At 34.5% G+C, this 144,179-nt stretch overlaps 6 protein-coding genes across 9 annotated transcripts in view; 3 read left to right on the forward strand and 3 right to left on the reverse strand.

Moving 5' to 3' along the window:
• Positions 1 to 7,630: 7,630 nt before the first annotated feature.
• Positions 7,631 to 10,482, reverse strand: LOC128982061 (major facilitator superfamily domain-containing protein 9-like). The gene is made up of 2 exons (XM_054401101.1): positions 10,394 to 10,482; positions 7,631 to 9,355 (listed from the first exon to the last, which is right to left on the reverse strand). The coding sequence occupies exon 2, from the start codon at positions 9,273 to 9,275 to the stop codon at positions 8,058 to 8,060; it is 1,218 nt and encodes a 405-aa protein (XP_054257076.1). The 5' UTR covers positions 9,276 to 9,355; positions 10,394 to 10,482; the 3' UTR covers positions 7,631 to 8,057.
• Positions 10,483 to 37,338: 26,856 nt separating this feature from the next.
• LOC128982062 (sperm-associated antigen 1-like) lies at positions 37,339 to 72,262 on the forward strand. Of its 2 annotated transcripts, none has more exons than XM_054401104.1 (9): positions 37,339 to 37,459; positions 45,249 to 45,408; positions 46,457 to 46,585; positions 49,372 to 49,555; positions 52,257 to 52,418; positions 54,733 to 54,860; positions 58,582 to 58,691; positions 66,890 to 67,095; positions 69,478 to 72,262. In XM_054401104.1, the coding sequence occupies exons 1-9, from the start codon at positions 37,443 to 37,445 to the stop codon at positions 69,810 to 69,812; spliced, it is 1,431 nt and encodes a 476-aa protein (XP_054257079.1). In that variant the 5' UTR covers positions 37,339 to 37,442; the 3' UTR covers positions 69,813 to 72,262. The 2 variants fall into 2 exon arrangements, with proteins under 2 accessions (XP_054257079.1, XP_054257077.1); XM_054401102.1 differs by lacking the exon at positions 37,339 to 37,459 and adding an exon at positions 37,485 to 37,672.
• A 1,924-nt stretch (positions 72,263 to 74,186) lies between these two features.
• Positions 74,187 to 85,108, forward strand: LOC128982056 (tenascin-like). 3 transcript variants are annotated; one of them, XM_054401095.1, is made up of 8 exons: positions 74,187 to 74,279; positions 74,943 to 75,058; positions 75,760 to 75,802; positions 77,992 to 78,251; positions 80,145 to 81,464; positions 81,944 to 82,017; positions 82,629 to 82,787; positions 83,420 to 85,108. In XM_054401095.1, the coding sequence occupies exons 2-8, from the start codon at positions 74,955 to 74,957 to the stop codon at positions 83,527 to 83,529; spliced, it is 2,070 nt and encodes a 689-aa protein (XP_054257070.1). In that variant the 5' UTR covers positions 74,187 to 74,279; positions 74,943 to 74,954; the 3' UTR covers positions 83,530 to 85,108. The 3 variants fall into 3 exon arrangements, with proteins under 3 accessions (XP_054257070.1, XP_054257072.1, XP_054257071.1); XM_054401096.1 differs by lacking the exon at positions 74,187 to 74,279 and having other exon boundaries at positions 75,020 to 75,058; positions 77,976 to 78,251; XM_054401097.1 differs by lacking the exons at positions 74,187 to 74,279; positions 75,760 to 75,802 and having other exon boundaries at positions 74,951 to 75,058.
• On the reverse strand, positions 85,000 to 100,210 carry LOC128982055 (centromere protein F-like). Its single transcript, XM_054401094.1, has 4 exons — positions 100,093 to 100,210; positions 93,018 to 93,149; positions 91,229 to 91,651; positions 85,000 to 89,071 (listed from the first exon to the last, which is right to left on the reverse strand). The coding sequence occupies exons 2-4, from the start codon at positions 93,114 to 93,116 to the stop codon at positions 85,430 to 85,432; spliced, it is 4,164 nt and encodes a 1,387-aa protein (XP_054257069.1). The 5' UTR covers positions 93,117 to 93,149; positions 100,093 to 100,210; the 3' UTR covers positions 85,000 to 85,429.
• Positions 100,211 to 111,700: 11,490 nt separating this feature from the next.
• Positions 111,701 to 134,890, reverse strand: LOC128982060 (RNA-binding protein 28-like). The gene is made up of 5 exons (XM_054401100.1): positions 134,600 to 134,890; positions 126,013 to 126,135; positions 125,126 to 125,234; positions 123,061 to 123,296; positions 111,701 to 115,252 (listed from the first exon to the last, which is right to left on the reverse strand). The coding sequence occupies exons 1-5, from the start codon at positions 134,738 to 134,740 to the stop codon at positions 114,437 to 114,439; spliced, it is 1,425 nt and encodes a 474-aa protein (XP_054257075.1). The 5' UTR covers positions 134,741 to 134,890; the 3' UTR covers positions 111,701 to 114,436.
• Positions 134,891 to 136,886: 1,996 nt separating this feature from the next.
• The window catches only part of LOC128982064 (signal recognition particle 19 kDa protein-like), a 13,560-nt gene continuing 6,267 nt past the window's right edge, over positions 136,887 to 144,179 (forward strand). Inside the window, exons 1-2 of the mRNA XM_054401107.1 lie at positions 136,887 to 136,988; positions 140,542 to 140,798. Of these exons, the coding sequence (XP_054257082.1) occupies positions 136,933 to 136,988; positions 140,542 to 140,798 (313 nt within the window). The 5' untranslated portion in view covers positions 136,887 to 136,932. The remainder of the gene's footprint in view (positions 136,989 to 140,541; positions 140,799 to 144,179) is intronic.

The following is a 144,179-nucleotide window of genomic DNA, read 5'->3' on the forward strand; positions in this document are numbered from 1 at the left end:
TCTGTATTTAGTTCATTTTAAGTAGCCTATTTTTTTTTTTTTTTTTTTAGCTGCTGCACAGAAAATGTTCGGCATAAGTGAAGCCACGGAAGACAAAGTTACAAGCGTTGTTGCTAAGTGGCTTCAACAAGCCAAAACCACATGTGAAAGAAGGTAAGGATAAAAAATTTTCACTAACTAACTATTCAACTCATCATTAATATAATTCCATTGGTAGCCTAATACTGTACAATGGACTCAATTATACAGGGGAGGAGACAGTTGAAACTGACATGCCCTCATACTTGTTACATGATAAAAGTCTAAATGCAAAATATATTTATGCCAAATGCCAATACCGGTAATGTTAATTCTGTAAAAATAGTCAAACTATAGACACTTGGGGATGATTACTAAATTACTGTAAACAAAACACAAGATGCCAAGACTTTATACCTTTCCAATATTTTGATCTTTAGACATATGAATGGTCTCAAATCTATCCTACAAGACAAGTTAGTTGTTTCAGCACCGCCCACTTCCTGCCGATCCAGTGTGGTTAAACCGTACTGATAAAAATTGTCTGGTTTAAGAAATATATCTGCTGAGTGCAGTCTGGTTACTAGGTCTACTGCATAATGGTTTTTCATAAAAATGTTTTTTATTGTTTATCATTATGATTACTCAAGTACTGTATAAGCTAAAAAATACCCCCGCCGCAGCAAACCTGCCGACTAAGTGAATTTCCATTTGCCTGAATTGATTTTCAATTAAATGTATTTAATTAACATTAGCGTTAATGAGTACCTAGGCTTGCTGCTACAAGGAGGGTAAAAAAGTGTGTTTTTTAGTAAAATATTAATTACTTAGAATCAAATAAATAAATTTACCAAGTTTGGTCAAAAACAAGCAAACTACAACATTTTACAATATTCTCCATAAGAACAACATGGGAATTTTAAAATAAATTTTTGTTGGATTTTCTCCGTAACCAATAATTGTACAAAAACACTTTGATATACTAAATAATTTGTTTTTTTAAGCTCTTTAAAAAAAGGTGTGGAGAGAAATTGTAAAATTTTTTGATTAGAGGGTCAAAAATTAGAAAAACCCATTTTTACCCCATAAAACCCCGTTCCCATGGTCCGATCATGCTGGTTCGCGAACTTATTCAAGTTTATCCCGCCTTACACCTTCAAAACAAATTTCATTAAAATCGGACAAAAATTAACTTTGCCTACTCAAGTTATCATGTTCACGGACATATAATCTATATATACATATATAAAAATGTGAACGAATAGTGTTTTTGGGCTCTGGGGACATCAAAATGAAAAAGTAAATCGGTTCCGGGCCTAGGTCTTGCCATGCCACCTACGGTAATAGATACTTTCCTATAGGGAAATTTGCCAAGAGAAAAATGCTAGTATTTTTATTCTTGTAGAGGGGTTCGGGTTTTAATGTTTCATAGCAATGCTGGTCTTACCTGGGTTAATTTATACAGTAAATGAAAGCTTATTTAAATTTGTAAAGTATGAGCAAGATTTGTAACAAATATCTTGGCTAGATTTAGGATAACCAACCAAGAACTATCACTAGTTTTATACTTAAACGATAAAATACAAAATCCTGCAGATTCACCTAATTTTATCGAAGTGATAATGCCGCAACGCCTAGGTTTTGCCTGAAGTAATGTGAAAACAATCCTGGGCTTTGTGTCTAGCATTTTTTGACAATAAAAATGTAATTGTGTTTTATACATATTAATCTATATCTATAATACCCCCGCCGCAGCAAACCTGCAGACTAAGCGAATTTCAACTTGTCTGATTACATTTTTACCAAAATATTTCCAGAAATAAGACATATTTATTCCCAATTTAAATAACATTGATTTAACGAGTGCTTAGGTTTGCTGCTACGGGGAAGGTAAAAAGTGTCTTTTGACCAACCGTCAATAGTATAGGATGAAATAAATAAATTTGCCAAATTTTATAAAAATATATCCATAAACAAGTAAACTACAACAGTTTTCATTTTCTCCATAAGAATAACATAGGGCCTAGCAATTTTTTATTTACACTTTTTTTGAATTTTCTCCGTAACCACTAGGCATACAACAATGCTTCAATATACTAAATTATTTCTTTTTTTAAGCTCTACAAAATGGTTGGGGAAGAAATTCCAAAATTTTATGTTTTTAGGGTCAAAAATGGGAAAAACTCATTTTTACCCCATAAAACCCCCCATAAACCCCCGTTCCCATGGTCCGATCATGCTGGTTCGCGAACTCGTTCGAATAAACGTAGGTTTACACGTTTATACCAAATTTCATCAAAATCGGATCAATTTTGTTCGAGTTATCGTGCTGACGGACACACATATATATATATGAATTTGAACGGATGGTGTTTTTGGCCTCTGGGGACCTCAAAATGAAAAAGTAAATCGGCCCCGGGTCCAGGTCTTACCATGAGACCTACGGTAATAGCTTATTCCCTATATGAGAAATTCGCTAAAAGCAGAGGAACTATGTATGTATATATATGTGTATATACGTTATGGACTCCAAAACCGCTCGACAGATTGTAATGAAACTTTCAGGCATTATTAAGCATCTTTCAAGGATGGTTCGAGTGTAGTTTGGTGCAGATCCGTCAAAAGGGCTCTGCCCCAGAGGGTTTTAAGTGGGCCAATGTCAGACTTTTTGATCTACAATGTTTACAAATAAATATAATTTAAAATCAGATGTTTACTTTCACCAACTGTTTTGTAGGCTTGAATAATCACATCATTCTGTATTAGCATTAGTCATGATTTGAAATAGTGCCACAGTGTTTCTACAGATTGCAGCACAGAAAACTATTTTACTTTTTAATAAGTCCAAAGTATTAAACCCCAATCGCAGCACACCTGTGCACTCAACAACGTTTAAATTCTCCAATGTTAAATATTAAAACATAAAAACCTTTATCAAAGTATTATAAACAATAAAAGAGCAGAGTGCAACCAAAAGCTGAGTGAGCGTAGCGAACGAACATCGACCTGGAGGCGAGTAAGCGTAGCGAACGAGCTAACCTGAAAACAAGTGAGCGCAGCGAACGATTTCCAACCTGAAGGTGAGTGAGCGTGGCGAACGAACTTCAACCAGGACGTGATTGAGCCATGTGAATACTTATGAAGTTAAGCGGGGCAAAGCCCGCGGGTACAGCTAATAATTAATACTAATATTATTGGGAAGATCATATATTGTATTTGTAAATCATTGTAGGAATAAATTAATTTTCACTAAACAGGCCTACACTGGTTGTGAGTTAAACTGCGTTAGTTTAAAATGTTGCTTACTTGCCTATTTTTTTATACCAGATACAAAATTAATCATTTTGGTTAATTATCCTTAAATTTAATATTGATTCTATTTGTTTTGACATTTTTCAGAGAGAAAAAACCTGCCACTGTGGACAGTGGGGAAGAAGTTCCACTCAATGGGGATGAAGATCTTGTTGAATAGATAACTTACTCTGTATTATTAAAGTAATTGTAAAATGAGGAATTTTTGAGGGAATTGTTTGTTGAAAGTTAAAGATACGAGGCATTTTCAAATGTAAATGTGTTATGTAAATCTTCAATATAAATCTGTTTAGACAAATTATCTCTTGTGTTTAATTTTTAATTTCAAAGAATTCTGAATTCTACGTACTGAATAGTAATAATATGTAAAATTGTAGGGTTGAAAACTATAATAACTCATGTTTTCCTGCTCTTTTATAAAAACAAGTTTTTAGATGGTATCTCGCTTTTTTATTTAGAGAAGTGTCTTGGCATTTAACAACTAGAGGCATTGAAGTTATTAGATTATGTTGTGATTGTGAAAAATTATCTGAAATATTGGAAGATTATATTGTGCTATGCATCTCAACCTGAAAAATATGAAATTCTTATTACATGTGTTAAGACTGTGTGAATCCTGGTAAAAGCATATGAATTAAATTTTCAGAAATAAAAAAGAGCTTGTAAGTAGCTAAAAAAGAATTATTTCTTGTACTCTTCAATTTATATTCAAATTAGATGTTTAAATTTGTATTCAAATTAGATATTTCAAGTTTTATTAAAATTGGATCTTTCAAGTTTTATTAAAATTGAATCTTTCAAGTTTTATTCAAACTGGAAGAGCGGGAACTTCGACGCATGATTTTAACTTGAATCAAGTTTACAAACCCGATCCTTCAAGTTTGCAGATTTGACAAACCAAACTTATTTCAAGCTTGAATCAAGTATTTTTTCAATTTATATTTAGATTAGATAGTTCAAGTGTTATTCAAATTAGATGTTTCAATTTTTATTCAAATTAGAAATTTCAAGTTTTATTCAAATTAGATGTTACAAGTTTTATTCAAACTGGAAGAGCGGGAACTTCGACGCATGATATTAACTTGAATCAAGTTTACGGACCCATCCGAGCAAACTTGTTTCAAGTTTGCAGATTTGACAAATCAAACTTGTTTCAAGCTTTAATCAAGTATTTTTTGCTATCTGGGAGACGCCTGATTTTTTTAGCTTTTGGCTAAAGATATAAACCAATCATATCTTAGTACCTTGTGTAATAAGATAAACCAGTAAACATAAAGGATATTTTATGACATTCATGTGGAGGGATAAAAAGGACTTTTTTGGCCAGGTGTGCGAGATCTTTGTTTTATTCCAGTGAAGACTGAATTAGACCTTTACTTATATATAGATATTTTAAAATTCTTCTCCAATGTGTCATATGAAATAGCTGGACCCATTTTGTTTTCAACTTTGTTTTGAGTGTATATTTATAAGTTACTCTAAATAAAATAGTTGGATTTCATGTATGAAAGGTTATTCAATAGTAACACGCAAAGAAACTGCCTCTTTAATGTCAATTTCTAAAATCAGCAAAAATAAGCGCATCAACCATGAATTTTTGTTTAACTGCCCATGAAAACCATGAATTCTGCATTAATTTGTTGTTCCCACTATGGTGGCAACCCCGACAAAGTACGAAGTCTTAGGATTTGTATCAAACAGTTGAAAACTTAGCGGTGCTGGTTAGGTTCTTACGACTGGCGCTTCGACGGGCGACGCTGTGCAGATGCTTTTAAGGAGCCTACATTGGGCAATCTGTATATGGCCCTTCTGGCTCCTCTAACTCTGAGCAATATTTTTTTATTTAAGAACCTTTCAGGTGGCTGCCCCATTGTAAATATCATGTAGCAAGTAGTTTTTTATGTTGCCACATTTTACCATTTTAGCCATGCCGTTGAAATTTCCGTCGACATTCTTTACTTTACACTCATTACTTATATTCGTTCTTTTACATTAAAATGTACAGGGTGGTCATAAATTATTGGACACATTTTAAGATTACATAAACCAATAACCAAGCAACTTAGAAACTTGGGAATTGTTTTATTAAATGGCAAATTTAAAATAGTTTTATACAGTAACTGCAAAACAATAATTACATGAATGTCAATAATTATAAAAAGTGGTTATAAAAAATGTTCAAAAATCACTCAAACAGTGTGTGTAAGTTTTTTTTCCTCAATGACTCGTGTTGTGGCATAGTCAGCATGGATAGCAAAACCAACAATGGACCTTTCTACACCAGCTGTGTATGATATTTGGCGAATCAAACCTTAAACTGACTTAAAAGTAACAATTTTACTAGGGTTCAATAAAAAGCAAAGTCTTTGGTTTCATGAAAGTAAATCTGCAATAACTGTTCGAAGAAGGTTTTGTTTAGAGTATAGCCGTAATTCTCCGTGTAAAAATTTTATAAAATGGTGGTACAGCCTGTTCAAGCGACTGGGACTGGGAAGTGTCCAACATATAGTCTAGAGGGTCCTCATCTCAAAAGAACATAAATTACAAAAACAGTTTAGGTGATTTTTACTGTCTTTTTATAACTACTTTTCATAATTTCTGACATTATAATAATACATTTTTTGCAGTTACTGTATAAAACTGTTTTAAATTTGCTATTTAATGAACAGTATGGTTCATTGACCTGTCAGTGGCAATGAGAGGTTATAAATGAAAACATATCCTCTCTTAGAAGTTATGAGTAGTGTAGTGATTTTTAGTAATTAAAAAACTGTCATAGGTAATTAGCTTTTTACGACACTTGTCAAATACTCGTGTCATTAAGACCATCCTTACACAATCGTTGCGTAAACTACCTGCTGTTGTAAACAATAGCTGTTCAGGCTCTTCCTTCCTTGCTCGGTACTAGTATAGTTCCGCCCCACCACTCCAGAGCTAAAAGCATATGGTTGTTCCAAAAGCATGTTTCCTCTGTATCCTATTTCTCTGTGGCAGAGCGTATACACGGCTAAAATACAGAGTGGCTAAGGGGACGCATATTATTTAGCTTCGGTGTCGCTACACCGGTCTGAAATGGACCATTAACATTAGAAACAGAGGCGTCACGTGAATCATAGATTGGGGGGGGGGGGGGGGCACAATCAGTACACCATCCTACCAGGTGGTCTGGGGAGTTTAGAATACCTCCATAACACTTTTGGTATGAAAGTCTTGTAAGTAGAGTAACCACTTTAGAACGTAAAAAGGATATTAAAAATACAAAATGGCAGATATCTTGACAGTGAAGCGGTTTTGGAAAAAATCTCATTCTTTACTTTCTATTCAAATTTGTTGTCTATTGTCACACGTCCTAAAACGTTGACTCTGCTAATGCTGTTTAAGTACATTCAAATGCAGGAATATAAATCATATTTATGTTAATTAATTATTGTTATTTTTACCTTTGTCTTGAAGATGGAAGGACTCCACCACAGAGTCCTCATGGACTAGCCACCACTGAAGACATCCTCGTTGACTTCCTGTTGTTAGCAGTCAGAAATACACTTTTACCCTATAGGGAATACAGTATTTAGCCAATTTCTCACATAGGGAATAAGCTATTATTACTGTAGGTCTCATGGTAATACTAGCTCCCAAATGCTTTACTTTTTTATTTCAATGTCCCCAGAGGCTAAAAACACCATCTGTTCTAACTCATAAGTGAATTCATATATCCACTCGAGCACAAATTATCAAATTTTAGTGATATTTTGTACAAACGTGTGAACCTACTCTTATTTCAAGAGTTATTGAACCATCAACTCTTGGAACGTGTTTTCATGGGGTAAAAATTGACCTTTCTCATTTTTTACCCATAAAACAATTTAATATGCCATGTTGATGCGCTTTGTGGTTACAGATATATTCCAAAAAACTGTAAATTAAAAAAAAAATTGTTGTAGTTTGCTTGTTTGTGAACATATTTTGATCTAATTTGGAAAATTTATTTATTCAAGCTATGAAAAAATTGCATCCTTATATGTAGCATCAAATTTAAGTACTGTAATCATTAAACTTAATTTTATCCAAATAGGGAATACATGTGACATTTTAAAGGAGATATTTTAATTTGGGTTAAATTAGGCGAATGGGAATTGTCATAAGGCTGTAGGTTTGCTGCAGCGAGGGTATTTGTTGGAAATAGAGGGACTGGTAAAGCTGAGGCCGAATATGAGGGATTCTATTACCCAATACTCAAAACTAAAAGCTATTGTATATTGTTTTTCTGAATGAGTATAGGAATAAGTTTAGTCAAATGACATGATGTAAAAAACCTTGTTTAATAAACAACGTTAAAAGAGAATCTTATGTACAATAATTATATAAATATCACATAAATCTTCATGAATTGACCATGAGCATCTGCCTTTCATTGATCTCAACAGTCATACCATAGGGCAAAAATTTAAGTAACATAGAAAAACAAAGTAGTGGAGAAAATTTTCTCGAAAAGAGTTAGATTTTTAAACTCACAGTGTAAATACATTCAGTTTTCAGATCACATATATTTTGTATTAAAGAAACAAAATCTGGGAATGCAACAAACTTTTATAAGAAAACATGCAAGAGTGTACGATAATAAAAAGGAATGGCTTGAGTAGATTATTTTATAGTCAATAGTTCATGATCAAAGTAAAAAGTTCTACATTATATGGTGAGTATATTTAATTTAAAAAACGATTAGGGTGTTAATCAGTTTTAATTCCTGTGACAACTTTGGTTGGATATATTTCTTTTCCTTTCGTCAGAAAAAGAATTAAGGATAACATTGACCCAAAGCCAGAGATCAAGAACGCTAAGTAAGTTATTGATAATGTTGCACTTAAGTAAGAGAAAAATTCAAAAACAAAAGGACTAGCTAAACTTGCAATTGTAGCAATTGAATTTTCTAAACCTATAATAGAAGCTCTATTATTTAAATTGGGATGGCTTAGTAAAGCTTCAGTAAGATAAATTCTCAATAAACTCGAGCTACAGCTTAGAGGAATCAAACTAATAACAAAGGTCACACATTCTGAAACAAAATCGATGAGAAAAAATGAGCTGGATAGTAGTAAAAAACAGATACTTAACTTAAAATAATATTCCCTACACAAATACAGATCTGATATTTTACTAGCAAATAAACCAGTAATAATACAAATAAGCCCTTGGAATGAATTGGTATACCCCACCATACTATGAGGCATCATTAGATATTCGACAACCATAACATGATAATTTGTGTAGAACAATGACAGTGAAAAACACAGGATTAGTTTTAGCAATAATGTATCCCAAAAAGTAAGAAAATTTTCACAATCTTTCACTTGATACACTTTTACTACATTTTCACTTGTCTTTGAGCTATCATGTACCACCCGATTTTCCTTTGGAAGAACTAAATACACTATAAAGGAATTAAAAACAAATAAAGTCGCAGTCATTTTACACAAGTATCGAAAACCATCTTCCCTCCCTATAAAGTGACCCCCGATCACTGGACCTAACATGAATCCCAAGGCTTCAGCTGCACTGAATCCCCCAAACCCTACGTTTTTATTTAAAATATCATTGTGCAGTAAAAAAGCCGCTTTACAAATTGTCTGTGTGTGTTTAGCGAGACCAAGAATTACTCTGCAGATGAAAATTACTAAAACAGACGAAGTGGTCGCTATAGAGTAATATGCCAGTGAGCACAGGAGAAGTGACGTGATAAGAGTACATTTCTGTCCGTATTTCTGTGAATAAAAGCCTATAGCGGGGCTAGAAAACAACTGCACTGAAGGGTATACAGACGTAATCACCCCGACCACTAGCCTGGGCAGGCCGTAGGAGGCAAGATGCAACGGCAGGAAGGGTACGAGTAGACTGGTGGCCAGTAGGTCCAGGAACGTTGCTATGTACAGCCAGTACAACTTCCCCATGGAGAAAACAGTTATAGTTCCTCCTTGCTTTTCTGGTTTGATTTACTCTTCTTAGTTGGAGGTGCATCAGTTGATTCACCCTGAAAGCAGACAAACATTTTCATCATTGTTTTCCGATAGAACATGACTTGAACCCTTGGTTTGGAGTTCACTTTTGGTGATTGTAAGTTTATGTTATTTGGGGTTCTATTGCACAAATTTTCTATCACGATAAGTAAAAAAAAAAAAACGAATGTAAAACAAGTTCACCTACGACTGTTTTTTTAAGTAGCCGTTTCAGTTCAGTTCTTAGAATTGAAAAGATTCACTTAACAGCATTGTTTACTTTCATAACAGCATAGTTTTACTCATAACAACATGGGTAACGGACCAATGAGGTTGAAGGATTGAGAGGGAAGAAGTAAAATTGCAATGATTCAAACTTAAACTAATCAACTGTTCAGGCCAATTTAATTGTTGAGGGGTGCAATTAGTGTTCGGTACAACGTTTTGTTGCATCACTGTCAGAGTCAATAAGAGGTTATAAACGAAAACATAACCTCTCTTAGAAGTTATGAGTAATGATTTCAGTAATTAAAACACTAAGAAACTCGTGTAAATATTGTTAACAACACTTGTAGAAGTTTTGAAGGCACGAGCCGTGTCGTTAACACTATCTTTACGCGATCGTTGCGTAAACTGCTATACATTCGCACCTATTCCTACATATTGCATACCGGTACACAATGTTTACTAGCTTAAGATGTACAAAAATGTAATCGTTAGAAATAAACTAAATATGCATTTATTAGTAAAACAAAAGAGGAATTTAAAAATAAGCTAAACGACTAAACATAAAAAAATCAATGCATCTGTTAACTAGCAATACTTTTAATTTTTATTTGGTGTGGGTCAAATTTAAATAAAACTATCAAAATGTATAGCTAAACTAGTGGTAGACTATTATCCAACAAAAACTGCTGTCATTTTGAAAACTCCATAAAGACAAGAGACAATGAAAAATAGATGTTACTTCATATATACCAACACATGTAGTAAAGAAATATAGTAGATAGGCATATCATATTTTAATTAAACACAAATCATGTTGAATACTCAACAATATGAAGAAAACATACCGTAATTAGCAGGGACATGTTACATGTGTTCATGAAGAGTCAGAAATACATAGAAACAATGAGAAGTAGTTTGCCAGGTCTTAGCTGGCTTTTGGCCAAAACAGAAGCTAACTCGCTTTAACAAGCAATTTGTTATCATTTTCTTTACGATTTATAAGCAATTTTTAACTCATCGCATGTAGAGAAAGACTAGGAGTAGATTATAGAAAAAGTACACCCAATTTTAAACAATTAAACTTAATATAAAATAACAGGCGATAATTTTTCTTTTTTTTCAATGCATTGAGGAAATAACAACAGAATTACAATAATGATTGAAAACTAACTAAATATTTCAAAATAATTTAAAAGTATGATTTGAAAAAAATAAACAGCCTTTTTAATTGGTGGTAAAACTACCAAATTAAATTACAATCTAAAGTTTTCATCCTCATCAATTCCTTAATATTTAGGGCAAGTTTGTTGCTAATAATCACATTCATACAAAGTTTATGATAAGACATAATAAATACTCACTATTTATAACTACAAATTTGTTGTTGTGCAAAACATCAACACTAGTAAGTATTATATAACAAATATTTTCTTTAATCTTCCTCATTATAGAGTTAAATAGATTTACAGTATCAACAAGAAAAACTAGACTGTGATAAATATACTTACCATACCGTAAACAAACATTTATTTTACATGCAACACAACGACTATAGTTACAATCTGAAACCCACTGAGGCAAGGGAGAAACTTTGCTGGGAACTAATATTCCTTTGTTTGCCACTATGTTTAATCTTAACTGCTCTAGGGCGAAATAGAAAGTAACTCTTACATAAGCTCCTACTTTGCTACTTAAAACTTTGCTAATTAGGCTCCTACATTTACGTTTAATTGTGTTGTTTATCTGTGTTTGAAAATACACTGCTTGTGCTTGTACTAATATTCCTGTGTAGAACTCTTGTATATTTTCAAACACAAGAAACGTTGAAAAAATCAGAAAAGAATAGTAGGAACATTTTAGAAACAACTTCATAATGAATTTTAAAAAGTAATGGTTAAAACGTAGAAAATTAAAAAAAAATACTTTTAAAATTCTCATGTTATTTTTATGGAGAAAAAGAAACTGTTGTAGTTTGCTTGTTTATGGATCTATGTTAATCAAATTTAAAAATACAATCAGACGGATGGAGATTTGCTTAGTCTGCAGGTTTTCTGCAGCGGGCCCCAGGGGGTATTTATTAATACAGTAAAACATAAGAAATCAAATTCTCAATACTTAGCTCTAAATAAAACAAAACAATTTAATAAAAATTGACACATGACCACAGAATTTTCAGAATTAAGTAATCTCTGCAGCAACACATTTTAACATGACAAATCATCCAAAAAATTGAAATGATCTATACAAGTTTTAACAAATTTCCCTGACTTTACACACTATTTTCAAAATTTCCCCTGACTTGCGGCCTTTTTTTTTAAACTTTCCCTGACCTTCCCTTACCCTAGACCTGTTTCCCTGACCTTCCAGGTCTGTGTGGACCCTTCAAATCAGACCATAGGTTTGGTTTGTAGCTCTGTAGAGATCCACACACAGGAGGCAACACTTCTGGCCTAGTTACCGCCATTGGTTCAGCACAGTATTTTACTTGGTGTAGATTCGATTTGATCTCGAGTCAAACTACTAAAACTAAAACACAGGCTAATACCATACATCAAAATACTGTGATAAAAGCAAAGTAGGCACCCCTGAGAAAGTGTTTAGGTAACAAGTTTCGTAAATGCCTCAACAAGCAAATTACCCTATTTAACCTAGTACAGACAGATTGGATATGTGGGTTCCAGTTTAAAGTTGAGTCTAGAACAATGCCTACAAGTTTTGCATGGCCCATGGTACAGTGTTCAAAGCTGGGGGTAACTTTACACAAAGAGAAAAGCAAACTTTGAGTTTTATTATTGTTAAGTGACAAACCGTTTGAATTAATTCCCAGATCCATGGCAGTAGCTAGGGACCGGCCGACTTGGTTGGTGATGTCAGTCACCGAAGAGGTGAAATAGGAGTTGAAGTTCCCCGCCATTAGTGAGCAGTCATCTTGACGTCCAGACACCTGCCGTTGTGCATTTATGAGTTCCCATGCCTTCTTCACTTTATTTGGAGCTGCATCGATGAGTTTGCCGTTAGCCTCAATTTTGGCTAGATGAAGAGCTTTTTTATACCTTGATTTGGCTACGGAATATCTATTCTTCATTTCCTCTACATATGAGTTGTATCGTAGTGCCCACTGCAACTTGCTGTGTAAGCTGTCAACTTCTTTCTTCATTTCAAGGAGTTCACGACTAAACCAATTTACACTGATACTGATACATTTGGATTTTTCTTATTTATGGTTTTATAAGGAAAGCATATCCTCATACCATCAATAAAAATGTCCATAAACTTGTCAAAGTAGCCTGATTCGGCAAATGGTAACTCGGCATCCCAATTTACATTGTTTAAAAAACTTAAGAACTTATCAGTATTTTTTTCACCCAACATAGACTACAGATCTGTGCGTCGAACTTATCCAGCAATGCATGGGGTGAGCCGGTACAGTACAAAGGTGATCTGTACTGATAAAATGTTGGCGGCAGTGACCAGGATCCGAACCCACGACATCGCTGCCTTGAGCCCAAAGTCTGTGACGCTACCAACTGAGCCACTGACTCACCTAAATATAAAACCTAACCTAAATTTACGTAGTTGTCACACAATGTGAGCAGACGGCAAGCATCTACGCAATGTAGGCAATAGTTGTATTAAATGTGTTATCGAAGGAATGTTAAATATAAATAGGTCTGCAGTATTATTGTGTAAGTATGTTGTTTCATAATACTACCTTGTTACTTTTTTTGTTTTAGTTTAATAGTGAATTAAAACATAATCAAACGTAAAAAAACAACTAATAAATATAAATGAAATGGGGACATGATCAACTTGCAGGTAATCATGCAAAACACAGTTACTCTAATAGCTGAGAACAGTCAGCTACGAGGTTAGAACTGCACTACACTGTCCTCAGAAAGGAGTGGCTCATTTGTCATAATCCCATCTTTTACAATTCTCTTTACATTGAATAACAGTGTAGTAAGTTCAGATATCAACATTTTGCTACAATACGTTGAATAACATCAAAGTTTGTAACAGGAACAGGATTATTGCAGACATTCTAGAACATTTGTAATTCATATTATTATTGACTTTTGACGTTTGGTATTTCCCTCATTGTCTTTATAATTCACCATAACCTCCAGTTTATCATTCTCGTCTATTGAAAGTGAACAGCTGACAACTATGTCTTTGTACTAAAGGGGAGTCGCTACTGAAAAATTACCAATTTTGTAAAAAACATGATTTTTTTATTATTTTTTTATCTTGTTCTATGGATTGTAAGGTTTCAGGAAAACATAACATTTGGTATAATATATATATTTTTTTATCACTGTGAAAAAAAATATTTGAAGTGAAGCGTGCACACCTCTTTTGGGGCATCAACTAGGCCTAGTATCAACTTCAACCGCTGTTTTCCACGACACTAATTTTTTTTTTTTTTTTCATTATAAGTTCTTATAACTTTTTAACTATTACAGCTATATGAATTAAATTTTTACCACACACTGTTTATACTATAAATCAACTTTCTGTTCATGGATATTGTAATTGGGTAAATAAAAGTACATGAAAAAAAAATTATAAAAATTGATTACCTATAAATTTTTCTAAAACTTATTTTTGAAGCCATAACTTATAAACTAATTGAGAAAATAACATGAGTATGCACAGAAAATTTGTGCTTTCTTTGCTCTTTAAAATGAGATATCAAACAATAAAATTGGTTCAGTAGTTAAATAGTTATAAGAGATTTAAAAACCCCCATTTTTTTCCCGCATTAAACTTTAAAAACTCCAAAAAGTATGTTGTAAACTAGTGGGGTTTTGCTCTTACTTTAAATGTGAAAAATACAAAATTATTACTAAGCTCAGTATACTCGCTTGGCATATGTGAGAATACTCAGGAACTGATTGAACTGACACCATTGTATGAGTTACTAAATTTTATTTGACCACTCACTCTAATCTACAACCCTTTAAAACACAATACATTTATATAATAATCAATAAATCAAATGACGTATTTACCAAAGGAATTAAATATTTTGGGGCCCCAGTATCAAAATAAGAGAATTGAACACGTATATAAGTTTAAAAGTGATAGATATAATACATATGTAAAACGACTCGATCTTAATTAATTAAACCCTTTTCCAAAAAATATAGATATTCATAAAATGTTATTAATCTACATCTTGCCATTTGGCCAAAGTCCAGTTCACAAAACTTAAAACACAAGGCTAATATGAAATTCTATAAAATTAATACACTTAACAAACAAAGACTATTCACATTTAGCAAGCTACCAAATATACACGTTTGAAAATAAAATACTAAATGAGAACTTACTTAGGCTATTTCAAAAACATTATTTTACAGGTTTAACCTTTAAGGCTATTTTGTTGTTGTTTTTATTTAGCAGGAAATAATATTTTATTATTATTTATGATTTATATCATCGATTATTTAGGTTTTAAATTTTTATTTTTAAGTTAGGTTTAGTTTGAATGAATTGTAGTTATTTAACTTAGGCCCTTTTTTGTGTAATTTAAATTTATCTACTTTCTTCTAAAATTTGTTGTCCTGGGAATTATAATTGAATTTTGACATACCGAGGAGAAGATCTTGAGGGTAGATGAATTCCCCGAGGTGACGTCTCGTGATGTCCAGGCCTCCCCTTGTCTCCGTTGGCAGATGACTCGGTGGTTGATCCTGGTCCTCGATGGTGGATGACGACCCCCTGGAACCTCTTCTCTCGGCGTGGGCTGAGTAGGTGAAGTAGTTTGGCCTAGGACGTATTCAGGTGGCAGATTTTACCAATCCTGATATATTAAGTGGGGTCTACTCGATCCGACCCCGTCCTAAGCCTCGCAAATCTTCTTCCAGACTGATGCCATCTTGCTCCTCCTGTCCCTTCCTTTTTCCAGATTTTCCATCATTCTAATTAACCCCGCCTACAGTGTCCAATCATAGTTGATCCCTTTGGTGCTCAATGCTGTGATTGGCTGCCACTTCGATCAGCAGTTCACTGTAGACGCAGGTTGTGCGTTCATTGCCCGGGACCTTGAATATGATACTTGTAGACTCGTCGGTGCCATTCAACATGTCTCTTTGTATTAGAAAATTGTAATATTTGATTTACTTCGGATTAATATAATTGTTTTAAATGGGCCTAATACGAATTTTAAAAATATGAGCATGAATGAAATTTAGGAATTTAATTAAAATATAAATATGTTTACACTCCCCTGCTCGGGAAAATTTTTCGTCCCCGAAAAATTATCTTTAGTGCCCCAGTTACAGTTCTCGCAGCTAGTCTGGGCGCGCGGCCGCGCTAGGGCAGGGGGTGTAGAGGGGAGTGTTTATTGCTAATTTCCAAAAACATTCGGCCCACACGGCACACTGGGGTTGTTCAGCGCCTCACTGCTGTCTTCATGGCTTTGGCGTGGGGGACGGTTAGTACACAAGGGTCCGCGCGCCCAGACTAGCTGCGAGAACTGTACTCGAAGATGTCTTCGCATCGTCCATTGGATTGTGCTACTGTGCGGTGTCAGCCTGTTGTGTAGCCTCTTGTTGCTCCACTGGTTTACATGATTTGAATTGTAATGGATTGAATAAGAACCATATATTCCATAATTAAAATTACGATCGAGAGGAGATCCTATCAGTACTCATTGTGTAAATTTGTGCTAATAAGTAGATCAAGTTCGTTGTTTGATAATTTTTATTTTCTTAATAGATGTTACTTAAAAGCTTGGTGTAAATTGACATATTAATTAATTGTATTTGTGTATTGAACAGCTTTCCATTTGTATGTTTGATTGTTTATATCTGTAATTAATCACTCTTTCTTTTTATACCCTATTAAATGTCATGAAGCATCTAGACTGCGCGCTTAGACTAGATATCTTCGCAAGATGTTATAGTCATAAAATTATTTTGAATTTTATAGTATCTTTAGTTCGAATATAAATTGGAGAATATTTTTGATCTATTTCATATAGAAGTGGTGATGTTAAGTTTTTTTACTCGGAAAAGATACAATCTCACAATGTTTGAATGAGATTGCGTACAAAGGCAATGCACCTAGATGCTGAGTCTGCTTGATATCATCTTTCTGCTGGAGTCATGAAGCTGCTGTCTTTGTCGTCCAAGCTTGAGAACTCAGTGAGATGTTTGTTCCGCGTCGCGTGTGAAGTTATGTGCGTTATTTGATTTCTTATTGTTTGTGTCTCTGGTTTCGTGTTTCTTGCTGTGTTGTTTCTTGTGTATCAATTGGATATTCACACGATGGGTAGGCTATTGTTATTCTCGTTTATGCTGATCGTTTTATAATTGCTATGAGTTGATAAATGTATTCCTCTCGTAATGTCACGTATTTTATTTATAAATTCTTGTACAGTATCTTCTATTTATGACTTAATTAAACATTTTTATTTGTGTCGTTATTAAATATGACGCTGTGAATTATAATACTCTTCAGAATTTAATGCAATTTAAATAATATTTTCCTTTCTCTCCCAACATGATGATTATTTACAAGCTTAATAAAGATGCTAGTTAGGGCTAAACGTTAATAATATGTATTTATCTTCTATGAAATGGCTTAATATTTTGTACATGTACTGGCTCTTCACACAATCTACCTCTTTTTTCAAGAGCTACCATGTAGGTCAAATCATTTATTTTCCCGGTAATGTGATATGGCCCCTTGAAACAGTTTTGAAATTTGCTATATTTCTTTGTGTGATCAGTAGGATATTTAATTAATATCTCATCCCCTGGCTGTAAGTCTAAATCTCTTTTATTTTGATCAAAGAAAGATTTTTGTTTATTTTGGGCTTTTTCTAAGATTTTGGGAACCTCTGTCCTAATTTTGTGAATTAGTTTGATTTCTTTTACGATGTCCGTGTCCTGATCTTCGTGTGTATAGATGTAATCAGATGGATGTCTAGCTTCTCGTGCAAAATTTAAGTAAAAGGGCGTGTAAACTGTGCTCTTGTTTATTGTAGTATTATAGGCAAATGTAACATACTTCAAAATGTCGGACCAATTGTGTGGATTTTCCTCAATGTAGTGGGAAATTGCTGTTTTAATTACTAAATTGGCTCTTTCGGTTAAACCTTGAACTCGTTGTGCATAGGGCGGGCTAGCTTTTTGCTCTATCCCTAAACTTTGTAACAACTGTTTAAGAACTTGTCCCATGAAGTGTGTTCCCTGGTCGTGGGTTATGATTTTTGGCACACCATATAAACAAAACAGATCTAGCAGTACTTTAGCTACGGTTTTACAATCCGCGGCTCGTGTTGCACGCGTGTAAACCATTCTAGTGGTAGGGTCTGTAATGATTAAAATGTATTTGTATCCATGACTTTGCGTTATTGGCCCTAAAAAGTCTATAATAATCCTTTCAAATGGTGTTATTGGAGGTATTTGGGGATTTAATTTACCATATTGCTTATACGTGGGAGATCGCCTTAACTGACATTGTTCACATGTTTTAGTGTAGTGTTCAATGTCTTGGTTCATGTTAGGCCAATAATAACGAGATTTTATTTTCTTTGCAGTTTTAAAATTTGAAAAATGTCCTCCTGAGAAAATATTATCATGAAAAGTTTTCAATATGTCGTTAACCTTCTCCTGAGGTATTGCTAATAAATGTTCAGTGTTACTTCCGTTAAAATGCTTGTAATACAATATGTTATCTCGCTCTACATATTTTCTGGATTCATGTCTTATTTTCTTGGGAACAGAATCTGGTGATATTTTAGCTAACTTAATTTGTTTTAAATACGGATCTTTTGCTTGAAGTTCTTCAAAGTTTTCTGTTTTAATTTCCTGTGTATTTAAAGTTAGTTCAATTAATCCCTGATCTATTATTTCCTCGGGTGGGTTTCTTGAAAGACTGTCTGCTAATAAATTTGAAGTTCCTTGTTTATATTTTACAATAATGTCATAATCGACCAAAGAAAGAGCTAAACGATTTAGGCGTGAAGAAGTGTTCTTGAAATTTTTGTAATGTATGAGTGCTTGACAGTCGGTGAAAACTGTAGTTTGTCTACCTAAAGTGAATTCTCTCCAGTAGTTAACCGCGTAACTTAGAGCTAGCATTTCTCTCTCCGCGTTGGTGTACCTCTTCTCAGTGTCAGTGTATTTTCTGGATAGATATGCAATAGGATGCATTTTATTATTTTCAGGGTTAATTTGTAGCATGCAAGCACCAAGTGCAAATAATGAGCTGTCAACAAATATTACTGTTTCCCAATCTTCCCTAAAATGTGAAAGGATTGGTGGATTTGTTAAAATTTGTTTGATTTCATTGAAAGCTTTTTCGCAATCATCTTTCCATTCAAAAGGCAAATTTTGATTTGATTGTTTTATTAGTTCTGTTAGGGGTAACGTTATTTGAGCATAGTTCTTTATGTGTTTCCTAAAGAATGATGACGCTCCTAGAAATTGACGTACGCGTCTTATGCAGTCTGGCCTTTTAAATTCCTGGATGGCTTTAACCGTAGATTCTTGCGGTAAAATTCCTTCTTTAGACACGGTATATCCTAATATGTCTACCTTTTCAAATAAAAACTTGCATTTTTGTGTGTTAAGCTTTAAATTTGCCTTATGTAAAATTTCTAAAATAGTTGCTAAATTCTCTATTTCTTGATCGAAAGTTGTCCCATAAACTATCACATCATCTATATAAGCTATAACTTTGTTGTACAAGTGTTTGTTTAATAATGCCAGTAATGCCTTACTGAATAAAGCTGTGGAGACTTTAAGTCCTATTGTTAATCTTTTATATCTTAAAAGCCTGTCTTGAGTTTTTATAGCTAGTAAATTTCGATCCTCTTCTCTTACTAACAATTGATGAAATGCTCCTTTGAGATCTAATTTTGTAAATGTGTTGGCTTTGTTTAGACAATTTAAGACTAGGTTAACTGATGGAGTTGGATATACGCAGTTCTTTAATATGTTATTAACTTTACGCATATCTCCTACAAGTCTTGGCGATTTATCTTTATTTCTTGTAATAAATACGGGTGAAGAGTTTTCACAGTAGTCGGGACACTCCTCTAAAATGTCTGCTTTTAGTAGTTGGTCCAAAAGTTGGTTAAGTTCCTGTCTTTCTTGAGTACTTTGTTTATATGGGGGTGAGTTTACCGCTTTGTAATTTGGAACTGTTTCTAAAGCTACTGGTGGCAAATTAGCTGGTTCTAAATCTTCAATTTTTGTTGTGAACATTGTCTTATAATTTTGTAATAAGTCTATTACTTTATTGTGCCGTTCTACAGTGAGATGGGGTGATATGTTAAACGGTATACCATCTTTATCAAATAATTGCCGTTTATTGGGATCCGTTTGGGATTCATGTTTTATTTTAGCACACGTAACTTTAGTATTTATTTCCTCAGTGAGGTAGCCAAGTAGAGTGTTTGAATTAATGTGTTTGGGAAAGTTTGATGCATTGTATAGGTTTATATAGCTATTACCATCATTATCTTTATCAATTAAATATGCGTGACATTTCTTTTTTTCCTTTAAAGATTTTTCTGACTCAAAATATGTTTTGTCATTTACTTCAACATTTAATTTAATTTTCCTATGTTGATGAGGTGCAATCACCATATCCTCTTCAGTTCTAATGTCAGTTATTTTATTTTTAGGGACTATTGCATTAGTGTTAATAGATTCAATTTGAATTAACCACTGTTTTTGCATTTTTATCCTATGCTTATATCCACCTAAGTTCATGATGATCTCTTTGGTGTCAAAGTTTAGCTCAACTCGGTTTTTATTTAGGAATTTGTTACCTAAGATTATTTCACTGTTGGTATCAGGTGTTACATAAAATTTGTCTCTAATAATTATGTTGTCTATCTCTAACGCAATCTCTGTTGTCCCTATAATATTTATAGGAGAGTCGTTTGCTGAAACTACAGTTGGTAGCTTTTCGGTCTCAATTTTATTTCCCGTTAACAAGTTAGAGTTTATCAAATTTATATTTGAGCCTGTGTCTACAATACAGTTAATTACTTTATTAGGATTTTGAGTTAACCTAGCATTAAGTGTCAACACTGCTAATCTCTTATCTTCCGTCTGTTGTATTTTAAAAAGAGTATCATGTAGTTCTCTTCTCCCTAAATTCTCCTTTTTCCTTGGCTTGTGTACCCTTCCGTCTGAGACTAGGGAAATATCACAGCTATGGATCATGTGTTTGGTTTCTTGTTCATTTAGCTCTATGCAAATGTTCTTCTTACCTTCTTCTATTAGCTCCTTTTCTTCAATTTTCCTGTCTTCCTGCTCTTCTTTTGAAGTCAGTTCTTCTTCTCCATTCCTTTCTTCATTAGTCTTCTGCTCATGGGGTTTTCTAGGTTTTGGTGAAGAGAAACCGTTACAATGGTCTCGTATCTTCCTTGTCTGATATTTACAAAGGTTTGTATTATGTACAGTTACTCTGGAAAAGTAATTATTTTCCTGTCCCGTAGGTTGAGTAAAACATTTACGATTATACTTTTTCCTATATCTAGCTTCATTTAAGGTGGGAAATTCACTATCATAATTGTTTATATATAACTGTTTGTGCGTGTTACTGTGTGTAGGTTTTATGCTAAACGGCTGGGGAGGGTGCCTTGTGTAGTTAGTATAAGGAACTCCCCATTTTACACGTTTTTTGACCTATTGTGGGTGGGATTTAGTCTAAAACACTGTTCCCTACTGTGATTAGTCATTTTACAGTGATCGCAGTACCTAGTTGTTGTATGTGAACTGTTATTCCTATCATTGTGGTTCCTGTATCTGCAGTCCTGGGTTTTGTGGTTGTTTCTTTTGCAGATATTGCAGTATACATTATCTCTTCTCATGTATGAAGTTGATGGTTGATGTGTCCCGTAGTTGTAGTAGTGTGGCGCTGGTTGTCTATGACCGGAGGTAGTCGGTGAACTCCGTGAACTCTGAAACAGCTGATTTGCTCCTCTGTGTACGTTGTGTTGCGGATTCCACTCTGCAGGCGTTCCATATTGTTGTCTAGGTCTGTAGATCGCTGAACTTCTAAAGCTGTGTCCTCTTCCATTGTTGTTGGGGAAAGAACTTTGTTGTTGCTGCATTTGTGGATAAAAGTCTGGTTGTATTTGTCTTTGTGGTGTTCCTGCCATGGTCATGTTGGATACTATTTGAGTTAAGGACCTAATCTCGGCTTGTAAATTGTTTATTTGTTCCCTACTGTCAGTGTTCCCTCGAATTAATCCTTCTCTTTCAGCTCTATTGTACTTTTCCCTATTAACTAATTTGATTTGAAGTTGTAGTTCAATTTTTCTTAAGCTTTGTTCTAACTGTTCTAATGTTTCACACGTTTCGGACAGAACCCTGTCACAAAATTCAGGTCGTAGACCTTGTATAATGTATTGAGCTATCCGTTTCTCTGACATTTCGGGGTCATGACGTTTACATAGTGTTAGTACTTCTAGTTCTAAGTAATACGTCAGCACCGGCTGATCCTGCCCTTGTACTTTTTTATCCAAAATGTTTTGAAGTGTTTGAGCTTGTGCAACGGGTGTGAATGTATTTATAAAGGTGTTTTTAAGTTCATCCCAACTATCAATTAGTCTCCCTTTCATGTAGTGTTGGTACCAAGTGAGTGCAGTTCCCGCTAAGTGGGCTGGGAATAAATTTAATTTTGACGTTTCCTGCCAATTGTTTGATTGCGCTGCGATTTCATATTTGTCTATGAAATCGCTGGGGTTTTCCGTGACTAGACCGTGGTATGTACCAGCAGAAATTAATGGTAAATTTTCTTTGGGTTGTGTCATGTTGTTTGCTAAGGGTGGCTGATTTACGTAACAAACCGTATTGTTTAAGGGTTGTGGTAAATGTACGTTTAAAGATGTGCCGGCTAATTGGATCTCTCCTAAGTCCTCTGATGCTATTTCAATGTCCTCGTAATTTTCGTCCTCCTCACTGTCACTAGCTGGGGTGTCATACAAGTTTTCCCTGTCACTGATGAATTTGTGAATGCGATTCAATGAAGGGTGTTTTAACAGTTCAGCTTCCGAAAGACATCTTTTACTTAAAAGTTTCTTTAAAATCAACTTTTTCTCTTCAGACCAATTATTTTTTACAAAAGCTTTAAGGTCAGCTACAATGGGCCTCAATTCGGCTACAAGGTCCTCATCCCTATATTTTATGTTAAATTTTGACAAAATAAGCTGTAATTGCTCCTTTTTAACCCTATATATGTCTGAAGGTAGATCAACTTCTGTTAATGGCATTTCATTTTTTATGTTTAAAAATTCCTAAACAGAGTATGTTATTTATGATTAGTTATTTGACTGCAATTTAATTAAAACTAAATGTGTATTTTTTTACTACTGTATTTATATTTTTCTATTAACGGTTTGTGTTAATTACCTATTAGATCGTTTATAAGTTCCCTAAGGTATTTTATGTGTTGAACATCTATAACCTGACAAAGTCTTAACTTAATCTAAGCATATACACGGTTTTGTCGCTTTGCTAAATCAAAATCCCTGCTATGCGATTGTCACTTTCTTAAAACATATTAATCATACAACACTTATTTTAACATGCATAACTCATCTGTGCCAGTCCAATCATTGTTGATAATTAAATCAAATCGGCAGCCTCCACCATGTAAACTAGTGGGGTTTTGCTCTTACTTTAAATGTGAAAAATACAAAATTATTACTAAGCTCAGTATACTCGCTTGGCATATGTGAGAATACTCAGGAACTGATTGAACTGACACCATTGTATGAGTTACTAAATTTTATTTGACCACTCACTCTAATCTACAACCCTTTAAAACACAATACATTTATATAATAATCAATAAATCAAATGACGTATTTACCAAAGGAATTAAATATTTTGGGGCCCCAGTATCAAAATAAGAGAATTGAACACGTATATAAGTTTAAAAGTGATAGATATAATACATATGTAAAACGACTCGATCTTAATTAATTAAACCCTTTTACAAAAAATATAGATATTCATAAAATGTTATTAATCTACATCTTTGCCATTTGGCCAAAGTCCAGTTCACAAAACTTAAAACACAAGGCTAATATGAAATTCTATAAAATTAATACACTTAACAAACAAAGACTATTCACATTTAGCAAGCTACCAAATATACACGTTTGAAAATAAAATACTAAATGAGAACTTACTTAGGCTATTTCAAAAACATTATTTTACAGGTTTAACCTTTAAGGCTATTTTGTTGTTGTTTTTATTTAGCAGGAAATAATATTTTATTATTATTTATGATTTATATCATCGATTATTTAGGTTTTAAATTTTTATTTTTAAGTTAGGTTTAGTTTGAATGAATTGTAGTTATTTAACTTAGGCCCTTTTTTGTGTAATTTAAATTTATCTACTTTCTTCTAAAATTTGTTGTCCTGGGAATTATAATTGAATTTTGACATACCGAGGAGAAGATCTTGAGGGTAGATGAATTCCCCGAGGTGACGTCTCGTGATGTCCAGGCCTCCCCTTGTCTCCGTTGGCAGATGACTCGGTGGTTGATCCTGGTCCTCGATGGTGGATGACGACCCCCTGGAACCTCTTCTCTCGGCGTGGGCTGAGTAGGTGAAGTAGTTTGGCCTAGGACGTATTCAGGTGGCAGATTTTACCAATCCTGATATATTAAGTGGGGTCTACTCGATCCGACCCCGTCCTAAGCCTCGCAAATCTTCTTCCAGACTGATGCCATCTTGCTCCTCCTGTCCCTTCCTTTTTCCAGATTTTCCATCATTCTAATTAACCCCGCCTACAGTGACCAATCATAGTTGATCCCTTTGGTGCTCAATGCTGTGATTGGCTGCCACTTCGATCAGCAGTTCACTGTAGACGCAGGTTGTGCGTTCATTGCCCGGGACCTTGAATATGATACTTGTAGACTCGTCGGTGCCATTCAACATGTCTCTTTGTATTAGAAAATTGTAATATTTGATTTACTTCGGATTAATATAATTGTTTTAAATGGGCCTAATACGAATTTTAAAAATATGAGCATGAATGAAATTTAGGAATTTAATTAAAATATAAATATGTTTACAATGTAAACAATTTTTTTTACAGAGATATATTTAGGTATCTGGTTACTGGAAGAACACATCCCGTCCAGTAAAAAATCTGATTCAAAATCAACATTCGCCAACCATCTAATAAATGAAAACCATAACTACACAGGTTTTGAGAAGAATTTAAAAATACTACATCTCTGTCCAAGAAAAGGAAGTTTGTTAAACAGTATGGAAGAGTTTGAAATCTATAATGCCATCAAGTTTTAAATGAACAAACATAATTTAAATCGAACATAATATACGACGCAGCGATTCGCATCTACAATAATGAGAGGCAAAAATACCATCGGCATTGTTCTGATAACGGGAGGGGGCAGCAAGGTCAGCCACAACCCCAGTCATGACAAAACGTTTGCCCGTGCCGCGTCGTGTGTGGAACTAGTTCCCGAATTTTATGTTAAATCGTATTCATCCGTCAATGTCTTGTATTTTATTTATTTAAATATCAGTGTTTTGTGTGTTAGTAAAACTCGACGACCTCGCAAGAGTGACAAGAGCCTGATGATGAGGTTATAACCTCGAAACCGGTAGCTCATTACTACAAATTTAGGATCATAGACGGAAACAGGTAATCTTATACCATTTTAATCCCCTAAATGTATTGATAGGCCTACATGGTTTTAAATCAAAAACCCAATTATTGTGTAAGTAAAGTTAACAGTTAAATTGTTTATTGTCAAATTTTTGCTTCAAATATGTTTACCTGCCACAGCGCACTCCTACCTACGGGGCCCGGGGCGGCCCTGATTAATATTACGATGCATTAAAATCTTTTGACATTTCCAAAGTTTGAAAAAGTATCTTTATGTATTATTTTTACTTTGGATGAATATGAAACTTAAATTTGGTACATATTGTAGTCCTAACAAAGATTGAACTAAAGTTAAAACTCAGGCAAACACTTGGATTTTTAAATGTATCTTAAATACATATATCCTGACAAACTTAAAAACCTTTTTTAAATGCCTCTTAAATACATATCCTGACAAACTTAAAAACTTTTTTTAATGCTTATCACTCATACTAACCGGGGGTTTGTAGTTTTTTCCATAGTATGACTTGTTTTCAATCATGACTTCTTTGCACCTATCTTGTTCGACAAGGAAATCCTTGGCGTCCCAAGCCAAAGATCCGTCTTTGAACATGAAAATAGCTCTGTCGTCATCAATCATGTATCTGCAAAGAAATAGAGGTGAGAAAAAATCCTGAAGAAGTATGGTTCAAATGTTGATCGAGTGATATACTAACTTAACTCGAGTGACTTAATATTTTAAGAGTTCTTGGAGGCTAATGGCCATATTGGATTTGCCCTCAATAAGAGCAATGTTAATTTCAAACAGCAGTTCAAAAGTGATGTACCATCCCAAAATATTCATTAAAATACCAAAGTGATTGTAATTGTTTATATATCTAAGGCGTTATGAAATAAGAAATTTTGTTTGTAGTTCTTCAAGATTGAACACGGCTAGGCTCCTAGGGAGTCCTTGGAGACCAACGGCCATCTTGGATTTGTTTGCCATTAGCAATGTTGATTTCAAACTGCCGCTGAAGGATTATTTCCCATCCCAAAATATTTTCTTCAATTGCCAAAAGTGATTGTAATTGAAATTTCTAGGGCACAATGAAATCAGAAATTCTGTTTGTAGTTTTGTAATAGTTTATTAAGTTAGCATGGATAGGCTCCAAGGACTCTTGAGTAGTTTCTTGATAACATATATTTCAAAAGGGGACTGAATAGAACAGGGGGAGTAGGACTCAAAGCAAACTATAGCAGTTTGTGAGACTACAAATAACTATTTAAATAACAATGAGCAGCAATATTGACTGGACCGGTACCGTAAAACCCATGTTTCATAGATCTGTTTTAATTTGTTCATAGAAAAAATCATAGACAAGGAACAATGTTAGCTTTTGGTACTCCTATTTGTAGAATTTTATAATAATGCATTTAATTTTAATTTTCAAGTTTTACCAAACAATTTCTGATATCAGTTACAATGAACAATTATTACAAAACTAATCTTTTCTGCAGGTAAAAGCTTTTTACACGAGCGCAGGCGTGTACTCGACTTAGGAGAGTATTCAAAGATTTAATTTTAGAATTAGCCTATTCTATACATTAAGTTACCTTTTATTTTGTGGGACTGCCTTGTAGCTCTTGAAGTTCTAATTTCGTTGGATCACTAATGCACATTTTTGCCACAAGTTGTGGCATCTTCATATTTACACTAAACTACATCACTAATATAAAAGTTTGTGAGTCACTGACATTGTCAGGGGTGCGGACTGACTCGGACATGAGTACCCGGAATTGTTGTGTCTGCGACGCTGCCTATTCTCTTCTCAAGTCAAGAACACTCCTATACCATTATCCAACAATGAAAGAAGTACAGAGGCCCGCCTAATAGAAAAGGACAGAAGAGTATACAAAATAACCTGCAATCCCCCGTGTACCAAACAATACATTGGCTACACAAACAGCGTATAAAAACCCCTTTTCAATAGTAGCAAAACACCTCAAACAAACCCCCACCCACTCAATATCATTCCCCAATTACCTTAAAGTTTTAAAACAAACTCAGGCTAAAATCACTGCCAAAATACAGGAAAACTGCCAAATGTTTAAACATATAATTGAATCTGGACCAGATAGCCTGCTTAATGTAAAAGAAGACTTTAACACTCCATCATCTATAAAACCATACATGAAATACAAAATAAATCTGACCGATATGGCAACATCGCAGAAAATAGGCAACCCCTGACAATACCAGTCTAACTGTCTAAGATGTGCTGGAAGTAAGCCTAACACGCTTTCAACTCGCGCCATCCGCTACTGTGCCGCGAGTGCAAGTATCCTCAGTGAAGTGATATATAAACTGTACAGTGACTCACAAACTTTTTATACATTAGTGATGTAGTTTAGTGTAACTCTGAAGATGCCACAACTTGTGGCGAAATGTGCATTAGTAATCTAGCTTAGAACTTTGAACTTCAAGAACTAAAGGCATTTCTACAAAATAAAAGGTAACTTGATTTAAAAGTTCTTGAAACTGGGTAAAATAATCAACACACACATGAATACAATACATGAGCAATACATGTTTTTACAAAGCTCATTTTGATTTGATTTTCTACGAACCGTTCAGCCTGAATATGACTGTTCCAGAGACTTCCCTGCCATAGTTTGGTGATTTCTTCACTTTCTTCCCTCGTTGGATTCCCCAACACTGATACAAACGTCATCAATGTCTTGCCCTTCTTTGTCATCTTCAAGATATTTTCTGGGTTACCGGCATCCATCACCTTCACCAAAACAAATAGATCATTAGTAATAAAAGACAATTTTATTTATGAAAATTTCCTGGGATTATACTAAACTGTTGGTTGTTATTTACTGTAACAATAACAAATAATAATTATATTAAAATTTTTTTCCATCAAGAACGCCCATAAAATTAAGCAATATTATCAAATCAAATCAACTATGTTGGTTATAAGCATGCATAGGCCTACATCGTAGGCTAAATATTGTTTGGAATAGCCTAGGTAAACGTAAAATAAAAATTATGTAGCCTATGAGTTCAAATTTAAATAATATAGCCTACATCAATTGGATCTTGCTATTTTATCTTAACACGCTCGCTGCTGGCGTTGTATTTTTACAACGTGACTACCCGGCGCCAGGAGCTAGCGTTGTACATATACAACGCTGTGTCATTGTTGTTTAACGTTTCCATGGATCAGCCAGCTCGTCACGAGCGTCCTACATTTCTTTGCAGCTCGTGGGGACGTACTTTTCTGACAATAAAAATATAGTTTCCCAAAATCCCCACCAGGGTCGTTTAGAACAGGGCTTTGTCCCCACCTCTTTTCTGCTAGATATTCATATTCATATTCAAACATCTTTATTCGTAAATCATGTACATTGGTGGTACAGTGAATAGTGTCAGAATACTTAAAATAAAAATACTATTTCTATTTATGGGAGGTGGAAAATTCATCAAAAGAATATAATGCTAGATTTATTAAATGCTCCTTTAGAATTTTCTTGAATTTAGATAGGTTCGTTTCTTTTTTTATGAATTCAGGGACAAATTTTAGAAAATCATTACCAGCATATGAGGGTTTTTTTTTCAAAAAATTTTAATTTGTGAGGCTGGACAAACTCCCTTCTCCTCCTAAAATTATAAGAATGCACTGAATTTATTACTTGCTCAGATTCATTTTTTTTTGCAATAAGAATTGTTTCATAAATATATTGCCCATAAACTGTAAAAATTTGTAATTTCTTAAAATGTTCTTTTGCCGAATCATCTCGTTTAAGCTTAAGCATAATTCTGATAGCTTCTTTTTGTCGCTTCAGAATACTATCCATATTTAATATTTTTGTTGACCCATATAATGCTAAACCGAATGAAATATGGGAGTGAATGTGTGCAAAATATATACTTTTTAGGGTTTTCAAATTACAATAAAAGGACTTTTTTGATAATGCGAACATTCCAGAGTTAGTTTTGGTTAAAACTTTCTGTGTGTGCTTATCCCAATTCAAATTTTCATCTATTGTTAATCCCAGAAAATTGATTTGATGTTCCTTTTGAATATTATTTGAGTTGTAAGTTATTGTTGGATCTTTTGTAATTCTGTTCTGTGCTGTTCTGAAATTTATAAATTTAGTTTTTTGTGAATTTAATAATAAGTTATGATTGTAGAAATAGTTCCCAATATTCTCTAATTCTACATATGTAAGAATTTCAGCTTCTTCTGGAGAGTTAGATGATACAATCAAATTAGAATCATCAGCGTAAAGACATAATTTAGAATTTTGCTTGTAGGTTAAAGTATCTTCCATGCCCTTAAGGTAACACAAAAATAGCAAAGGCCCCAAAATTGAACCTTGTGGCACCCCAAATTTAATTGGTTGATAAGTTGATGATGATTTGATAATTCTATTATGATTTGTCAAATGGGTAATTTCCACGAATTGAGATCTATTTGTCAAATAGGAAGAAAACCAATTAAGAGCTCTTTTTGATATTCCAATTATTTTAAGTTTTTCTAGTAATTTACTATGTTTTACACTATCAAACGCTTTAGAAAGGTCTAGACACTAGAAAGGATAGCGACACTACTTTACCGACTGCAACCTGGGTAATGCTACTATCTATCAGAATCGCTTGGTACTATGTCCAAAGCCAGTTTTATTGCAGAACATTGCCATCCAGTATAACTACTGTTGTTTTAACTGTAATTCAGTGTGTCGGCAGCAATGTTTATGCAGCGACAAGCGTTAGTTCAGCTCCTGGCGCCGTCCCGGCATCTAGCGGTCAGCAGCGAACGTGTTAAAAGGTTAATATGCTCACTTGAGAATTGTCTTTTTAAAAGTAAGTGGAATGTATTTGATGATTGTTGTTTAAATAATATCCTAATTGTTTTTTCAAATCAAACGCTGAAATGTTAATGACGTGGATGTCTGAGTAAAATCCTTCCAATGAATAATGATTTGACCTATAATCTTCAAAAAACCAACATCAGCAATAAAAAAAAGGATGATTCCCTTAGATATTGAAAAATGTCCACTATAAAACAACATATTGCAATGTTTAATGAATAGGGGATTAGGCAAATGATCCACAAATAAATTATTACACAATTTTATGATGAGTAGGAACCTCAGATTTGTTAAGCAACATTTAAACCTATGTGGTTTTCATTGATACTAGAAACAAATTAAGCCCAATTAAAAATAAAATACAGATTATGGACTATCACATGATACAAAATAGCAATCCTATGAGTCTGTTACTAAGGAGTCTGTTAATAAGGCTAAGAAAATAGATCAATCAACCTTAGATAAGTCCAAGTTGGGTTGAGGTCTAAGATGTTCAGGTAACTCGTCTGCTTCCAATGGCTCTTCATCTTCCTGCAAATGAAAAGTACCATAGCACTAAGTAATCAGATTTTAAATAACAAATTGACAAAATGCCATGTGATAACTCATTGTTCTTAAATTATTGTGGACGGACTCATCAGTTTTGATGTTTATTTGTTTTCACGTCCAGTGCCTTTGGATGACTGAAATCTGTCATCGCATGCTGATTGGTTCCTGGAATCTGGAACCCAATTTCAGCTGTCTCTAGTAGACATTTCTGAATTTCGATATGACTAATCAAAGTCATTTTAAACTTAATTGAGGTATAATTAATAATATACATAGTCTCTGTGAAATCTTGAAAAGTAGGGCACTCTTGACATTGTGGATTGCTAAATTCTTCCACTGTCACACAGAGTTTGTAAAAGCGAGTCGAACGCTCGTACTGCCCAGTGAAAGCTGGAATCTCGTAATGAACACGTTCCACGCAAATCACATTTACTGTTGTCTCATGGTGGTCTTCGGACCTATCCATGACTGAAGAGACTAAAATAAAGTCGAAACAACAGAGCACACTTCTAATCCTGAAAGATGGATTAGTCGTATTGGACATAGCGCAGTATCATCACTGATATCATCAAACAGTAGCACGTTTAGGCTCTTCTACACAATTCGTGTGGGCGGCATCTGCCTATCCGGCGATCGTGAGGGTTCCCACAGCATATAGCTTTCGTGGTTGATAGCTGCAATTAAGATCAGCATCTGCCCTACGTCTAAAACCCGGTTACGCGTTATTGTGAGGGGATAAGACAAGCGCTTCATTACAGGTTAATCTTTTTGAAGGTAAATGGGACGAATCCCTTGCCAATTTTCAATTACATTCTTTTGAATGTTCTTTCAAATTACAAAACCAAAATCTCAACCTCTCCGAGCATTGAGATTGTCACACGTACCGTCTCGGGTGTGTACGATCCATGTTCGTGTGTGGTTTGTAGATTCGAAATTTGATTGAGCCTGCGCTATGTCCAATACGACTAATCCATCTTTCAGGATTAGAAGTGTGCTCTGTTGTTTCGACTTTATTTTAGTCTCTTCAGTCATGGATAGGTCCGAAGACCACCATGAGACAACAGTAAATGTGATTTGCGTGGAACGTGTTCATTACGAGATTCCAGCATTCACTGGGCAGTACGAGCGTTCGACTCGCTTTTACAAACTCTGTGTGACAGTGGAAGAATTTAGCAATCCACAATGTCAAGAGTGCCCTACTTTTCAAGATTTCACAGAGACTATGTATATTATTAATTATACCTCAATTAAGTTTAAAATGACTTTGATTAGTCATATCGAAATTCAGAAATGTCTACTAGAGACAGCTGAAATTGGGTTCCAGATTCCAGGAACCAATCAGCATGCGATGACAGATTTCAGTCATCCAAAGGCACTGGACGTGAAAACAAATAAACATCAAAAGCCATGTGATAAGTCGGAAGTTTGTCACATTAAATGACACTCTCAGAAATAACTGATAGCCTAGTAATAACGGGTAAAGTAAAACAGAGGTATTACTGGTGAATTGACACTGCCAAGGAGACTTTTCTTGCTTACACCTAGTTTGAGATTTGCTATTTTGGAGACAGCAACTCGCCTCACCAATTATCAGTTTGCCCTAAACTTTACACTTTAGGCTAACTAATTGATAACATAGGTAACTTAAGTAGCTTACTTACCCACCATTTTCATAATTTTTTAAAGGGTCTTGCCAACCAACCACCATAAGTTAGGTCTAGTAATTAAATACAACATAAGATAGGCTAAGTTTATAGGAACCCATCAGTTAGGCCTAAACTATCTTTATTAGGTTACATATTGTCATCTTATTGTCTACCAACAGTGTAAGAATCAGAGGGCGCTTTCATTTTTTCACTTGTCGGGCAGCTTAAAAAATGCAGGGCAGTCATCTACAATCAGCGGTATTATGAATGTACAGTAGGGATGGCAAGGATCAATGATGACCCACTGCCATCATGCTCACTGAGACAACCGGGCAAATCAGGGTTGTTGCTCTCCAATATAGCTAACTTTTGAAAGCATCCCCCCCTTTTACTTTAAATCTATAATAGTGTTAGTATTATGTTAATAGCCTGAAAGTAGGTGTTTACCGGACGAGTGTGGTCGTTCCCATGCGAGACAAAGTGGAGTGCAGGATTACCAAACAAGTCCGGTAAATACATTTTGGACGAGTGACGTTCAATATTTTACGCAATACTAGTCTAAGATAACTTAACAATAAAAAATCTGTACAAATCCTTTTTCCCACCGACAAAAAGACTTACCATCACGGTAAAACTGAACTTATACTACTTATGATATATTGAACTTTTTTGCCTTATCTACCTAAATTAGACCATTTTAAGCACTTTTTACCATTGGCACTTTAGGGGGAAACGCCTATTTCACCCTGAAAATCACGTTTGAAAATCAATAAAAATGCTAGAAATCAATGATTTTTGGGGCTTGACAATTTTCTTTTTAACTTAGGGTGGGGTTTTTTAATTATTAGTCCATTTTCTTTTTTGGCAATTGCCGTTTTTACCCAGGAAACCAGGTTTGAACATCGTAAAAAATAGTAAAGTACCAAAAATTACCTCATTAGGTTTACAATGTGCCAAAATGACCAATTTTGGGTAAACCCTGGTTATGCTAGGTTAGGTTAGTAGTTATTGACACGTACTTAGTAAAAAGAAGTTGGGGTACCTAGGCCTACCTACAGTTTCTTAACTTAGCTATGATAGGCCTAATACCGATTATTAGTAAGCCTTCATTCGATGTTTTCACTATCAGCAAGTTTGGTTGGTTAGGTTAGGTTATGATAGTTTAATTTTATAACTGATATAGCTGGTAAATATATCGATTATTAAACAATATTTTAAATTTGATAGTTTCAATAGATATTAGCATAAGTTAGTCCAGTTAAGAAATTGTACCCAAAAAGTTTTATATGCGTCTAAAATCATAGATTTCTAGCATTTTTATTGATTTTCAAACGCGATTTTCAGGGTGAAATAGGGGTTTCCCCCAAAAGTGCCAATGGTAAAAAGTGCTTAAAATGGTCTAATTTAGGTAGATAAGGCAAAAAAGTTCAATATATCATAAGTAGTATAAGTTCGATCAGTTTTACCAGAATCACTACTCATAAGGTTATGTGTTTGTTTATAGCCACTCATTGCCAAATATAATCAGCTGGTTGGTGTCCAGTAAAAACTCACAACGCAGGGCCGCATTAAGGGTCAGTGGAACCCTGGGCAAACCCAAAAGCAGCGCCCCCCTTTTTTTATAGCGTGGGCAGGAGGTTGTTGGGGGGCATCTGGCGGGCGCTGCCAGACCACAGGCGCCCCTGGGCATATGCCCAGTCTAGCCGTTTATAAAGGCGGGACTGAGAGTACGTAATGAAACACCATTTGATTAAGGTGGCGGCAAACAGCTGTTGACTGGACTAAATCCTTGCGTGGGAAGTCTGTTAAAACAGTGTATGTGGTGTAATAGTATAGGTACGGTATTACGTTACTAGTCCTGAAAATAGGTGTTTACCAGACGAGTGTGGTCACTATGGGGTTACCATACGAGTCCGGTAAGTTAAACACATTTTGGACGAGCGAGGTAACGTACACAATATTTTATGCCATACTACTAAATCTGTAAAATCCTTATATATCACCACGGACTAAAGGACTATCACTACTCATCAAAAGTCTCCTGAATAAAATATGAAAGGTAGGCCTGCCAAAACTGCAAGTTACTAAACTGATTTTTGAACAAGTTTACATCCTGTAGATTCTAACCTCCCACTGGTCCAGAAGTCGTTCCATATCAGCATCAGTAAAATCCCGAATATCTTTCTTGGCCCATGATGGTTTTTCTGATGGCTTTTTCGCTAATACAACAAAGAAAACTAACGTGCATCCTACGATAAAATGCACATTCAATCTAGCCATTTCAGAAATAATGTCGTATGAGTTTCACAAGAGACAACAACTCCTTGTGACAAACTCTAAACTATGAATTATATTTAGCCGATTTCCTAACCTAACCTAAACCAAGCTGAAGCAGAGTAGCAGTAGCAGACAAATGAGATGATGATGATGTGATGTAAACAATAACAAAAACAACTTCAAAATTTATCACATCTCTGTCTGATAGAGAACGGAGATAGGAAAACGACGAATGAGAAAAAACAAGTTTACCTAAGCCATTGATTATAGAATCATGATAAATTTTAAAACTTAATAATTGTTATCTTTAATTTTTCACAGACTTGCTGAATTAAATACTATTGTACAAGAATTTATCATTTTACAGTACTTTTGTAAAAGGTTATTTAAACAATAGGTGATGAATACATATGAATGAATATCGTTAGGGGTAATACTGTGCTTGACAAGGAAAACTGTAATTTAGATTTTTGTTGCTTTGATAGTGCAAAATCAGTTTAATTTCTTTATGTTATTGTTACTGCGCTTAAAACTATTACATTTTTTATTCCTACGAAACCATTCATCCAACATAGCAGACTAAAGCAACTACAGTAAAAAATTAAGAAGTAAGCTTAAGTTAATTTGAATGATTAAACGATTCTCCGCAATTATGCTTAACGTGGCAGTTTTGACAGAGTGCGCACTTCTTCTTCAATAAATTTGTTAAGGTCTCATGCCAATAAGCTTTTAGCGAGTGGTTCTCCAGGCTATGAATTTGTCTTCCCATAATCCCATTACAACACCACAGTAAACAGTTTGGATACAGGCACAGCCACCTTTAACTACAGGCCACGACCTGGTAGAATTGGCAACGTTGCAAGTGGTGTTGTATAGCGCCAGACGTCCCATAAGATAACATGGCAAACAGGTGACACCAGCTCACTAATTTCCGTATTATTCATTTAAATTTAAATTTATGAACATAAATTTATTAAAAGATTGAAAATAAAACACATAGAATTGAAAACCAAAACAATATTTAAATTAAAAATCTATTTTTGTATATTTAAGTAGACTCAATATTTTCATAGCCCAGTAAACAAGCTTTCATATTATTAAAAAATACACAAATACTATTAGCTGTTTCCAAAAAAAAACAGCTGTTACAACACCACTTGCGACGTTGCCACTTCGAAGACCGCGGCCTGGAGTTAAAGGCGGCCGTGATACAGGGCTCGCTATAGTCACTATAGATTGATAGATAGAAGTAATTTATCACTAAAGGTTATTCAATAGATCATGTCAATATTGTATATAGCAAGTAAAGAAATCAAAAGATACATGCAATCAAGCTACAACAATAAAAGGTTTACATGCAAGATCACTCGTGTTTTCTAAATCTGAAATCTGAATAGCAATGAAAACATTTATTTCTCAATATTATATCGGTGTATCGAAGGATCGGTTAGGTAGGAAATTATCAATATATACATCATATCGGACATTAAATATCTGTATTTCCAATATTTCAATCCCCTATATATCGTGCGTGTTCTAGCGAGAATTCAACCGATATTATACATGAAAAACTGAAAAAAAACTTCAGATTTTACATTGAGATTAGAAGTCTACTTCTGTTGGTAAGTTCATGATGATACAACTACTTGTATCAGCGTGACTTTGTCGTAAGCATGCTGTTATTACCTTGCTCTAGGGCTCAAATAAAAATAGTCTTAACTCACATACAGTGTTAATATACAAAACGATTTTGCTTTACAACACAAGAATTACTATGGATATATTCTTAATATCGACGGGTTCAGATTAATTCAAGCGAGAGGGTTTTTGTGTCGTTCGTTGTGATCGTTTTGTGCCAGACACAGGCTAAATAAAAGGAAAGGAGATTTTTGGAAACAATTAACTCAAAAGTTGATGAACTTAAAATACAACTCTTTTAATCGTAAAGGTCAATAATTTTGAATGAGTAATTTCATCCTGTAATGTAGACGTTGTCACATTTCAAAATGATATAACTTTTTTCGTAGTGTATTGTCTCTATAAGATCACCATATTGACACAAGTTGTACCTGAACCCCTAATAAAAAAATAGCAATTTATTTCCATATCATTTTGTAGAACATAACGACAAATAATTTTATACACTAAAACATTGCTAAACACTTAACGATTACGGGTAAAATAAAAAATAAATAAATGTAAACTACTATTTTATTTTTATGAAGAATAAGTTAACAGTAGTAGATTGCTTGTGTATGAATATAACTTCTCTTACTTGATTTTGATCTAATTTGACAAATTTATTTAATACCAAACATCTGACAAAAACACATTTTATAACTTTCCCTCATCCCTGTAGCAGCAAGCCTAAGTACTCTCTTACCTAATGCTTATAGGGAATAGACACGATTGCCGTGGAATAAATCTGCCATTTGCAAATATCTATTTTAGTGAAAATATACAATCAGGTAAATTCGCCTAGTCTGACGGTTTGCTTTGCTGTGGTGGGTGACGAGGAGATGCTCTTTTTTTAACATTTTAGGAAAAGAAAAAGTCCGATGTTCCAAAAACATCTACTTTCCTAATTGACTGTAAGTCCAAAACATCGGTGGCAAAATACCGAGTATTTAGTTATATCGATATATCGTTGGCAACCCTTTCTATTTCTGAATTTCATTTCTGGACTGGAGTGGCCTCTCTCTGGTCTCGGTCTGGTCCGGTATTCCGGTCTCGGTTCGGTCTGGTACTTTATGTTTCTGTTGCTGTTCGCCTTTTGGTTGACTCGGTTGGAGGTTCGTGTCGTGATTCTGATTCTGATTCGCGAACGTCGAACGTTCTTCTTAATTCCATCTTCATGTATTCTAGTCCTAGTCAGAATTATTGCGTATTTTAAACCATTTTAAAATTAATATCTATTATATAAAAAAAACGTTGTTATGGTAATTATATCAATGTAAGTATCTCCAAATTTAATTCAAGGAAATACACAACTTTTACTAACCTTAATCATGATTGAAGAAAACGGAATTGTTTCTAGATCTAACCCTACTTTAAAGAAAAAGTCATTGTTAGCAAATTATGGAATCCCTATTGATAACTTGAGCTATGAATATATTGGTGCTTGTAAGGACGTCAAAGAACTTGAACGAATTGTAAAAATATTAAGGTGAGACAATTTTTCAATTTGTTTTTATGAGCTGCTTTAGTAGCCTAGGTTTAGGCTGCAGCCTAAACTATTTGCAAAGCTGCACCTTAGTTTAAGCACAATTATGGATATTGTTCACCCCAGAGCAAGACGGAACCAGTCGACCGCTCCATTAGCCTCCCTACTCAATTCCATTGAGTGAGCGAAGTGCTACTCAGGTGGTCGCCTGGTCACTTCTATCTCTGTGCAAATTTGTTTAAGTTATCAATAGGAATTTTGAAGTCAATCAGCGAATTCTTAGAAACACCTAGCCTAACCCACCTAGTAAGTTATGTAAGATTTGTGTCCAAATATTTAACTATTCACATGAAGTTTAGTAATTTACTATCTAAATGAACAGGAGTTTAAAATACTGGACATTAATTATATCAGCATATTCTTATTTTTTTAACAGTATTTTTTTGTTGTTAAAATAACTTAGGGCCTAGCCTATACATTTTGACCATTGTAGAATTTATGAAACACAGAAAAAGAAAACCCAAGCAACTGCACTCACATTTTAATGTCACCTTCACTTTTCATACACTTAACTCGCAAAATTGCACATCTATGTGCTTTGACTAGTTAGCCTAAGTTACTGGGTTAAAACGAAAACGCAAATACCCTATCACTGTTTAGTTCAATAAAACAAATAAGTTAACTTCTAAGGAAAAAAATATAAAAGGGAAAAATCAGCTGCAGCAGAAAAATTTGTACTTTGGTAGGCCTATTGTACGGAGGCCACATATTTTACAGCGTGCTGCAGCAGTTATGTTAGGTTGGGTTATCATAAATATGTTTGCAGGACTTTTCTCATTTCCTTATGAATTGAACGATATCAGATGAGTCTTTTTTTCTAATGATAACCCAACCTAACATGACCGCCGCATCACGCTTTATGCCTATATCTACCTAATACCTTTATCTTAGGCCTACATCTTTAGGTGGCTTCCGTATAATATCAAAGTACCTACCGTACCGTAAAAATTTTATGATAGCAAAATAACACTTGGAGATAAAAATTACAAAACATCAATTCATGCAGCAGAGTGTGTAGGTACAAAGCATTAGGCCTATTAATAGTGCACTAGTCTTGAACAAATTACAAAGATAAGATGGTATAAATAAGAAAATAATATGCCTAGGCCTACTTTAATCACTGTTTGCCACCTTATGTTTAAAATCGAATGCGTTGTCTGCGTGTCGTAAAGTTAACAAAAAATGAATTAAAACTATTGATACCTATTGTAATCCTGTTAAGTTATTTCTGAAATTAAATTACCTTATGCTAATCCTGGGATTTTAAGGGTTTTAAACCTTAATGGGATTTGGGATCCTAGGATCCTGGAATTGAAACCCCTACCTACTCATTGACTAGGCCATCTATGCAGCCCTGCGGGCACTCAATAGCAGTGTTGGGAAGTAGCGCGCTACAAGTAGCGACGCTACAGTAGCGCGCTACTTTTTTTGTAGCGTTAGCTGTAGCTACGCTACTTTTAAGATTTTGTAGCTTTAGCTGTAGCTAGCTACATTTTTAAAGTAGTTATAGCGGAATTTTAACTACTTTTCTCGCTACATTAACATTGGTTGAGATAGTGATTTTTATCATAACCTCAACCTTACGTGAAACAACCTCTTTCAAACTGAGATATTAAAAAAAAAATTAGGCCTACTTTCTTGGCTTCATACAGCTGGTTGCAGCCGTTTCATTCCCTATTACAACGTTGTGTGGACATGGAGGCCATTAAATGAGTGTTATCCACATTTTTGGCTCTCATTTCCTTAATTTACTACTCTATGATTACTGTCAGATGAAATAAAATCACTAGATGCAGACGACGTTTAAACGTTACCGGTGACAAGAGAAGCTATTGAATGCTTGCAAGTGATTGACAGGGAAATTAGTAGTCAATTTATAGTTTCTTTATTACATCGATAGTGTTTAAACTTGGGTTTTAATGGAAACCAAAAACCAACACTAAACCTTAAAATAATGAGAAAGCTAGTCTATCAACCTTTGCTTCAGCTGTTGATATTGGTTCATCATCACAAGCCCTTCCTTGGTTAGATTACGAAGATTGTTCAAAGGTTTACTAAATTAACAGAGAGGAAATTACTTGAGATGTCTAGACTACATGATAATTGTAACGAAAAAATCCCCATATAACATGAAACTTACATTGAAAAAATAGCATAGTTTGCTCCTGCTAACAGCTCTTGTATAGGACTATTCCTATGCTATGCTATGGTTTAAGAAGAATGCCAAGTTCCAAGTTCAATTATTATGAATATATCTGTTTAGTCCTTGCAAGAACAATCCTACTATAGCCAACTTGTTACATAGCCAAGTAGGCCTACATGTTGTTTTCAAATTTGTTACTTTACAAATTTCAACATGTTTAAATTAAAAGCCGATTTCAGTATAAGTTGCTGAATACTGTTTTCTGTGCCAACTAGGTTGAAGCACAATTTGCCCTATGCATAATGACAATAAAGGACGATTTCTTGACATTGAAAAGTGTTATTCATAGAACAAGTAAATTATCACTATGTTTAAAAGTTATAGCAATGTCGTTTTTAACATTAAAAGAAAAGAAAGGCAATTTAACTCCAATTTCAGTAGGCTATAGGCTCTGTAAAACAAAAAATATTTTTAAATAATCGTTTTACAGTTTTATTGGTCTTAATTGTTGATATAAGACATCTATAAATGAATCTATATTTAAGAAATAAAATGAGCTTTTAAAATATAGTTTGGTTGTGTGTCCTTTGAACTTAATGAAATTTACATAAGTTGCTTAAAAATAATGCAATAAGTCATTTACAAATAAGTAGGTACTTAATATGATGGGACACCCAACTATTTGTTTCTGTTGTTGTAATGTTCGGTTTATAATGCCAACAAATTAAATACACTCAAGGAATAATTTGTTTTCCAAGTAATGTTAGTTAATGTGACATTTTTTGTTTAAATGTTTGTTCAATAAAAATGAAGTTGAAATTAATTTAACATTTACCTAATGTGTGTGGAATAAAAAGTAACGTCTTTGGAAAAGAAGCTAAAATTGTAGCTGTAGCTACATTTCATTGTAGCTGTAGTTGTAGCTAGCTACTTTTTCGGAACTGTAGCTGTAGCTGTAGCTAAGCTACTTTTAAGGAAATGTAGCAGTAGTTGTAGCTAGCTACATTTTAAAAGTAGCTTCCCCAACACTGCTCAATAGAGGCTATTAGGTCAACTGGTTTCCAGTGGGGAGGTTTAAGTGGCCAAAGTCCCCCCCTTTGGGCCCTGGAAAAATTAATTCAATTACATAAGTTACATTTTGTCCTAAAACGTAAAGGAAGTTTTTGGTAACAGACCCTTGGACTCCCCTTCACCCCAGTTCCCTTGTCAAGGTCCTAGATCCGCCACTGCTGGTTCCACTTTACTCTGGGTTTTAAAAAAGTATAGCCATAGCACTCATTGCTTTTTCAGATGTATAATTTCATGATTTGCATTGAGTGCTTAGACTAAATAGTCTGAACCTAGTCCTACTTCATGTTAGTGATTTTCCTTGATAGTGAAAAGCTATTGCTGCTGTTGGTGGCATGGTAAGACCATGAAATGGGACCAATTAGTTAGTTAGTTAATAGTTAGTGTCAATGTTACCAATAACTACAAATTCATTTTGATGTCACCAGTGGCCAAAAAAAGCACATTTTGTTTTTGATTACATTTATATAATCTACAAAGTGTCCACAAAGAGGTTGCTATTTTAAAATTCATATACTGTCTGCGAGAGTAAAGAAGTCCCTTGAGCCAGAGCGATACGCAGCTATGTTTGGAGGGTATCGCGCACTATTTGCAGGCGCTAAGCATCTGGGCGCCTCGCCTCGATGTCTGTATGTAAACAACTGTTGTAAACATAATTACTCATATCTTTGTTTTAGTAAGTGGATTATCATCATGTGGTCACGTCATTTGATTCAGTGCAGTCTCCTGTGTTCGCGTAGTGAGTTCTGTTTTGTTATGGACGGTCCTTGTAGCTCTGGATGAAAACGTGGTGCTAATATACAAAAATATGTTCACCCGGGAAAAAACGCAAGAAGGCTGAAACCATAAAGTGCAAATAGATAGCTTTGATATGCGTGTAATCGTAGATTAAATACGCGATTTTTACACGAACAAAAAATTGTCCCTACATGTAAAAACCTATTACCTATTTTGAGAGAAAGAATTAATTTTAAATGGGCATTTTGGCGACTATTAAAGATACGGGGTTCAAGTGGAAAAAATGTGGTCAGAAGAAAATGTTTCATTGAAAGGCCTGACATTGTTAATTGGAGGTTTAAGTATTTGCGAGAGATAAGAAATAAGGGAACAAAAAAGGAAAATTTTATATCTGGACGAAAATTGGAAGGACAGTAATTTAACGTTCCAGAAATGTTGGCACAGTGTAGACGTCGATGGTGTGTAAATGTTGTTAACAATAATGTGTAGAGAATGCTACATTATTTTTATTTATTATTGTTTCCATCTTGTTTTGTTGTATGAATGTGAAAATGGAGTTGTCCGTTGGTATGTAAAATAAATAAAACCTGATATGAACGCGTCAAACTGTGTGATTGTCAGACATTGGGTCAAACGAAGGGGTTTTGCAGGGGGGTTGGCTTATGTATATGGCAAACAGTGCCAAAGGTGGTGACAATCATGGCCAAATGAATGTTTCCAACTTTGAAAAATGGATTAGGCAATGTGTATTCAGTGGCGTTGCGTGGTTAAATTCTAAGGGGGGGGGGGGGGGGGAGAAGCCTCAAATTTCCCAACTGCTTAACATAGATTTCCCAACTATTAAAAAAAAAAAAAAATCTGTACTATTTTTAAAAATCTACAAATTATTATACTACACTGCTGCAGTCACACTCAATTCAGTATCTATTAACTTGCATTAAAAAAACATACCTAGTTTTACATATATACAAAATTAGGTACTCAATTCAAAAAACGTCTAATACTTCTACCAATTCATAATGAAATTTTATGACTTCAAAAACTTGAATAAGAGAATAAGTATTGTTTCAAATCCAAAAAACTTTACAAAAAATTGTAGTAGTACCTAGTGTAACATTTTAGGGATATAAAATAAGCCTAGTACAAATTAGTATAGGCCTAGAAAAAAATATTTTGTTACAAAATAATGAAATTAAAATACTTTTAGAAGTTGACATTAAGATCAACACTTTAACTTTCATAAAACTTACAACTAGGCCTAAACAAGTTTGTAATGATGAAATATTAATATCAGTGTTGTGAATGATATTATTCTAGTCTAGAAAAGAATAAACCTAAAATAAGACTTGTATAAAATAAAAACTTTCAACTAGGTTGATAATAAACTTATACATAAAATAAAAATGTTAACCTTCATCTTCATCAAACTAGAACTTAGACAAAAATCAAACTCAAACGTGAAAGTCAAACATCAAATTTTAGGTTATGTTTTGTCTACGTAGATCTGTTTCAGAGTGATTAGTTGATTCATTTTTGTAAATTCTTAATTAGGAATGATAAATAACTTTAGTAGATAAAAAAAAATATATATTCTAAAATATATTCAGAGAATAAATATTTCAATGAGAGTTTTAAAGGTAATACCGATATACAAAACCTATCTTTAATGTTATTTTAATCTACCTATTAGCAAGTACTCCTGTCAGTTAGCGTGCTCCAAATACTACAAAAAAAGGTACAAAATATAGTTCATGTGACTGACATGAAAAATATTTTTGAATTTCTTGTAAACACTAACTAACAACATAATTGAACTGAAGAGCTACATCGCTTGCACTTTCAAAATTCAAACTCGCAGTCTCGCAGACGAATCATTCAGAAAATCATTAACACAGGACAGGATCAAGGTAGCCAACATACGTCCAATAAGGAATAAAATTTCTCGTAAATGAAATTCCAACAAACTATACCGCTAATTGATTATTGATTTCTCAAAATAAGACGTGTTTAGCCATGGTTTAGCCTAGTTTAATCAAAGTTAAATGAAATCAAAGAAACATCAAGTTTATTCGTCCAAGTCAAAGAAATTTTGATCTTTGATGGATTTTCGCAAATATTTAAATTTTATTTACTTTAAAAATATATTTTTCTTGTATCTGATTTCCCAACTGTCCCAACTCGTGGCAAGGAAATTCCCAACTTTTCTCTTTCCCAGATTCTAGGGGGGGGAGGCTCCCCCCTACCCCCTACCCCCCCCCCACAAGGCGACGCCCCTGCGTGTATTGCCAAATTTCCCTCCAAATTCAGTCATAGTCATTGGTCATAGTCATAGTCATTTATTGGTATTGTTCAACGTATTATTACATTTAACTAAACAAAAATCATAAAGTAGAAAGGTTATTAGTTTGTCTTAGTAACACTAGAAAATGGTTTTCCACCGATTTTATGACTATGCAAAAAAATATTATGACATAGATTTATAAAAATCATACAGATATTACATACAAAAGTTAAGCCTAACAACTAGCAGAGCAGAGTGAAGACGGCTATAATTGTCGCGCTAAACGTTCAAGCGTAACGCCTTCAAACTTCGAATAGGCCGGAGCTCAGGGGACTTCTTTACTCTCGCGGACAGTACAAGATGTATCGAACATGCTACAAACTCTTGAAACTCTTCAGATATAGCCTACATATGTAAAAAAGTACTCCTGAATCTCATTTCATTCTGATTGATCAGAACAAAATGGTAGAACAACAAGATAAGAAAAATATTAGCCAAAAAGTTTGCTAGCCTGATTAAAAAATGCATAATGTTTTATGGACATCAGTTTAAATTAAAGGTTGTGAATCTACTTAATTTCATTTATGATTTACCATTAAGTTTTGACAAACATAAAAAAAATATAATAATCCAAAGTACTATGGCAGATACACCTATCAGTGGACAGTATTGTTTTATTGTAAATCTTTTACCATTGAAATAAAAGTAGTTGTTCTTTCCAGGTTATGGTTGATGTAATTTGCGATAAAGGCCACAAAATAGGAGAAGTTAGTGGTTTCAATAGAAGAAAATAAAGACAATATCCATTTGTTGATTTAAACATATTAACAATGTTCTTTATTATTTTTTGTGTTAAATTTTATAAAACTTGTTGCTTTTCAGTCTAACATTTTAATGTTAAGTTACTTTTTTTATATCTGCACAACTCGTTGTCTGTAGGCCTAACTCTTTTGTTTCATGCAACTTAACTAGATTACCAATTTTTTTCACATCCTAGACTGACCTTATATTGTGTTAAAACTAGGCCTACCATGTACTTTGATGTTGTCTTTTACATTTGTGTAGATGTTGACGAACAGGGACAATAAAGGTTTTTATTTTGAATCGAGCTTACTGCTCATCTGACCTTGCCGGGACTGGATTAGTTTGGATGATCAAGACTACAAGTATTAATTAGTTTCATCCAAGAGAACTGTTCTTAAGGTTTATCTACGTTTAATTGTTTAACTTATTAATTGTTATATTTTTCTAATAAATACGGTACATAAGCTACGTAACTGTTTGTTTAGGTCTGGTGAAGAAGGTTACTACCCTGATCTGCAAAAGACAGCAGAAGAAAGGTTGCAAACTCTAAGTCCAAACAATCGACATTTGCGCATCACAGAGCCAGCTCTAATCAACCATAATTTCTCTACTGAAGAATGGAATACTATCACAAGTGATGTCTCGGTAAGTCATTTTCAAATATTTCTTTTCTTTGTTGCCTCAAATATTTTAATTTTCGCAAATCTCATCGGTACCTATTTTAGAAAATAAAGTAATAGGGCATATTGTGTCCTATTGTATAAAAATTGTGTCACCTAGAAGGAATTATGAATGGATATTTGGGACACAGGAAAAGTACTGTTAGATACCTCAAGGAATGCGTGCTGCGGGGATGGTCAAGTATTTTTTAAGACATTTCTCAGTGCTCGTGATATTGCCTTGGTATATGCTTAGCAGGTAGGCCTAAATAGGCTACCTCAAGTACAGAAAGCACTAACTAATGACTTCATAACCACCAAAGAATATTTTAGAACGAAAAATATTTTTGGAAGCTTAAAATCCATTAAAAACTGAAGTTTCGTGCTTTCCCTTGAATGCAGACAAGCTTATCTTATACTTAAAAATTATAGTCGATGGTGTAGAGCAACACAACCCCAACCCACAATATATTGGGATGACCTTAAAATATCTCACCTATGACAGTAAAAATAAACAGTAACAGCAATCTGCAATCTGACACATACTTTCTCTAATTGTCAACAACTCTTACCATGTGCAAGCAGTGGGTGTAACTATAATACCCTAGGGGAGTTTTCCACTGTTAAAACATTTCCTTGATATACAACCTGTGATTAGGTTTCAATAGATTGAACATTCACGGCAGCCGACGCTGCTTAATTGCTTTAGCTTCAAAGTTGATAGATGTCACTATTGGAGGTTGAATTGCGGAATGAACCCGAGATTCAGACTATGAATTATAAAGTCAATGATTGCCATTTACTTGCTCTTCTTGTCCCTGGTGCATTGCCAAGTCTTCACAGTATGAACAAAGCTAGAGCCATGTATATAGGATGTTTAATTTTAGAGTTTACTACAAGTTTACTGTACTGAAGGTTATTTATTACAACCTTAAGTTTATGAAGTGCCTAGCTAAAGAAGTGTTTTACCTACAGAAATAAAAAAAAATTATCATGTAAGATGAATACTAAAAGGCTAATTTGGTCTATTTTAGAACTGGAAAAGAGACATATCTGTTAGGGATCTTCGACTCACTGAAGAAAACAACAATAATAATAGTGTTGGTGGAATTGATGCCCCACCAATAAGGCAACCTCCTAATGGAAAAAGTAACATGGCAAAGGTAAGAGTGTACACAATTAATAAAACAATTAAATTAATTAACCCTTTCAGTGCTATGAAACGATATATCGTTGTTTTAAAAAATCTCTAAGGGATAGGCTATAGAGAGGAAGGTTATTTTAACAAAAAGTAGCAAAACGGACATTGGTGACCTGCATGTTCATAGGATACACTAACAACCACTTAGCTAAAAGATTCGCCCAATCCGATGATTTCGAGGTGTATGTCTAACCAAGGATTATGAACACCTCACTATGCCCCAGTGGTTGTAGTATATCGCTACAAACACACAGGTCACCAATTATTTGCCACACAGGACGGGAATCGAACCCGAGCAGACGAATGCCTCTGGCCAAGTGACACACGCCCTAGCCTTCTCGGCTATCTGTGCTTGAAGACTGGGGAGTCAAAAACTGGTATTTAAGCTGACGCCACCGATTGCAAACAGATAGCGCTACAGATGGTTGTTCAATGCCTTACTAGGTAGCAGCACTAGTTCGTCACGGACTATTTAGATGATATTTTTCAGTTGAAACACAACAGTGATCATAAATGTGTTCCTGAGACTTTGCTGCAAAACAATATTTTCCCTAAATTGGCTATATTACGATAACCTCGTCCAACTAAATCAAAGTTAAATTCAATATTACATTGTAAACTATATGTCTTTTGATTTTATGAGATTTTGGTTTCAAACAATGCTATCAGAACATAAAAATGTATAGGAAAACCAGGAAAATTACAACAAATACTAAGTTTTATTTAATGTTTACTACAAATACCGGGATTTATCTTTGTTATATATTTTCTTATTGTCTTATTATTCAAAATTAGCCCAATTAATAAAATAGTGACAACATTACAGTTAAAATTCAACAACAGGTAATGGAATTGAAAGGCAAACAAAAAAGTCTTACTAAATACAAATTATTGGCCTAGCACTGAAAGGGTTAATAAGTACTCAAATATTAAATTACATAAATTCTCCTCTGAGTGCTATATTGTTATTGTAAAAGATACCTGGGAAAATTGAATTGAAAGCAACATGTGTATGAACTTAAAAAATGTTCACCTTTCAATACAATAGAACCTCGATACTGTAACAAGGCTCTCATAGGGATTATCAAATAAGACTTGTTATCTCAACCTTGATATCAAATAGACCAGGCCTTGGTGGGAGTTGAGTATGCAAAATTATTTGGACGCACTTTTACTTTTGATTGTTGTTAAGGACACTTTGGACAGTAAGAAAACGCATGTTGCCACGATCGGCGTTGGTCAAGTACCAATATGGCGGGCCACCTGCCCTGACCGAGAAAAATTCTAATAATTCCATTGTTTTTCGTCCGATTTTGATAATTTTTTTAAAGTTGAAAAGAAGAAGAAATTCTTCAAAAGTCTTAACGTTCAATCCAGTTTGATAAAATGATAAATTAGATTTTAATAAAGATTTTACTTTTAAAACATATTAAATGTAACTTACGTTGAGGTGATTATATTTTAGTTTTTACTGACGAAATATGTCCAAAATCACGATTTAATGTTACTATACAATTTATAATACACAGTTTAACCATAATTTCTTATAATATATTACTAATTTCCAGGGGTAAATATATTAAAACATACAGGTAAAAGTTTTCCGTAGCTATCAAAGACAATATAGTAGGGATGGTAGTAGTGGGGGTATTTTGACCATTCCATAAAATGCAGACATGAAAATGACAACCTATGATTGCAAGGAAAATGAATAAGTTGCTGCAGATCTCTGGCGGGAGTTGAGCACACAAAACACTAAAACATTTTTATTATTTTAGCTATTAACGGCCGCCATTTTGAAACGACTTGATCAAACTCGACCATTGCCAAGCTGGGCCGAGATAATGTATTGATTGAAGCACTTGTATGCCAAATTTTATTAAAATTGGTTCAGGCATTTGGATGTTATAACCAATTCATGGCAACCCAGGATCCTCTTATAGCCGCCATCTTGATGACGTCATCGCGGATGACCAAGGTCCTTAAAAATTGGGGTCTGGACGGTTTTACGTCCTGGAACTTGTATACTTTAACCACCTCAAGTTGCATGTTCCCCGCCAGAACTGAAATTGTTCTCTGCTACCCATCCCTACTAAAAAAACTTAAATATAATCACCTCAACGTACATTTAATCTGTTTTAAAAGTAAAATCTTTATTAAAATCTAATTTATCACTTTATCAAACTGGATTGAACGTTAAGTGTAATATAGACTTTTGAAGAATTTCTTCTTCTTTTCAACTTTAAACAAATTATCAAAATCGGACGAAAAACAATGGAATTATTAGAATTTTTCTCGATCAAGGTCAGGGCAGGTGGCCCGCCATATTGGATGGCAGCCATATTGGTACTCGACCAACGCCGATCGTGGCAACATGCGTTTTCTTACTATCCAAAGTGTCCTTAACAACAGTCAAAAGAAAAAGTGCATCCGAATAATTTTGCATACTCAACTCCCACCAGGGCCTGGTCTACTAGGGCATTTACAAATTAACTTGTTATCAAGGCTGACTTCTCATCAAGGTCTAATGCCTATATTTATGCCAGTTTGGGTGGACATCTAGTTGACATAGTAACAAGTTTTCATTCATTCATAACATTGTTCAATTCAAAAAATTAACTTTGCAAAAGATTTTTTTACATATTTGATAGATAGGGCTACTGTTTATAATTTAACCTTCTTAAAAATTGTAACATCATTACCAAACCAACAGTTAAATTTTTGTCACATAATTTAACAAATGTTAAGACAGCGAATAAACAGACAGCCAAACCCCAAATCACGGATTACAACACATGGGATAAATATGATGCTGATACCGAAATTGTAAAGATGGATTTGGAGGTTCAACAAGATATTGGGAAAGAAAAAGAAGTGAAAAGGTTAAAAGAGGTGGAAAATGAGAGGCTTCAGCTGATTGTTAAAGAAGCAGGTAAATTACAAGTAACCTAGTTAAAATATGTTAATTAGTGCTTTTCAACGCAATTCATAACCTTTCTGATTTCAGTATTTAGATATTAGTAGTAAAATATTAGTATTTAGATAGTTTCATTGTAATAGGCTTTAAAATAGTTTATGTATGTATTGTAATTTACCATATCATACCATATGTTTAGCTGTAAATTTACTTCTGACAATCCACTGAAATTTCATAAGTAGGCCAAATCCCTCTTAACTATTTATTAGATAATATCTATATTACTCCTAAACAAGTACTAGATTTATTTGAATTAAAAGCGATTCCATCAATCAATTTTGATATCTAGAGCCTAAATTGTAATTAGTGAAAAATAAAGGTGCATGCTTGTTCGGCTGAAAAGGATCTGGTCCTTTAACAGCTCTGTCCAGGGGTTTTTTGGCCTCCTGGACTAAATAGCACGATATTTTATTTTCAATAACTAACTTATCAAAACCAAACTTAAAGTTGTAGTTATTTAATGGTGTTGAGCTAAATTACAAATCCAACCCATAGTATTACAGGATAGCTCCAAATTGATCTGTCTCCTGTTGATTGGTCAGAATCAATGTATTCTCCGTCTAAAATATTGTGTAACATCTCAGAATCATTTGGGACTGTAGAAGCTGTACCAAATAATTTTCTAACAGTCGCCTACAAAAAAACTGCCACATAAGTAAGAACCTCAATCTGGAAAAGTATTTTACCTACGACCGTTTTTTAAAGTAGCCATTTCAGTCCACTTCTTAGAATTGAAAAGTTTCACTTTACAGCTGTTTACTTTCATATCCGCATAGTTTCATTTCATATCCGCATAGTTTTCTCATATCCACACAGGTAACGGACCAATGAGATTCAAGTATTGAGAGAAAAGAATTAAAATTGTAATGCTTCGAACGTCAACTAATCAGCTGATCAGCTGATCAGTTGACCAATTTAATTGTTGATCCCACTTGTTCATGTTGATACTCGCGTATATAAGTCCAAAAATAAATGAAATATTTGCCGAATTGTACCTGATACAATATTATTTATGGTAAGAATGCTGCTAGCAATGTAATATTTAACGAAGTTTAACAAACACGTAATTACAGGAAATCAGCTGATTATACAACAAGTCGTTGCATCACTTTCAGTGGCAATGACAATACACGAAAACATAACCTCTCTAAAAAGTTATCATTAGTGATTGTTAGTAATTAAATCCAGATTGATAGTAATTAAAAAAACTGTCGTAGGTAAAGTAGTGTACGCAACTCGCGTTAATAGTCTTTACGACACTCGTAGAAGTTTTTAAGGCACTCGCCAAGGCTCGTGCCTTAAATTTTCTACTCGTGTCGTAAAGACTCACTTAACGCAATCGTTGCGTAAACTACTATTATCACACCTGTTCTATGTACCATTGCTTTAATCTGCTGCCCGGCTTTAATCTGCTGCATAATAGTTTACACAACGATCGCGTTGATATAGTATTTATGACATGAGTAGAAAATTTAAGGTACGAGCCTTGGCGAGTGCCTTTAAAACATCTACGGGTGTCTTAAAAGCTAATTACGCAAGTTCCATAACGTCTAAGAGAGGTTATGTTTTTGTTTATAACCTCTCATTGTCACTGACTCATGCAAAGACTCATTGTCCCAACCACTCACTCATTGTATAATCAGTTAAATTGGCCTTAACAGCTGATAAGTTGACGTTCAAGGCATTACAATTTTACTTCTTTTCTCTCAATCCTTGAAATGAAATGAATAAAATGAAAAAAATATCTTTATTCATATGGTATACAGTCGCATACATTGAATGGCGTCTCTAGGCTTAAAACTAAATCAAACTAACCTACAATTCATCGAAACCATAAAGTGTTTTATCTGTTAACAAATGTTTAAGTTTATTATTTTTACATTTGGAAATGTTATCAATATTCCTCACCTTAGCTGGGAGTTTGTCCAAAAACCTTTTCCCTGCACAGGTGTTTTTTTTGTTTAAGAGCTCCAAATTATGGGCACTGACAGCAATTTCATTTCTGTTCCGGGTAAAATAATTATGACTATCACCAAGTTTTGGGACCAAATTAGCATTAGATAGTCTTTTTTTGTGTAAAATTGTACGAAAAACGTAAATACTATATAGCCATTATCCCATTTTTAAAAAATATTGACGAGCAGAAGTATCCCATTCTAAATTTAACATAATTCTGATTGCACTTTTTTGAAGCGTAAGAATTTTATCCAAGTTTTGCTTCGATTTACAGCCATATTTATGCCAAAAGATATTGATGATTTGATAAAAGCAAAATAAATAATCTTAAATGTTTCTACTGACCAAAATTTTTACATTCTATTAATTAAATAGCATGGATACCAGAAGTCATTTTGTTGACTACCTGGTCAACATGCTTATTCCATGTAAGATTTTGGTCTACAATTAATCGTAAAACTTTGTTGTGGTGACCCTTGATCCTCATTGGTCCAAACTTGTACTGTAAACTAACAAAAAATTTTGTTAAGTAATTAAACAATACTTTAAAGTGAATCTTTTCAATTCTAATAACTGAATTGAAAAGGCTAGTTTAATTAACCCATAGGTAAAATATTTAACACCCATTTGGCTAGTACCGCTCGTCGCTTAGTATAGGCTAATAGATCTTACAAATTTTTCACACTTTGAAATATTTCAGAAAAACTGTCAGAGACAGAAAAAAAAGCACTTGCCGAAAAAGAAAAGGACCGCGGAAACGAATACTATGGAGCAAAAGAATACATCGAAGCAGAAAAATATTACTCCGCGTCAATAGCAATATGGCCAACAGCTAAGGCTTTCAACAATAGAGCAGCATGCTGTAAGTATCATGTAAAGAATGGATAAAAAAATGGATAGGTTAGTTACCTTGTTGTGTGTAGTTACCTTGTACGGTTATTTACATGTTTTGTTACCTGCGTTATCAAATGATACGATACAAAGTTATAGTAGCCTATATTCATCTTAGTGAAAGTTGTTTTCTACGTTAAAAACACATTGCATTACAGCATTGAAACGTAAATTAATCATTATAACGTTTGAAGTATGTAGGCCTAACATTAAAATTGGCTAATTTACTATCAAAATGTGAGGTTTTTGAAATCATGGTGGAAACAACTGTAAATCTAGATAATTCACTATTTCCCTTTTTTTATTAAATCATAATTAGGCTAATTTTAAGTGCATCTGATACAACTGATCTGGTGCAACTGATGTGTTTGTGGTTTGCACTTACAACTTTATATGACTCTAGTAAATGGACATTATTGTTTCAATAGTTTACTTTTCTTTGACTCGGATACAAACAGCAAGTTTGGGTTGAACCGCTGGAGGTTGACTGTGGCGAATAGACGAATAGACATGGATGATGTTGTGATGTATATGGAGAGGGAATCAGGTGATGTTTTGTAGCCAATGCCATTTATTGAAAATGGTACGATATAGTACTGTAACATGGTGGCATGATGTACAGTAGAACCTTGCTAATCCGTCACCTACGGGCCGGGAGCAAGGTCGAAACAGCATAAAGGTCGGATTATTAGAGGAACGTGTTTATTGACATAAAAACATAGTAAAACTGTATTTTTAACAGACCACGGATAACTGAAAACCATGGTTAATCCAACATGACATTTCTAACTCATAAACAACGCCTAATTTTGTGTATAAATGGACATAAATGTGATAATTTGCATACTACATCATCTAAATACAATTAGTAGGCTTTTGCACAATCATGATAATTCTGTTGTGTAGGCTACTGCTACGCTGTTTCACGACAGAAGAATGTTGATAAAACATTAGATAAGTAACGCATAAAAAAGTATGAAATAATAGTAGCCCACTTATAGATTATAAAAACATTAAAATCACCTTAAATTCACTGATAAAGATAACAATGACATAAAAACATCCCTTATTATTCTGTCTTTTTGTTCTTCTATTCCTTCTTGAGTTTCTCTTCATCCAACCATTCAAAAGGTTGCCATGGTTACTAATCACCCAATCACAGGCTACTAAAGTTGTCATGGTTACCAAATACCCAATCACAAAATGTTGTGACAAAGCAAGCGCACAGCAGACAGATGTTTCTAAAGGTCTAAGGAGCAGACGATTTTTAGTGCAAACAAATAGCTTGACCTTGAAGCATTGTTCAACATTTCTTTATTTTGCTTCCATTTTATTTTTGTCAAATGAACTGTGGTTGTTCAAAAACAATAATGTGGGAGCCTACTGCATATAAATAATGGGCAGAAATAGTTAAATGTACAACGAATTTTAAGTCATTACACTAAAAAAAACACATTCTATAAAACTTTCTAGTTTTTTTCTTGGACAATGAGGTTATGATAGCGGAAGCCTATTGTCTCGGCGGCACGGTCGGACCATGCGAGGAGCCGGACCATCCGAGGTCGGATTAGTGATGTTGTACTGTAGATGGGAACTAGACAAAAAATAAATACAACTACAGCAATATTCATATGTTACACAAACACACTGCTTAGTGTTGGATTTACTAAAGCCATAGATCTTACTAGGGTGTGACAAAGTTGTAATGAATAGTCACCAATCTCTATTTTAAATAGTTTTTGGTAAGGGATTGAGTCTAGCCATTAAAACTGAGAAAACTATCAGTTTAGGGCCCAATAGATACACAATAAAGGCTCACACGATATAACACTAATATTTTATCCTAAGAAAAGACTTTTTGAGAGTAGATTGAAAGGAAACATCAGTTAAAAAGCTCAATACTGAAGTGATCTTCTGTGTTGTCGACTGTGACCACAACGGAGAAAAGAAGTTTAAAAGAGACTAATCTTAAAAGCATAATATAATAAAAATAAAAGTTTTCTGTATTTTCAGAATTTCTTATTGTTGTTGCAATCTCAAAGTGAGATTAGAAGGATTTCTGCAATCTGTAATAAATGGTACAAGTAGGCTGGTTCCCATCTTAAAAAAAAACTGTTGGATTGGTCTTAAGAGATGGTATTATTGCCTTCCAGATTTTCATGTTTTCGTTTAGGTTTTGAGGTTAAGAGTGTCTAATTTAGACTATCACTAGTCTAAACTATGTTTTGCAGTGAAATAGTAGACATGTTATAAATCAAACGCATCATGAATTGTTTTGTTTCCAGATCTAAAGCAGTGCAAGTACGCTGCGGCACTCTCTGATGCCAATAGCACTCTCGCTCTGGAGCCTGACAATGTTAAAGCTCTCTTCAGAAGAGGGGTTGCGCTTCAACATCAGAACAAATTCAGAGAGGTAAATAGTTCAACATTGTTTACTTTTAGTGAATGAGCCACTATAAATTACTCAGCATTGTTGTGTTGCTGCTGTTTGCAAACAATCGTCTCTAAGCATTTGGGTAGAGAGAATTCTATTCATATTATGTCCTACCTTCACGTTTAGGTACGCTAGGCTCTATCTTGGGATTGTCTTTCACATTACTTCAGGCTAGTCCTAGGGTTTCGGGTTTATCACTTAAATATAAAATCCATCGGTAATTGGCAGGTTTTGAACCCTGGCCTCGGGGAAGGAAGTCCCATGCACTACCACTACCAGTTCTCTCCCTGCCTCCAAAAATCTGAATGCAGGTACAACAAAAATCTGAAAATCTGATTTTCTGGTACAAGCACTAGCCATGATCGTTGTCCGCAAAAAGTAGCTATAATACTGTCCATTTTTGCGCACAACTGCTGGCTGTTTTTTAGATTTAGAAAAACTACATTTGAAAGTCTTTTTCCTTAAAACATTTTTATTATTTACAAGATGAGCTCAAACAGTCTCAGAGTAGTGCTTAGATTTTGAAACTTAAAAAACTATTATATGGAGTTTTCATTAATCTGGACAACTCCCCCATCTGATAAATGAAGGTTTACTGTACCTTAGAAAAACCAGTAGGAGATGAAAACCAAATTAACATAAACAGCTGATTAGATACAGGGAGAATAAGAATAAAAGAAACAGGGGTGGGGATATATTTGAACATAAGTTGTTGTGTAATTGTGATAAGTAGTTTCTTTCAATGTAATAAAAAATCATATCTTGTTAACGAATTTGATGAATTAAATTGACTCTGCAGTGATAGTATGAAAATTTCTTCACTATTGTTGTTAATCAGCACAATAGCTTCCGGCGTGGATATAATTTCATATACCTCAGTCCATTTTCATTTAGGACCTTTTAAAGTATAATTATATTTGGTATGATAACTTAAATCTATAATGGGTGTATGGTGGACTGAGACACTAATCAGTTATTTATTTTGGTATATCAATTTTAATATGGAGACTTGTAAGTTTGTTACATGTTGTTTCTTGAATTTTAAACTTGGATTTTGACAGGAAAGCCAATTAAGATTTGTTTATGGATAATTCCTCATTAGTGGTACCGGTACATGAAAGATAAATATTGGAAGTTTTCCCTACAGAGATTATTCGTCTGAGTGTTGGGGAATCTTCTCTTTCTTTTAAAACGAATAAACACACTTAGGTTTAGAAGAAAATAAAAGTAGAAGTAGAAAGGAACACAAACACAAATAGTAACAGTACTACTAAAAATGAAATGTTGAATTACTCCTTTCGACTTTAAAACTGCTCTGGGCTTTACAATGTCGACTTATTGATGTACTGGCAATCAAATTGTTGTTTAAATTTAAGTGTTGGCTGTGTTTATACTCTTTGGTAATGAGAAATATTAAACTTAAAACCATTTTATCTGTTGATTTTGTACATGTGGATAAACAAGTAAATAAACCATGTACAAATGATAAAATTCTTATGATAAATATTAGTAAGGAAATAAATGATCTTATTTTCAAAACAATACAAAGCATAAAAAATGTGAAATGTGACATTATGTTCCTGGTGTAAAGTTGAAACTAATGTTTGGCATAGTATTTTAGTCCAATGCATGAGCATTTTCAAACAAATTGTTTTATTCAGTGTGAATATAACTAGTATTTTTGTATACTTTGGAATGGAGATTTATAAATGACCATTCATTAAAATACTATTTATTGTATGAAATATCCGATGTTTATAATTACTATGATAGCCACTTAAATCGTAAAAGGTTTTTGGCATTGATAATTATTTGCCTCAACCTCACTCATTTTCGCATCCCCTCCTTCTCTACTCCCATCTTTCTCATGTCTCTTCCCACATAGTCCCTCTATCACAGTCTTGGTCATCCCAAAAGTCTTCCTCCAGTTAGGATTCCAGACATTATTCTTTTTAACCCAGAGTTCTTCCTATTTTTTTACATGTCTTGCTTATCCTTCTACTATATCTTCTTCCTTAGAAAATTCTCTTCTTGGTTTTTCCTTGTTCCCTATTATTATTCCTCCAGACCAAATTAAGTATTTACCAAAACATTAATAAATATAATAACTAATATCAGTTATGTAGGATTTTTAAATCAAGGGCTTGCCATGCAACATAGTATATTACCAAAAGTAGAATATAATCACGTTACAAAAGATAGTTTTGCCATATATTATCTAGAACTTTTCTGGATTTAGGAAACTCTACACAAAATGGAATGCTTTAAGTCAAATGTAAATTAATCAATAAAAAATGTCCAGCTTCCGTAGGCTATTTTTTAATATTTATTTATGGACAATCCATAATTCAGTTCAGATTAAACTTATTCTATCCAAATATGTGTACAACAATTACCTAAGCAATAGAGAATCAAGTAAAATCCATAAAAATTTGACTGAGTGTAAATTGGAGAAAGGTATGCTCAAAGTCAAATTTAAATACAACACGCTTTGATTTCATCACAGAGAATTGTTATCTTATGCATCTGCTTAAAAGTTATACCTCTGTAAAAATTACATTATAGCAAATGTCATCAATTTGCGATCAGAAAGACTATGGATATGTTTTTTAGTCGATCGGTTGGTTAGCTGTAAAATAAGAATTAGAAATAAAATAATATAAATTCGGTTATGGTCATAAGCAGAGCAGCTCAGGTAAATTTTGCATTCTACGTTCCATCTGCACAGATGGTCAGTTTTACTGCCCAACATAAAATATCGTAACACTCAAAAAGCCAGCTCTGGTCAAAAACACTTTTTATTCCATTTAAAAGGTTGTTGTCATGTCTGTTGAGTGTAGAAATTAAGTAAGCAACTGTGAAACTAGAAACTAGAATAATTCCGAGCCACTGTAAAAATCCGCCATAGCTGCTTGGCATGATCAAAAAAATGCTAAGCTGATACGCAGACTTCATGAAATAGTTTTGCGCTGTTTAAAATCAATCAATGTGTTGTCAATGTTGTAAGGCAAATGTGGATGAAGTATTATTTCCTACTTGCCTAATAACCTCCACTAAGGTGTTTTGTTTATTCATAGCATTTGTTTGTGCCTTTTTGTTAAGTGTTTAAGTATGCTGTTTCGGATCCATCGGGAACACGTTTAATTAAAATACAAGCCAATGAAATTGTGTTCCTGCAGTAAACTGCTGAACGATCACTTTACGATGAAATCAATCGATGCACCTCTGCATACTTTTCAAGTATCCACTTTTTTACCCAAAAGCGCCTTTTCCTCTGTTTTCTAATCAGTCCTTGTGACTGTCTCAACTTGTTGATCAATATGCAACTAAAAACTTATAACTGTACCACTCTCAACAATAACAATCTACCATCGCTTTCTAAAATAAACTAAATCCAAAAGATAGACTATAAAGCGAGGGTGGTGTGAACAGTCCTCACCTTACGACAGGTAGTAATCCCATCCTCACTACAGGCGTAGCTCACGAAAGTGGGTTGACAAGTGTGTCAGCATTTGTAATAACAAATGGAACGTGGCTTTAAACAGTTGGTAATGTCAAATCTGACTATTGAGCTGTGGCAAGGAGTTCTAACTCTTCTAAACCACATTCCACCAACCATTCAGTGAATTGTTTCTTAAAAACAGTTATCGACGGATAAGAAAACGCTTGAGGATATCTAACCCTTACTTTTCTATTTCAGGCTCTCGCGGATATGGCGGCCATATTGAAGCAGGAGCCGAAGCACCTAGTTACTCAACACATTGCTAAAGAATTGAGGGAGCAAATCTTAACTCTGCCACGACCTGTCAGGTAATCTACTGTGTTCAATTAAATTTTGCATGATACATTTAGTTGACATTACAGTATATCCATGTATTTTGTATTATCTACTAGCAAAGCTAAATTAACTGTGTCATGAAATATAAGAAACATTTTCTCAATTTTATTGTGTGCGTCCTTTGTGGTTCATGACAAAACTAGACTTGCACGTACAAAATTCTGTTTTACTTTTTTGATAAAGATAAAAGTGGAAGTTCCCATACAGGGTGTCTACCAGTTGGGAATTTCGGGAAAAAGTCTGGGATTTTGAAAGGTCGGGAAAAGTCGTGAAAAAGTCATGAATTTCGGCCGAAAGTCGGGAATAATCTAACCTTTTAAAATTAGGGATGAACGGATCCCAAAACTTTAAAAAAATTTTCTGGATCTTATATTCCTGATCATTGGGACGGGATTACATTTGAGGGGTGTGGGATTAATCGAAAATACATATACCAAAAACGTTTTTGAATCAGCATCCATACGTTATGGAATCAGTATCTATATACGGTATTGAATCAGTATCCATAAATACGTTTTTCAATCAGTATCCATACATTATTGAATCAGTATCCTTACGTTATTGAATCAGTATCTATATACGTTATTGAATCAGTATCCATATACGTTTTTGAATCAGTATCCTTACATTTTTGAGTCAGTAGGTATCTATAAACGTTATTGAATCAGTATCCAAATACGTTTTTGAATCAGTATCCATAAGTTATTGAATCAGTATCCAAATACGTTTTTGAATCAGTATCCAAATACGTTTTTGAATCAGTATCCATACATTGTTGAATCAGTATCCATACATTATTGAATCAGTATCCAAATACGTTTTTGAATCAGTATCCATACGTTATTGAGCCAGTATCTATATACGTTATTGAATCAGTATCCATATGCGTTTTTGAATCAGTATCCATAAGTTATTGAATCAGTATCCAAAATACGTTATTGAATCAGTTTCTAAATACGTTTTTGAATCAGTATCCATATACGTTATTGAATCATTATCTAAATACCTTTTTGAATCAGTGTCCATATGTTATTGAATAAGTATCCATATACGTAGTTGACTGTTACATTGATACTGTTACTTTGACTATCAGTATCCATATAACTTATTGACATTATTCAAATGATTGACATTAATTATATAAGTTATTCACTGAGACATTGCTTAGCCATACAAGTTATTACCATCCAAGTACATGGCATACACTGAGACATTGCTTAGCCTACATGTTATTACCATCCAAGCCCCAAAGCAGAACAACGAGCGACGCTGCGACATTGTCGCGGACACGAAACGCCGAGAAACGCGGGCCTGCGGACACATTTACGGAGTCATAACGACGATCGCACCGTGACCGCGAGTCATAACGACGATCACGCCGTGACCGCGGAGTCCTACCGACGATCGCGCCGTGACCGCAGAGTCCTACCGACGATCGCGCCGTGACCGCGAGTCATGACGACGATCGCACCGTGACCGTGGAGTCATACCGACGATAACCCCGTGACCGCGGAGTCCTACCGACGATCGCGCCGTGACCGCAGAGTCCTACCGACGATCGCGCCGTGACCGCGGAGTCATACTGACGATCATGCCGTGATGGCGGAGTCATGCTGACGATCGAGCCGTGACCGCGAGTCATACCGACGATCGCGCCGTGACCGCGAGTCATGACGACGATCGCACCGTGACCGTGGAGTCATACCGACGATAACCCTGTGACCGCGGAGTCATACCGACGATCGCGCCGTGACCGTGGAGTCATACCGACGATAACCCCGTGACCGCGGAGTCATACTGACGATCGCGCCGTGACCGCGAGTCATGACGACGATCGCGCCGTGACCGTGAGTTCTACAGACGATCACCCCGTGACCCGCGAGTCACAAGTTTCTATAGGTACCTGTAAATTGTTACCCATTTTTTGGTTTTTATAGATCAGTGCCACAAATGGTAAAAATTGATTTTGTATGTCTTTTTTGGTAACTGCAATACAGTACCTACTTTTTTTATGCACAGAAAAAAATCCTGTCCCATCCCGTCCCGAAAATCGGGAAGGAAATAAAAATCCCGTCCCGTCCCGTCCCGAACTAAAATTTCAATCCCGTCTATCCCTAGTGTGTTTATATAAAGAAACTATAGTACATTTAAAGTTTTACTTCTGAAGACCTTGTTAACACTTGTTAAGGTATGTGTATATATATACGTATTTAAAAAAAAGTTAATTTAAATAACCTGATTATGCCTACCCCTTAATAGTTTTTTAGTTTTTTGTTTTAAAAGTAGGCTATACACGTTATTGAAATTTACTTATTTTATTTAACTAAATTACTAGTAGCCCTAAAGAGTGAATATATATATATATATATATATACCGGTATATAAGTCATTATTTAGCTTTTTAGTTTTAGCGCTTGCGGACACATTTTGAGGTTTTCACAGGCCGTTGCAGACACGTAGGAACCATTCTGCTTTGGGGCATCCAAGTACATGGCATACACTGAGACATTGCTTAGCCTACAGGTTATTACCATCCAAGTACATCGCATACACTGAGACATTGCTTAGCCTTACAGGTTATTGCCATCCAAGTACATGACATACACTGAGACATTGCTTAGCCATACAAGTTATTACCATCCAAGTACATGGCATACACTGAGACATTGCTTAGCCATACAGGTTATTACCATCCAAGTACATGCAGGGTTGTCAGCGGCCGGGAATTCCGGGAAAATCGGGAATTATGCGTGAATTTTAACAGCCGTGAAAAAAACCGGGAAATATGCGTGTAAATCGTATTATTCCGTGAATTTAATTGATATCGTTAATACAGTTTTTTTTTTCAAGTAATTTTAATAGTTATAAACCGTTTTGCAATACTTTCTTGATTGATTTTATAGTAAACCAAAATTTACGGTTTACTGGCGAGTGGCGATGGTTCGGAAGAAGCAGAAGGTAAGTTGGATGTACACTACCTACCACCATGAACAGGCCTACGCGGGAAGCCGACGCCGCCGGTCGCCGGAAGCACTTAGTTAAATATACTCGCAACTCGAGTCGAGTAGTAGAGGTTAAGCCGATTTCGTTGATGTTTGACAAGTAAATAATAAGAAAGGAAAATGTTTGAGTTTTATTTAATCCCTTAACCCCTTTCAATATTGACATACTAGGCCTAATAATAATCGGCAACCTAGGCATCGCTTGCGTCATCCATTTCACTGACAGTGACAGCTGACACTGGGTGATGGTGATAGTGATAGGTAGTGGTGTGCAGCGAGTGCGATGTATTGAAATTTCAATTTGATTCTAAAAAGGGATGTATCGATTTTCGTCATCGATACCACCATCCATTGGTTACCACTTGGACATTGGTATCGGTTCGGTACCAAGACTCGATTGTCAAAAGTCGATTCCGATAACACCGGACACCCGACAGGGATAAATATTTTTTTTAACATTTATTAATTTTATAGCTACAGTATTAGTTTTGTAATCACGATTAGTTTTGTAATCACAGTTAACAATTTTCATAGCCAACATAGAAACTATCTAGTTCAAAACAGCGACGGTGCCGGTGACATTGTTTAGCTTCAGCTCATTGCACAACACAATCTACATTTCAAGATGTCAGACTCAACTCATGAGACAACCGGCGCGCGAATGTCCTGCCAACACGAAATTAATTATACTAAACAATGTCTGTATCAATAAGTCAGACATTTAGATGTATTATTTTTATTTTTAGTACAAAATAAATAACCTAAACACGTCGAAATGTTCAGTTTCCTCCCTGCAATATTCAACCATTAAACTTTAACATCGTCATCGTCGTATGGTTAGGCTTGCTTTATATTGCGCCAAAAAGTAGGTCCATATTTATCTGTACTATCTACCTGATTAAAGAGTTTAGTGAAGTTTTAAGTGCTACTATGACACAATGCATTTATTGAAAAATATCATAAGCCTTAGTCGAGTCCATGTAGATTTTGTAATGTTATAACGAATGGTGAATGTTGACAATAAAAGTATGTAACAACAGTTCTCATTGGTCAGGAGGCGACAATGCACTACCATGTCAGCCAATCGACTTTCGTGTTTCAATGGAGCAAATGACGATTGCTAGACATCGTTTTATGTGCTTTGCTTATTGTGGGTGGGAAGGGTATCGATAATTTATCGTGATTCGAGATCCGATATGTAGTACGTGTTCGTTTATGCATAATGAGTATTTAAGTATAAAAAAACTAGGTTAGTTACAGACAGGTTCAAAACATCGATTGTTACGATCCATTTTTGACACCCCTACACGGAAGTTATAGTGACGTCGTGCATAAGGGCCAGGCAGGCCGGTTCACAGTGAATCCACTCTGTCGAACCTATACTCTTGGTATCATCGGGAACATAGTCAAACACTTTTGTTACTAAATAAAACTATGGCATGTTTTATAAAAGCACTCTTTTGGAGATTCTAGTCCCTAAACATAATCTTTATTGTAGGCTAAAAGTAAAACTTATCTATTGCCATACTTTACTCCACAAACGTCGACTTATTCTACAACTCTTTAAAAAAATACCAGGTTTCAGTCAAAATACTTTTGTAAAAATTAACAGTGTGCTGTTTTAACACAGTCATTCCTTGACCACGATCGATTTTACTTCTTATAGAGAAAAGACTCTCCTTACAAAAAGTATTTATAGGTCAAGATGTATGTAGTTTTTTAAAAGTATAACTGCAATTGCTTTTAAAAATAAATACAAAAACTGTCAAATGACTTAGATTAATACTTGTAGGCCTAAGCCTATTTATAAATTAGAGGAAACTTTATTAGACCTCATCACAGTCAAATTCAAACATTTGCAGTGTTTTAAAATAATTAACACTCAGAAACGTTTGTGTAATGGGAATCTGCAAGCGGCTGACGCCAAGGGTAAGGGAGGGCATGTGAACCAGGCTTTAGAGCAAACTTTCTCTTTTCCTACCCCATGTCCCGTTAGACGGTGGGCGGGGCTTCACACTAAATAAACACTCAGTTCATTCATTCACATTAGAGAATAGTTTTTGTGGCAGTGACGTATGTCTCTGTAATACAACCTTATAGTAACCTTTTATAAGCATTATTAAACAATTATTACACACAAGTAAGAAGAGTCGCCTTTATTTGAGTTTGAAACTGATCAAATGACTAGTCTAGCCTACTGTACTAGCTTGATCAATTAATGTTTAAGGTAATAGAGTTTATAACCTCTGATAATTCTGAACAAATTATTAGCCAAATATAGTATTATGAGTGGATGTTATCAAAATGGCACCCATAATGACCCACCGCGCTACCCCTTACCCGCCCGACCATCAGTGCGTCACTAATTAATTATGTGTCACGAAGTGTTCACCGTTTCATCGGTCGGGGCTTACGTAGTCCCTTGGGCAATTTGGCTTGCTTTTTTTTAATTTGCTGATAAGTGTAACTTGTGTTGTGCCGTTCTTATAAGTATAATAGACGCCGGGAATTCCGTACTTTTTAGCCGGGAAAACCGGGAAAAATGCGTGAATTTCGTTTATAGATCCTGCTGACAACCCTGTACATGGCATACACTGAGACATTGCTTAGCCTACAGGTTATTACCATCCAAGTACATGGCATACACTGAGACATTGCTTAGCCATACAAGTTATTACCATCCAAGTACATGGCATACACTGAGACATTGCTTAGCCTTACAGGTTATTGCCATCCAAGTACATGACATACACTGAGACATTGCTTAGCCATACAAGTTATTACCATCCAAGTACATGGCATACACTGATACATTGCTTAGCCTTACAGGTTATTGCCATCCAAGTACATGGCATACACTGAGACATTGCTTAGCCTTACAGGTTATTGCCATCCAAGTACATGACATACACTGAGACATTGCTTAGCCATACAAGTTATTACCATCCAAGTACATGGCATACACTGAGACATTGCTTAGCCTACAGGTTATTACCATCCAAGTACATGGCATACACTGAGACATTGCTTAGCCTTACAGGTTATTGCCATCCAAGTACATGGCATACACTGAGACATTGCTTAGCCATACAAGTTATTACCATCCAAGTACATGGCATACACTGAGACATTGCTTAGCCTACAGGTTATTACCATCCAAGTACATGGCATACACTGAGACATTGCTTAGCCTTACAGGTTATTGCCATCCAAGTACATGACATACACTGAGACATTGCTTAGCCATACAAGTTATTACCATCCAAGTACATGGCATACACTGAGACATTGCTTAGCCTTACAGGTTATTGCCATCCAAGTACATGGCATACACTGAGACATTGCTTAGCCTTACAGGTTATTGCCATCCAAGTACATGACATACACTGAGACATTGCTTAGCCATACAAGTTATTACCATCCAAGTACATGGCATACACTGAGACATTGCTTAGCCTTACAGGTTATTGCCATCCAAGTACATGGCATACACTGAGACATTGCTTAGCCATACAAGTTATTACCATCCAAGTACAGTACATGGCATACACTGAGACATTGCTTAGCGTTACAGGTTATTGCCATCCAAGTACATGGCATACACTGAGACATTGCTTAGCCATACAAGTTATTACCATCCAAGTACATGGCATACACTGAGACATTACTTAGCCTTACAGGTTATTGCCATCCAAGTACATGGCATACACTGAGACATTGCTTAGCCTTACAGGTTATTGCCATCCAAGTACATGGCATACACTGAGACATTGCTTAGCCATACAAGTTATTACCATCCAAGTACATGGCATACACTGAGACATTACTTAGCCTTACAGGTTATTGCCATCCAAGTACATGGCATACACTGAGACATTGCTTAGCCTTACAGGTTATTGCCATCCAAGTACATGACATACACTGAGACATTGCTTAGCCATACAAGTTATTACCATCAAAGTACATGGCATACACTGAGACATTGCTTAGCCTTACAGGTTATTGCCATCCAAGTACATGGCATACACTGAGACATTGCTTAGCCATACAAGTTATTCAGTATTTAAATCTTACAAAGGTTTCTATATGTTTACACCCAAACATATCTTTATTTATAAAATCGATAAAATAAAATAGGCAACATGCTTAACAACATTTTACTTGCAGCATAGTAAAAATTATGAAATAGGCAAGAAGCTCATTGATATATCCATAAATACTGGTTCTTCTAATGTATGATTGAAAACAGATATTTCACTCCACTGACAAGTATGAATAGAAAAATTCCATGTTGCTTCGAATCGAGTTACATCAAAAATTTTTTAAATCGAATCGTTGCTTTGAATTGAAATGTTTTGCTGCTTCACACACCCCTACATTTGATACGGGATTTTCTCGGCATGTGATTTGTTTCGATCGTCAGTGATTTCGCTGCATCGCGAGTGACAACATATGTTGATAAAGATACCGTGACCGCGAGACGGAAAAAGGTGTAGTAACATGGAGAATGGACCGAATCTTTGGTCGGGATTTAAATAAAAATGGTAATGAAAAGTCGGGAAAAAGTCGGGAATTCCATTTGAGAAATCTGGTAGACACCCTGCCATATTCCTTATTCCTTATTCCATATTCTTACCAGCACTGTGTTCATGGAAATACATTCACTTATTTAACTAATAATAATAACGACCTATTGTTTTTTCTTTATTGCCATTCCAAAATTCAATAGTTTTTCTTTTTTCTATTTGACAGCAACTTAGCAGACGCACAGGTAGCACTGCCTATGTCTGCTAGTTCCTTTATTTATTGTTATATTTTTTGTCTCTGTCTAATATTCTTTATTTAGTTTATAATCACTGTTTGTAGCCAATGTTTTTTGGAATAAACTATATTCATTCATTCATCCCTAGAAAAGGTTGATTAACCCTACCAGTTTTTAAACTAAGGGTGGATAAACCGACCCCTATTTCAGCCCAGGTAGAAACATTTTATGCAAGAGGTGTTTGATCTTACTTTAATATGTATTTAATTATTGGGGAAAAATTGGATGTAATATGTTTACTTGTCAAATATTACAATCAGTAAAAACCTAAAAAGTCTGTATATCATGTACATTCAATTTTTTGTTTCTGTTTGGTGGTTAATTTAAATCTATCTGTATCTGACAGAATGATGACAGACGAGGGTCTCGGTAAGCCAAAGAGAGTAGTTGAGATGGACTCCCGAGAGTTGCGCCACAACTCTAGCTACAACTACGGAAGCTGCTACGAGGTCAATGAGTGGGGGTTGCCTAAAATTGTGTGTCAATGCAACGGAGCTCCACGCTTTCTTCAGCTTAACAATAGGCCGTCCAGATCTTTGCCTAATAGGAACGGTGAGTAAACATTGATTCGCAATACCTAAGAATGATCTGTACATTTGGAATCCTCGTAACGAATTAGAGATTGAAAAACAATCACACAATTGCATTTTTCAACTATTTGAATGAGACATTCGTGTAAATCCTTTATTCGAATTGTGTTTTCATGCTCAAAATTGTGTTGTTTGAAATTTGCCTCACAAGTAAAGTAATTTTTAATCTAATTTTTCTTAATTTTTTGTAGAGGTTTATTTAATTAGAAGGATTATTGTGGGATACTACATCACAATTAGCAAAAGACAAGTTTATCACGATGTTGTATTTGTATTTGCTTGGGTTACCATCCTGCGCAGACAAGTCCATTGTGTTCGCCTACCCTCTATTTTGTTTCCCGTTTTGACCACTATAGAGTTCTCTTTAAAAGTTTTTTTTTTGGCTTTAGATTAGATTTTGTAGGTACAGTAGACTCCCTCTAGTTAGGCTTCGGTTGGATGGGCCGCCGGATGGTCCGGCCCGGTCTCAGGGGGACAAGTCATATCGTCACGGGCAAATGACCTTTGACAGGATTCAACTTGAATGTTTAGTTTCCGGTCATAGAAGTAAACAATTCATGTCAGTTTAGTTGACGGGTGCTTCTATGGGTAAATTGTTGCATATTACCTATGTAAAAACTATGTTACATAACCTCAAAAATACCAAGAACATTTTATAGTTTAATAGTTTTTCTTCAGTCTAATGTGTTGAAATGCAATGTACCTATAATTAAATATTTCGGACCATTTTTTATGCTGTAGGTTCCCCCATTATTGTTTTGAAACACCACGGTTTATTTGACAAAAATAAATTAAAGCAAAACAAAGAAATAGCCATTGTTAGCATCAAGGTCAAGCTATCCGCTTGCACTGACAATCATCTGCTCTTTACACAATTGATGTCTGCTGTGCGCTTGCTATCTCACAACAGTTTGTGATTGGGTGATTAGTAACCATGGCAACTTGTTGAATGTGTGGATGAAGAGAAACCAAAGAAAGAAGAAGAAAGAATGAGGGGTGTTTTACGTCATCCATTGTTATATTTATCCTATTTTACGACTGTTGTTATTATCTTTAAGACTAAGTACTATGATTTTATGCTGTGTTTTATAAGTTATCTAATGTTTTTATCAACATTCTTATGTTCTGAAACAAAACATGTATATGTAATAGTAGCCTATGCTGACTACGGTAGCAGTAGCTTGCAGTACTAGACTTTCTATTGTTCTGTTCTTTACGTGATTTATTGCTGTACGTACAGTGTTGTGTAATTTTTGTTTTGCTTGAGTAAGCAAGCGTGATTTTAAACGTTACAGTTTTTATTACTGAACCAAGGTTAATGACTTAACATATCATGATTGCGCAATACTATTTTTGATTATGTAAAATGTTCTACATCCGGTTAGTCCGGCCGTTTTGTAGTCTGGCCAGTGGTCCGGTCCCGAGGTGGCCGAACTAGAGGGAGTCTACTGTACTAATATTTTTATGTTTAAGTTGCTTTCTGAACTGAGGATGGAATCAGATTACACATCCCTAAATGTCATTACAACTTGTTTTTTACATATCCTGGATAGAAAACATCTGCAAAAATTGCTCTATTAAATTTAGTGACCAGACATCTTCTCTGCACTTTTGAATAAAAAGTACAATAGAACTCCTATTATATGAACTCCAACTATCCAAATCGCCGATTATCCGAATTGCTCTAAGGAAGCATTTAAATTCCCAAAACTCTAGTAATAAGATACGCAAAGAATAAATAATCGTTATTAGAGATTATGGAAGAAGTTGTGATTGCGGCTTAATTCTGAACCTGCAATAGTGTGGACATCATCATCATCATCTTCCGTGGTCATGGAAACATCGTCATCGTCTTAAGTGGTAATGGAAACACTGTCTTCGTCTTCCGCGATAGTAAATTACCCTGCCATAGTAAATTCTCGGCTTGAGGTTGATTTTTACTTGGTGTTTAAAGCATTTTCCCTAAAATACCCCCATTTTCAGTAAAGATTTAATAACCTGAATATTTTACCACCTGAATGTGGTACGGTTCCAATTGATTCGGATTGTTGGAGTTCTTCTGATTTTTTTTTACTACAGAGAATGGTTTACAAACTAAGCTCAAATACATTATGGAAATGTTTGTTGAACATTATTAAGTCATACGCTGTTTCATACTTGTGCATAAATATTAAATTTTCAATATTCTTGACTACGCTCTCCTGGTCTTTGAGAAATTTTGATCAATTGACACTGCAGTTTGCATTCTAATAGCAGTCTTGACTTACTCTGTCTGACAAAGTTTGGTATTTTGGTTTGGACTTTCTTTAATGATGCTAAATGATATGTTATTTTGAAATTACAGATTTTCTATCCAACTACCCACCGTCCAACTCTAGGATTGTAGAAATTTCCAACGAGCCCGCCGAGTCGCAGCAACTGATATTAAATAACTCTACTAAGTTGGAGATCATTGAAGTTGAAAAGCTGGAAAATGAACCAGTGGAAGAGTTCTTCATGCCCAAAAAGTGTAATATAGTCGATAGAAGGACTCAAAAACATAACTCCGAGTTGAATTTAAAAACAGTGGATGTGAATGGTGATTGTCGAGTACCAAATCTGATGATCGGGGACTCTAGTATGGACGATGAGTTTGAGAACATGTGTCCACTTTTGGAAGACGTGGAACCAAAGGCTTGAGGCTAGATGTCTTAGAACTTCTTACGGATTGTTTATTGTCATTTATACTGTGTAAAATATTTTTAAGACACTATTATACCTATCTAACAGTTTTTCACAATACTTAAATTCTTTAGGTCATTTAAATTTTCCATGTTTTTATAGAGAATCGTTAAATTATATTAAAATTTATGCGGTTAGAATATACACAAGGCATTTAGGAGGAAAGTAATTTTACTTAACAACTTCAATTTTATGGCCAGTTAAAATATCGTTCAAGAGTTTGTTTACTAGCTTGGAAACCCTGAAACAGTTTTGAAAGGTGTGCCTCTTTTACAGAAAAACCATAGTATATTTTATTCAATAAGTCATAGTCTGAAACAGCTTAAGAGTGTAAACTTCTCAATTTATTATACCATTGTCGTTAGAGGAAATCTCATATTATCTTTTAGGAACTTTTATCCTTTATTTCACGTAAAGTAGAATCCTAGATTTTAAGGGCATTCAAATAATTACTTAGCAGTTGCCTTGTTATTTCTTTTCTGGTTCTACTATAATTTTTTCTCTGATCCTGCTAAATTATATTTGGATTATAGTCATAATAGCTTTTTAGCGTTGATATTATACCATTGTGCTATTTCAGGGCTAACTAAAACAAGCAAGACGGCATAAATACAGATTATAAGCTATTCCTATTCCTGGGTCAATGTGCCTTTTTCAAGTGGTGTTGCTACTCACATTTTAATCTTTAAATCTCTATAGCCATCAGCATATTTGAATAACTAACAGAACTATCATGGGTTATCGTGTTTATATTATTTCTATATAAAGATAAATAGACATTTTTCACTCATTGATACAAGCAGTTGGGTATATAGGGTGTTGCTGATTTCTTGGACCGGTTAAATTCCTCTAAAAACTTTCAATTTATTTACAAAAAAGACTCCTTTTGTCAGAAATTAAGCTTTGATTAAAATTTAACTGTGAATATACTCTGTTTTATTTGAATGTTGGCAAAGGTGAAGTAATATAATTACAAATTTCAGTTTGTTATGCCGTGATCAGTTTCAATCTTAGACTCATTCTATACGGACGTGAAACACACGATGGGATTACCATGTCGGGGCCACGCGCTTGACAGGAACCGTTGCGTGAAATTGGCGTATCTACATGAAGGATTTACGACGGGGATGGACGTAGCACTAGGCGGGGAAGCTGGTTTGACGTTGACGTCCGTGTCAGGAATCGCGCCCAGCCATTCTACACGTAGCAGTGTCACTGCGCGTGGCACCTCACTTCACATCTGTTGTGTTAGGTTCAACGATTTAACACGGTGCGGTGTTGAGAAGTATTACAAAAAAAACTGGATGGAACTGTGGAAAGTATAACAAAACTGGAAAAAGCTTTTCTGAATACCTGGGTACATCCGATGGTCTTAAACATGATATGGAATGTCCCTCTGATCAACCAGTTTGATAACGTCAACGTTGGATGTGTCCACAATTGTCTCTTCTTATGTTTCTTTCTTATCAGTTTAAATAGCTGTTGTTGTCCAACCGAGTTCCTCTGTGTCCTTCCCGCGTCTGAACCGCCTCTTGTAGAATGGCCCGACGGGTTTCACGCTGACTCCACGTTACAGGGATTCCGTAGCTTCAACACAATGTTGGCATGGTCATGTCACATGCCCCGCAGTGGGATTCACGTTTGCGTAGAATGAACCTTAGTAATGACTACAGCTGTTTCAAGTTACAACAATACTTCAGGCCACTTGTGCATATTCCTATACTTATTTACTGTGAATATCTGAATAGATCTAAAATCATATAAGTAGGTAGTTGTGCTACGCCAATATAAAACCGTTATTTCTATTGATTTAGAAATTTTATGTTTAAGTATCAGGTATACTGTACTATTTATTTCTATTACATTTTTTCCCCAGTTATTGTTGCTATTTTTTCCAAAGATTTTACTTTAGTGGTTTTGTAATTTTTTTTATTGTACTCTAAGACGCACTTTTGTTTGTCTCACACCCAAAAGCTACATAATGGACTGAGGTTTAAGGCTATTCCTCTATTTAATATAACTGTTTGCATGGTTGGTTGATTTTATACAAAAAAATGTCTCTGTTTTATTTACAACATGCTATTTTTATAATTTATTTTAAAAAGAGTATTCTCTATAAGTTTTTAACAAAATAGTTTTTACCAGAAAAATGTCTCTGTTTTATTTACAACATGCTATTTTTATAATTTATTTTAAAAGAGTACAGTATTCTCTATATGTTTTTAACAAAATATTTTAAAATATTTTTTAGATTCATTTTTAAGCTAATAGTTTTTACCATTGTCATCCAAGTACCTATGATAAATTGAAAATGTACTCATTTGGGATTATGTGAAATAATTTGTCAGTTTTCATCCAGTAAAAGGATTGTCAATAATAAAAACATATTTATGTTATGCAATTTCTTATACCTGTATTTTGTTTTTAAGTCCTCTAAAAAGTAAAAATCCTCACCAAGGAAGCTTTTATTATATGATATATATTAACAAAAACCAAAATCTGCACATTCAATTAAAGACTGTCAAATCAATGAATCCGTGGGACCTAAGATTATAAAGCATAGGATACTGCTTCTCTCAACTCCTTGGATAGTTTGAAAAACTATTTGGAACAACTAGTAGTTTTGAAACTGTGGGTTTCGAAGTGGTATTTGTGTACCTGTACCCATGTGAGTGTGTGTGGATGTGTACAAGCTAAAAAGTTTTTGAAAATTTGGATTTTTATGGTAATTTTTCTATAAAGACGTGCATTAAACAATTTTTTTTATCAAAACAGCTCGAACGATTTTGATCAAAATTTAGTATGTTATCGGCCTTTTAACTCTGAACCAAATGGTCCAACCTCAATGCTGCAAAGATTATAATGAAAAATTATTGGTGATGCATCGAGAATGCATTGAAATTTCTATTCATTTCAGCATGCATCGAAATACTGATGCATCAAATTTGTCTTCATGCATCGATTCTGTCCAGGTGCATATATAAACTAATTATTATGATTTGACAAATTTATTTATTTCACAATTAATTTATCTAGTAATGATTTATTACAAAGAGTTCATTTTTAAGTTCTACTTCTAATTAATAAATATTATCTTTTTGGTAGGCCTACTCACTGATCTCTTTGAGTTTTTAAGTTTAACACAAACTGTTATTAATTTTAATTTCTAATTTCACATCTATTTATTAAATGTGTAATAATGTATCAAATAGACAATAAACACTGATCATCAATTTTTTTTTCTGATCCTAAGAATTAACCAAAGTATTGAAAGCCAAGTATATAAAAGTGGAAATAAAGTTACATCACATCATATGTGAAATAAACTTCTTTTTTTTTATTTACAGGCCAATAATAATAACAATTGCTTTGGTATAGGTTTATTCTAATTGTTAGTGAAGTCTGGATTTTCTTAGGCCAGCCATAAAATTAGCAGTGTCAATCAGCAGGAGTTAGGTCAGCAACTATCCTTTTGTTCATAAAACATTTTATTCAGTACATTTTTTTACTTTAACCTTTTTTAAATGTTCCTTAAAGGTAAATGATCCATTACAGAAATGCAAGCTGTAAAAAATTTTAAAGGAAAATCATGACGTGCTGTATTGAATCAAATCGCATCTATTCAAATCAAAATTCTTTGAATCGCATCGATGCATTGAATCGAAAAACAAATGCTGCATCGCACACACCTATAAAAAAATTAAAGTTTTTGTGATATTACTCATAAAATATCATACCGACTCGACTCCCACTGCTTACCCATAATAAGGGGTTTTTACAAGCTGATTGGATAAAGAATGTGTCAATTTGCTGATACTTGATACCGTTTGTTTTCAAATTGTCTACAAACTAATTAGTGGCTTTTGTTGCAGAATTTAACGCAATAATTTATATTTGTGATGTCTACTTAAATCTGTATATTCTAAATCAAAATATGGATGTCTGCAACAACCATCTAATGATTTTAATTTTTAAATCTACGACTTAAGACTATCCAATCAGATGAAAGTCCAATATTCAAATCAAACTTATCTTAAAAGATTATTAAATCATTGAGTCTGTAATGAGTCCTTTTCCAGTTCAATTTCTGATTACCAGTTGGAAATGATTCGCTATCACTTAGTGTTATCATCTTTTATCTGGCATTTCCTTTCACTATGTAGGAATCATCCAGTCATGTAAACATTTTAGTTTGATTGTTTATTCAACACAGCAAATAACAATGCTGGTTTTCCTTTTGTAGTACATTTATGTCTATTTCAGAATATTGTGTAATACCAATAAAAAGTGCATTTGATTGTAAGATGTTATGATAAACTATGCTGGTAAAAACATTTTTAACTGGTTACTTTTCACAAAACATTAAAACGTAAGGAATGTTTTTCTTTTCTTTATATTGTCGCAAAAAAAGGTTCATGTAAGAAGGTAAGTAAAAACCTAATTTTTTGTCACTACCTCCTTATTTTTTAGTTTACCTACACTAAAACATTTAATGTTACATTTTAAAGGAAAGCCAATTGACTAGAAAGGAATGTTTAGAAAAGGAATAAAGTTCAGCTAGCTTACCTGTGAAAATTAGAGTCCAGCGGCTAACAGATAGATATCAAATAATAGGACAATCTAATTAGATTTTCACCTCTCTTTTAGTTTTTGTTTGTATTCACATTTTGAATATGATAGCCAACTTTTCTTCCAGAAACCTTCAAACAAATCCTATAAGTAGTGGCAGATACCAGGATCCGAACCTACAACATCGCTGCCTTGGACCCAAAATCCGTGGCACTACCGACTGAGCAATTGACTTACCTTAGTCCAATAGATTTAGATCATCCTCAAAACATTGACTAATGTCTTTTAATATCAAGTACTGCACAATTCTAATTATATTTTGTCATTTTAGGAATTACTGCATACATATTATTGTAATTTACATTTTTGTTTGAACAACTTTTCAAGTGAAGACCAAAGTACGCCTCTCACACCTAATACTGTGGAGGGAGGGGGTGAAGGAAATGAATCTGGGTCAGTTATATAAAAAAAAAACACACACAGTGTAAGAGCTGATAGTTCTATGATATTTTGTTCCAGACAGAACCCAAGATGATGAACTACCTTTTATATGTTTCAATCCTATATTTTTTCGTACAAACTTCTCAAATTGTTGTCTTGGAAGGCGAAGGTGTTTGCAGAAGAGACAGTAAGAAGTAAGTAAGTTTGCAATCAAGTAAGAAGCCTTTAATGTTATGCCGTTTGGTTGTTTCGGCCATACTGGTGGCATTTTAATCATAGAAATTTTCTTTCAAAGTTAATTTGAGATAATATCACTCAATGTTTTAGATTTTTAAATAAAATATGAAAATCCTAAAAGTTTTTGGGGTTTAAATATTATTTTGGATTTTCTCAAACAAACAAAAATTACGGATGGATGTATACCTACTTTAAGCTTATCTTGCGGTTGTCAAATTTTTGAAGTTTGTGATTATGAAGATCGATGTACATTTCACCACTATGTGTGGCATCATCAGTTCATATATTTACATTGTTGTTCACACTAAACTACTTTATTTACTATTTACATTCGGCCAACAAAAGGTGTACAGTGTACATAGTAAATAGTATAGGTAGTTGAGTGTGAACAACAATGTAAATATATGCTGTGCTTCTGATAATGCCATACAAGTGGTGAAACGTACATCGAGCTTCATAATCAAAAACTTCAAGAACCTGGCAACCACAAGATAAACTTACATTATTAATTTATATTTAAACTGGAATTACTCCAAAAATCTTATGCACTGTACTTAAAAGAAAAATATTGGTAAAAGTAGTATCTAATTTGATATATTTGATTTGATATGTGTATGCACCTTGTAAACCTTTCCTTAAATTTCGGCATTTGTTTCAGTATTATTACTGTTAATCAGGAAGAAGACAAGTATACAAATGAGGTAATCACAAGTATAATGTTAGGTTTATAAGGACACTACGTTTTTATACTAGCCAATAAAATAATTACAACGTAGTATTACTATAGTACAGGGAGCGGCAAAATGATCTGACGGTTTTCATTGCCGTCCTGCCGAGGAATTGCCACTTTTAAAAACACTTCCACTACAAATACATGGTGCTCAGCTGTCCACAGCTCCATGGCTACTAAAAATGTCCACACATTGGCTTTGGAACACCCCTATTACTACTACCCTCCGCCACTCGCTCGCTCGACAGGGCGGCAAAAAAACCCTCATATCATTTAGCAGCTCCCTATCATCGTATCAATTTTAACTTGTAAAATTTGGACAACAGAATTTTTTTTTATTTAACACACTACAATCAAAATAAATCACCTTTCGATATTTATATACACATTCTTTTTTTATCCCTCCTTCACATCCTAGGACGCTATAGGCTCTAGCCCAGAGCTGTTTATACATTACTGTAAGATAGACCTAGAGGGTCATGATCACGTTTTTCAAATCCACTGGTGATTGGCAGGTTTAAAATCCAGGGCTTTGGGGACTGAAGTCCTGTGCTCTATCATGAGACCACCTCACTCCCCCATTTACCTTATCCACACATTAACAGTTGTGTCACTGAGAACCAACTGAAAACACAAATATATTTTTGAAGAGTAATCATAATTAGTCGTCTTAAAGTAACAACAGTGGTGATTAACTACTCAGGACCCCCAGAACAATCTCTGGCCCTATGTATTTGATCTCCTCTTGGCCAAGCTGAGTGACGTTTATCTGGGCACTGAACAATTGGCTTACTCGTTAGTTTTTAATTTTATTTACGTTAAACATTCATAGATTGAGTATAAAATTGCTGTGAACATTGTATTTAACAATCTATGACAACACAACTGATATTGACATGACTTTGGTAGTCAGTAACGTCCACTCTGCTTTTTCCAAAGAACCTAACCTATACGTACATAATATTATGGTAAGCGACCTGTGTTTTCTGCGACAACGAGGATCGTTTCTACTCTGAAAAATCTACAACTACACTGTTAACGTCCATTTGTCAACGAGCAATAACAACAAATATACTATAGTAGAGCTCCAATCATGTTGATTGCAAATTATCCAGATTACTTCAAGCAAAAATAAATAAATAAATTGGCTTGAAAAATTAAATTGATTGCAGTTTGTGGTAATCCATTACATATCTTAATGTGTGTCTATCATGATTCAAGTCTATTGTATTGGGTGTTTATAAAATGAATATCAGGAGTTTAATGCTTTATAACTTTTATACTTTTAAACTTACCACTATAAATAATACATCAAATGAAAAAGCAACTTAAAGAGCCGCAAAGAAAAGAAGCAAAGCCAGTAAAGAATTGCCTCAAAATAAACAAAATTGAAAATGGGAATTTTCAAATTCTTTGTATTTTGAGGCAATTTTTGGCTGGATTTATTAAGTATTTTCAAGAAATGCATAATAGTAAATTATAGGAAATTTTATTCTCTTTCATAATATTACTTTCCACTTTGGTCGACATCCTCACCATTTGAAAGTTATTTGCAAAAATTTTAAGCAACCTCCCAATTTATAGTGGTAAAAAAAGTTGGAGATTTCTTTTTAACTTTGTACAATTAATTGATTTTGTTAAATAATTTGTCTTTGTAAGGCATGAACTCTTTGAGTTGCTTTTTCATTATGTCTTATTTACAGCAGTAAGTTTAGTAGTATAAAAGTTATAAAGCGTTAAAACCCCGATATTCATTTATAAACACCCGGTATTGTCATATTGATCTGTCAACTCCTCATCCATGCAAACCTCACTGTTACCTCATGTCTTAGCTGCAAATAGAGAGCCGGAAATCTGTATATCTGTGTTTATCATTATCTCATATTTTACGGTTTCAATAGTAGAGTTTAAATTTTTGTTGTTTACTGTTTAATTTATGATGGCTTTAGCGTTTTACAACCTTATAATGTAATATATAAACTTTTATTTTTAACGTTTTCAATGTTTGAATATAGTTTTTAACATTTTACAATGGTTTTATTTTCCGACCTTTTCCTTATACAATTTTGCCGCGGCTGGTTTAGGTCCAATAGTTGAAACTCGTGATTTGTTTAGGTCCAATACTTGAAACTTGTGATTTGCAGATTGACTATTTTGTAGACTGAGCTGTACTGCTGCGAAGGCTACATGGAACATCTCTCCGGATGTACTCCTGTTTGTGAGTCGGGAAAATGTGTGGCTCATAGCAACTACACTTTGATGAGCAACCAAACCACAAGCATAAGTGAACCAAAACCCAACCTTCCTCAAACATGCGACGAAGGATTCCATATAAACAACGGTGCTTGTGAACCAATTTGTTCTAGACCTTGCAAAAATGGCTACTGCTCTACCCCCAACAACTGCACTTGTTACGAAGGGTATGTCTTTGGAGTTTGTATTGTTTTTTTTTTAGAGAGGATAGCAAGCTTACCTGCGTAGAGCCGGCCTTAGGCACATGCGAAAGATGCGGCCTCATAGGGCCCCACACTTGGTATGGAATATAAAAAATTGTAAAAGGTCCGTTAATTTTCCATCAATTATGAAAATACAGGGTTAATAAAAAGTCTGAAAACCCCCTGTCAATTTTTAACGGCCCATACAAGAAAAAATAAACTGCACACCTTTATGGCATGTTATGAAGTACTTTTTGGACATAACCGCCACTTTGGGTACATCCCCAAAATGGGCGATTTCGGGGGAAACTAAAAAATTTCAAATGGTAAGACCCATGGAGTGACCCCTCATTTTGAAGGTCCTAATTAGATAAAAGAAAACTAACAACTCAAACTAGAGGTCTCTATCTTAATCCAGTAAAATAAGGCAGTCAGTTGAAATCTTTAGAAATTAGAATTTAGACTTCTAAGGATTTCAATTTACTGCCATATTTTACTGTGTCCTCTATATATATAGAGACCTCTAGTTTGCATTGTTAGTTTTCTTTGATCACTACTTTCAAAATGAGCCGTCGCTCGATGGGGACATTTCAAATTTTTTAGTTTTCCCCAAAATTTCCCATTTTGGGTTTGCGAGCCAAGTACCAATTAGGCTCAAAAAGTACTTCATAACATGCTATAAAGGTGTGCAGAGTTTAGTTTTTCTAGTGTGAGCCGTTACAAAATTTACAGGGATCTCCAGTCTTGGAAAGCTGTAAAGTTAAATTTCACTTCTGAGAATTTCAATTGACTGCCATTTTTTACTGGGTTGAGATAGAGACCCCTAGTTTGCTTGTTGGGTTTCTTTTATCAGGACCTTCAATCAAAATGAGGGGGTCACTCGATGGGTCTTACAATTTGAAATCTTTTAGTTTCCCCCGAAATCCCCCATTTTGGGGATGTTCATGAAGTGGCGGTTATGCCCAAAAAGATACCTCATAACATGCCATAAAGGTGTGCAGAGTTTAGTTTTTCTAGTATGGGCCGTTAATAAATTGACAGGGGGTCTCCAGACTTTTTATCAACCCTGTATAAAAAGGGACGGATTATGTATATTAATATTATAAATTGAGATGTTGTTCATTATTTTTGTTCGGATAATACTTTTTGGTAGTAAGGACTATGAACATTTGCACTGGGCCCCGCACTACCTCCAGCTGCAGGCAGGAGGCTTGTATGACCTTCCATTAAATCCAGGCTTCTGCTGTTGCAAACTACCTGCCGAGAACCGACATAGGCAAAGTGTTGGGTTACATTATCAATCAGCAGAAAGTTTCATGTTTTCACAATGTTTTCACTGCCAGAAACCGAAACAACTCCAGATCCATCAAAAGCAGTAGTTGGCATCCAGCTCTCTCTTAAAGAGTGGGTTTGTCGACAACGCCTAGAATTCAAGGAGCAGTTCTCATTTCAGTCATATGTGGAGAGGAAACTTAGAAAGTCAATCTTGTTTTAAATAATTGCCATTTACTATCATTATCAGGGGGCATAGCATGACTCCAAAACTTAGATACAACCTACCTAAATGACGGAGTTCTAGTCTTGTAACAATAGGACCAATGTTTCTGAAAATCTGTTAAGCATTTTTTGTTTTTAACTAATTGGCACAGGCCACTTGGCAACTGATATTTTAGATTTGCAATGGTTGGTAAGTGGTACCATAAGCTTAGTAAACAGTGTGCCACAAAAGACCTTTCACACAGAAGTGTGACAAACTGGTAGACATATTTGTGGACACTTGTTTATTAAAGTATTATTTTATGAATTAAATTGTGATTTATAATAATAAATAATATTTTGAAAATGAATACAAATGTTCTGATAACTATTGTTTTGCAGATACACCAAGAGTTTTTGGGATTCCTACAAGTGCAGCCCTGTTTGTAGCCCACCATGTGTCAATGGGATCTGTTCTATGCCACAGTTCTGTGAGTGTGAAGAAGGCTACTACAAAAATAAAGTAGTTCCACACATTTGTGGGCCTTTCTGTTCTCATGAATGTATCAATGGATATTGCTCCTCGCCTGGAAAGTGTACATGTAAACCAGGTTACAAAAGCACAGATTACCCTGGCATATGTGAACCCATTTGTTCTAAAAAGTGTGTTAACGGCTATTGCGACAGGCCAGAATACTGTGAATGTTATTGGGGGTTCCGAAAAGACCCTTTCATGCTAAACAAATGCACTCCATGTATCAGTAAAGATTGTGGCGACAGTACTAGTCCTGTCTGTTCAAAAGAGTGTGTCAACGGAAAATGTATAGCTTCTGAAACATGTGAATGTTTAGAAGGCTATCAGTTAGGTCCAGTAAGTCACATTTGTGTTCCTGTATGTTCAGATTGTGAGTACGGAGCTTGTGTAGCACCTGACACTTGTATTTGCTTCAGAGGATACACAAACCCATCAGGGAATTACTCAACATGCGTTCCTCGCTGTGAAGAGCCTTGCGTGAATGCAGAATGCATCGGACCTAACGAGTGCTCTTGTTCAAGCGGCTATGTGAAAGATGTGCATAACAATAATATTTGTAGCCCTAAATGTTCCAAGTGTGTAAATGGATACTGTTTGATGCCGGAGCAGTGCTTGTGCTTTCTTGGATACGAACCTGATGAAGAACTTCAGAATGTTTGTGACCCCTTTTGCTCGGTCGATTGTAACAATGGTATATGTGTACAGCCTGATATTTGTGAGTGCTTCTGGGGATTCACTTATGAGAACATTTCTTCCCAATGCTTGTATGCTAGCAATACTACAGAAGACTTGGACTTTTCTTTTGAATTTACCTCAAAAAAATTTTTATATTCCTACCAGATTGACATAGGTATAAATAGATCGTATTTTCTACAAAGAATCTTGAAGAAGCTAAACTCAAATTATCTTCTTGTTATAGTGTGTACTTTTGAAGCAAGTTCAACACTTTTGGATGAAGATAAAAATAATTTTCTATGTGAGATGGAAAAACGGAATAAAAATATCACTGGAAGAAGGGAAAACACAAAAGTAATCTCAAACATCACGGGTGAAATTCATTTTACATTTTTTATTAACTTTACATTGTTTATAAAAAATGAGAAAATTACTGTTAATTATTTAAATGGTACCAGTTATGAAAGTGACTCACTTATGAATTGGTGCGCCTGTTTTGACAAAAGAATTTGGTAAGTCATTTTTTTATATTTTTTATATTAGTGTAAACCTAATTTTGGTGCAAAAGAACATACAAACATGCATTTATATACATACGCCATGTAAACATTTATGACTTATTTAGATCAAAGACTTTTTCTTTACAGCGAATTTCCCATAAATTAGTAGGTATCATGGTAAGTAGACCCAGGACCAATTTGCTTTTCCATATTGTAGCCCCCAGAAGTCATGAACAATATCCGTTCAAATTATTCATATTTATTCTTGATTTTGTCCGTTATGACGACAACTTGATAAAAATGATCAGATATTGATGCAATTTGGTAAAACATGTAAAAATATGAACATGTAGGCCTACATCATTATTAAACTGTTAATAATTATAAGAATTTAATATTTTTGAGAAAATTGAATCAGGCAAATGGAAATTTGCTTAGCTTGCAGTTTTGCAGGCTATTTTACTAAGCTGTTGACTTTTGAGTTCTTCTAGGACATTGCAAGTGAATGACGAAATAGAATTTCATCTTTGTCCCTGCAATCAAGATTTAATTTACTTCATTCCAGGTAAGATAAAAGCTTGATATACTTTTTTTCTACCTACATTTGCTGTAATTTCCACACATAATATGCATAGCCATGTCCAGAAAATGCCATCCCTTTTCAGCCAGACTTTCTTTAGAAAATTTGTACCGTTGTCTATACACCTATTTTATTGCTGGTTAGGCCTAGACGAGTTAGTCGTTAAAAATGTGTTATGATATGAGATCGATGCATAATGCATCCATGCAATTGAGTACAATGTGTTCAATTGCGATACTTTGATATCAAATGTTTGGACCAGACTAAGATTTGTTAGATCGACTGCAAGGAGGATATGTCATAAAAATTGTTCAAAAGTTATTGCAACTTTTGTGATTTTCCCTGTAAAATATCGTGGCTACTCACACCGCTTGATAAGGGTTGTTGACAAGATGATGGGAGAAATTATTTGTTAGATTGCTAGTAAGGTTTATTTATGCTGTACGTCAATCCATTAAAATAACAAATATTCCCCTGAGAAGAAGGAAGATATCTGTGTATTGGCAACCCCTTCGTCTCCACGAACTAATGATTAATATCTAAGGTTTAAAGAGTTACTTTTGGAACTTCTATTAAATCCTCTTATTTAAATATAGGGTCTGACGATCTACTACTGGCTTATGCATTGCTAGGAACATTCATGTTTCTCTTAGTAATTTCTCCAACACTAATCTGGAAAACAAGGAGAAAAAGAAGTTTAACGATAAACAGGAAAGAAGGTGCAATAAAAAGTAAACTCTCCACAAGTCTAGAAGGTAAATAAAGTATTTAAATCTTAGTTATTAAAAACCAATCATATTTTTCAGAGTTCAAACTAGACACTTGTGCTACTTTTCTACGGCATTTCTATATGCATTGACCGCCTACTATGCCACTATTCTTAATACGATACTCTGGTTTTTCTGTCAAATCAGAATGGTCACTTCAAAATGTTGTAGGGATCAAACTTCAGTTCAAGTACTACAATTTTTTGAACTGAGCTCCTTGAAGTTGGGAGTAAAATGCTGTAAGAACTCTGTAATTGTCAAGCTGTCTTGCAGTTTTTCAAGACTTTTATATTAGCTCATAAGTTACAAGACTAGACTTCAATAAGTTAAATGAGTTACAGGAAATTATTCCTCACCATAAATTTTTATTAGTTATTATTTATTCTTCCATAAAACCTGTACCCTATGATGAACACACTTCAAACCTGACAGGCTTTTTGCAGTATTCATTTGAGCAACTTAGGGCAAGTAAAGCCCAAGACTCGAAGACTCAATACTCAAGCTACCTTAGCTGGATGTGTATTAAATGTAAAACCTGTGGCTGAAACAAAAAAATACACCTAGCAACATCACTGTTTCGTAATAGTATAGTGAATGTAATCAAAGTTTTAATTTTCTAGAGGAACGGAGACCAAGATTCTCTTATAACTCATTAGACAGACGACTGCCTCCACAAACCTACCAGATTCCAAATGTCTTCTCCGATCAGTACCTGGATACGAGAGTTTGAGCAAAGAACATTTTGTTTAAGATACTAAATAAATAATTAAAACAATAGGCCCTAACCAAACCATCAAATTAGAACACCAGTTTAAGTCTTTTCTATTCACTTTGAGATGAGTTAGGAACAATTATAGATATTGTTTGCATTTTAACTCTTAATACTCTATAGGACTTTACCTTGCCCAATGATGATGCAATAGGTTCCAAATATTTGCTTTTGATTTCCGTATAGTGAAAGATAAACTTTTCCTGGTCTTTTAATTTAATAGAAATTTAAAAGAGGGCCAAGTGGATGTTCCAAGAGTTTTTTTTTTTAAGGAATAGAGTTCAGTTACCCTGCCTATGAAGGTTAGAGTCCAGATGCTAATAGACACAGGATAAAAGGCCACATAGTGTAACATTACGTTATGTCCTGATAGTACATCCTCAGAGAATTGTGTACAGATAATATCTTGTTTCCTCTGTCTACTCCCTGAAGAAGTAATAATGGGACGAAATATCAGAGTTTTTCTGTGTGACTTTTTTGTCCATAGTAAACCCCTAGACTCTAACTTTTTAGGTAGACTAGCTAACATACCTTAATCCTTTAAAAATGCAATATTTTAATAAATCCTAACTTTGGCTTCAAATTACACACAATATTGTAAACTAGTCATAGGTCCATAACAATGAATATTAATTACCGTTTTTTATTCTCTTCTTTCTTGAGGTAAACGTTAGTACCCGCCCTATATGTACATTTCTCCATCTTGTATACCATCTGGCACCAAGCTGGTAAATGTACCTGGGTGAATACTAACTTTTACCTCCAGAACGAAGGCAACAAAAATAGGCAAGTAATATGATTCATGTTCTTGAAATTGGGATGACAAAAAAAATATGAATACACTCTTTAAGGCCTTAAGCAAATTGTTTAACACAAAATGTAAAAATACTGCAGAATTCTTTTGTGTAATGTTGGTGTACTAGATGAAGCATTTATTGACACCAGCCAAGGGTAGATTTACACAATGCAGGGTTTTTACGTATTTATAGCTTATTCAATGTGTTGTTGCTTAATCTATTTTGTTCACCAACATAACTGATATGATGTCATCTTCTTTCTGAAACTCAATGGTCGTTGACTGAAATATTTTTAAAATCTGATCAAACATCTAAACCTTGAGGTTTGTCTTCAATGTATCTAATAGAAGAGATACATAATACCCATTTCAATAGGTCACAATCATAGTGAGTGTAGCAATGTTTGTAAATTTACAAGTGTGAACAACTTTTGAATTGAGGATAAACGTGAATGAGTAGTTTTCAACAGTAATATAAAAGTGGAGTTTTCAAAAAGAAGATTATATTACACGCATAATCACGTTATTATATAAAACAAACAAAAAACATAACCAGCCTTAAATAATTGTAATGAATATACACATTTTAAAGCATAGAATATGGTTTTATTTTATTAACTGAACATTTGAAAGAAACATAAAAATTGCAACATTTTCTTCTGGTTTACAAATACTGTGTAGTGTTTATACAGTATGTTCTAGTAAATATAAGGTTTTTAAATGCTATAATTCTATTTTATAAATAATTCTATTCATTTTAAAGGAAATCAAATGTCGTACTTTTACACAATAACTTGACTTAAGATTCAAACTGTAACAAAAAAAAAAAAAACCTATCAGTGTTTTATTTCAGATAGCAAACATTTATAATTATTCAATTATTCCAAACTAACGATTACAAAAGGAAGTACAAAACACATTGCAACATTAAAAACATACAAAATAGCTCTTGAGGAAAATCACTGAAAGACAACCATGGTAACATCCCATTTTTGTTGCTGGACTAAAGGGAAAGTAAAACTGAACAGAGTTATATCTTTATCATTATCTTTGTAGAGTTTTTCATTATGCTTTTTTCAATGACTCTGTTCTTTCTTCATTGTTATCTGTGGATGAATCAGCATCTGTAGGGTTATTTGTTTCCTCTTGAACTGTACCTGAAGTATTTTGTTGGCTAGATTGATTTTCCTCAGTTGAATCATTTTCAGTTGTAGCTTCTTCAGTTGTAACTGAAATTGTGTTATCATGTGTAGCACTCCTAGATGTAGATGGCTGGCCGTACTGTTCATGGAGCTCTTCTAACTTGTTTGAAATAACATCACTCCTTTGAGAAGTAGCTGACATTTGACCAAATAGTGATTTGCATTGTTCTTCTAAACGACTGAGTCTTTGGGCTCTGGCTTGCAGGATTTCTTCAGGTGTTCTCTTTGATCTGTCGATGTTGCTGTTAGGTGATTTGGTACTCTGGTCTAGCTCCTGTTGTGAACTTTGTGGAAATGTTACCCGTTCCCTAGTTTCCTCTTCCCTTATAGGACTACTTATTAATTCTGTTTGATCTTCTTTCAAATTCTCCCTCCCCGGCAAAGTGACCATTCTTCTGTTGTGTCTTGGAGATGAATTAGGAGATCTCACTTTGCCTTCCTCTGATGTCGTGGAATGTTCGTCACAGCCTGATGGGCTATCTGAAGAACCATAACAACTGTGAAGTTCGTCCAATTTGTTTGATATTATTTCACTTCTTAACGATGTAGCAGTCATCCTTGATACCAAAGATTTGCATTGTTCCTCCAGCCTCTTAAAACGTTCTGCTCTAGCCTCTAAAATTTGCTCAGGTGTTCGATCTTTTTTAGTATCACTATTTGGCACCGTGCTTGTTTCTGGTGGTGGATCAGCACGAGAACAATTTCTCAAGATTGCTTTAGACTCTGAGTCCAAATCTGGCATTTCTTTTGATTTCTTTTGTTTTTTGTCTTCGGTACGGTCAAATCTTTTATAAGCAGGTGCTTTTGTTCGTGAACCACAACTTACTTTGGATTGATGTGAGTTATGTTTCCCATGATGTTCATCCAAGTTCTTCAAATGATGTTCACTTCGAGAAGAAGAGGCTGACATTTTTGAAAATAATGATTTGCATTGATCTTCAAGTCTTGTGACTCTTGCCGTTCTTTCCTCAAATGTTTCTGCTTCACGGATCTCTTTTTGAGGCAGCGGTGTTGCTTGTGCATTTTCAGTTTCTGACATTGAAGGTTTATGGCAGATTTCAGAATGTTTATTGGGTAAAATCATATTAGGTGTTGCTATTGAAGCTTCACAACATGAGCTGTCTAATGTCTTCATGCCATCACTGTGCTCAGTTTGTGTTTTAGTATCATTTAAGCAAGTCTCAGTTTTCTCGTTAATTTTGGGAATGTCTTCTGAAGAACCACAACACTGGTGCAACTCGTCAAGTTTGTTGGAAAGTACTTCACTCTTAAATGATGTAGACATGACTTTCGTGACCAGAGATCTGCACTGTTTTTCTAGTTTTTTCAGACGTTCCTCTCGAGCTCTCAAAGAGTCTTCAGGTGAGTCTGCCCTATTTTCAGACAAGGATTTACTAGGATTATCATCATCATGATGAGATTTTGTTGTATTTTCTGTTGTTGATAACTGTTGAAAAATTGATTCCTGCTCAGTACTGAAAGTCTGTTTGCTAATTTCATCATTACTCACATTTTCCTCTTGTGTTGATTCTTTGGGGCTTCCATTAGCTGATTGTGCTGAGAAGTCAACAACAGGGAATTGGTAACAGCTCATATTATTTACAATAGGAGTTGTGCTATCATTCTCATCTCTCTGGGATGTACTGGGCACATCAAGATGCAAATTATTTTGTGGAACTGTGCTATCATCATTATTTTCTTGGTCAGTAAAAAGTCCTTCCAAAAACTTTGATATATTTTTTGATGAATTTGAGCCAAATAACAATTTGTCTTCAGAAACAGATTGATTGGTGAATGGTAGAGGTGTTGTATAAACGTGGTTATCATTTGAAGATGAATCTTCTTCAGAAACATCCATTTCTGACAAAGCAAATTCTTCATTTTCAGTTGGTATAGGTGAAGAGCCACTTGATGATGGCAATGAAAGATTATAATCAGCACCCAAAAGTTGAGTTTGGTACTGAACATCTAACACAGCCGCTAAATCTTCAGACTCAATTTGATCAAGGCCCTCAGTAAACTCACTACCTGTTAGTGGTAGAAGAAGATTTGGAGGGAGTTCTGGTGTCTCAGGCGGTGCTTCACAAAGTGCAAAAGGTACATCGGAATTGGTATTGGTTGGGTTCTCAATACAAGCAATATCAAGCAAATCTATTACAGTATCAAAACTATTACCGTCAGAATGCTCCATGTCCTCTTCTGATAGCTCTGTTTCACTCCCTTCATGTTGTCTTACAAACAAGCTTTCCCTGCTCATTATTGGCTCGGAAGGTGGAGACTGAGCTACATCCTCTTCTTCATAACCACTTTCAGCAGAATTGCTCTCTTTCCTTGATTTTCTTAGAGCAAATTCTTTCCTAAGTTTCTTCCAGTCTTCTTCTGTTTGAGAATTCTTCTGTCTAGCCTGCTCCCACTTGTCTTTGCAGTAAACTAGCTCCTGTTTCAATTCGTTTAGCATACATCTCTTTTGCTGCAGTTCATAGCGGAGAATCTTCTCATGAGTGTGAAGTTGCTTGTGTTGGGCTTTAAGTTTATTTACAACTCCCCATGTTTTCCGTAGCTCGGATGTTACTACTATCAGTCTCTTTTCTTGGCTACCCAGGCGATGTTCCAAGTGACTATTCAATGTTTTTAATCTACCGACTTCTTTGACTAGCCTATTCTTTTCTAAAATCAAGTCCTTAAGAGTTATAAATGTTTGACTAACACTTATAACTGACCGTGGACCTGATGGAGTTTGTATACTTTTGTAGCAACTGTCCGCTCCTCCTGAAATTTCAGTTTGACTTGAATTTTGATGGTGACTCAGTAGCTCAATTATTACTTTCCAGACTTTTGAAAGATTAGAAGCTATTTCAGATTGTGAACTGTCATTTGTTTGGTGTATTGGCTGTAATTCATTATCCTCTATTTCCTCCGAGGAAGGGGTTGGGGCAGACTTTTTCTCTTCATTTTCCTTCTCGACCTGTCCTGCTAGATCAACCAATAATGCTGCAACTTCATTTGAATCTCCTGTTTCAGTCAAGTCTGTTATAAGACCATGATTATCTTTCAGCAATCTAATCAAACGATCCAAATCTACATTCGGGCTTATGATCATTTGTGAAAAAAGAGTGTTTATTAGTTTAATTTGTGAGTTTAAACTTTTATTTTGAATCGTACAGGAGAATAGTTTGTCTTTAGTTGATGCTAGATCATCATCTTTACCTTGTATTGTGCTTTCTAGTTTTTCAATTTTCTCTTCTAATTCCTTTTTTGCATCCTTGCACTCTTCTGTTTCCTTCTGTAACTCAGACAGTTTAGTTTCAAGGACAGTTATTCTTGCTTCTTCCCGCTCAAGCTGACGCCTATGTTCAAGCAATGTTGCGGCCGCACGCTCCTCGTAGAGAGTTCGAAGTTTACGAATATTTTCAATCTGTTTTTCATACTCTATCCGCAGGTCTTCAGGAGGCGCAGTCACTGATGTGATGTTGATTTCTACGAGCTTCTTCTTTAATTCTTTAACCTGAAACAGTCAAAAGTCTCACTGTCAAATGGTCTAGTCAGTTTTTTGGATACATGTTGTACAATAAATTATTTTAAGATAAGATTATATTTTCATCATTCAAAATTTACCCTCAACCGATAAATGAGTGTAAGTCATAGTAACTTATAAGCTCTCTGTGGTAGAACCATAATGCATTTGACTAGACAATCAAGATAAACATCTGCTTTTGTTTTGAATTTTACTGTCAATCACTTAAAACATTCAGCTTTACTTCAATCTCTAAGATTTCAGTTACTGACGCAATAACCTATTTAAATTTGTAATTGTCATCAATGACTCAAATCATTTTTTTGCATCAGTGGAAAAGATAATTACTCTTAAATATCACTTTAGACAGCAAGTATACCAAATCAATGCAAGTATAGTACATGTTTTATTTCTCAGTAGATTGAAGAATAAGAAGAGTGATTGTTTGCCAAAGAGTGATTTTGGCAAGTCTCGAGCCGAGATTAAAATAATCTGGAGGGTTGCCAATTGACTTTTCGACTTGTAAACGTTTCACAAGTTCTTTACGGATGCAAATTTACTAGGTAAATTATATTTTTATACATATTTATATAAGTTTACAATTGTTAACCTTCTCTCAGAGTTAAATAAAAAAATAATTTTATGGCGAACGTATAAAAATGACAACTCTAAATACTAACAGTTTTCCAGCTTATCAAACAGAGTACGTGGATTTGTTGTCTGCCCAAAAACAAACTTTGGTTAAAAATTATGTTTGAGACATATTACTATTTGACAGTGGTATAATTCCATTTCACTCTAAGTTTTATAAATTAAATATGGCATATTAAATCCTTAATTCAGCTCCATAATTTCTATTAAATTCTGTTTTAAGTTACATCATTCAAGACAACTTACATCAATGTACATTTAGGTATTTCAAAGTGTAATACATTTTCAATTTAATTTAGTGATGAACACCCCACAGGACTTCGGTTTAACTCCATGAGTGGGGATGAAAAAAATTAATCATCCTACTCAGAAAGTGGTTTTGAAAACATTTGAGAAATTTAACCCAAACAATGGTAGTTTTTGGTTTCCATCCAAGTAGGAAGTAATTTGTCTGCCTGGATGAAGGTTTGCAGTAAAACCGACAAGATATAAATAAATGGCCATCATGCTTTAAGAGGCAAGAGTCAACAATAGATGGCCTTAGTTTAGTCTGTGGGTGTTTCCAGTAATAATTGTCGAATGGAGTGAGACAAGTTCAATGACTCCTACTACAAACAAAACAGAATTCACATTTTAAAAATATAACTAACCAAATTTTGAATACCTTGGAAAAACATATTTAAATTTAAATTATTTTTAATTTGGATTAGACAATAGCATAATTTAAGATCCATCAGTAAAAGATTAATGTAATTTTCAAAGGGAAACTTGATGATATTCTGTTTCTCAAAATGTTCGTATCAACTTTTTAAACTTCAAAAAAGAATACTTAGAATTATGACTTTTAAACACGTTAAATATTCTTGCAAACAACTTTTTAAAGAATTAAAGATTTTAACCGTCCCTAACTTGTATATTCTTAAATGTTTATTGTATGTGAAATCAAATTTTCAAAAACTCCACAGTGAAAATAATCGGCACAATTATAACACTAGGTTTCATACAGATTTTCAATATCCTATACACAGATTAAATCTTGTGGAAAGGACACCTTCTTATATGGGTAAAAGATTTTTTAACAATTTGCCTGGGTACTAAAAATCAATAATAGGATTAGTAGCCTATCTTTTAATGAAAAAATTGTTGAATTTTTGTTGGAAAAGAATTATTATGGTATAGATCAGTTTCTTGAAGACAAATCATTGTTAATTGTTTGTTTTGTTACTATGTATTTATTTTTACCAATAAGCTAGTTTATTTTAGTATAGATTGGCAATGCCACCTGTTTTGTCTGGATGTGCCAGAGCATTTAAAAAAACGTTATGTGACAATAAAGATGACTTTGACTTTGACTTCTTAGTTGTATTTTTGAGAACTATTTTTTGAGTAATCATTGACATTTTTTTAAATTTAAAAGTAATTGATTTGTAAGAACTTTTTCAATTTCAAAATACAACTTTTGTTTGGTTTAATTTTGATTATTATTACTTAATGCACCTGGAGTTCTCTGATTTTCAGCATTTCTTTCCCGATTTCCGAAACATCTTTCAGCGCTTGTATCTGCCTCTCGAGTGCAGCCTTGTGCTCCATTTGTTCCATCAACTTTTCTTTCTCGAAGACCAGTTTCTTGTTTTCCTCTTGTTGTTCCTCCAGAAGTTGCCGAAGTTGGTCCGACTGAGAAGCTCGGCTACGTAACTCTTGGAGCTCAGCCTGTAGAGCTGCGAGAGTCTCATGTCGCAAAGCTCTCTTGCGTTGCAGTTCTTCTTTGAAGCTTTCCAACTCTTCCTGACGTACTTGGCCTCTACGTCTTTCTTCCTCAGTCTCTAGTTCGTTGTCGCTTTCTTCATTTGTCTCTTTGTCACCATGACATTCTTCTTCACCTGCTTTGTTGATCTTGGCTGCCCCTTGTTGTTGCACATCCTGTAAAAGAAGATGTATGGATTATTCTGTATGGTAAATTTTGTTCAGAGGAATTCATTTTTATATTGGAATAACTATATTAGTAATTTACATATTACATCTATCAGCAGTCAATTGTTTGCAATGTGAGCAATGTGTGATGTGCAATGTTTAATTTTACCATGCCACGTCTACTAGACACACAGCCAAGATATTATTATTACACAGCCAAGGTTGATAAGTAGGCAGGATAACCACAGCCAGGGAGCCAGGCAAAAACGACAATAGAAAAAGAAAGTTTAAGTTATTTTCACAAAACTCAATTTTTTAAGCCATAACATTATATTGAATACAATTTACATGTATGATAAGCTATTTACCAAACAAATGTTGTCTCATGGTGCTCCATCTGAAATGGAGCACCTTATTTACGTTTTGGAGGAGGAGGACAGACTCGTTGCAAAGTTGCATTTAATTTTCTGTATTTTTCCACAATTTTGAGATGCTGACTAGTGACTAGTGGTAAACACACTAAATTAACATTCCCTACCCCATGATCCTCGATCGAATACTTCTTACAGAGCACAAACACAGTTCGGTGTTTGGAACACATTGAAATACAAATTTAGAAACGTGTGTCTAAAAGGCAAGGGTGTCTCCCTATTCGTAGTCTAACCTTTTTATGTTCTCACAATCTCTATATGTACTATACAACAGGTTTAACGATGGGTGGGAGAAGAGGGGGCTGACAAACATGACACTGACAACACATTAGATGTTCATTACTAATACTATATAGTCTTTAGTACTCAATAATTGGCAATTTCGATATGTTAGAGGGAAAGTCCAAGTTATATAGCAAGAGTTTATGCAATTTTGTTACATTGATGATATAAACAATGCTGTATTTTTTGGAAATGGAAATTGCACAAAAGTTTTATTGCCATTTAAAAAAGATTTAACAAACTGATTTTATTTTAAGAATTAGTATATTGATTTTTTTTATCTTGATCTTTGGTAAATGTACTGGCCAATGTTCTGGTTGCATTGAAACAATTCATTTTTGGAGCAAGCTAAAATTCAACTGAAGAGGAAATTATAGATTGCCTATTAAAAGACGGATTGTTTGAAACTCATGAAAAACTTCAGCCTGTATTTTTGCCAGTGGCTCTCATGAAGACCAAGATTGACCATGAAGACCACTCTATACTTTGACCGTGGAGGTTAATGCGTTGGACCTCAATTCTAGCTTATTAAAATTTGTTATATCGAGGTTTTTTTTAATTTGTATTAAAATTAAAACCCTCATTTTCTTCACAAAATTTTTAAAACTGAGGTATACATTGTTATAAAAGTATATCACAAACCAACAATACTAGAGACTGACCTGGTCTGTAGTGCAAGTGTTGTCAGAGCTTGGTTGAGGAGCTGGCCTCACGGACTCAGGAGAGGGTTGACTCTCCAGTGAGCTCCAGTGTCCCCCCATCTCTCGTACAACAGGCTACCACCAAGTTTTTTTCTGTTAAAAAAATGAAGCAACTGGTTTATAAAAAGATGACGTAGACCTTTTTTAACCTTCAATTTGCCTGTTGACATGGGCTTGAAATGTCTATGCAAGGAATATATAGGAATGTGTTTCCTATAAAACATTCTAAAATTTCTGAAAAGCCCTTGTACATTTTAACCCGAAGACCCGTACATTCGGGTCTTCTTGTCTATTATAGGTTGCTGAGTGACCCATCTCACCTGAACGCCGTATACTTTGCTCAAACATTCAATTTTTAATTGTATTCTCGATTAACTCATGTGACATGTCTACTGACATTGTTCATAATGTAGCATAAACAATACAACTGAAATTGGCTCTTTTGGTAGCCAATGGCGCTCGATGAGCAATAACAACAAATATGCTACCTAATGCTTAGCAAGAAGAGCCTTTTACAGGTCAAAACTTAAATTTTAATTAACTCTCCTAATTCTAACTCATTATTATTTTCTGCTTTACTCGGGAACCGGGGGGCTGGAGCCCCCTCCATGCCAGGGGATCTGTAGAGCTCTTATTGCCGCCACTGTTTGTAGGACAGTTATATATGGAAGCAGGCTACTTCTGTTCACATTCCCAGTTCCGGCTAAGACTCGTTTTATGCCTATCTACTACCATAATATATTCTTTTTCTTCTTTCTCTACTTGTCTCTTCTATAATGAGTATGTCTGTGTACAAAATTAAGCTCATCCTTTTCTGTAAGTCTGATTCACCTCTCAAAACCTTAATTAAATGTGCTGGTCTAGAGCTATTTACTGAAAATACCTGCGCATAACATAATAGGGCCCAATGTTTATGTTTCTTCTCCTCAAAAGTTTTTTCCCCAAATCAACTTTTCCTATCTATTACTATAAATTTACTATTAATAACTATAAATAATAATATATAGTAATATATTAATAATATATATTAATATTAATATATAATAAAATATATTAATAATAACATAATAAATAATAATAATAAATTAAAAATAAATAACTATAATATGGTATAATTACCTCGTCAAGTAATCAAAATTTTGTTGATGTTAGGTTAAACCTACACATTTCACCATTAATACGGCATCGTCAGGGTAAAAAAAAAACATAACTAAATTACTGCCACAGGCACACAATCAATAAAAAGCACGAACGGATATTGAGATAGGCCTAACACACGACCCAGCACAGGTAGTAGACTCAAATATTAATTATTCAATTATTATTGTGTGTGTGTGTGTGACAGTAATGTTGTTTATGTTTTTTTACCCTGACAATGACGTGTGAACACGGTGGAACATGTAGGTTTTTTAACCTAACATCAACAAAATTTGGATTACTTGACGAGGTAATTATACCATATTATAGTTATTTATAGTAATCCAGGGGCCATCAACATGGAATTTAAATGAATTGTTATTGAAAGTAGTGATGACAACTAAATGTTGTCCTACACACTAGCGTATTAAACCAACTGTGACATGCCACCCACTGGAGGAAGTTCTGCTAGTTCTGTTGAGATGTACACACATTGTGGAGCCATCGGATGCTGCTGAGCCACCTACAATCTGTTCATGATCGCCAAATGTAAAAGAGATAGTACAGTGTGTTTTGTGTATAATATTTGTTTTTATTTTATTCGCTCAAATATGAAAAGGAAAATAAATCACAGACAGATATTCAATCAATGCAAAAATAGATAGTCTGGAAAGTTTGTTTAGCTTGTGGATATAATCAAACATGCTTTAACCTGAAAATCAGATGTAAAAAAATCTTGTGTAAGAAAAAGCACCCCAGAGTTCTCTGTTGAAATTATTCCGCGGTGACTGATGGTGTTGTGCAGCTTGTGTACACAGTTACATTAGACTACGATTTCATGCAGAATGTTTTTGCGTTGGAGCATGGTTCTATGTACCTAAATGTGGGTATACCAGAAAAATTATCAATGTGATTTATTATAATTACAGTCAAATTTTTATATGATTGGATGTTACCCTATGATTTAATAAGAAATATATTGTCGTAAAAATACTTAACCAAACTAATTACGGTATGTGAATACTTGCAAAATTATCTTGCAGTTTGAAATAGTTGCTTTTGTTTATAATATAAACAAAAGGTAGAAAATGAAAGCCAAAAGATTACAAAATTTGGTTTTGTGCCAAAAGAAGATGTCATCGTTCCAAATTTCAGATTCATCTTTGACCTTAGACATCCATGATTTCTATCAGTTACAAAATCAATAACATGAATGATGATTTGGAATTCGCCCTAGAGTTGTAACCAAGTTTTATACAAACTGTGTCTTACATTAAAGAGTGCTTTAGATGTTAATGGGCACCTATGTTATGCATTTCTTTAATTTAACTATCTAATACGCATCCTATTAATATGAGCTTTACTTAATTCAGTCAGCCGCTGAATATATAAAAAGAAATATAAAATTAACAAAAAAAAGCAGGACTTTTTCCACAAAGTTAAATCACAGTTGCTATTACTGACAAGAATTTGTTTGTGGAAAATGTAAGAAATAATATGAGTTAAAAATAAAACTATCTCAAATATAACACATTAGATACATTTCAAGCTGTTCAATCATCCAATTATCAAAAGTATATACCATCCAATTTGAATAAAAGCATATATTTTTTTTTGTAAGAAGCATGTATCGAGTAGTATTACACAATTTTTATATTTAATCTATGAATAAGCAGTAAGCGTTTTTAAAGAGATATAAATGACAAATTATAAGCGGAAGGTGCTTAAGCTCTTGGCTTCGTTTCACTATCCCCCTTGTATAAGCAAATGAAACAGTTATTATTTTTAGCCATGTCTTGCTCTTGCTGTTTGCTTTTAGAGCATAGTTAGTCAATGCATTATGTAACAACAATAGTTTAAATAAATCACTCGATTATTGTTAATTGCTCGTATTTAATAAATTTGTATTTTGTGTTATTTTTTACAGCTTTGATATGTCAGTGATTACAGTTTGATTCTCACAGTGCTTGTTTATCTTGTATATAATGCTCGTCTATTAATTGTCTATAGCAAATTAGCTGAAGGTTCGGCTGGGTATTTCTCATGGGGAGAGTATTCAACTCATGTAATACGTTAAAATAATAATAATTTGTTCCATGTGCAACAATGCTCAAAGTATTTGAAAAACATAATGAGCCCCAACACTAGCCTAAACATGTTTTTAGATTTTGGCATTATGTAAACAAATTATCATCAGTTTTCAAGGTAGGATTATGCTATTAGATCATGACTTTTTGTAGAAGTCCAGTTTAAATTTGTTATACAGCTGACTACATAAGAGAAGTAATCTTCAGTGGCGTTATACTTCGCTATCGTTTTTTGTTTATGTACTCAGTTTCTATTTGTAATTTATTTCTAAAGATTAACAATTAGTTACCGAGTTTTAACACAAGGGTATTGACATTCTTTCTTACTAGGTAGTGTTTAGAAGTCTTATCTTCTTTCTCCCTCTATATAGGGAGAAAGTATTGTTTTTTCAAAATGTTTGAAGTTGTTTTTTGGGTGGAAATGTCCATTTTGGGTCCCCCTGAACCCATAATAGTGGTTTGCGAAGTGATGTGTATGTTAGTGGATGTTTGCTGGGTACATACTAAACCTGTCATCCGATTTTTATGAAATTTGCTATGTGAGTACTTATCCATAGTATTTCCACGTCTTTTAGGTTTATTTTTTGGAAATTTTGATTGGTGATTTTCCTATAAAACCCTTTAAACAAAAGAAATCTGATTTTCATAAAACGGCTCAAACGATTTTGCTTTCAATTTAGTAGTCCTTTCAACTCTAAACCTTAAAACATTTTGTTTAATGGTACAACTCCAAATTTTTTTTGAAAAAATGGTTTACAAGTTTTTCCAATTTTTGTGATTATACCCATAAAATATCTTAGTTACTCCTGCTGCCTAGCCATTATAAGCGATTTTGACAAGCTAATGGGAGAAAGTATATGTGTCAGTTTGCTGATATTGTTTATTTTTTAATTCTTAGGAATTGTAGATATTACCTGAATTTGTTCAATATGTCTACTAAATACTGTGCATGAGGAGAAAGTAAAACAAAATAAGAATTAAATTATTAGAAACCAACCTATGTTGAATCACTTAAAACAAAAGTTAACACCCTGTACTAAGTATAAAATTACTGTTTTGTTTTGGCAATGGTCTGCGAGAGCCAAGTCCTATCAAAATGTCTTGAGCTCCCAAAGACTGTTATCGTTAAGTTTGTACCATTATTAACTACCCTTAAAGTCAGCTGCTTAAAGATAGTAAAATGGCTATTGCTATGAATTAAAAAAAAATTCAACATATGATTACTATTCTTTAAACCTATGTTGTATAAGATTGGCAAAAAATCATTATAATTATACCATTACAATGGGACAGGGACACAATTCTCACATTAACCAGAATATCAGTGAAGGCTGAGTGTATAATGGAGCATGATACCTTGTGTGGCTGTTTGACTTACTAAGAACAGTTGTTTCTTTAGTCAAAACCATTGAAAGCTTTATGTAGGATGATGAAGGGCAGCAGCTGAGGTTAGTTTTCAACCATCATTTTTATTTACAAGCATCACAACAATTTTTACACAGTTAACAGAGTTGTTTGTTGGAAAACAATAGTATAAATAAATAATAAAATACTAGTAGAGCAAAAAAGTTATTGGTTTTCCGTTTTTCTTAAAGACATCGAGGCGTAAAAACCCAAATAACAAAAATTTAAATGGGTTTTACTTTGATGATCTATTTGGGTATTACAGTAGCTAGAAGCATTAGATATTTTGTAGAAACACAATTTAAGACTCTGAATTACCACTAACTACTTAATAAAACTGTTTAAAAGAATGATTGTTCAAACCAAGTTATTATGTTTTGAAAATAGAATAGTTCCATATTACTTATATTTTGTAGGTTCTTTGCTGAACTTGAAGTTTTACCTTTAAGGATGGAAATAGTTGCAAGTATGGTAACCATCATAATCTCCTTTAAAACCAAGAAAATAATGCAAAATGCTAATTATGAAAGGAAGTAAAAGCACGACTTAAAACATCAACTTCAAAGCTCTTTTAATAGATTTTAAAATTTATGATAACTATTAAACTTTCGGAAGAAAGTCAAATGTTTATTTGTCTAGCTGTAAAATAAAATTGGAAGTGGGCTCTTTGTTTATACACACAGTTTGAAAATCCAAAATAGTTCACCAAATTCAACATGCCATAAATATTGTTGTTTATAAATCAAACAAACACATTATTTTTATTTAAAAAATGTTGGTATCCCTGTTTTCTTTAATTTATTGCCAATCAGCTAATATTTAATTGTTAAGAGGTTTAGTGTTATTGAGAATTAATTTTAATTAAGACTCAAACTATATTTTTGCAAGGTCAAATAGAGAATGTATTGTAGGATGTTTGATTGTTTTTTTACAGAACCAGCTTCCTTAAATGTTTGAAAATTTATTATTCCATAAATAGTTGATTTTTAGGCACTGGAGTCACACCTGGAAACTTGATTTCAAACCTTTCTTGGCACAAAACCAATGATTTATTTTGAATGTACAATACATACTCTTTGTGCTTGCGAAAACAGCGTGCTGAGTCTTAGGCTGGCGCCACACTATCCCGTTTCGCCGGTCCGGTCAAACGGGACCCGTTTGGCGGGATGATTTGAGCGCATAGGTTTTAATTGGAGTGGTCACATTGATGTGGTTGCGGTGCATCGACAGGATCGACTGCATGCTGCTGCGGCGTAGCAGGACGACGGGATGGAAGGCGAAACGCATGCAGTTAAATGAAAGCAGCCACACTATCCAGTTGTTTATCCCTACTGTTGTCACTTTCAACAGTGCTCAGCATGTGATGCTCAAGCTCTTCACTCAAAGTATGTTGCGGTGGAACAGGAAGGTGTGACAGGGTAATGTCAATGCGGTAAAAACGCATCCCGCTAAACGGGATAGTGTGGCGCCGGCCTTATTCACAATAAGCTCCCAGTAACACTAAAACTCATTATAAATAAACTACATGCAACAATGTAAATCAGCTGATTGGCAATGAAGTAAAGAAAACATGGATACCAAATTATGAGCTTGTTTTGTCGTAAAAAAGCATCTTACTGTACTTGTAATTTGGGCTGCATTTGAAAAAACTACCCAGTATTATTAATTAAAGTACACAAATATTTAAATAAAGAATGTCTTATTTTATAATTTCCATAAAAGACTTGCTATCAAGGTTTTACTGTATCCATTGTGTCAATAGCTGTATTTAATCCCAGAAAATAATTTGCAGCTGCAAAATCAATATAAAATATAAATTTAATGTACTTTAAATTATAATGTAACGTACTTTTTCAAAATTGAGAATTAATATATTATTTTACTTTATAAGGTGTGTGTTTTGTTTCTTTTTATTTATATTATCTAGAATCTACTAACCATTTGAAATGAAAATTATCTATTCCACAAACAGTTGGATTGAGTGATCTCAATCGTTAGAAAGTAACCAGATATGAAGTGGTTGTTTCTGTAACAACCACTATGTATTATGTAGTCGGTTCAGTTTTCATCAAACAGTTTTCATTTGCTGTGCGAATAAGTTTTAAAGAGATTGATTTTTAAAATATATATTCTACTGTTTATATTTAACATTTCGCTGCTATTGAGTCAAAGAAAGTATTTTTGATGAATGCAAAAAAGATTAAGAATAGAATCGTTTGAAAACTGCGTAACAGTTTTAGTAACTTTTACCCACTCAGTGTAAATTAACGAGCTTAATGTTACTTGTAAATACAAAACCTTTTTGATACCTTCAACACAACTTCCATAGACATTTTAAGTGCAGACTTTTTTAAGAAAACCAATTTGCATAAAATTAAAAATAAAAAGTGATAAAATAAACTACTTACCCAGTTATCAATTCACCTTTTCTCTCCGAGTTCTAGCCACTGACTGAAGAGCGGACAAGAAGAGTGACGCAGGCGTAAGCAGTGCCAGGAGATATAAATACACAGGTTGAGTTGTAGATTACGACTGCATGCTGCGACTCAGTCACAAAGTTCTACGTAAAATTCAACACTCAGGGATAGGAACTGATGGAGATATAAAAATAGAATTGTATTCCTTCCGGAAAGTTCAGTCAGCTTGGCTCTGCTTCATGTTTGAACATGACTTGTCAAATCAGTTGAACATATACTGATTGGTTGACGGTCTGTCACAATTTTGAATTCATTATCACAACATAAGAACCAGAATAAGAATATCGTAATTGTTATTTGGTACAGAAATATAATTGACAACGTCAAAATCAAAATAAACATTTATAAAACGGGTCGTGTTTATTTATAAAAGTAAAATTACAGGTCACAACAGTAACAAAACTATATTAGATATTTGATGTTCCTGAAGATCTCCCAACATCATACAGCCATGGGGCACCTCCAGCAAACTGTTTCCAAATGTATCAAAACATTGCTTTTGAAACAAAACAGGCAATAATTCATTATAATGTTGTGTCAAGAATTTATAAATCTTGATTAATTTTTAAAATCTTACTATTGGAATATCCAGCTTGTTGCATTTTCTAGTATCAGCTGTGTGAAGTGTTGTGTTTTGTGAAGGAGGATATAGTTTTCTTAACATATAACAAATTCTGAAAAATTAATATACATACCGGTACCAATATTCTATGTTTAATCAAGTAAGATTTTTTAATGATTAAGCTTGAGATATCAAGCATTTATTCTCAGCGTTTTTTCTGAAAACGGTTTTGGCCCTAGAGCTACTACCCATAACATGTTTCCATAATAGTTGGAAGATTGGAGTGTAAAATACTGTAGTATAAGATACAGAAGAACCTATTGGAGATAGAACACTTCAGCCTTCTTACTGAAAAGAAGACGGGAGATATTGGTGAAACAACATAAGTACAGTATAGTGTGACAATTTATTATTAATGTGACATTTGGTTTATATTAGCTTGCAATTAATGAGGTTGCTTATACACACATGTTAGGGTGTAAATTTAAACTACAAAAATGGTTAATCAAATACCAGTAACCATTTCCAAATACCGGAACACAATTTTTGGACGACTGGAAATGGTTAGGTATTTCAAATTATAAAAACTCTACAGTCATAACTTGCAAGAAGTTGTAGCATAGACTAACACGAGTAGACTTCTAATCCTTGTATAGTTTGAAGATTGATTTTCGTGTCTAGTTCATGCTAGTGTCGACAAAATCTTGTTACTTTATTATAGGCTTAAACTTCATGATTTGTTTATGATTAGATGTTTTTTTTTTTTGTTAAACGAGGCTTTAAATAACTGAAATAACAAATTGTAAACAAAAACACGATCCTAGTGGCACCGGATGGAACAGACGATAAAATTATCTTCAGCTGATCCATAAGGATGACAAATCTACTAAGGAAGTGTTTTATCTATGGTTGTAGTAACAGGATGTTTTCTTAAATTTTAAATCTGTTTTTGATCAATCGCAACCAACACTGCTGGATTCATATTAGCTTGAGAAAAACTACGGCCAAAATGGTTGAGCTAGAGCAAAATGCCATTGCTTTTGGGGAAGGCCTTTCTGTATTTTAAAAACAGAAAGTAAATAAAAATATGTCTAATAATACTTTGAATATATATTTATACTCGTACTGTTTAAAAAGATTGTGATGGATGATGATTGGAGTGTCAAATCACAATTGATCACTAATACCAACTTTCATAATTATTGTATTTACTATCTAATTAAAACATTATAAGTGTAAATATGTTTCAAGTGTTATTTTTATATTATATAAAATTAGCTGATTAAGAAGTTATTGTAAAAAACAAAACACCGCATACTGTATGCTATTTTTCGTATTACAGCAATAATCTCTACTTAGGATTAGAAAATAAATGTTACAAAACAAAAAAGTTGGTAATAATTGGTACATTTATCCTTCTCTGATTCCTTTTAATTATATTATTTTGCTTTTAAAATTACTGCATTGTAGACTCTCTAGAGTTAGTCTTTTCAGCATAGAAGGAAAGTTTCTATAGCCAAGACTAGTAATGCAGCTTGCTGTCTGCTTTGCTTCTTGCTATTTCTGGTGTTTCATTGAAGGTATTTTTGGCTCTTGACATACCACAGTTGTAGGTTGTAATAAGTGGCATCATACTAAGTTGTACGGTTACACTTAACTATCACTGTAAAGTACTCGAATAACTGCAATATATATTAGTAGAAGTGTAACATATGCCTAAGTGTTCAATGAATCATTCTTTAAATTCTAATTAAGGTAGTACAGTAGTGAATTCGTAAAATAACAACTTAAATCTCTACAAAATGAACAACAAAAATGGTTAAAAACTTTGAGAAAGGTTAAAATTGTATTTATAACCGTTTAGTTAAAACATCTTTTTACGCGTTAAGCAAAATCAACAAAATATAAATTTGTTGCATATAAAATTTTCAGAGCCAAGCAATAATGTGTTTTAGTAAGATTTTCTAATTCTTCCTAAAAACGAACTAAGAAATATTAATAACAATTCTCCGGCAATCGGTTTTGTTAGCTTAAGTTAAATATAGAAGTTAAAAAGATGTTAAAAAGAAAAAAGTAGAAATAAATTGGACCTCGAAAGCTAACTTAGCTTAAGTAGGACAAATAATAATTGCCACACATATCAACTAATGCTCTAAAACTCAATGCTATTTATATAGTAGTTAATATAGTTTAGGTACCTGGCAGTTTTGTTTCACTTAATTATCCTTATAAAAAACTATCAATTAGGCTAGAAGAAGTTTACATTCTACAGTATTAATCGATAGAAGCAATTTTATAATCCCAACAGAAAAATTGTATTTATTATATTTCCATACTATGTAGTAGAAAATGATACTTGATTCATCCTGTTCCTTAGGCATTTTATGGCCACTTTATTCAATAGGTTGACGAGAACCACACTTAATCAACTTTTCAGCAAGTCTAGAAAAGGTATACTTCATTTGTCATTAATTGTAATATTTTAAAATACCCCCGCCGCAGCAAACCTGCAGACTAAGCGAATTTCTATTTGCCTGATTGGATTTACACTAAAATATCCCTTTAAAAATATCATATTTATTTCCCATTTAAATAGCCCTAGTTTAACGAGTACAGTACTTGGGTTTGCTGACAGGGAGGGTAAAAAAGTGTTTTTAGTAAAATGTTAAATAGTTTAGTATGAAATAAATGCATTTTCCAAATTTGATCAAAATATGTCCATAAAGAAGAAAACTACAACAAGTTTTCTTATTCTCCATAAGAATAACAATTTTAAATTTAAAATTTTTTGGAATTTTCTCCGTAACTATTAGGTGTATGAAAACACTTAAATGTACTCAAGTAAATTGTTTGTTTTTTTAGCCTTACCAAATGGTTTCAAAATAAATTGCAAAATTTTATGTTTTTATGGGCAAAAATTAGAAAAACCAATTTTTATTATAAACCCCCGTTCCCATGGTCCGATCATGCTGGTTCGCGAACTTGTTTGAAAAAATGTAGGTTTACACGTTTGTACCGAATTTAATCTAAATCGGATCATTTTTGCTCGAGTTATCGTACTAACGGACACACACACACACATATATATATAAAGGGTGTTTTTTTAAAAACTTGCATCTTTATTTATGTAAAAACCGCAATGGATAGAAATATGCAGTTTGCGTGAATCATCTATTGACGTAGGGGGCCCAATTGTTTTTAATTCAACGTTACATTCACATTCCCCCCCTCTCCCCCCTGCCACCAACTTAATTTGTTTAAATAGCAAGGTACCCCTTGTGACACATCAAATGAAAGAGCATGAAAAAAAAAATGTTTGGTGAAAAAAATTGAAAATCGGCTCATCAATTTGTGAGATAATCCCCCCTTTCCCCCAACCCATTCCTTTTTTTAAATAGCAAGGTACCCCTTGTGACATATCAAATGAAAGAGCATGAAAAAAGAAAATGTTTGGTGAAATTCATTTTTCATTTGATATGTCACAAGGGGTACCTTGCTATTTTTAAAAAAAGTTATCGGTAGTGGGATAGGGGGGGGATTATCTCACAAATTCATGAGCCGATTTTCAATTTTTTTTTTCACAAAACATTTTCTTTTGTCATGCTTTTTTTTATTTGATATGTCACAAGGGGTACCTTGCTATTTAAAAAAAATAAGTTGGTGGCAGGGGGGAAAGGGGGGGAATGTGAATGTAACGTTGAATTCAAAACAATTGGGCCCCCTACGTTAATAGATGATTCCCGCAAACTGCATATTTCTATCTATTGTGGTTTTTACATAAATAAAGATAAATAAATTTATGGTACTTTCCTGTTAAGGGGAACACTCATTATTATCAATGATTTCTTTTCGATATATAGATATTTTTGTTTTCCTTTACGATCCATATTCCATCTGTTTAAATATCTTCAAACGCATACCGAGTTATAGCTCATTATTAGAGAATAGGATTAAGAACTAATCTTGTTTAGGCACAACAATAGTCTATACAGGGTGAGTTTTAAATGTGTTCCCACCCTACTTTTTTTACATTTCTTAAGATATCAACTCCGGACCATGTCAGATCATTGTAGAGTAGTAAGTACTTCATTTTGAAGGGGTATACATTTTTGGATGCCATTTTTGGATACAAAGTTTTTTTTCAAATGTAAAGGTAGGGTTGTGACCCATTGTTTCAAACTAGATTTTTACGCTGAATATGACGCTGCAATCCGTTTAAAAAATCTTGATCCATTCTAAATTTATGAAAACTTTTTATAACTTTAATTTTAGCCCATTTTAACATTGTGCATTTCCAAACTAAGAACATAATCGCAAAATAGTGCTAGATAAAGATAAGTATACACCACCAGTCATTGTCAACCTATTTTTACTTGGTTATGAGGGATGTATTTTTTTCGGTTGCCATCTTGGATCCGCCATTTTGAAATGAGATAAATTATTTTAAATATGAAGGTGGTGTTGTGACCCATAATTTTGAATTACTTTTTATGCTGAACTCAATGGCGCAATCCACTTTTCATTTTCATATCTTGTTTTTGAAATATTGACATTTTTAATAAAATCTGACACATACTTTCTCCCATAAGTTTGTCAACATCCTTTATTATGGGTAAGCGTAGGGATTAACTATGATATTTTGTAGGAAAAAATCACAAAAGTTGCAATTACTTTTGAAGCGTATTATTTTCTTTCAACACAATTGACCTAATCCATCGAAAGTTTATATTTATTTTGACGTTGTCTATTGTACTTTTGTTTGTATTTAATGACAATAAAGATATTCTTATTCTTATACTAAATTTTTTTCAAAATCGTTCAGGCCATTTTTGAGGAAATCCATTATTTTATGAAAAAATCACCATTAAAATTCAATATTTCGAAATAATGAAAAAAACACCTGGAGATACCATGGATTAGTACCTACATACCAAATTTCATCAAAATCGGACTACAGGTGTGTTCTGTAGCTCTGTACACATGCATACACACAGACTTAACTGTTTTCGGTTCGGGGGACCCTAAACGGATATATCCACTCAAAACTTTTTACGAAAACAATACTTTCTCCATAAACTATGTATAGGGGGAGAAAGTAAAAGGTGTAATCGTCTCAATTTTTGCAATTTGTTAGCTTAATGGTATCTAATTTTAGACTAAAACGGTCCCTTCTTCAATATACAGGGTGTCCATAAAAAACGTTTCAGGACTTTGGGAAATGAATCCTCATACTAAAAGGAAGAAAAAAGTTTATTTGAAGGTATGTCCGAAAATGCATATTTACCCAGTTATCTACTTAGTTAACTGTTATAGTACCTGGAGACCGAGCTTTGCTCGGGGAAAATCATTCCCCCACTCTGCGATGCCAGCCTTTACTACTTCCTTCACCATTTCCTACGTCATTGTTTCCCTCCCTTCTCATAGCATTTAAGTATTAGAGATGCATTAATCTAACTGCCACAAACGGTTCCTACACTCTGCGATGCTAAACTTTACTTCAAGAGAGCAGTGAGGGCAGTAGACGCAACCTGCATGACGGCAGACAATATTTTTAACCTAGGCTAGTACAGAATTTCTATCGATCGGTCACGAGCCAGCTTAGCTGACGCTAGCTGTACTTCCTACGTCGTGGACATGTTGTCATCTCTTTCCATTGCATTTTAGTATTTTAAATAAAATTATCTAATTGCCAACAACATTTCCCACACTCCGCACTGCTAGCAATTACTAATTCCTATGACTTGGACATCTTTCCATCCCATCTCATAGCATTTCAGTATTTCACTTTCAGATACAGAAATCGAACCGTTACAATTGGTTTTCAGTTCCCAGACTCCACAGTGCTAGCATTTACTACTTCATTCACCTCTTCCTACGTCGCGGACCTGTTTCCCTCCCTTCCCATTGCATTTTAAGATTGCAGATACCTTGATATAATCCTTATAAACAGTTCCCACACTCCGGACTGCTCGTCTTGACTACTTCCTTTACCACTTCCTACGTTTTGGACCTGTTTTCCTACCTTCCCATAGCATTTTAAGATTGTAGATACCTTAATCTAATCGTCGTTAACAGTTCCCACACTCCGGACTACTCGCCTTTACTACTTCCTTCGCCACTTCCTACGCCGCGGACCTATTTCCCTCCCTTCCCATAGCATTTTAAGATTGTGGATACCTTAATCTAATCGTCATAAACAGTTCCCACACTCCGGACCGCTCACCTTTACTGCTTCCATCACGACTTCCTACGTCACGGACCTGTTTCCCTCCCTTCCCATAGCATTTTAGGATAACAGATACCGTAATCTAATCGTCATAAACAGTTCCCACACTCCGGACTACTCACCTTTACTACTTCCTTCACCGCTTCCTTCGTCACGGACCATGTTTCCCTCCCAGCCCATAGCATTTTAGGATAACAGATACCTCAATCTAATCGTCATTAACAGTTCCCACACTCCGGACTACTCGCCTTTACTACTTCCTTCACCACTTCCTGCGCCGCGGACCTGTTTCCCTCCCTTCCCATAGCATTTTAGAATTTTGTAGATACCTTAATCTAATCTTCATAAACAGTTCCCACACTCAGGACTACTCACCTTTACTACTTCCTTCACCGCTTCCTTCGTCGCGGACCATGTTTCCCTCCCTTCCCATAGCATTTTAGGATAACAGATACCTTAATCTAATCGTAATTAATAGTTCCCACACTCCGGACTACTCGCCTTTACTACTTCCTTCACCACTTCCTACGCCGCGGACCTGTTTTCCTCCCTTCCCATAGCATTTTAGGATTGTAGATACCTTAATCTAATCGTCATAAACAGTTCCCACACTCAGGACTACTCACCTTTACTACTTCCTTCACCGCTTCCTTCGTCGCGGACCATGTTTTCCTCCCTTCCCATAGCATTTTAGGATTGTAGATACCTTAATCTAATCGTCATAAACAGTTACCACACTCCGGACTAATATTTACCACAAAACTAATAACAACAATTAAACGAAATAATCTGCTTGGAATAATTCAGTAAGGCCACCAGAAATTATGCGAATCGGTGTATTGTTAATCAACACTCCTTTTCTTTTGTACTCTCTTTTATAAATAGGCCATTATGTGCATGCGCAAGCTGAGGTGCCCGTGGGTACAGAACGTCACGTTATGTCTTAAAATGTAAACAAAATGACAATAATGGCAGAATGTTTTCTCATAAGGCCCATGTTAAATTTTCAAAAGTTTGTACTCATATTATGGCGAAAATAGATTTTTCCTGGCTATACCACTGGTCTAGAACTTATTTTTGACACAGAACTTAGTTATTCCGTAAATATAAACGTTTTTGTTAGAGCCGATTCCCAGATCGAGTTGACAAGTATTCAAACTTTACTCGTATTATATATAGGATTATATATTGCAGTTAACTGTGTTTCTTTTTAAATACCTCAAAAAGGCTAATTGTACGAAAAAATGTTAAGAAAACTTTTTTTTTAATTTCGTTTTATATATAACATTTTTGTGTAAAAATATGGCAAAATTAAGGGTTCTCCGACTAACTTTGTTTTATTTTTACACAAAAAACTTTATATTTCAGTTATCTTTCGTCCGATCTTTTTGATCTTGGTGTTGTTTGATAGGGAATTAAAAATGCTAAAGAAAAGTATTCTTGACATTACAAATTTCTTGAACTTAGTTTCATAATTAAATACAATTTAATGTTACCCACGTGCGTCAATGAATAATTTAAACTATGGAATTATCTAGAAGCTCAACAATAATGTAACAAAGTTGTCGATGAACGTTACTTGACTAACTACTGTAAAAACCCTTGTTATACCTTTTGTATCATAACATTTAAAAACACCGAGCCCAAAAATGAGTGATATTTAGTATGAGTTAAATACACATAAATTTCCTCAGAGTTGCAATAATGACGCCAGTGCTTGAGGGTGGCCGTGCTATTACTGTCCCCCTCACCTGTTTGACCTGGTTAGTGAATGGGGCTAATGACCAGGTTCTTAGTGCATGGTGAAACAATGCAATAAGTTCTGCCGTTTATTCCATTTATCACCTTGTAGAAAACAATGTAGCTTTTAGCTTAAAACAATCTCATAAACAACCAGCTAAATACCGGTATGTGTTTCCTGATTTTTTTCGGGGAGAGAGAAGTTGAAATTACTGAAGCCCTTCTCATCAAAGCCTTAGGCTAGGTATGACTTTCCCCAGATCCATCTTAAACATTTAATAAATGTTGTTGATTTAAATGGAATGGAAAATAATGTTCTGTACATGATTATTAATTATGATTTTAATAGCTTTATCAAACGATCTTTGGAAGGATGTGGTTTCTAGCAATGTACTGTTAAAATCATATTTTAAACAAAACGTGAAAAATAAGCTGGAATTAATATAGTGGGGCCTCATTCACATTGTACTTAACATTGAAATTCATTTGACTTAGATTCTCTAAGGCTTCTACAGGGTGTCCATAAAAAACGTTTCAGGACTTTGGGAAATGAATCCTCATATCAAAAGGAAGAAAAAAGTTTATGTGAAGGTATGTCCGAAAATGCATATTTACCCAGTTATCCGCCATTTTGATTTTTATACAAAAATAATTTTAACTGTGGAGTTTTTTGTTCGATGATTATGAAATTTGGTATCCATGTTAACATACACAATACCTATAATAGAAAAAATAATAAAGTTGTTTCGATTGTAAATTTTAAAATGGCGACCGTTTGAATTTTTCTAACTTAAATAGCTCAAAAACGGCTAATTGTACGAAAAAATGTTAAAATGTTATTTTTACACATTTAAGTATTTAAGTTAGAAAAATTCAAACGGCCACCATTTTGAAATTTACAATCGGAACAACTTTATTATTTTTTCTATTATAGGTATTGTGTATGTTAACATGGATACCAAATTTCATAATCATCGAACAAAAAACTCCACAGTTAAAATTATTTTTGTATAAAAATCAAAATGGCGGATAACTGGGTAAATATGCATTTTCGGACATACCTTCACATAAACTTTTTTCTTCCTTTTGATATGAGGATTCATTTCCCAAAGTCCTGAAACGTTTTTTATGGACACCCTGTAGAAGCCTTAGAGAATCTAAGTCAAATGAATTTCAATGTTAAGTACAATGTGAATGAGGCCCCACTATATTAATTCCAGCTTATTTTTCACGTTTTGTTTAAAATATGATTTTAACAGTACATTGCTAGAAACCACATCCTTCCAAAGATCGTTTGATAAAGCTATTAAAATCATAATTAATAATCATGTACAGAACATTATTTTCCATTCCATTTAAATCAACAACATTTATTAAATGTTTAAGATGGATCTGGGGAAAGTCATACCTAGCCTAAGGCTTTGATGAGAAGGGCTTCAGTAATTTCAACTTCTCTCTCCCCGAAAAAAATCAGGAAACACATACCGGTATTTAGCTGGTTGTTTATGAGATTGTTTTAAGCTAAAAGCTACATTGTTTTCTACAAGGTGGTAAATGGAATAAACGGCAGAACTTATTGCATTGTTTCACCATGCACTAAGAACCTGGTCATTAGCCCCATTCACTAACCAGGTCAAACAGGTGAGGGGGACAGTAATAGCACGGCCACCCTCAAGCACTGGCGTCATTATTGCAACTCTGAGGAAATTTATGTGTATTTAACTCATACTAAATATCACTCATTTTTGGGCTCGGTGTTTTTAAATGTTATGATACAAAAGGTATAACAAGGGTTTTTACAGTAGTTAGTCAAGTAACGTTCATCGACAACTTTGTTACATTATTGTTGAGCTTCTAGATAATTCCATAGTTTAAATTATTCATTGACGCACGTGGGTAACATTAAATTGTATTTAATTATGAAACTAAGTTCAAGAAATTTGTAATGTCAAGAATACTTTTCTTTAGCATTTTTAATTCCCTATCAAACAACACCAAGATCAAAAAGATCGGACGAAAGATAACTGAAATATAAAGTTTTTTGTGTAAAAATAAAACAAAGTTAGTCGGAGAACCCTTAATTTTGCCATATTTTTACACAAAAATGTTATATATAAAACGAAATTAAAAAAAAAGTTTTCTTAACATTTTTTCGTACAATTAGCCTTTTTGAGGTATTTAAAAAGAAACACAGTTAACTGCAATATATAATCCTATATATAATACGAGTAAAGTTTGAATACTTGTCAACTCGATCTGGGAATCGGCTCTAACAAAAACGTTGATATTTACGGAATAACTAAGTTCTGTGTCAAAAATAAGTTCTAGACCAGTGGTATAGCCAGGAAAAATCTATTTTCGCCATAATATGAGTACAAACTTTTGAAAATTTAACATGGGCCTTATGAGAAAACATTCCGCCATTATTGTCATTTTGTTTACATTTTAAGACATAACGTGACGTTCTGTACCCACGGGCACCTCAGCTTGCGCATGCACATAATGGCCTATTTATAAAAGAGAGTACAAAAGAAAAGGAGTGTTGATTAACAATACACCGATTCGCATAATTTCTGGTGGCCTTACTGAATTATTCCAAGCAGATTATTTCGTTTAATTGTTGTTATTAGTTTTGTGGTAAATATTAGTACAGTAGTTAGTCAAGTAACGTTCATCGACAACTTTGTTACATTATTGTTGAGTTTCTAGATAATTCCATAGTTTAAATTATTCATTGACACACGTGGGTAACATTACATTGTATTTAATTATGAAACTAAGTTCAAGAAATTTGTAAGCACCCAATAATAATTCTAATCTAGATTTTCCTGGGTACAGACTATCTAAGCCGAAAACTGTTTCCTGGTTGGTTGGTTTCAATGAGTTTAATCACTTACTTAAGATCCTTTAGTGTTATAATACTGCATATGTGTAGGAAAAACACAATTCATTCTTAATCAAAATATAGATTAGAATAGACTAGATCAGTTTCAAGGAAAATAATGTAAGCATTTAGGAAAAAAACATTTATTCATAACACAGATTATCTATACAATGCTTAAGATTACCATTTCCCGAATTATGAGATCCAGGAACGAGATTTGCACTTTAGTTTAACCCTTTCCTGACTCTTCATACCCAATTTTTATCTATTAATAAAGAGCAATGTGATCTTGACAGTAAAATAAGAAGGTTACACACCATTGCATATTGAAAGGAGATTTGATGCTTAAAGCAGGAGCAAAGTTTAGATAAGAAACAACCCTCACAGGATCAATGCAGCCGATCGCCATTACAGAGGCAAAAAAAGCTGTTGTTGTTATATTTGTTAATATTATTATTATGGTTTGTTATTATTAATATCCGTTTACATATTTATATTTCTTTCTTACTTATTTGTTTATTTTAATTATATATATTATTAATATATATATATATATATATATATATATATGTTAATTATATGGTTATTCATTTATTTCACCGGTTTATCGGTTATTGCTGATCCTAACTAGGCTTATTCTTGAAACGGGATTTAATAGTAGCGATTAGTGTCTCAAATTTAATCCAGCACAAATTCTGAGTGTACAATGGTTAAAGGAAAAAAGCCTACTACAAAGAAAGAGGAAGTCGAGGCTGATGACAACACTAAAAATACCAGCCAAGAGAGCTATTCCCAACACAGGAAAGACTAGAAAATATGCAGGAAAAGCAAAGCAAAAGGATCGTCACCACAATAAAAGCTGAAGAGGAAAGGACAAGACTCTCTAGGAATTATAAAATAAGACTTGTTATTTGTTAATTATTGTTGATATTATTATTATTATTATTGTCAATATTAGTTAACATATATTGCTTTCTTACTTATTTGTTTATATTAATTACTTATGTATGAAATACATATTATAACAACCCAAACTCAGGATGAATAAAAACCCTGTTCCCAACACAGGGAATACAAAACCGTATCCTCAACACAGAGAATAAAAACCCCATTCCCAACACAGGGAATAAAACCAGAACAGACTGCAGGAGCAAGGGAAGCAATAGGATTACCACCACAAAAAGGCAGAACAGCAAAGAAAGGCAAGAGAGCCCCTAAAAAAGGTTAGACAAAAAGAAAGGCCTGAGAGAAAGAAGGGAGCATGAAGAGAAGGATCTCCCCCCCTGTTAGTCGCCTCTTACGACAAGCCGGGGAAGCTGCGGTCCTATTCTATCCCCGGAAACCGCACGGGGGAAGTATACAAAATACTATAGTCAAATACAAAAACCTAAAACATTAATAAGATAACAATATACAGCCAGACCAAATTTGCACATCTTACAAATTTTAAAAAAAAACATTAAATTTGCTTCCAATAATCAGGTCTAAATACCCTTGTTGTAGTAAACCTGCAGACTAAGTGAATTTTCATTTGCCTATTTGAACTTAAGATTCCTAGATTTATTCCCTTTTTATATTCCACTTATTCTCCAATCTTTGTTAGACTTATACATTACTATTTTCTGTCAACTATGAAAACAAGCTACAAAATAAATAAATATGTAAACAAGTAATAATAACAATAATATTAGCAATAATAAACAAAAATTAAGAAAACAGCAATACATAGAATAAAATTGATTCTATTATACTTTCATCTAAGAATCTTCAAATGATCTGTCTTATGTTAGCTGCAGCATGCCGAACTGCTGGCAGTGAAGACTTCAACTGAAGTGCCAATCTTGTTCCTGGAGCATATTAATTTACATAAAAGTTGTTACAATTAAACATGTGAGCATTAAAAAGTACTCATTAACTACTTGAATTCCACCTTTGTGACTGTGTGTAACTGAACTTCTTGGTTAAAGGTTTGCTGCTACAGAGAGGTTATACAGTAGAGTCCCACAAACTCTGCGTAATGTGGACTGGAAGGGTGCCGAGTTTGTGATATGCCAGGTTATCAGGAACTATCGTTAAAAATTAGAACAATACAATTTTTAAGCTTTTCAACCGTCTTTTTATATATTTATATTACAAGTCAGTATTAAGTCATCAGATAGACTAAAACAAATCCTTGGTGCCTTAGGAAATAAAAAAATGTATACTGTACATACATATTTAACTCAAAAAATAACTAATTTTCTGAGCAATGTGATGGCCGAGTTATCCAGACTGCCGGGTTATCGAGTGCCGAGTTTGCGGGACTCTAAGTGTTTGGGTAAAATTTTATAGCTTAGTATATATTAAATAAATTTGCCAAATTTGGTCAAAATATAAACATGCTAACTAAAGGTCACAAAAGCTGTAACACACACAAGTGTTCAACAAATGTCTCAGACGAATAACCAACAAGTTTTGGCCATAAAATGATGACAAAAATGGAGAGCTGTTAATAAGAGCAAAAGCAAGTCATTTTTGGTGATATAATGAAAAGAAAGTTTGTCACAGCCCTATGTCCTTCTTGGGAAGAAAGGAAAAAGATTAAGTAAATCAAACAACAACAAAAAACTACAACACAACTGTTGCCAAAACTGAAAATTACTATTTTTTAAACTTTCACCCCACTAAACCCCATTCCCAGGGACCAATGATGCTGATTCCTAACTCTTTTGCGATCTGATACCTACGGTAATAGCTTATTCCTTATATGAGAAATTTCATAAAAATGAATAAGATATCACCAATAGTTTTAACATTGTTAACAGATAAAGTTGATGTACAGATAATGCTGAGGAAGGGTGTTTTGAATTCTAAAGCTTATTTACTAAGAACTCAAAATGTTTTTCAATTGTCTGTGCCTCAGTTTCTTCCCTGATGGTGACTTTGGAGTAGCAGGTGAAACTTCTTTTAGTAATTTTACTTCTTTCTTAGGGGTTTTCTTTGATGAATTCTGTTTGGTTGGCAAACCCTGACTGGCAGCCTTTTCTTTTGGTGTACTTTTTGCAGAGTTTTTCCCAGCCTTGATGAGTTTCTTTATTGTACCAGAAGGAGTATTGCAATTTTTGTCTTCTTGACTGTTGTTAACTGCCATTGCTGTTAGTGAAACATTTAATTTCTTCTCTGAGGGAGTTTGAAGGACAGCTTTTCTCTTTTTTCCAGATAACTGAGTTCTTTCAACCGAAGATGTTATGTTTTTATTCAGACTTTTGCGAGGCCTCAATTGTGTTGGAGTAAAGGAATTGGAGGATTTAATATCATCCACAACAAGGCTTTTCTGTGGTGAATTTGTGAAAGATTTAATAGCATCAACTACAAGACTTTTCCGTAGTGAATTTACTTTCAAATGAGTATTAACGGTTTTACTTTTCATTTTTTTCTTTAGTATATCTCTAGAAGCTCTTCTTGCCTTGAATATGCTTGTTCTCCTATCCTCGTCGTCACTTTCTGAGAGAGAATCATCTTTATCACTATCACCTAAAGAAGAATCATCACTCTCTAGAGAACTTCCAGGAGAATGTTCATCAGAGTCTGTCGCTTCTTCACTTTCTGACATAGATTCTTGTTCTTTAATATTGTTTTTCTTGACTGCATCAAGTTCCTTTTTTTGCTGCAATACTGATTCATAGTTTGCCTCTTCAACCTGCAAACAAATCAGGAAAAGATTTATAAGTATCACCAAGGTATTAAGAGTCAAGATCAGTTAACATTTTAAATCCCGCAGGTATTTTTTGTCTTTAACTAAATCCTATTTTAACCATGTTTTTCACACCTTTTGAATACAAAAATTAAATTTCTTAGAGAATCGGATTTCATTGAGCACACACCCAAGAATAACAACAGTAAAATGACAGATCAGATGTTGAAATGAAATGTGTTTATTGTCCTTTGAATTTCTTCAAATTACTGACAATGTCATAAAACAGCTAAAGTTATAGCATAGTCACTTAATAAATACGATATAGCTAGACAGAATGAGATAGTTAAAAAGGAAGTAACTGTTCTAAATTATAATTCGGGGCAAGGGTAACGGTGTGGCGCTGTTTTCAGGTGATTGACCTGACCTTCCTTATCAGCCGACATGCAACAGCGAAAGCTGGAGGGGAGCCCAAGGAGACTCAAGGAACCAATAACGAACTTCGAACCAACCAAAAATTTTAATTTAAAAAGTTTAGTTTAAAAGGCTCAAAACAATCAAACTATACAATTCCACACAAAACCCTTATCATAAATAGCTTCAATTTTTGTTTTACAGTACAGTAAATTTAATAAAGTAGCATACAGTAAGGCCCGGTTCACACGAACGACTTATCTAGCTGACTAGGTTGTGACTAGGTAAGCAGGACTAGGTAGCAGACCACAGGATCAAAAGGAGCCGTTCATACGAGCGTAGGGCGACGGCAATCGAGCCGCGTTTGAGCTTGGTGTCGCAAACCATCGTCAGGCCCCGCTTCCTAGCCATGTGTCGCGACTCATCGCAGCTAGCTAGTCACTCGCTCTAGCGGCGTAGCAGTACAGGTAGCCATATGGAAGCGTTCACATGAGCGGTCGGTCGTCGCGCTGCAGTCCGCATACTTCCCTTTGTTCTCATTGTGTGCCAGTGATGGATCCGAGTGGCTTTGATACAGATATTTTCAAGAATCGGCGAAGCAACAACCGTGTCTTTAGAACACTTGTCTTTCAAAATATCATGTTACAGTTAAGAAGACAAATGCGTGGGAGAAAGTTTGTAGTGTTTTGTTCTTTTGTTTTGTTTTGGTACACATTCAACAAGCTGCCATGGTTACTTCTTATCACCCAACCACAAACTGTTGTGACATAGCATTAGCAAGCAGACAGATGTGTAAGGAGCAGTCGATTGTCAGTGCAAGCAGATAGCTTGACCTTGAAGCTCTCGATGGCCATTTCTTTCTTTTGCTTCCATTTATTTTTGTCAAATGAACTGTGATAGATCAAAAACAATAATGGGGAAACCTACTCACATATAAAAATGGTCAGAAATAGTTAATTATAAAGTGAATTTCAACATATTAGACTGTAAAAACACAATTCATAAACTTTTCTTGGGATTTTTGAGGTTATTTATCAACATAATTTAAGAGGCATAAATTGACCACGGTTGATCCGGCATCCGGTTGATCCGCCCCCGGTTAATCAAGGTTCTACTGTACTGTACTGTTATGTAAAGCAATAATATTTCTCAAAAAAGTCAGAATAGAATAGAAACAATAGAAGGGTCGGGTGCAGGGGTTGAGCAATGACCTCGAAAAGGAGCACGCGCCACACACGTGAGTCGAGGGCAAACAGTTGAGTAGGGCAGGGAGAAGGGGTAGGTGCAACCTTGAAGCTAAGTATTAGAGTTACCCTAAAAAAGGGCTGGCAAAAGAGGTTTCGACCGCAGGCCAATAATACTGTTGTTTTTTCCAGGAATTCCTTGCCCGGGTTTTACTTTACGAGTGTCTTTCTTGGGTAGAAACTTCTAACTATCCAAAATATAATTTGAATATGCCAACTTCCATTTTAATATGTTTCAGAGTCAGAAAAAGGTAGGAATAAATAAACGGGTTCAACAATAAAATTACAATAAAGGTAATCAAATCAGTGACTTCTTTACTAAAATAAGTGAGTTTCTTTGACATTTCTTTGACTTCCTTAATCTATTCTACTGTGACTTCTATATTATTAAAATAAAGTAACGAGCCGAGTCTCCTGAGATGTAGGGATGTGTCGATGTGTTGAATCCGAATCTCAAACTCACCGAATCCTAAGAAAAGATTCGGATGTGATTCCGAGAATCGAAGCTCAGGTCTGCTGACAGAATACGGCGACTCGACGCCAGCTCTATAATAACTGTTGCAGCAGTGTCGATCTGCGCATAGCTGGAACAAAGCCAAACTAAACTCGGTCTCAAAACTCAAGGCCAAAGCTTGAATTACGGAAAGTAAATAAAAGAATATTTTCTTGAATTACGCCCTATTCAATTTTTTTTTGTCCTACAACGCTAGGCAAGAGCCCGGGATTGTTTTTCACATTACTAGCCTACAGGCTAAACCTTGGGGTTGTGGCATTGTCACTTAGATCAAATCCATTGGTGATTTGGCGGGATTTGAACCCGGGACCTCAGGAAACAAAGTCCCACGCTCTAACCACTAAACCAGCTCGCTACCCCCCTATTCAATATTAATTGTATTTGAAATACGGATAGGCCGATAATAGACTTTCTCAATTCGATACAGTTTTTTACGCAAATTTTCTGCCGGCAAAAACTCGTACGGTAATGCAGGAAATTCCGCCACCAAAACAATCGATGAAATTCCAGGAATCGCACGAGTCTGGTCGCTGGGTTTCCCAGTAGTCTATAGCGATTCAGGAAAGTCTCAATGTTAAAAGTAGTCTCGGTTAATCAGAGCTCCAAACTAGTCAGGAAAGTTTGTGGGGGACCGATTATTTTGCTATGACTCTGTGGGTACTAACTACCTACTTAAAATGCTCCTAACTACCTAATTATGCCAGCAAATAAGCTAAGTAGACCCTGCCTACCTACAGGGTTACTTGTGAGAACCTGAAACAAACAAAGGGTTAAAGTAGGCCTAGTCTAGGTCCTACAGAGTCTGAGTTTATTAAAAGAAAGCTGTCCAAAGTTGCCAGTGGAATAAAAAATAAAAACAAAAGGTCGAAACAAAAAATAAAATACTTCTTAAACGTAAAAATACAAATAAAACTTCTACTTCTTTACGTGGCCAACTTGAGCAAACTTTTGCCAAACTTGTGACCGTCACAAAAAACCAAAAATTAGTAAAAATTATAAGGAAGGTAACAATACGAATTTTAGAACGTTTATCTTAAGAGGGTGTCACCAATTACGACTCCTCAGCAATTGTAGTGGTTTACAGTGTAGGACTAGGGCTGAAGTCAGGCCTAGCCTCCAAGTTACAAAAGTTTTGCTAACTAAAACTGGTAGAAAAAAAGATAAATAGAACTAAAAGGTTGTTACACAACTCACCAAACGACAAAATCGACAATAAACTGGAACCTTTACAAAAACGAAATAAAAGTTTCACCACAAACTACGAACGCTACTCTTAACTAGGCTTTCGGAGGCACGGTTGAGAGAATCACGAACAACAACTCTGAACTACACACACTCAGACAGAATGGCCAGTCGGAATAGCGGACTTCCTTCTTCACAGGCTGAGAATCAAGCAGCCGACATCAAACACTCCTGATTGGTCAGTGAGTTACGAAAAAAAGGCAGAGACTTGATGCAAAAGGAACGTCGGAAGAAAAAGAACGGAAGAGACAAAGAAGTAAAACCGAACTAAACAGAACATTAGCGGAAGATAGGAAGAAGTAAACTCTTTAAAAAAAAACTTAGTTTTACTTCTTCTCCATCCGAGAATCGTCTGTAGATGCATCTATCTGTCAACCCGGTTACATTTCAAGTTATATGGTGATTAGGTTGTGACGACTAGGGTTCAACAGCCAACATCTAGCTGTTGAATTTTTAAAAGACGTTCTGTGGTAATTGATGTTTTTTTTTACAACAAATAAAGCACGTATTTCCCTCTGCTAACACTAGGTCTTGTCGGCTCGTGTTCTTATTTACATTAAACTGAGGTCTTCTTTAAAATAGTTTAACCTGGTTATAATACTGTCTGAAATTAACCCCCTTACCATTTAGGTCCGTTACAAGTTCTGAAATATTACTCATGATTCTCGATACCGATTCCATATAAAAACTCACATTCAGTACTACCTTCGGTTGTAGCTCTAGTTCAGTGCAAGCAACTATTACCACCTTGCCGGTATCGACTTAACCTTGACCGCAATAAGAATATGTCTGCGTTCATGTAGCAAGCAATGGCAGAACTGTACTGAAGACACTAGAGAGACCACACTACGATTTACACAATACGATTCTTTGTTATTGTGGGTGAAAAAAATATATGAATGTGCTATAAAGATCAATTTAGTGATTTTCCCCGGTGAACTTTTAAAACTCACAGATATTTCCCGATTTTTTCCTTACACATAAAATCCACGCACATTTCCCGGTTTTCCGTAGTTTATGGTGTATGGCACCACTGGTAAACTCATTATGAGTTGCACACCAGTCACCAGACCTGACCGGGACGGGAATTTCAACCATAAATACTGGCTAGTATTCTACCTACCTTTGAAGGTAGGTTAGACTAGGGAAGGTCTAGGTGGGTAGGTTTAACAGGGTTATCAGCAGAAGTTATAAAACCAAATTCACTGATTTTTCCTTGTTTTCCCAAGCTAAAAAGTACAGAATTCCCAGTGTCTATTATACTTTTAAGAAAAGCCCGAAAGACATTACACTTACCAGTAAATTGGTCAAATACTCAATGCGCCAAATTTTGTCACAGATAATAAGTTTTAATTTATCAACACTAATTGAAATTTATGTTTTGTTGGCTTTTGATCTGCCTGCAGACAAATGGGATTTTAGATCATAATTGACCACTAGATTCAATAAGCCGTGACTGATTCAATCATGGTGTGCACAGTTTTAGCAATTTCATAAAAATCTTTTCCTTTTCCTTAACTGTTAAATTCCCTAGGCTTTGATAATGGTACCTGCTAATTTCTGATCAAGAACAGTTAAGATTTAATTATTTTTCTTTCATTTAAAATCATAATAAAGATGAAGAATCTATTGAAAGATTATTTTAATGCCGTTTGGATTAGGATGCCAAAACAGGCGCCAAGCTACAGTTCCGAACGCACGTTCGGAATTAGGCAGCGGCACTTAACTACCGAACATTTTCCGTACTATTTTTTGCTGATATTAAACTTGAATTAGCTGTAAAATTGGTAGTTATTACGATTTTAATTATACATATATTTCAAAATTTCACAAAGATTTAGAACTTTGAAATGATATCCTTAGAGAAAATGAATTTTTTAGGCCTACTGAAGCAGTTTCAACTTTCAAACCACCAAACATTACGTTTTTTGCGTTAATTTCCTGATACTTACTTAAAACATTGCTGTAAATCGCTAAAAAATCAAATATTATTGCATTCACAATTATTTAATTTCAAACATTTAGTACATTGAAACAAAATTCATGGTAGAAAAAAGGTTTCTTCGGCCCACTGAAGTAGATCCTGACCTGCCAAACATTACGTTTTTCGCGTTTATATTTACTGACATTTACTTATAATTAACTGTAAACAGCTATGAAATTGGTAATTATTATATTCATAATAGGTCCCTGTTCGGGCGCCAGAGATGTGACGCAAAATTCTAGGGGGGGAATAAACTAGTATTCACCAAAGTCAGGCTAGGCCTACCCTAGAACTGGCCACACTCAAATTTCTTCCCCGGAGTGCTCAGAAGGAGCCGAGAAAAATCCAGGGGTCGATACAAAGTTGTCACGGCTTTGACTGATCAATTTATTAAAATTTAATCGAAGGCTCAGAGCTCTAGAAGCGCTCAGGAAATCCTGCAGACGCCCAGTTGGAGCTATATCATCCCAGCCTTCGTAAAAGTGTTTTGGAGAATTTTGCCTAACTTTTAGAATGACTCTGTAGGGCCAACGAGTATTCAATCTTAGCCAATGTGATGAAAATACTCGTATTAAAATGCAACTAATTAGTTTAAGACGTTGGTAATCGATCTAATATCGAATGTAATGTAAAACAATTCCTACAGAGTCGTCGGGGCCTAATTAATATAACTGAACGGATAATTTATCGTGATAGGTTTAAAATAAATTTAATAATTATTTTCGCAGCTGATTATTCAACTCAGCCTGCTCCCAAGACTCGATTCTTTCACACGCCAAAGACGGGGTTTAGAACTCAGACGACAAGTCTCGGGGTATTAAAACGTCGAATTAACTGGAGTAACTTAAGTAATAATTAATCGTGAAACGAACGGAATTAACGTAATTTAATAGCCAATTGATTTAAAAGAGCCGAAAAATATCCACCGCTAGTCACTGGCAGGCAGGAACTGGCGGGTTTTGTACAAGTCGGCGAAAACTAAGTTATTGAGATTTAGAAAATTAAATCGAACTTAAACGGATAAAAAATAAGTGGCCGACGAGTATACGTATGTTAAAACGAAAATAAAAGGAACGTTAGAAAGTCTAACAACGAACTTAGGTAACCTGAAGGGATAATGCAGTGGTACAGAATGTCGTGATCGTAATTCGTGCGAGAGGCTTCTAGCGAGCTAGTCGGCGGTCAAACAGCGAATAATTCTTGTCCGGCTCAAATCCTGATTTCCTCGGCCGCGGCTCAAGCGCTGCGGTGGCGATTTTGGAAACTAGCCAACAGCTGATCGGGGAATCGGTCTAGTTATCGTCTGTCGTCAATCAACAAACACCAGTTTTAGGTTAGGTCGTCGTTGTCGGTGATAAATACTTGTAAAATCGGTCGGTTTATTTTTAATTTTGTGTTGTTATGCAGAAGATTATGTTTAGTTATAAGTTCATATGTATTTATGCAGTTTATTTTTGTGTAAATAAAGCACTTTTTCATTTCATTAATTTCATTTCATTTCAAAATCGGTCGGTTTAACTTTGTATGGTGAAAAGGAGTGCTATTATGAATAAATATGTAGTTGTGGATGTGTTTGTGTACTTCACTGTGAATAAAAATAGGCCTACGTTCTTTGGCCCATAGCCCAAGCTATGGCCAACACATAGGCCTAGGAGTAGGATGTTGTGGATAAAAATCGGGTAAGTTATGGTGTTTGTTGACTAGCAGTACGTTTTTACCCCCCTTAAACTTTGGTACCTCACAGGTATACTTTTCAAATTCCAAAAAAGTTGTGTGCTTATCAAGTATTACTAAGCAAAAAACAAACCAGAGGTCAATAAACCCGAGCATCTCCCCTTCATGATCCACATTACTGGGAATGCCATACCAATACCAGCTGACCTGGCATCATGTTAGCCCCTCGACATTTATAAAGTATATATAGCCATGACATAATTCTGTCCCAGTTTATATTGATATATGCAAAAACATACCTGAGGTCAATACATCCCATCTTCCCTTACATGATTTACATTCCAGGGAATGTCTAACCAATACCAACTGATTTAGGGACATTCCTTAAGTATGCTATAAAAACAAAGAGTTCCTGTGTTGTATTTATATCTGGTATGAGATATAATTTAATAATTGAATGAGACTAAAACAAGCTTTAGGCTGACATATTTTCAGGCTTTCTGAGCACCGGCGGGATAGCCCTTCGGTATTAAGCAGCGACAATCCAGTATTGGGAAGTTGCTGTTTGGTATTAGGAAGATTTGTAATTTTTGGAATGGGTTAAGAAATAACTTATACTGTACATTTAACTTACAAAGGCTTTTTTTGGCAATCATCGACTATGTGTTAGCCATGGTAATATGTCCTTCCATTTAAGAAAATTTGCTAAGGTGATTTGACACACGTTTTAATTTTAACTTACCTCAAAATTAGCATTCAATCCTGAATCTTGCATCCGCTTAGCCAACAGCTCCTTCCTCTTCAGCAAGCCATTTATCTTGTTAACTGTTAGAGACATTTTCAAATAACGATTTTTTACTTTTCGGTTATGCTTGATTGCGAGTTCTGCTTTCTTTGCGAGTGTTTCATTGTTTTGTCGGGCTAGTTTTGCTAAGTGGAAAAGTTTAGGTTTCTGCTTGTCAGGAGGGATGTACTTTGCTGAAAAAAATATTTCTGGTAAAGTACATATTATTTGAATAAAGGGTGTTTGCAAAATTTAATAGTCTGTATGATGGTCTCCTGACCCTCAGTTGGGAACAGCCTGGGCCGTAAACCATTTACAGTCCAACCTCGGTATAACGAATCTTAAAGGGCCAAACTGAATATTTGTTATATCAAGGATTTCGTTAAAACGAGGTTCGTTGTATTGAGATTAGGTTTGCAGGAATTTTGCCAAGTCGAGGTTCAGGAACAAGATCTCGGTCATCAGTCTTCAGTGAATGAAATTAATTGTGACGCACACGGCAGAAAGATGTGAAAAACTGTGCAGACAAATGTTGCCCAAACATTGACGTCTTACAATTTTATATTCATCAAGAAACTGTGATTTTTCAAAAGCAATAATGTGGGGGGAGTTCGTTATATCGAGGGAAAGAAACGGACAATTCGTTATGTAGAGGTTATTTTCGCTATGTATGGGTTCTGACAATGATAAATTTGCTATATTGAGGTGTCTTATTTTAGCTGGGATCATCAAAAATTTGTTAAACCAAGGTTATTGATATGGTTTGTTCGTTGTGTAGAGGTAAAATATACATTGAGTCTTTTGGAGTGTTCTTAAGGATTTAAAAAATGTTGTTCTATCAAGGAATTTATTATATCAAGGTTTGTTATACCAAGGTTAGACTGTATTAGTAAGTCCCCTGGTAGAAGGATGGTCAGGAGTCCATCATACCAACTAGGTATAGTAGTTTTCCTTATATGTAATTAAATATTGTCTTCCTCTATCTGTAAGCCATTAATAATACTAATTAACTTCATGACCCATTTCTTTATAAACGTTAAAAACGTGATAATTTAACAGGCCTCAGAATGATGTAAAATGTCAATCTAAAAAAAGACAATCTAGAAATTTACTAATAAAACAACAACAAAACACTAGGCCCATGTTTGATCTCTTCTCAGTATCCGGTTCTAATCTAGTTTTTTGTCCCAGTTTTGTAAACAATTTATGGATATAATTGTTAGAACAAAATGATTACAATGAAACAGAAATCAATTGTTTTTGCTATTATTGTAGGAGTATAATGTTAGAGTGTGATTATTGATTAAGATTATAGATCTAGGTTAAAGTGCTTTGAAAAATGTTAAACAGGATTTACCAAATACAATAGCCAAATGCTCAAGATGTATATATATACACATGGGGCTAGTATGGTGATTTAATTTCTTCTTTCGTTGGAATCTCCAACAATTGTTTTATTGTAACATCAATTCTGGAATTTTGGCTTTACTAATTGAATGCCATTTGCCTATATGTGACAAATATATATACAAGAATGTGATTGTAACTGTGAATATGCATGTAACTGAGAGTGAGAATAAAATACAAGGGTCTCAGAAAGAGAATGCCTAGATTTTGAACGGCCGTTTCTCAGGGACTAATACAGATAATTATAAGATTTGACATCAAATTGAAGGGAAAAGAACAACGTTTTTTCATACCTTTTGGTCCTATCACTTGGTCATACATTAATTCATACCATACCTTCACTTTTGGCAAATCGTGCACAATTTTATCGGGACATTTTTTTTAGCTATTTCATCTCCAATTTGAAGTTTTAATCGTTTAGTTATCTAGAATAGTCCCTGTCATATGTTTAATGAATATGTCATCTAAAATAATAGTTAAGACATATTGTTATTATTTATACTTTTACATTCTTCAGCTATTCATTATACATTTTACAAAGAGGTTTACTTTTTAATAGTCAATAAACATGTTACATGTTTTCACTGTGTGCATTTATTAACGCATTCTTAACTACCTTTCATCAGACGATTCATCATCAAATAGTTGTTCATCGTGTCTGCCGCAATTTGAGCAATTTCTGGGTACTTGTACTCAATAAATGCATATCCTTTGGCTCTTCCACTCTGAAATTAAAGAACTATTACAGTTAGTATTAACAAAAGCTTGAATAAACCTGTTTCATCCACCACACTTTCTGACACATCATAGGTTGAGATTGAACTGATCACGTTATTGAGTCTGTTATACGACCTGTGTTGGTTTGTCTAAAATTCTTATGTGACCAGCCTTGAGTCTTTTAAGTTTGTTTACATTGTGTTATGAGTGTCTGATAATGAAGACGTTTGTCATTTGTATTAAATTGTCTTCTATTTCTATTTGATGTTAGATTTAATAATGGGTCGCATAATCAGAAAGTAACAATAGGCTAATTTGACTGTTTTTCATAAGACTAAAAACGTGCAAGGTAAATTAATCTTTATATTGAATTGAAATATTGTTCAGCAATCGGGTTGAACAATTGGCACATCAGTTCTAGCAAACCTCCAAATACAATGGTCGCTACACCAATAAAGTGATGCCAGGATGAAAATATCCAACAAATTTACATTCCTGGCATTGTAGGTCACAAGCCAAAGATTTATTCACAGTCAAAAGAGGTGCCTAAACTATTTTATAGCTCGACTCTCAGCTTACAGGAGCTTAAAATCATTTCAATACGTGGCATGCCTGTTAAATACAGTACTGGTACTAAAACCACGAGTAGTGATTTTGCGGTAATAGGACAGAAAGCGTCTAACCTTCAAGCCTCCAAACAATGCACTTGTAGGTCACTAATAGGACAGTCCTTTTATACAAAGACTGACAAAGACATACCTTTTGTAGGTGACTATGTTTACCCACCTTGCTTCTAGGGACATTGACGCCAGTGACTTTTCCAAACTGACTGAAGTAACCTTCAATTTGCTCTTCGTAGAATCCATGTGGAATGTGACTTAGATATACAACACCAGTCGGATCTCTTTTCTGAAATGAAATGTTTGGAATTGCACTTTAAAGATAGATTTTACAACAGTAATTTCACTTTGCTTTGGCACCTAATAAATAGGCTTAGCTTTAAACAAGGAAGTTTTACAGTATACTTCCTCTTCCTTGGACATCTTGTGACAGGACTCTTGTTGGTAGAAACAATGCAGCAGCAAACCTGTAGACTGGGTGAATATCCATTCGCCTAATTTAATATTTACTACATTTAAAATGTGTTAGATTTATTACCTATTTAAATATAATTAGATTAGATTTTACAAGTACTTAGGTTTGCTGGTGAGAAAGGAATAGAGTGGGTTTTAGGAAATGTTAACAGCTTGTCATATTAGATCAAAATTTAACTTCTAGGCAATCCATAAAAAAGCAAACTACAACAGTTCATTTATTTTTCTATAAGAATGATATAAATTTTTAAGTTTAAGTTTTTTTTATTTTGTCTGTATTAATTTAATCGTGCAACAACGCTTTGATGTAGGCCTACTTAAATGTTAGTTCTTTTGACTGGAGACAAGATATAAAACCTACAGCTCGTTTAAGGTTGGTATACCTAGTAATCTGAGAGACAAAATATTGAGTGGAGACTTGTGGCCTATGGGTACAATCCTTTGTAAATACACTCCTAAAAGAACGACACCAAAAAACTGGGCACGCCCAGCCAGGCACTAGGCCTGGGGCTAGTTAATAAAAAAGGTGGCCTAGATAGCCTAGATAGGTTTGATACCTGGCCTAATGTAAATATAAATGTAAATAGTAAAACTATTATATCTTCTTTAAATGTTCAGTGTCTGAGGAACAAAATGGAATCGTTATCCTTTTTTATTAGTGATGAGAAACCAGGCGTGCTCTGCCTTTCTGAGCATTGGCTAGTCAAGGATGAGCTAGAATTTTATACTAGAATATCAGACCTAAACCTGGCAACTGCCTTCACCAGATCTTCATTTAAAAATGGAGGCTTTCTCGCCTGCCTTAAGTTTTAAAACTGTTGACTTGAGTGCCTATTGTGTTGAAAAAACACCGGAACTTTTAGGAGTTGAACTAGATCTGGAAAACTCGAGTATCCTAATTAACTCAGTCTACCGGTCACCCGATGGGGAATTTAATTACTTATGAAGAATTTAATTTAAATTACTTTATTGAGCTCTTGGAGAAATGTATAATTTTTTTAGCAAGAAAATCGTCTAAAATTATAATACTAGGCGACCTTAACATACACCTGGAGACCCTATCCAAAGAAGAGACCACTTTCATCAACCACCTACGATCTTTTGGCCTGTTCATTGGCAATAGGCTACCTACCAGTGGGGAGGCCTGCCTTGACACTGTGGCCACCAATCTGGATTCCTGGGACTACAGGGTGTTGATAGTGGACGCGCTGGTTGCTGGCCACCTTCCTGTTGTAATGGAGGTGAACTTGGATGCTGCCCTGGTAAGCACCCAGTCTAATCATTCTTGGCATAAACATTATATTTTTTTCAAAAAGAATTGTAAAGAGTGAAAATATTCCTTTGCTCCAGAGAGAATTGGCCAACACGCAATGGCAAAATAACATGCTAAGTCAGGATCCAAGCTATGCTCTCGATCAGTTCCTTAAAATACTTATTTTAAATTTTAACACAGTATTTCCATGTAAAAATTATCATAAGAAATCTTCCAGTAGCAGTAAACCAGACAAAAATAAAATAGGCCTAATAGAAAAATCCTGGTATACACCAGATCTCAAAAAACATAGTAGGCCTAACTATGTAAAAGCCGTACATGACAGATACAAAAGTATGAAAATAGTAGTGGAAATAAGGATAGGCTGTTTTCACTCTATTTGAAGGCAAAAAAATCTTACAGAATCAAGGTGCAGGAAGCTAAGAAAAAAGCAAATATGAGCTACATTGAAGCGTATCCAAACAAATGCAAAGCTGCGTGGGACATTGTTAAGATCAATTCACCTAAACCGGATGTACCAAGCTCTGTTAATAGCCCTGACGATTTCAACAACTTTTTCATCAGGTCAGTGGAGGAGATTGTGCATGTGCAGTCATTGGCCGAGGACCCCAGCGGAGAGGTATGGAACAGTGACGGAACCAATGTAAGAACCACAGAATGTACGCTGAGTCAATTCAACATGGTGAGTCCCAATCAAAGACTCAATATACCGTAGTTGAAAATTTCAAGAACTCTTCCAGTCCCGACTACTACGGTATTTCTTGCCATATCTTAAAATCAATTATACATCATATAATAGATCCACTCACAGAACTGATAAACCTATGCTTGGTTAAGGGGGTCTTCCCTGAGTGTCTGAAGATTGCTAGAATGGTTCCAATTCATAAAAAGGTGATTTTAGTGTAATTTCAAACTACCGACCTATTTCTATATTGCCGGTACTCTCCAAGATACTTGAGTCCATCATCAAATCTCAGCTGCTTGATTACTTTGAGGACAATAACCTCCTCCTTTCTACCTCTCAACATGGATTTCGGAGGGATAGGTCAACTGTCACTGCTCTGATATCCCTCATGGAGCATGCAAACAACACCTTTGAGGAGGGAGGTATTCTTGCCTTAACTATGTGTGACCTCAGTAAGGCATTTGACTGTGTCAGCCACAAGATTTTGCTCAGGAAGCTGTCAGACTATGGAGTTAGTAGCGTTGCACTCCACATGCTTACTGACTACTTAGACAACCATAAGCAGATAGTGTCCTTGGAGGGAGCTGTCTTCGAATGTAGGCCTGTGGAGCATGGCGTCCCGCAGGGAAGTATTCTTGGCCCTCTGCTCTTTATTATACACATAAATGACCTGGACCTGAATGGAAAAACCCTTCTTCTTGCCGATGACTCAACCTTAGTAAACAGAGGATTAAGCGTTGAAAACATTCTGTCAGATGCCAATGAAACCTTCACCTCTGCTAAAAACTGGTTCCAGAGCAATAAGTTAAAACTAAATGAAGATAAGACTCAAAGAATATTATTGTCTCTAAAAAGAGAAATTCCAGCAGGGAACAATGAACCAGTCAAAGTTCTAGGCTTCTAGCTGGAGAACAGGCTTGATTGGAACTTTCATGTGGCCAAGGTCTGTTCAAAATTATCAAGAGTAATTTGTCTTCTAAGGAAATTGACAAAGGTGTTGACTGTGGATCACCTTCTGGGAATCTATCATGCCTTGTTCCACAGTCATTTGAACTATAATCTTCTGTTGTGGGGACACTCGGCTGCCTGCGGTGATGCCCTTATTCTGAAGAAGAAGGTGCTAAGAGTTATGGCTTCGACTCATGACCTTGAACACTGTAAACCTCTTTTTAAAAAGTTTAGAATCTTCACAGTATATAACCAGTATATTTTCAACTCTCTAAATTACATCAAACGGAATATAAATCATTTTAATGACAAAACTATCATACACCAACAACTCATAAAGCTCAAAATCTGGAAGTCCAAAGATGCAGGCTGAGCAAAACACAAAATTCCTTTCCAATTACATCCATAAAACTGTTCAACAGCCTCCCAGCTGACGTGAAAAGCCTCACAACCTCAAATTTCATGAACCTCATCAAACATGAACTTTTAGAATGGCCAGTATCACCCTGAATGATGAAGAAGGAATCCCACTATTCACGGGAAAGAAATAGCCGAAAGGCATCTGACGCAGTCAACCCCACAAGCTGGGTCAAAGACGAAGACATCAAGTATCAATAACGCAAAGTGAATCTGTAATTAGTGTGCGGTATCTGAAAATAACAGTCAGCCCCTGGCAGAAAAAACTATTATGGTTTTAATTCCAACAGGTGATAGAACCAAACAGTTAACCTACAATGAAGTAGTCAAGCTAGGCCCACTACCTAACAACGACGATAGTTTTAAAGCTAAAATAAGAAAATTAACGCAATTTAATAAACATAATTTAACAGCGAAAAACTTGGTGCAAAATAAATATATTAATGAAACTGGGAAAACATCCTCGAAGCTAGAACCAGCCTTGAAAATGTGTCAAATTTTTGTCACTGGGCTAGCCTTGGAGACACAAACTGAACATATTAAGGAACATTTAAAGGAGAACGACATCAATGAAGTTTACTGTCAGGAGGTTAAAACAAAATTCCCAGGATGTGAAGTTTAAAATTTCTGTCAAATATGAAGATAAGGAAAATGTCTTGAAGGCAGAAATGTGGCCTAGACCCTACTGGTATTTTAGTAAGTGACTACAAACCTATTCATGAAAACGCTACCAGAATAGAACAACCATTTTTAAGCAAGAGTGAATCAAATAAAAATGGACTAGGACTTAACTGCGGCAACACATCCTCATTGCCATAAAATCTGTACCGATTTTGTTGTATTATACAACAAATTAGCCTACCTACAAGTAGACGCGAACAATCAGTCAGCTGATTATACAATAGACAACGATACCCACAATGCACATGCTACGAGTGGAAGGGATGAGCTATCGGCCCAGCCAGACAGACCGTCAGTCAGTCGTTTCCCGTCTCCCCCGTAATTAGGTGAGCTAAAAAAATCGTTTCGTGCAAATTAAATTCATTCGCGGTGTTAGTCGGTCAATTCATATTTTCATTAAATCTTTAAGCCTATATCCCGCAGGGATATACTTGCTGCGAGAGGTGGAAATAAAATCAGTTTTGAGAAACAAGTGTTGGAAATTTCACGTTCGTCAATCAAACCAATTCAATCGCGTTTTTGGTAAGCTCAATTAATTTCTAGTTTTCCTTACCGGTACCTATCCCTGTGTGTCTTTCAGTGTTGGACGTCCAAATTTGTAAGTAATCTATGTTCATAATTGTTGTAGTTATATTATTCAGTGAATCGCACATGTGGTAAATTTTCCTGTTATAGTTTGTTATTTCTTGTTATATGAGCACATGTTTTCAGGTTTAAGTTCTTACAGGTGATTTTTATATCCGTTGTTAAGACAGTCAATCAGTATTAATATAGTAAACAGTAGTAATCTAACGATATTAAGGTTAAATAAATGAAAATGTGTTTGTAGAGTAATTCAGAGTTACTTGCTAAGAATTTTATAGTAGCACAAATGTTTGTAAAATCATTATCTTTAGCCTACTTTGCCGTTCCATTCAAACGAAAGTTTATTGAGAGTGTGACAGCTAATGTTATTTATTAGGGGTTTAAAAGAATTTTTAATCTGAAGTTGAAGTGGATAGCAGCTTCGAGAAAGGTGCGACAACGTCATATGGGGTCGTGTGTGTTTTACCATAGATGAACCGCCATAGTACTGTTTAGCCATAAATAATAAACAATCTTTCAACACATTATATAAAGTTACAAACAGTTTCACTGTGTAACAAGTTGGACTATGAGACACGACCTTCAATTGATATTCGTTGGCCAACGAGGAGGATTTGTAGTACTGGTCATCTCAATATTAAATTAAATTCACACCCCATTGTCATTGCCGTGATCGGATCGTAACCGCATCAAACACTTCTCTTACCGAGGGATTATTTCAATAATTTTAAGTAAAACAAAAGCAACAATAGCCATTGCACTCATGGTTTGAGAATCAAAATAAAACATCTTTAAAGTGTTAATGAAACGTTAAAAATTATAAAGGAAACCAGCACAGCATTCTGTCATAAAAAAAAAGGGTACACAGCGTAATAAATAAAATTGTTATGTGTTTTCATAGTTGTCAATAACCTTGGTGTTTCATTCTTAGTGTCATACAAATTAATTCAATAGAATTTTGGTAATATAGTAAATAAGAAGCCACTAGGTACAAAAGATTCACATTGAAGTGCAACACTAAAAATAGTGTGGTAGTGCGCAAAGTAGAGTCAATGTACATTTAAGATCGATTTCAGCTTTGGAAGAACTTCAAACAGTATCAGGGACGTCCCCTGAGGATCTCTGGGAATAATTTTATTTCCACAGGGCCCCCACTCATTATTTATTAACATCAAACTTCCACTGCCAAACGCTCTGTTGTTTATTATTGTTCTCTAGTTCTTCCAACCCAGGGGCAACCAAGATTTATAAAGAATTGATCATAGAGAGTATTGTAAGGAGAGTAATATATATTTAAATACATATTTAAATATATAAGAAGTGAACTAATCCTGGCTAACTCTTGGTGTAGAAATGTGCACAAAAAAGTGGTGTGGATATATACATATTGGTATTCTAAAAAAAAAACATGAAAAGTCAAGTTTTAGATCTTTCTACATTTTGCATGGAATTTAATTTTGAAGTGACTGGAAATTTTGTTCTTATCTGTATATAGATCCAATAATAGTAACTTTGATTTGTTTCTCGACTTGTTTGACAACTGTCTAAATTTTGTGACATCGACCAACAACACATGTTGTTGCTGGTGATTCTAATGTGGCCCTCTTATTGGCTCTAACTCTATGACTCTATTGGCTAGGGTAATTTTTGTCTTGTGATGTTGCGGGTGAGTACTACTCACTGGATAGCCATTGAGTTTATTGTGGTATTGACTTTTAGAACCAAATATTGATTGGACAAGTTACGATTTTATGAAAACAGCTGTTTTCAAAATTTATAACGAATGGCGAACCATCACAATAAGATAGTACGGAAAATACAAATTATATCTTTTGAAATTTCAAAAAAATTCTTCTCTTTTTTATTCTTTTCACTATAAGGGTTAAGCGATCTTCCTGAATATTACACTGATGAGCTGAAAATGTATAGCCTAAATGATGGGCTCTGTAGGCTACCTTCATGTCCTGTGTCAAACAGCCAACCTGTTGTGTGGGACGTGATAGAATGCAAGCCTTGTATCTTCAAAGTCCATGAGGTTTTATTGACAGTGCCTATGAGTTAACCCTTGTAAAGCCACGTAGAATACTATTAACCAAAGCAGTGTGCTGCATCTGTCATGGAATGTTCATCCAGCCCTGATGGTGTAAATGTTTACTTTGCAGAGGTAGGTACTCAACAGTATGATATTTTACAGTGTTATATATTTACAGTAGTTAATGATATCCCCTGACTGCCATGCTAACACAAAATGTTGAAGTAGCAAAGTGTCAGTTTTCCAATTGGATATACTGATATTTTGAATACCCCATCTGATATTTCGAATATTGTAAAAAACTTTAAGGCCTCACCAAGTAGCCTACGGATATTTATAGGCTAGTAACTTATGTCCATTGCCTTTCTCAAGAGTATGGTATTATGACACTTTCAATAAGTGCTTGTACTGTGGGATCTTCCCGATGAGGTTAAAGGTTTCCAACACCGTTCCAGTATACAAAAAGCTTAAACCGAGTCTTGTTAGAAGTTATCATCCGAGAGCTATCATAAGGTAAGGTAATTTATATTGTAATGAACCAAGTCGTAACTCAGTAATGGCCTGTTATCTCCAAACGGTTTTTGTCCAATCATAACACTTGGTTTAAGACACTGCAATATAGGCCTACTATCCTTAGGCCTACATATTTAAAAAAAAGCGGGCACTGTAAGTTTACCTGTACTTTGAAAAAATTATTTCCTGCTCGGTGCAATGTTCAGGCCTATGTCAGGGATGGTGTATTTTTTTTTTTGCCAATGACCTAAGATTCCGAATAGACTGGGGGTACTTTGGTATTATCCAGAGGCCACCCTTATACAGCGGGCTGCGGCAGTTATGTTTCGTTGGGTTTATAGATAGGTATGTCAGTAGGACTTTCCTCGTTTAATTATTAATCAAACGATACCAGATGAGTCATACGTTCACACTCCAAATCCCCTCCAAGTAGGCCAAGGTCAGGTCGTTGACCGGAGCGCGCGCATCACCTGTCACCGCTTGTATCTGGGATATTTGGCGGGCCAAAGTATGACTCATCTTGAATCATTTAATTCATAACGAAACGAGGAAAGTCTTACTAATATATTTATGACAACCCAACCTAACATAAACGCCGCAGCGCACTGTTTACCAGTACCTACTTGGCAAAGTGTAACGGATGCGACGCATACAACTCAATCCTCACCGACATCGCTGCCTTCTGGAAGGCAGAACTTCAATGCCGCCAATAGTAATCATGTCATATTCGGACAGTAAGTCAATTAAAGTATGACTTATCCAATTCTGTAGATATTTTTGGTCTCCGGTAAAAAAAAATCACTCTAAAATAACTCAAGTGGAATCTGGATAGGCCCCCAACTTAATACCTGGGTGAGGGCCTAAGTTTCCTAGGCTAGCCTAGTTGTAAGCTTTATTGTTACATTTTACTGGCTGATTTTAATATTCTGATAGATGCCTAGGCCTAAGCTAAGCTAGGTTAGTTGGATTTTATTTTACAATATTTTTCCCAATAAGTAGTGCTGACTTAAGTTGCAGTAGGCCTAAGTTAGGCTACCAGTAAAATGATTTAAAACGTGTTAATAAGGTGATAGGAAACGGCTATTAGCTGCAAGTAAGGAACTTAAAGATGAATTAATCTAACTTAGGACCTTTACATAGCTTACCGTTTTCTTTTGAATTCCTCTCCTCCTACGTTGTCTGCCTGGTGGTTTCATTATTGTCTTACTTTTGATGTTTTCTGTTTTCCCTAAAGAACTTTTCTTCTTGGTTATCTTTGGCGAAGTTGGGGGTTTGAGCTTTACCATTTTTGATATGATTTGAAAGTAGGTTATACTTGCAAGACAAATGCCGCTCTTGAGATATAACTATTGAATTGAACCTAGCCACATAATATCAAAACTTCGAAAATAACCACAAATCGAACAACCACAAACCGGCAACCACCACGCACGATCACGATGGTCGATGAGTGAGCATTGAGCAACGAGTTCGGGTTGAGAAGAGCAAGAGCAAGAGAATAGAGGTTAGGTTAATAATTGTTGTTGGTTGGTCTCTTTCTCGGCCGGAAATAAGAATAAGTCAGATTCAGAAGTCGAAGACGGAGTCGAAAAAGGCCAGTGAAAGTAGCACTCGGTGAGGCCAGACGGCCAGACTCATGCAGTGAGTGTTGTTTTTTTTCACTCACTGCCTAAGGGTGCAAAATTTTTATCCACGAGACCAGGGCCCCATTTCATAATAAACTAAAGTTACAAGTAGTTATGGTTGTAAATATATAATCATGTCCCTTTTCAAAATATTTTTTCAAAGAAACATTTTCAGAATTTTTCTACTGATCCACCTATCTCTATATACATGACAAAGTTGTAAAGGTATGTTTTGTATTTATGTAAGTTTGTAATAAATGTATGAAATTCGTGTGATTTGAAAGTTTTCACGCCATCAATCCCTTTTGGGTTAAAGATGGAGACATGGTAAAACAGATAACGGGTCGTCCACATATTACGTAACGCTCAATGATGGGGAGGGGTTTGGCTTATTGTTACGCAGAGTTGCGAGGAAGGGAAAGATGGGTTTCAAGATCGTTACATCCCAGTAACGCACTAAAATCTATTTGTTTACCAAAATGATAAAACTAACAAACAAATAGAAAAGAAATGCCAGTTTAGATTTTACATTGTTTATTTTTTGTCTGAAACTGCGATATTCCAACTCTAAATTGTCACCAACTCCGAGATCAGTTCTTCCAAACATAGAGGACATGAAAGAAGGCTGGGCGACAGGAGCATTGCAAGCCTATATTTGCTGACTGGGGCATATTCACCATATATACAGCAAACTACATCCTTCAATGTGTCAGCTCAAAGCTACGTCCACTCCAATGTGCACACCTTTACCACCAGACAACAGGGGCATGCGCATAACACCAGGCGCAAAAATCACGATTGATGTACCCTATTGTAAGGCTCAGCAGGACAAAAGACGCTTTTCCAGTCAATAGTCATGGCCCTCAGACTGACCAATAAGTTGCCGGTTGCTGTTAGGCATTTGAACCACAATCAGTTACAAGCCAGGTTTAAGTTTGGTGTGTCGGTGGCTCAGTTGGTAGCGTCGCGGACTTCGGGCCCAAGGCAGCAGTGTCGTGGGTTCGGATCCTAGTCACTGCCACAAACTTTTATCAGTAAGTACAGTTCACCTTTGTAATATACCGGCTCACCCCTTGCTTTGCTGGATACGTTCCACGCACAGATCTATAGTCTATGTGGACGGGCAAATGCAAGGTTAAAGAGGGCGCCAACCTCTTAAAAAAGTGTTGGTTGAAAGCTCGGCCTTACTGCTCTCTCTAGGAGTTCTTTTAGGTCGACCTCACAGGCCTTTAAATCCACCGCAATTTAAGTTTATTTATTTTTTCGTCTTATTGACCATACAAAAATCCGTCAATAAATGGAGGCCTGTACATACTGTAAATATAAGTTTTATTTTTTATTGTAAATATTCTTGACGCAGCCTATCCAGCTTTGTTGGTATCAGGCCGAGGAGGATGTAATAAGGTAATAAGATTAAGAATTATTACTTTACGTTCGTATGGATAATATTATTTTGACCAAACCTATACATGTAATTGTATCTTCTTGGCTCAATAAACGAGTTATTGAGTTATTGGAAATAAATAATTCAGTGGGAGGACTGGTTCAATCCCCAGGCCCCAGCACATTTACTAAATTTGAGGAATCTGGTCTGCTTCTGTTTAAAAGAAACTGTCGTTTTTCCATACTCCCAATGGGGTAGACAGTCACATAAATAAACAATTATTAAAACATCACTGTATACAGTATGCCTTGCCATTTTTTTTTACTATTTTAATGTGTTAGTGGCAACACTGTTATTTCACACGTCGAAAGCAGACATCAACTATCAACAGCAACAGCACTGAGCACTGTTGACTGTTGTCTAGTTGTCAATAAAAAAAATATAATAATAACATTTCAGTAAACAAAATATGGCTACATCAATTTCAAAGTGGGCTTTAGACAAAAAACATAGTGATCGTGAACGGTGAGTTGAATGATTTACTTAGCACACCATATTGTTTAAGCTTTAAACTATAAGAGGTAATAAAAATTAAAAAATAAGAGTCAGCAATTAATATACTTCAGAAACTGATCTGCCATAACCTCACAAATGGCCTTCTTGAGCTATCAAAAGCTGTTTATTCTTATAGGTAAATTCCTTACCTATTTGTTTTTTTAATATGCCTGTTTTATTAAATAGATTGCTAGTACAGGCCTACACCACCATTGGTCATTTAGGCGCTATACTAACCAATTATGCTATATGTTTAATGCCAAATATAAAATAACCAATTATGCCTGACTTAGCAAAAGTAATAGGCTATAGCATACCAAGAAAATCTTTCATTTGCTGTTTTTTGTTGGAAGTTCTTCATTTGATTAATTTTCTCAACAAATATTTAATTTACAATGCCATGATGGCACTTTTCTGACAAATCTTACCATGCATTTTCTTTTAGAAGTTTCCACTAAAATAATTAAATAATTATTTAAATTTTAAATTTAAGATTTAAAAAAAATTTTAAAAGCTTTAAATTTTTAAATTTAATTTAATTTAAATAATTAAATTAAATACATAAAGTTAAGGTTAGTTACTGTCCCCTATAAATACTTGCTACCGCCTCTAACCATTGTAAGCAATATTTGGATAGAACTGAGTCTCGATCAATAAAATTTACTTCTATAGCCTATAATGTTCATTTATTGAATTAATGGCCATTAATAGGGCAATAGATCTTAAGGAAACTAACTTACTTAAACAAGAAATGAGTGACATGTTTATTTAGGCTATTCATGTAATTAAAATAAACAAATTTTAAGACCAATTGGCTACCAAGAGAATTATGAAATTAAAATGACTGATCCAACCTGGTGATACTTCAGCAATTAGGCTCAATCATGCTAACACTAACATGTGTTGTAGTGTTTAACCTGCAGTTGTTTTTATGTGAAATATATCAAACAATTCTTAATAATAAGTTTTTAGAAATTTCCTTTATAAAGTTTTATGGATACCGTAACCAGATTTAACGTTACATTTAAGTTAAGAAATAACCATTCAAAACTCCCTACGCTTTCTAGACCTGTTGCCATAAAGCATTAACTGAGCGTGACCATACATTTGGAGAGCGGCAGTAACTGTTTGTGCTCGTAATACACACAAGATTTTTTCTACCACCATAATAATTAACCTATCACAACAGACAGATTAATGTTTTAGTAGTATATAAAACACTATTTAGGTAATGCTATGTTTTTTGAGGTTATTTTGTTTGCTTACCGAATGTGTTTTATAGGAACGCCAACAGTGAAATCAGTTGATTTAGCAAGGGGGAATAGTCGTTTCCACTGGCAAACGCTAGCTATAGAATTTGAATGAAGCGCGAATGAGCTATTTTGCGTACTGTTTATAGGTGTGGCAATGTGATCATTTCCATGCAGTATTAGGAAAAATATTATTTCTTTTGTAAACAAAAAAACAAAACTAAATACAGTACAGTAAAGGTACCTTCTTTTAGTGTTGAAAATTATAATTATGTCCTTTGGAACCATTAAAAATAATTTACTTTGTGTTTATTCACTGTCACATCTCTTTTGGCATAACTTTATATGGAGCAACCTCTCCAGAAAATTTGGAACAAATATTATCATTTAAAAACCAAGCACTTTGCATCATGTTAAACATTCAAGATTGAAGAACTCCAGTTAAAGAACAATTTTCAAAACTTGATATTCTTACTATCCAAACCAAAGACTGTTGGGACCGACTTTAGATTTAATGACCCATTCGATTATCCATCCAACAACCGTTGGGAAGTAACCCTAACCTTACCTATTACCCTCGGGATAGCCCTCACTTCCGATCCAACGACCGTTGGGACCGACCTCACAGTTTACAACCCATTTGATTTTCCGTCCAACGACCGTTGGGATCGACCTTACAGTTCACAACCCATTCGATTATTTGTATTTTCATTAGGATCTTTGTAAGTATCTGTATTTCAGAGTCTGTGTTTTCATTGTTTCCTTCAACTTCTTAAAATTTTCTCATTATTATAGTTACGTAGGCCTACTTTCGTTTCACTTCTAATGGTGAATTTTGTTTTTCTTTGTTTTCTTTTCCACAAAAATTTTGGACTAAAGGTTTAATTTAATTTATAATTCATTTTGTTATCCTTTTCAGAGAAATTTTGTTGTTGTTAAGTATAAGTTGAGACTCCCACCCACTCACAGAAGTTTTGGTCTTCTCTTGGGTGTGTATATTTCTTCACGAGTTTAAGCAAACTGTTTTTCTTTAATTAACAATAAGTGATTTAAGTTTTGATGTCCACATTTTAAAAATAATTTTTTTCTATAATTGTATTACTTAAAGCTTTATTATTATTATCCATCCAACAACTGTTGGGACCGAACCTGGATTAATCCGACTCTTACCGATTATCTGTCCAACGACAATTGGGGAGTCACCCTATTCCTCCGACTAATGGCGGGATAGCCCTTGCTTCCGCGCTAACGACTGTTGGGCCCGACCCTCGATTAATCCGACCCTTTCGATTATCCGTCCAACGGCCGTTGGGTAGTTACGTCATTTCTCTGATAGTAATTAGGAATATCGGTACTTTAATTTTCAATCCAATTCACAATCCAATTTAAGTTATCTTAATACATTGTGACTCTTATTTTTGGTTATTTGGGCTATGATGAGACCGTTTGCGTTAATTGTGGGAGATTGTCCTAAACGTCACGGGTCAAAGCTTTGACCAACAACTAAAAACAAACTCTGGATTGCTGAGTTATCTGGACAAATTTAAGTGTAAAATGCTTTACCGGGTGGCAAAAACTTTGCCGACCAGATAAGCGTTACATTTTGGCGAGACTTTGGGCGCATGCCACAGGTATGGGGCAAAGGCACAGACATAAAATCAGTTTTTCAAATCACAACTTAAAATTCTTCATATGCTGGGATTACCTTCTGCCTGATAATATTTTACAAATAACAGACAAAAATAATAAATTTAAAAAAAAACTAAAACTTGTATGTTATCCAATTTGTTGGTTGACTGTGTTGTAAATTTGAAGGTTATCAGTTTTTGTATTCTTGTTTAGCCTTTTTATATTTGGTCAGTTTTAACAATATAATTTAATTGTATAACACCATTCTGGTGCAACATGTTGTACTCTTGAATAGAGATTATATGACTATGACTATTAAAAATTCCAATGGAAACACTATTGGGGTCAGTGTAGTTGAAAAAAAAAACTCTCTAGTTCTAGTAACAACAACAACAAAATACTAAGCTATATTGCTTCAACTATTATTTTCATACCTAGTAAAGGATTTAAAACATACTATTGTGTGTTTCTTATGCATAAATATGTCTCGCTTTTTGTTTATCATTTCCTGTATAGAGTTGTGTTGTGAACAACAGAGATTTTGTTACCAAGCTGAGACAAAGTATTATTTTAGAATGTCTTCTTAAGCTGGTTATATATCTAGTAATAGCGTATATACAAATATATTTAAATTTTTATTGCAGCTGGATTTGCATCTACCCTGCTTACATCAACAGTAAGAAGACACTTGCAGAGGGACGGAAAATTCCCCGTGAGAAGGCTGTGGACAATCCAACACACCAGGAAATTAAAGATGTTTTACTGGCTGCGGGGCTTAAAATTGGTGTTGAAAACAAAATCTATAGTCGAGAGAGAAGTAAAGAAATGCTATATAGAGGTCGTATCCGAGTTCAGTTGAAAAACGAGGATGGAACTCCTGTCAATGAGGATTTTAAGACACGTAAGTATTATAATCCATGGAAGTTTCTTATTTTTCAATAAGCCTAATTAATTAGTAGGATCCTTTAGCTCATTAATGATATGTCGATGCCTGAAGGCCATTCTTATTCTAGGAAGTGACCTTAAAATGTCAGTGCCAGTACTTCTGTATGAGCCGATTCGTAGAACAGCCTGACATGCATCGCAGCTATGGAATTGCGGTGGTTGTGATTGTCAATCTGTCCCTAAGGCTACGGCCACACGGGCGTTTTTTCACGCAAGAACGCAGCGTGAAAAAACGTGAGAAATATGGGCAGCATTAAATGTAATGAGGTATGCCACACGGAGTGTGTTTTCACGCAGATTAGGCGCGTCTTCAAAATCGACCGCCGCGGGCCCGCAGAAGAATGGACTGGGGTGCATTTTTGAAGCTTGTTTTCATTCTCTGTCCCTGGCCACACGGGCGGGAGCAACACGCAGCTTTGATCGAGTCGTCCTAGCAAGTTAAAATAAATATAAATGTATCTAATTTTGTCCAGGATAGCGTAAAATATTTTTGGGTCTAGCCAATTACACAGTAGACCTACACGTTTTATCTTAAACATAGGTCGACCTTACTGGACAACTTAATATTTTGTTACTAAAAGGAAAGGTATTTAGTTGGATTAAAAAATGTTAGAATATTCAAAGATCTGATGAAAATCTTGTCATAAAAATATTTATATTATAGGCTATTTATTTTTTTATACTAAATGTCAAAATAAAATAATTTTAGTGTTGTTTTCATATCGAAATTAATATATTATATTTATTTTTATACTAAATGTGTATAATTAAATGAAAGGTTAACAAAATAAAATAATTTTATTGTTGTTTTCGTATCAAAATTAATATATTATATTCATTTTTTTATATGATTTTTTATATTTTTTTATATTATTGTTACGCATTTCATTGTCTATTATTGTTATCAATTTTGGTTTTATTATTGTTAATCTAGTCATAAGCACAAACATTCACTGTTGAAGCTGTCAAACCTCTGATTATCTTTGTAAATTGGTGTATTGCCGTTGGTAAATAAAAATAAAAATAATAATAAATAATAAAATAAAAATATACTAAATGTAAATAATTAAATGAATGGTTAACAAAATAAAATAATTTTTGTATTGTTTTCGTATCGAAATCAATATACCATTCATATTTCTTGTTCACAAGTCAGAAACAAGGTTACTATTCCGGCCATGAGGAAGATATATAACATAATTACGTGAATTCGTGAATCAACTGCGGGTTCCCACTGCATTTTGCCGCTCCTGGACTTTAACCGGCGTGAGAACAAGCTATATTTTACTGTGTGAAAAAAACGCACGTGTGGCATACAACAGCAGGAATTCAAGCAGCGTGAAAATAAGCTACATTTTACCGCGTGAAAAAACGCCCGTGTGGCCGTAGCCTAAGTGCAAGGTTGCTTCTATTGGGGGGCCTTAAAAGGGGGCTGCTGCGTTTTGTACCCAAACAATTTTTTTAGAACAAAATATGAACTTTTATTTCCTAAAATTAATTTTTAGCTACGATTGCAGTGAACGATCAAGATGTCCCGTGATTGTGGGAGATTTCACGATTTCCCAGGAATTGGGATAGCGGTAATTCAGATTACTAGGCGAAACCCGTCGAAATCGACGGTTACTTTCAAGGCTTATTTTAATTCATCTAACTGTGATAAATTGAGTAAAATTATACATATTTTGAGCATTTAGCATTGTTTAAAGAGTGATAAGTGTAAAAGCAATAATGATATTGATTGCGTTAGTTGCCAAATTTGGTTGACCATTCAATGAATAAAATATTTCCCATACCGTACGTCATCGGAGTTATTATTATTATGTTAACTGGTATATCTCTTCTTTTGAAAGAACCTTTAAATAGTTTTAAAATTGTATTGGTGGATCTTTTGTAGTTAAAAACTTCCGCGATTTGATCAGCGTAATAAAGATTTTATTAGAGAAAAAATATCTGTTTGTTGAGAAGACACGTTCTAACTGCAAAGTGAGGTCCATCCGTTACAGTGTAAGTTTGATTTTTCCTTCGTCACGTCACGTCAGTTCATATCATAGGCTACTTCAATGAATAACCCTCTAGCATAGTTTTGAGAAATTGGCTGTGGGGTTACTGTTAAAGCTAATAAGATACTTCTGTATTATTGTGTATTGTATGTATTACACTATTGAATATTTGCAATGATTGAAAACATGTATGACAATAATCTCGTGAACCGATGATGATCTGTCTAGAATAATATGATAAAATATAGGCAAAAGTGTTGAAAAAGGCAGACACCAACCCGTAAAATAGATATTATAGTTCAATAAGAAATCATTTGTTAGAGTTACTGTGAACATCCACAGATTTTCCACTGATTTCGTAATGGAACGTTATATTGCAAAGCATGACATGATACAGAAAACATAAGAAAAACAATTTTAAAATCAGAAAATAACATGGCAAATACTTTTTTTGATCAGTTTAGTAACTCCAAATAAATGTGTGTTGTTTAAAATACAATTTAAAAATCAACAGCTGTTTCATTGAAAATTATTATCCACATGGTCAAAATGTAAACAAATCTGTGGAGGGATCTTTAAAGGCTTCTGTTGCAGAGCCCTAAGGGAATTTACTTCGTTTTTCTTTTGATAACTCGTCTACAGACCAAGACATTTCTTTGGACACCTCTACCAAGTTTCTACGCCCAGCAGTTCTCTTAAATTAGTGGAGACAAAGTTTCCAATTAAATATTTAGATTCCCCCATGTTAATCTTATGGGAGAAAATCCAACTTTGATGGAAGATCCTGCCCAAACTAATAAAGATTTCAAAAAATGAAAAAAACACTTTGCAAAACTACAGATCAGGGCCATTTTTTGACACTTTAATAATTAAAATCGGTCCAAAAATGAGGGAGGAGTTCTGTTTACAAAAATCGACTTAGCGTATTATATATGATATTTCAACCCTTCATAAATACAATACTCTTCATAAAGACTCCATAATAACATATAAACATCAAACAAAATTTTTTGAAAAGAAACCTTCCTACATCGGTCAAAGATATTTAAATACAATTCCAAAAAAAAATAAAGAAGTAACCAAAACAAATTAAAAAAAGATTAAAATAATATATTATTAAAAAAGCTCCATATTCTTTTGACGATTTTTTCCACCCATCACAGTCATAATGAATACATTAACAACTGTGTAACTTTACAGTCTCCTGCATAGAGTGGATGAGATTGTCACCTAGGCTAGTTTGAGTTGTTTTACAACCTGACAGTATTCGATGTATATTAGTAAAAAGTCTGGAGATCCCCTGTTAATTTTTTAACGGCTCATACTAGAAAAACTAT

Source organism: Macrosteles quadrilineatus, unplaced genomic scaffold (genome assembly GCF_028750875.1).
Source record: "Macrosteles quadrilineatus isolate MER2022 unplaced genomic scaffold, UCM_ALF_1.0 Scaffold_94__1_contigs__length_391377, whole genome shotgun sequence".
Classification (NCBI taxonomy): domain Eukaryota; kingdom Metazoa; phylum Arthropoda; class Insecta; order Hemiptera; family Cicadellidae; genus Macrosteles; species Macrosteles quadrilineatus.

What these genes read in the sequence shown, in the direction of transcription:
- LOC128982061 (XM_054401101.1), bottom strand. Translation starts at nt 9,275, where the DNA reads ATGGGGAAGTTGTACTGGCTGTACATAGCAACGTTCCTGGACCTACTG.
- LOC128982062 (XM_054401102.1), top strand. Translation starts at nt 37,515, where the DNA reads ATGATTGAAGAAAACGGAATTGTTTCTAGATCTAACCCTACTTTAAAG. An exon ending in GAAAAAGTAACATGGCAAAG is followed by an intron (nt 46,586 to 49,371) that starts GTAAGAGTGTAC and finishes ACAAATGTTAAG; the next exon opens with ACAGCGAATAAACAGACAGC. An exon ending in ACTCTGCCACGACCTGTCAG is followed by an intron (nt 58,692 to 66,889) that starts GTAATCTACTGT and finishes TGTATCTGACAG; the next exon opens with AATGATGACAGACGAGGGTC.
- LOC128982056 (XM_054401095.1), top strand. Translation starts at nt 74,955, where the DNA reads ATGATGAACTACCTTTTATATGTTTCAATCCTATATTTTTTCGTACAA. An exon ending in AACTGCACTTGTTACGAAGG is followed by an intron (nt 78,252 to 80,144) that starts GTATGTCTTTGG and finishes ATTGTTTTGCAG; the next exon opens with ATACACCAAGAGTTTTTGGG. An exon ending in ACTCTCCACAAGTCTAGAAG is followed by an intron (nt 82,788 to 83,419) that starts GTAAATAAAGTA and finishes TTAATTTTCTAG; the next exon opens with AGGAACGGAGACCAAGATTC.
- LOC128982055 (XM_054401094.1), bottom strand. Translation starts at nt 93,116, where the DNA reads ATGGGGGGACACTGGAGCTCACTGGAGAGTCAACCCTCTCCTGAGTCC. An exon ending in ACACTTGCACTACAGACCAG is followed by an intron (nt 91,652 to 93,017) that starts GTCAGTCTCTAG and finishes CTTCTTTTACAG; the next exon opens with GATGTGCAACAACAAGGGGC. An exon ending in TGAAAATCAGAGAACTCCAG is followed by an intron (nt 89,072 to 91,228) that starts GTGCATTAAGTA and finishes TGACTGTTTCAG; the next exon opens with GTTAAAGAATTAAAGAAGAA.
- LOC128982060 (XM_054401100.1), bottom strand. Translation starts at nt 134,740, where the DNA reads ATGGTAAAGCTCAAACCCCCAACTTCGCCAAAGATAACCAAGAAGAAA. An exon ending in GAGGAATTCAAAAGAAAACG is followed by an intron (nt 126,136 to 134,599) that starts GTAAGCTATGTA and finishes ATTTCATTTCAG; the next exon opens with AAAAGAGATCCGACTGGTGT. An exon ending in GATTGAATGCTAATTTTGAG is followed by an intron (nt 115,253 to 123,060) that starts GTAAGTTAAAAT and finishes ATTTGTTTGCAG; the next exon opens with GTTGAAGAGGCAAACTATGA.